This window comes from Miniopterus schreibersii (assembly GCF_964146895.1).
Source record: "Miniopterus schreibersii genome assembly, chromosome: 22".
NCBI classification, from domain to species: Eukaryota; Metazoa; Chordata; class Mammalia; order Chiroptera; family Miniopteridae; genus Miniopterus; species Miniopterus schreibersii.
Genome location: NC_138124.1, coordinates 5,345,365 through 5,471,908, shown reverse-complemented (window position 1 = coordinate 5,471,908; position 126,544 = coordinate 5,345,365). Strand labels below are relative to the sequence as shown.

General features: G+C 51.9%; 7 protein-coding genes across 10 annotated transcripts; 3 read left to right on the top strand and 4 right to left on the bottom strand.

Moving 5' to 3' along the window:
• Positions 1 to 12,969: 12,969 nt before the first annotated feature.
• CRABP1 (cellular retinoic acid binding protein 1) lies at positions 12,970 to 19,262 on the bottom strand. The gene is made up of 4 exons (XM_081124368.1): positions 19,083 to 19,262; positions 18,430 to 18,608; positions 16,285 to 16,398; positions 12,970 to 13,256 (listed from the first exon to the last, which is right to left on the bottom strand). Exons 1-4 carry the CDS (start codon positions 19,150 to 19,152, stop codon positions 13,206 to 13,208), a joined length of 414 nt encoding a protein of 137 aa, XP_080980494.1. The 5' UTR covers positions 19,153 to 19,262; the 3' UTR covers positions 12,970 to 13,205.
• A 10,575-nt stretch (positions 19,263 to 29,837) lies between these two features.
• SKIC8 (SKI8 subunit of superkiller complex) lies at positions 29,838 to 40,773 on the top strand. Of its 2 annotated transcripts, none has more exons than XM_081124770.1 (11): positions 29,838 to 29,898; positions 32,217 to 32,267; positions 32,905 to 32,932; positions 34,146 to 34,251; positions 34,614 to 34,786; positions 35,456 to 35,604; positions 35,759 to 35,852; positions 36,623 to 36,716; positions 37,389 to 37,481; positions 37,844 to 37,922; positions 39,558 to 40,773. In XM_081124770.1, the coding sequence occupies exons 2-11, from the start codon at positions 32,256 to 32,258 to the stop codon at positions 39,645 to 39,647; spliced, it is 918 nt and encodes a 305-aa protein (XP_080980896.1). In that variant the 5' UTR covers positions 29,838 to 29,898; positions 32,217 to 32,255; the 3' UTR covers positions 39,648 to 40,773. The 2 variants fall into 2 exon arrangements, with proteins under 2 accessions (XP_080980896.1, XP_080980897.1); XM_081124771.1 differs by having other exon boundaries at positions 29,887 to 30,238; positions 39,558 to 40,708.
• DNAJA4 (DnaJ heat shock protein family (Hsp40) member A4) lies at positions 40,707 to 51,401 on the bottom strand. Its single transcript, XM_081124769.1, has 7 exons — positions 50,951 to 51,401; positions 47,242 to 47,422; positions 45,376 to 45,480; positions 44,243 to 44,470; positions 43,879 to 44,109; positions 42,612 to 42,712; positions 40,707 to 42,515 (listed from the first exon to the last, which is right to left on the bottom strand). The coding sequence occupies exons 1-7, from the start codon at positions 51,080 to 51,082 to the stop codon at positions 42,300 to 42,302; spliced, it is 1,194 nt and encodes a 397-aa protein (XP_080980895.1). The 5' UTR covers positions 51,083 to 51,401; the 3' UTR covers positions 40,707 to 42,299.
• An 8,282-nt stretch (positions 51,402 to 59,683) lies between these two features.
• Positions 59,684 to 90,394, top strand: ACSBG1 (acyl-CoA synthetase bubblegum family member 1). Of its 3 annotated transcripts, none has more exons than XM_081124721.1 (16): positions 59,684 to 59,951; positions 60,294 to 60,960; positions 62,306 to 62,451; positions 72,556 to 72,656; positions 78,587 to 78,810; positions 79,225 to 79,313; positions 79,566 to 79,686; positions 82,076 to 82,156; positions 82,244 to 82,393; positions 82,683 to 82,859; positions 83,552 to 83,733; positions 84,794 to 85,024; positions 85,647 to 85,864; positions 87,148 to 87,287; positions 87,731 to 87,977; positions 89,507 to 90,394. In XM_081124721.1, exons 2-16 carry the CDS (start codon positions 60,925 to 60,927, stop codon positions 89,590 to 89,592), a joined length of 2,229 nt encoding a protein of 742 aa, XP_080980847.1. In that variant the 5' UTR covers positions 59,684 to 59,951; positions 60,294 to 60,924; the 3' UTR covers positions 89,593 to 90,394. The 3 variants fall into 3 exon arrangements, with proteins under 3 accessions (XP_080980847.1, XP_080980846.1, XP_080980848.1); XM_081124720.1 differs by having other exon boundaries at positions 62,111 to 62,451; XM_081124722.1 differs by lacking the exons at positions 59,684 to 59,951; positions 60,294 to 60,960; positions 62,306 to 62,451 and adding an exon at positions 68,492 to 68,656.
• Positions 90,395 to 90,404: 10 nt separating this feature from the next.
• Positions 90,405 to 103,580, bottom strand: IDH3A (isocitrate dehydrogenase (NAD(+)) 3 catalytic subunit alpha). Its single transcript, XM_081124723.1, has 11 exons — positions 103,480 to 103,580; positions 101,705 to 101,767; positions 99,575 to 99,658; positions 97,708 to 97,822; positions 96,614 to 96,801; positions 95,999 to 96,132; positions 95,244 to 95,346; positions 95,078 to 95,142; positions 94,188 to 94,272; positions 93,615 to 93,767; positions 90,405 to 91,814 (listed from the first exon to the last, which is right to left on the bottom strand). The coding sequence occupies exons 1-11, from the start codon at positions 103,504 to 103,506 to the stop codon at positions 91,731 to 91,733; spliced, it is 1,101 nt and encodes a 366-aa protein (XP_080980849.1). The 5' UTR covers positions 103,507 to 103,580; the 3' UTR covers positions 90,405 to 91,730.
• Positions 103,581 to 105,767: 2,187 nt separating this feature from the next.
• CIB2 (calcium and integrin binding family member 2) lies at positions 105,768 to 115,966 on the top strand. Its single transcript, XM_081124317.1, has 6 exons — positions 105,768 to 105,898; positions 108,549 to 108,583; positions 110,698 to 110,809; positions 112,471 to 112,618; positions 114,695 to 114,890; positions 115,363 to 115,966. The coding sequence occupies exons 1-6, from the start codon at positions 105,848 to 105,850 to the stop codon at positions 115,382 to 115,384; spliced, it is 564 nt and encodes a 187-aa protein (XP_080980443.1). The 5' UTR covers positions 105,768 to 105,847; the 3' UTR covers positions 115,385 to 115,966.
• Positions 115,967 to 116,285: 319 nt separating this feature from the next.
• SH2D7 (SH2 domain containing 7) lies at positions 116,286 to 122,922 on the bottom strand. Its single transcript, XM_081124318.1, has 6 exons — positions 122,679 to 122,922; positions 121,743 to 121,832; positions 120,646 to 120,811; positions 120,152 to 120,364; positions 118,207 to 118,896; positions 116,286 to 117,168 (listed from the first exon to the last, which is right to left on the bottom strand). Exons 1-6 carry the CDS (start codon positions 122,843 to 122,845, stop codon positions 117,118 to 117,120), a joined length of 1,377 nt encoding a protein of 458 aa, XP_080980444.1. The 5' UTR covers positions 122,846 to 122,922; the 3' UTR covers positions 116,286 to 117,117.
• Between the last annotated feature and the right edge of the window lie 3,622 nt (positions 122,923 to 126,544).

Sequence of the window (126,544 nt, the reverse complement as noted above, 5' to 3'; positions counted from 1 at the left end):
CTCCAAAATCGTGATGATCAAAACTCTTGTCATGAGGCCTGGGGGCTCTTCCCTGCACACCCTGTACTCCCATCTGACTCCTTCTCAAGCTAAACATGCCCAACCCGGTCCCTGAATCAGCAATAGGGGGAGAGTCCACTGATAGGGTCCAAAGTCCTGAATTTGGCATTCGAGCTGCTCTGCAATCCCATCCCTATTTGCACTGCCTTCTCTCTCTCACAAATCTCCTAAACAAGCTCTTTGCACCACCAAACTATACAGCTCCCCATTTCTCGAAAACATATCTGCTGCTTTTCTGCCTCTGAGCCTTTGCCCCTGTTGTCCCCTCTTCCTGGTACCTGTGGGATTTTTAAAAAATATTCTAATTAGCATTCAGAGGTGAGGACCTCTCTGCTGAGGGGAGCTGGCCTTTATGGTAAAGCACTTGGCCTGGCACATGGGAAGCACTCATACAGCTAGCCCATCACTCCCGTTAGCATTGCACCTTCAGACACCGAGAGTGAGGATTCGGAGTAGGGGCGTCTGGATGCTCCTGAAATCACAGTTGCTCCACCTGGGGCCTTTGAGATCATGAGGTGCCCCCCACCCCAGATCAATCACCTTATTCGTGCCTTATGGCTGCCCTTACAAATAACCACAAACCTAGTGGCTTAAAACAACACACATCTATCTATTCTCTTACACCTCTGGCATCCAGGAGTCTCAGGAGGCTACAAATCAAGGTGTTGGCAGGGTCGGTTCCTTCTGTGGGCTGGTGGCTACCAACGCTCCTTGGCTCAGGGCCTTGTGAGCCAAGATTAATTTTACACCGTAATAAAGAATAAAAAGCATCGATTTGAGCTAAAGGAGCTGCAGCCGGGAAAACAGAGATTCAGGCATCGACTTAAATTGTATTCCAGGTTCCCCGCCAAATTTATGCAAATGAGGTCAGTTCTGATTGGACCCGGCGGGTCTAAAGGCGGAAAGATGAAAGAAGGGGGAACTCCTTCATCAGGGTTGACTCGGAAGGTGTAAACCAGAGCACCCGCCACCGGAAGTGAGGGGAGGTAGTGCCGGAAGTGAGCGGACATAGCGCGGGAAGCCAAGACTTCAAGAGGCGTTCCTTCTGGTGCACAGAGTCCGCACAAGCTCCCTCAGCAGATGGCTGGTAAGCTCTTATTCTTTACGGAGTTAGGGCCCTCCGTCGAACACGGGGAGAACATCTGAGCAGGTAAATTCCTTCTGGAGGTTCGCGTCCGGTGAATCCCTTCTCAGGCCCGGCCTCGTCATCCCGTGTGATGAGGGTAACCCAGGGTGATTGCCCCATCTCAAGCACTTTAACGTAATCGAACCTTCAAAGCCCCTTTTGCAATGTAAGGGAACATCCACGGGGTCCGAGGCTTAGGATATTGGGGGGGGGCATTTTCCAGCCTACCACAGTCACCATTCCCTCAGCCTCAGGGACCCAAGGCGCCACCCTCGCTGACCGCTGGCCAGCCTCTACCCCTGACCGCCACATCCCTTGTCACCAAGGGGAGGGCTGTGTCCTCAGCGTTGGGCATCAGAGAGAGCAAGTGGACATTTTACAAACCTTCTGTACTGAAAACAGTAATATATTTGGGATTTAAAGAGCCAGGAAGGAGAATTTAGGCAGCTGTGGGTGACCTTACCGCCCAGGGGTGGTCATGCAAGCAAGTGTGACATCTCTCTGCCACACGCCGGGTCACGGCCGTCTCTCTTGAGTAGCAGACAGTCTGCTCCCTGGCCTACATCTGTATTTAAATCTGTATGCCCTTTTTAAAAATTCTATAGATAACATCAGAAACAAGATTGTTGCGGTTACCTCTTCACTAATAATTATCATCTAGAGCTCCACGGGAGCCCATTAGGGAACAGGCAGGAGGAAGTTCATATCCCCCACCCCCATATACACACCTGAGGTGGCCTGCATTTACAGGGCAGGCAAGGACACTGTGTGTCTATAAAAAGTCATACTCCTCTGCAGTCCTGTGCCAGGGCAAGTGGCTTGGCAGGCAGAGGAGGGGCTCTAGACCCCCTTGAACAGTGAAAGGCATGCACACCTGTACACAGCAGCCCTGATCTCCAGCTGCATCCACATCGTCTCCCCTCCACATGGGACCTGATTTCACAGGAGCTCAGTGTTTGCAAAGCTCTGAGCATCCCCCACAGACTCTCACTCAGCCTCATAACAACCTTCTGAGACTGCACAGGGTGGTATTACTGTCCCCCTTTTAGAGAGAAAACTGAAGCTAAAAGACATGAATGACTTTCCAATGTAACCTGCCGAGTGGGTGACAGGGCTGGGTGGAGAAGTACCCCTTTCAGTGCAAGGTGGCCCTGGGGCTGGGAATGGGGCGTGCATCTTAGTGGGTAAGGTCACCTGCTGTCATCTTGTCACTTGCTGCCGGAGGCCCAGACTTTGGGAAGCTCCTGTTTAGAAAGCTACCGGCTTTTTCCTCCCCACTCACCCTCCTCAGGAGTCTCACTTCCTTCTTTTCTTCTGAAGGCACCTCTAAGACACTCAGCCAATACCACCCTGTCCCCACAGTATAATTACATCAGCTGCCGCAGTAAAGGCTTCAGGACACATAAATCACAATTACTTATTCAGAAGAGTGAGGGAGTTAATATGCCCTCAATGGATTTTGCCTTTAATTTAATAGGCCAGTGTGTTTGCTGTGGGTCTAGACAGAGGGCTGTCCCACAGGGCAGAGGGGAACAGAGTGCTTTTCCCCTCCTGCCCTTTACCTCCCACCAGGTGCCTCGCCTTGGCTGAACCCTGAGCCAGCTGACCCAGGACCTTGGGAAACAGTAGCCTGTGAGGGTCAGCCTCCTGGGGTACAGAGAAGGGCAGGTGGGGAGTTGAGGAGTGGGTCTGTGAGCCAGCATGACAGTGACAGCACAGTGTGTGTTGCTGAAACACAGAGAACCTCTGGGGCTACATAAGGAGTAACCATGCTTGCCTCCAGGAGTTGGGGACAGGGAGGGAAACCTCATCTGTATTAGGTTCCCCTTGGTACTTTTAAATTTTGTACCATGAGCATATATTGCCTCCTTGAAACAAGATGCCTGCCTGGCATTCCTGTTTAGTACATTGGAAAGGGCAAAGCTGTTCTATCTTTTCATGGCAAAACATCCCCCTGGAAAAAAGGGCCAGCAAAATTTCCCCCCAAACTTCCCATAATTACACCCCCAGAGACAGCTCAGCATTTTTCCTGTGCATGTCTTTCACAAGTGTCCTCTTCAAATGCCTCTGTTCACTGCCCCTCCCTGAGTGGAGGCGGATGTGGGGCGAGTGGAGGGCGAGGACTTGTTCCTCTCAGCAGCAGCTGGCCTGCTGGAAGGGTTCACACCACATCTGCAACCACTTAGACAACTAGAGAATGTCGGCAATGGAAGGCCTCACCTCACAGCCTGAGCCGCCTGCCTGCCAGGCGCTGGGCTCACCACCTCCCTGCAGGGATGCTGCCCCCACTGGGGCTGTAACCTCCCCCCCCCCCCCAAGGAAGCAGCACACACCATCCAGAGCTCCTGATGCCTACAGGGAGCAACCTGGGTGTCCCTGGGCTCCTCTTGGCCCCACCCTGGACTGAATGGTCTGTGTGCAGTGCTCCATAAAGATGAGCGGAGGAACAAGTCCAGGGCCACCTCTGCAACTTGAAAATTGACCTGTGAACTCAATGAAGAGGCATCTGAGCACAGGAAGCAGAAATAACTTGCCTAAGGTCACACTGCTAGTAATAGGCAAAGGCAGATTCTGCTGTGTCTGGCGGAGTTGTGACCCCAGCCCTCACTGTGCAGAGGGGAACACTAAGGCCACAGAGGGGACACAGGCATTGGCCCCGAGCTCTGCCCCTCCACGTAGCCTCCTTGCCCCTCAGAGAATCCCACGTGAGATGGCAGCAATTCCGGAAATTCTCTGTCTTAGCTTTCTTGGCTATGCAGTGGGATCACTAGCACACATCAAAAGGTTGTGGCAAGGATTAAATTTGTCAAACCTGGCATGTAACAGGTCTAACAACGTGAGGCCCCTCCTTTCTCCTCTTTAAGGATCGTATCCTCACCTTGAAACCTCACAGCTACCTGAGTCTCCACCAAGAATGCTGACCTCTCTACAGAAGCCTCAGCCAGCCAGCCTGGGTGCTGGGCTGTCGGTGGCTGGGCCGCCCCAAACCTAGGTCCAGATTTGCTAGGTGTGCTTCCTCCCCTCCTCCCTCAGGGCAGCGAGCACAGCTTGGGTTGACTTTCTCTGTTATTAACATTTCCATGCCTGCTTTCCCAACCAAATTCTTGTCAACTTTCCTAAGAGAAGGAGAAATGGAACCCTTCTCAGCTGGAGCCTGCTGCTCCTCAAAGGTTGGGCCATCCGATTCTCTGACAGATGAACTGGAGCCCTGCTTGGCTCCCCAATACCTGCCTGCACTCCCAGATTGGGGTAATCTAAATCAGCAACCAGGTCTATTACTGAATGGAGCAGGTGTACCTTTGTTTCTGGGACGAGTCTCCCAGGCACAGGTCCCAGGCCTGGCTCCTGTCTGCATAGGTCTCCTCTCTGGGTGACAGAGGCCACTTCACCCTCGTTGTGGCCTCAGCCCCTCTCTAGTCTTCGATGATTGATACAGATGGAAGGAGCCTGAGGCTGTCATTCATCTCAGTGGCTTAATTGCAGGTCATCCTTGCTGTGGGCCTCACTGTGACCTTCATCCTGGAGTGTCACCTGCCTTGTGTCAGCTTCCGTAGGACCAGGTGGCTGTTCACCTGACTAGACTTCTCTCGTTGCCTGAAATAGCCATTCTCATTCTGTGCCTCCCATCTGCAAAGGTCCTCTAAGTGCAGCTCCTGGGCATAGAAATATGGAGATGGAGACATAGCGCTGGTCTCCTGTGTCCCCAGGACTTTATAGTCTAGCCCGGCATAGCCAGGGCTCTGTTGGATGATGCATGAGCAGCTCTGAAAAGAGCAGGTAAGGCAAGACGCATTAAGATTTGCCCAGAGGAATCAGGACAGTGTTCCAGTTGTCTCTTGCTCTAGAACAAACTGCCCCAGAACTTTGTGGCATAAGACAACCATGTGTGTTGCAGATTCTGTGGGTCAGGAATTTGGACAGGACCCCATGGGGCTGTGTCTTCCCTGCTCTGTGATGCCTGGGACCTCAGCTAGGTGACTCTCATGGCTGGAGGTGACTTACAGAGTCAGGTATCTGGGCTGGGCTGGCTGAAGAATGGACTCAGCTGGGACTGTGTACCAAAGTGCCTCCATGTGACTGTCCAGCCTGGAGGGGTCAGGGAGCATGGTGGTCTCAGGGTTGTCAAACTTTTTTCATGGTGTCTTAGAGGTTCCAGAGGGAGTATTCCCAGTGAACAAGGAGGAAGTGACATGACCTTCTATGACTCCGCCTCTGAGGACACGCCACTGACAGGACTTCCAACATACTTTGCTGGCCAAAGCAGTCAAGGCACGGGGTCACAGAATCTACCTCTTCATGGGGTGAGAGGCCAAAAAATTGGTAGCCATGCTTTAAAACTACCACAGAAGGTTTTCTGAAAGAGGTAACCTCTTGAGCTAAATTTTAAAGGTAGAGTAGAAGTTTGCCAGATGGCAAAGTCAGGAAGTCTCCCAGGCTGAGGGATCAGCATATGCAAAGGCCCAGGGGCACTCGAGCAGATTGAATCACATGAAATAAATCCCATCAGATTTCCTAGGAACTCACCAAAGACATCCTTCCTGCCAGCTTACCAGGCAGCGGTCCTCTGCTGGTGGACCAGCAGGGCCCTGCTGTGCCCCAGAGCTGACACCAGTCCCTCCATGGAGGGCTCACCCTGATCGGGGTTTGAGTGGCCAATCCACATCCCAGCAGCCTGGCCCCACAGGCTCCCAGGACTGTAGTGAGCACACAAGGAGATGCCACCTGGGAGGTGTTTGAAGGAAGTCCAGCCAGTCCCTATGCCCATACCCTCATCTCTAGCTCTTGGTGTAGAAATCCCTGTGGCCCAGCCAAAACTTTCTCAGTTTGGCTTTTCAAAGGCTCTGTGTGTCCATTGGCTTGAATCCCAGCAATTCTTTCCATAATGGTTAGTTCTTTTGATTGTAGACATAAAAACTCAGACTAGGTTAAAAAAAAAAAAAAAGGGAAATTACTGGTTCTTATAACTAGACTGTTCTACAGTATCAGGATTCTCTATCTCAGTTTCTCAGCTGTGCTTTTTTCTGTGTTGGCTTCATTTTCAAGCAGTCTCCCCAAAAGTAAAACCTGATGGCTTGAAAGCTGTAGGCCTAACTGATACCCAGAGCCAGCAAACCAGCTGAAAGAGGGCAGATCTTCTCGGAATGCTGGGCTGCAGTCCCACAAAGGGTCTTGACTGGCTCAGCTTGGATCACATGCCTTTTTCTAGGACCAATCCCCATGGCCATGACTGACTCAAACATTGACCCCAGTAGGGTCGAGGGTTAGCCCCACAGTAACCACTCAGAATCACTTCATGTCAAGAAATAGGGGTTCTGTACCCAGATGGGGAAAGGAAAATGTGAAGGCAGACAGAACTTAGCTACCACAGCCCCAGGGCCACTCGAACAGTGGCGCAGCTCCTGCACAAAGAGAGATCAGTGCCTTCTGCGTCTGCCCAGAGCCTGTTCCTTTCCCTAATCCACACAGTGGCCGTGGACATCGCTGGGCTTGGCAAAGTCCGCTGTGCTCTTCTTTCCCCGGTGCTTCAAAGCCACCTGGAAAACGGCCCCTCACCCTCATTCCCAGTTCAGATGCTCGATTCCCTGAGAAGTGGCTGGGATGACTCACGTACCCACAGAATTATGCCTTGTGCCTCAGTCGGGATTCTTTGTCTGCGCACCTGGCCTAAGACAGGCTCCATGAGGACAGGGAGGTGTCCAAGCTGCCTTCTGGCTGGGAGGGAAAGGTGCACAGGTAGGATCTGTCCCTCGGACTGGAGGAGACAAGTACTGAGGTAATGAGAGCTGTTGTCTTGATTTGGGCTCTCTCCCCTCACCTAGCCTCTGGAGACATTGCCCATGGGAAGGGGCCTTGCATGGAGCACCCACAGGGCCACCACCGAAGGCCTGTGGGAAAGAGAAGGCGCTGGGCACCCCCGGGCCTCACTGAGGGCTGCCAGACAATTGCTCCAGGGCTCAGTGCTTAGCTCCTGATTAAAACCAGATCCAGGAGCTTGGAGCCCTACGTGAAACTGGACACCTATCAACGTAGGCAAAGGAAATATACTGTGAGGGGGAGGCAGGCTGGTCTGCAGCCCACAGGGCTGGGCAGCGAGGCTGAGCTTTCCATCTGAAAGGCCCCCAAGAGCCCTTGCTATGTGGAGTGATGACAGCCCTGAGAAATAGGAGCCCTTCAGGGACCAGAGGAACCACCCACTTCTCTGTCACTTTCTTCCCACTCCCTTCTCTTTGTCTGAGTCTTTTCTTCAGATAGAAGACCCGCCTTTAATCCCATTACCAACTTTTTTTCATTTGGGGTAAGGTTATTTAACCTCTCCGAGCCTTGATTTTATCATCTGTACACTGGGGGTAAAATCAGTAGGATTCACAGCAATGCTGTGTGAAAAGCACTTAGAGCAGGACCCGGAACGCAGTAAGCCTTTATTAAATGTCACTTACTGTTAGGCTTCCTCTCTTCCTCCTTTCCATGAAAGGCTATTTGATCTCATTAAGCCCTAAACGCAATCCCTGATGATCATAGTAAGGAAAATATTTCTTGTCCCTAACGGCTGAGGCGGTGGAAAAAGCACTGGCTCTGGGGTCAGACTGCCAGGGTTGTAGTCCCAGCTGTGCCATTTACACACTGGGTGACTTAACCCAAGGACTTAACCTCTCCGAACCTCAGTGTCCCATTCATAAAATGGGGACACTGATCATACCTGCCCTGCCTGTGCCCAGGACTGCTAAACATCTCACCCAAAGCACGCGTGAACCTGCACAGAGCATGCACCGTGGCGGTTAGGATTCACATTTCCAGTCTGTGCCTGCCTTCTGGCTTTCTTCTTTCTCTTATTTGGCCCTCTTATTCCAAAGTCATGAGTCAAACTTCCTGGGGTCACCCAGTGTTGGGATGGGAAAAGAACTCTGTGACCATTGGTTCAACTGTGCTATTAGAAATCACTTGGGGAACACAGAAATTAAGATTCCTGGGCTCCAGCCCAAACCTAGAGAAGCAGAATCTCTGACTTTTTAAATGAAATTGTGTTTTAAATTACAAAAGTAATAGATGGTCATTCTAAATGAATTTCAACAGCACTGAAATAATGAGAGTAACAACAGCTGATCCTCAGAGGTAACTGCTATTACAGCTCAGTGGGTGTCCTCTAGGGTTTTGTGTTTTTCCTGGAAAAAGCTAACCATATAGTTTTTATTTTTTGCCCGTTAAACAAGATCATCACTCATTTTGAAAAAAATGTAATATAGCCTGGACATCTTTCCATGTTAGTATACATGTGCCTACCTCATTCCGTTTGACAGCTGCAGAGAATTCCATGAAGTGGCTTGTTGTGATGGAGTTAACTGTTTCCCTAGTGGACGTTTTGGGTTCTCCCCGGTGATTCATATGCAGCCAACCCAGCCTCTGTCCACGTCTGGCAATCTCTGCTCTGCACAGATGGGCACGTGAAGGTGCAGGAAGGGGACTCAAGCAGGCCAGGGCTACAGAACTGGTTAGTGGCAGAGCCAGGGCTTGCGACTGATCTCCTGGTATGCTCTTTGCATCAAACTATATGACCACGTGTTTTTTTTAAAGGTGGTCAAAGAGAACTTAATAATCCTTTTCTGAACCTATCCCTGATAGCAGGGAAGAGAAAAAAAACTAATGTTAATTTTATTCTGTGTGTTTTTGAGAATTGGATTTTCCCCCCAAAGTTTCTCATAGTTTTCACTTTTCATCATGTTCTTTGTCAGAGTTTATGACTCAATATATTTTTCCTACACATTGTTTCTGAAGCCAACGTTTTTTATGCTAGAATCCCGAAATCCCACTTGCCCTGAGTATGACTATTTGGAAAGACCTTGATCAAATTCCACCTTAGAGACCAAAAACCCCTCTCCTTCATTCACCATAATTGATGAGCTTTCCTCCCTTGTGGAAACAAATGGAATTATAACATTGTGACTGTCATCTATTTTTTTTATTAAGTGAATTTCTCTAAGTCTGTAGGAAACTTTCCCAGAAAGATAAATTATCCACTTGTAATAAGTGTAACACATAATGTTTGCAGAATCCTTGTGAGAATTTGCTCTTTGCCCAGAAATTATGTTTAATATCCCTCCCAAAGAATGGAACATTAAGCCCACCTCCCATGAGGTAAGAGGTTCGAATGGAAGTGACCACTGCCCATCAAGTTAAATCCTCTTTAATGCAGTTGCCCACAGAGCTTGGTGCTGAGCTGCAGACAAAAATTTCCAAGTTCCTGCTGCCTCCACCTCCATCCCCTGTCACAAAGAGGTTGGTCAGAAACTGCTCAGATTTCTGAGTAAAATGGAAGACATGTCATTCTCAGACAGCTGACCAGATTGTTGGTAACATTTGTTGTTCAGCGTTGTTTTGACCAAAAGATGAGGGAACAAAGGACTACAGAGTAACTCTTGGCTGTGACCTGCCTCGTGGGTCCTAACATGCTGGCTTCTATGTTAGAACCTAAAGTAGACCACTTTCCTGGCCCCCGGATTGTGGTCTCTTAATACCATTGCCTCCTAAAAGGACTGGGCTCCTTTGAAGAAATGACTGATTCCTGGTCTGGAGCAGGAATTATGCAAAATGAGCCTGGAGCATCTTGTCACACCAAATGGCAGGGAAGTTCTCAAAGATGAGGTCCTTGCCAACAGATGCAAGAGCCCATTTAAAAAGGCTCCCCCGGCCAAAGATGGGCCACTTCTAACATCCATAAGGGTAATAACTGCAATGAATTAACACATCAAATGCATTTCCATCCACAAATTCATAGGAACATTTAAAAAAATGAAAAGCAAACAAAACCCACAAAAATGTATCGGTCCTTTTTGAAGGATGCCAGGAGCACCAATTCATTACTTTACAAACTAGTAAATACAGGGAAAGAACTGAACGTGTAGTCTGCCATTTCTGTATGCACTGACCACCTAGTAGATGAGGGGAAGTACCTTTTTATGGAACTATTCTAGCTCATGAATGAAGGTGGAATGATAGAATATCCCTGTTTCAACCTCCGGTGAACCACGGATCCTGTGGCTTAGGTGACTGCTGACACCCCAGGAAGAGAAGCAATCTGACATTGAGTCCTCTCAGGGAAGGATGGCACTCCGGCTCTGCGGTGTTCTCACCAGAAACATCAAACCCGAAGCAGATGAGCTTATAGTTCTACCAGCTTACAAGAAATACAGGGGATGGAGAACATGATGGACAGCACCATGGAAATGTTGTCATCAAAACCCAGACTGGGAAACTTTACAAGGCAGACAACCAGTTTCTCCAACAAATACATTATAAAAAATAAAACGAGGCGAAGGGGAACCTATAGATTAGCAGGTTCTGCCTCTGACCCAGGACAGGTCACATGACTCTGGCCCCACCAGTCATCGTGCCCTAACCCAGCTGTGATTGGTCCATAAGTGGTCAACTGACCAAAAGTCGCAATGGAGCAAGAGATGGCCCGGGAGAGGGCTCTCAGGTTCTGCGTCAGCATCCAGGCCCAGAGGCCCAGTTCCTGCCCCAAGCAAAAAAACTTTGTTTTTCTTTTGAATTTTTATGAGTTTATTTGAGCCAAACTGACGACATGCTGGGGAGCAAGTTCTCAAATGCTTTTAGAAAACAGCTTTATTAAGATATAATTCACATAGTGTACAATTCACCCTTTTAAAACGCACAGTTCAGCGGTTTTTAGTGTATTCACAGAGTTCTTCAACTATCACCCCATCAATTTTAGAGCCTTTTCATCACCCTGAAAAGAAACCCTTGTACCAGTCCCTCCTGTGTTCCCCCAACACCTGCAGCCTTAGGCAACCACCAGTGTCCTTTCTGTCTCTGGATTTGTCTTCTCTGGACATTTCATGTAAATGGAATCGTGCAATATGTGGTCCTTTAAAACCAGCTTCTTCCACTTAGAGCAATGTTTTCAGGTTCATCCCTAAAGCTGTGGCCAGGAGCTGAAGCAAGGTCTGACAGACATGGACGCCGCTGTCCTCTGTGATGTACCCGATGAAGCCGCATCCTGGAGGGTTGAATTCCAGACCAAAGAGCTTGACCTTTCTGCTGTAAGTGGTGGGGATTGCTGAGCAGGGGGAGTAAGACGTTTACAGCGAGATTTAGAGAATGTTTTAGCGAGATTGACAGTGTAGGTTTTCATCCTACCTGTGTGTTTATATCAGATATCATATGTAATGTGTGTCCACACACCTATGTAAAGGCTGAATATTTTAGCAGCAATTCCCAGGCTGGGTTCCATGGAACACTTCTGTGCCCTGAGAGATGCTCCAAGAGGGAGTGAGAAACACTGCCTTTTATTTCTGGAAAATAAAGAAGGAACAGGAGTCCAGGGAACTGGGCTGCAGACTGTTCTGAGTGTGTGGCAACCACTGATGCTAGATACCAGCCCAGGTCCTCCCCTCCTGAGAGGTCCAGCTCCATTCCCCTTCCTCCAAGAAGCCATCCGGCAGTTCCTCCGCTCTCTGCCATATGAAATGCTGTGGACTTGCTGTTTCTGGCGACTTATAAAGCCCCAGACAGGAGAAACAATCAGAATGGAGGGAATAGCATGGTGCCCCTGCCCCTGGTCTTAGGGATAGAACCAGATGTTGAAGGAGCTGTTTTCATGAGGGGTTTTGAGAGGTTCTGGACAAGAGCAGAGGTGCCACATGCCACAAACAAGCAGACTCCAGGGTGTGAGCTGCATTCCAGATTTGGCATAAGAGCCCTCCCCGTAGAGTTTCAGTGGGAGTAGTGGAGTCTTAGAGGGGGCCGAGCCTCCTCCCCCCTCCCCAGCAAAGTGGAGCTCTGTGCTGCAGAGGTGTGAGGAGTCTGGTAAACATGTCATTTCATTCAGGTGCCGGACTGTAGGTGTCTGCCTCATTAGAGTGAGCTCTCCGAGGGCAACCTGGAAGCCAGGCAACCTAAATGAGGGTGGGGGCAACGATGGGGTCCATGTGGAGGCAGAGGGTATACAGTTCCATGTAAAAAGGGGGACACTGCCAGGCCAGTTGTTTCTGTGGGAATGTAAGTAAGAAAGAAATTCACATTTTTATGTGAAACCGCCTGTCTTTCAGAAGTAAAAGTTGGCAACTGTGCATTGTCCACTTGCATGTTCAGATATGTTCTCTGCCTGGGTATGTCCTGGGAGGGTGACTCTCGTGGGCAGCACCCCCCCACCCACACACACTCTCCTGCCCTCTAGGTTCCAGGTGGCTTTGGCCAGTGGGCACAATAGGTAGATCAGAGACTGAATGGTGGGAGGTCAGGATCCTTAACCCCCAGCTCCAAACAAAGTCAAAGAGACACCCACCCATCCACCTGCGTACAGTGGGGCCATGGTGTCAGTGGCTACCCTCTCTCGGGCTACAGCTCCTGTGGGCTGGTGACTGACGCCCCCATCCCTTCTGTCTTCAGGCCTGGGCCAGGACGGGTATGGCTGCGCTGCCTCCCATGCTTTGGTGGTTCTCCTTGTCCTATCCACGTAAATACTCCCTTCATTCTGAGCTCTCATCACTTATCCCTTTTGCATGTCCCGTCCCCCCCCCCCCCCCCCGCTTCCTGCTGGGAACCACCAACATACCAACAAATCCAATGAAAAAACAACACAGTGAGCTCCACACACTTGGATCCAGAGGAGGGAGCCTAGCTTGCAGCCCCTGCCATAGCTCCAAGCGCAGCCATGGGCAGCAGGCTGAGGCTGAGCACATGCCCAGGCCAGCGCAGGGCTGGGGCAGGATGGCGGGCACAGCAGCCTCGCGTTGAAACCAAGAGGCAGTGAAAAGAAGGGAGACGCCTTGAGATGTGTCCAACCAGTTTAATGATGAGACCGTGCAGATGCCAAACTATGGAGCACCAGGGACATGGCACAGAGGCCTCAGGAAACCACTACAACCTGGGCACGGGGAAACGGGATCACCTAAGCTGACACGGGGGAAAAGGGGGAAGGGGACGTCCACTGGCAGCTCAGACCTATGACATTCCTCAGGGGGACATGCACTGCACTGCCAAAGCAGGAGCAAGCCGGCTGCCTTCACTCCCGAACATAAATTCTTGTGCAGACCACGTCATCGGCGCCGAACTTCTGCAGAAGGGAAGGAAAACGTTTAAAGCATATCACTAATAAGGCCACTTACTGCCCCGTTAAAAACTCTTTGAAACAGACATTCAATTTCCTGTGCCATGTGCTCATGCTAAGTGCTAACGGGTTTTTTTCCTTTCTTTTCTCCTCCCTTAAGCTCTGTATTGGCAGAGAGGAAGCCGGGGTATAGAATTATGTTACATGCAGTTTTCCTTTGCTTCTAGAGCCCGCCAATGCTGACATAGCAATCCAAGTTCCCTGGCTTTGGTTTTGAAATTAAACTGAAAGGGAGAGTGTCACACTGGACATTTCTGAAGTGGTTTCTGTCTCCTTTCAAGTAACTTCAAGAGAGTCACGGCCTTGGGCAGCTGGAGCCCTGGGGTCCAGCGCTGACCACCAGATGGGAGGGCTGCAGGGCAGGTGCAGAGGTGCCTTCCAGGAAGCAGCTGTGCAGCGGGTGAGAAGGCCTGAGATGCTGTGGAAGTAACACTCAAGTCACCTGCAGCCTAGAAAAAGCACAGTGGCAGCCAAAGACCAGACCTTTCCTGACAGTTTGGATGGAGAGGAGGAACGGGACAGGATGATCCCACAGACTCTTTCCAGCTAAGAGTGATGGCTCTGTTTGACTGCAGGGAGGACTCGAACCATTCCACAGAATGAGGATGGTTTTCTTCTGGCCCCTGAAGTCATATTGCCCCTAAGTAAGCTTCATCAACTCTCTCAATCCAGCAGTGACTCACAGGGCCTGCTCCCCTGGGCCCTCACAGGCAGTGGAACAGGGAAACCAATATGCATTTTAAAAAACAAAACCAAAAATCAAGAATCCCCAGGCTGAGGGCCTGATGTGGGTGTCTGTGAGCAGATGGACATTTTTCTGCAGGAGGGTCCCTATCTTTCAGATTCTCGGGGGCCTGAGGCTCCAGCGAGGTTAACAGCCCTGGACTGACAGCTTGGATCTTCAGATCCTTCTTGTTGTCCCTCGGTTGGTGGTGGGAAGCTCTCACAGAGCACATCCCAATGCACGTGTTTCAGGGAATCACTAATCATTAATGGTTCTTAAGGAAGCGAATCCTCATTGCTGTCTTCTAAGGAGGGAACTCTTCGTCACACTGGCACAGTTGTACCTGCTCTGGACCCCTCTCTGTCCTACTCTCTTGATCATCTCTGCATTGGGGAGGAAAGCACACCATTCTGTGTGCCAGGGAAGGGGGCAGGAGTTCCCACTGACACCCCTCAGAACCAAAACTCTGAACTCTACGACCATGGAGTGTGAACTGGAATGCCGTTTGGGGACTGGACTCTACCTGCACTGTAAGGAGCTGACACCTCACCCAGGCTGACACACGGCTTCAGGACACAAGGAGAAATCGCCACGTTTCCAACCACATTTGAAATGTCCTTTTCAGCCTGGAAACTATGCTGAGAGGCTCCCAAAAGAAATGGTAGAATGTTCCAGAGTGGTTTGAGGGCAGATACTCAGTTTTCAAAAGAAGGCAACTTAGAGCTCGGGAGTGATGTACTGATGGCCCTGGGACAGCTTATTTCAACGTCACGAATTTGCCTTTTATTATATGAGCCAGCATCTCCCTACCTTTGAACATATTAATGAGTATAACCCTTGAAATAAGAGCCCTCATTTCATACCCCAAACGCCCAGAATTAATGCTCCATTTGAGGCACGCGTGCACATCTGCCCAGCCAGGGAAGGATGCGAGGGTGGGGCCGTAGCAGGAATTTTGAAGTGGAGGAGCCCGTGGAGGAGCCCTCCTGGCAGAACTGGGCCTGTGCCCTGGCTGCTCCAATACTACAGAGCTTAATAAAGTCAGTTTCTCGTGGAGCAAACCGAGCCTACTTAGCCCTCGGCCACACTCAGGAATTCTAAAGCCACCTCCCTCTTTGCTAACTCTGGTACCAGTGAACCACACACGTATGTCTTTTTAACCTAAATGTCCATGTCTCAAATTGCTCCCCCACCTCCCTGGAAACATTACCCACGTCTCAGGCAAGCCGGTCCTTTCTCTAGGAAAGGGGAAAGCGTGTGAAATCATTGCAGGACAGAAAGACCAGGCAGCCTTGGCTAAAGTAGTAGAGACAGCGCCACTGAGGTCTTCTCACAGAACAAACATGTAATCTCAGGGCCGAGAGGGACCCCAGGGATCTGACTTTAGCCAGCCCCTCCTCTCACAGCTTGGGAAGGGCAGGGCCATGCCCAAGTCAGGCAGTGAGTCCTTTCCGGACATTTCAGGGTGACGCTGCTGAGCGGGGCAGGCAGGCAGCCTTAGAGGGGAGGTGTTGAACAAACATGTCACTTCCTGGTGACCCACAACAGCTTGTTTCCCAGTCTGAGGGACAAAAGGTAGCTGCCAGAGAAGTGTGGTCTGTTCTGAACAAGAGGGAGAGGGGAATGGGGTGTCCTGTCCTCTGGTCTATACCTACAGTAAAGGGGGTGGGGGTGGATTAAACCACAGGGGCTTCTAAGCCTCACCGGGTAAATTTTGTGTGGCCAGAGCTATTTAAAATGTTTTAATCGGAATACTTTTAGGGTAGAGCCCATCCCTTCCAGTTTTAAGGCCCCACCCTCTACGTCGTGTTACACTCAGACACTTCCCAAATTAGCACCACTTGCCTGGCTCCCGGAGGCCATTGGAGCTTGTAAGGCGTGGGTGAGGGGGTTGGGGGTGGCAGATGTTCTCTAAGACTCCCAGAGCTGACATGCTAAAATTTCTGAAATCTTTCCCAGGCAGAAAAGTGGGGAGTGAGAAGGGAAAAAAGTGAACTCTGGGCCCTCACGGAGCCCAAGCCTCAGGAGCTCGGGAGGGGAGGCCGGCTCAGAGTCAGCACCGGGATGGTGACAGCTGCCTGCCTCCAGCCCCTACTCTGCCCCATGGAACAATGATGTCCTCTGACCTAAGCTGTCATCTCGGCTTTCTGCCTGAATTTTAACCCAGGGCAAACAGCGTCTCTCCCTGCACGGGCGAGGGCGGATGGCGCTTGTGTGGCATAATCTGGGGAACCGGGGCAAGGGCCTCACCAGGATGAGCTCGTCATTGGCCAGCTCGCGGGTCCAGTAGGTTTTGGGGCCGTCACCCTCAAGGAGAGTTTGTGTGCAGTGGATCTTGTTCTCATTCTCCCAAGTGGCTAAACTCTGCGGGCAGGAAAACCATTAGTGACATTAATTACGATCGCGGCAGCAGGAGCGCGGACAACAATGAGCTCCAGAGAACTGCTGTGCAGGGAAGCAACACATGGTCCCCGTCAGCAGGGCTCAGACCTCTCTGCCGCGCCTGAGTCCAGATTGAGGGCGCTGGTCACAGATTTATGGGGCATATATATACCTGGTATTACATGCATACACACACTTGCCAAAGCAGCAAAGCCTCAGGCAGGCTTCACATCTCCAGGAATAAAATTTAGAGCATGTGCCATGACTCGTTTATGGACTACTTTTCAAGCAATTTGGATTTTAAAGGCAAGAACCTTCAGGTCAGAGCTACAAAATTTTATAACAGCTAAGACACCATGTTTGTAGCTACATCCACAGGCAGATCAGGAGCTCTGCTCCCTGCACAGATTTGGGGATAACGGCTTCATTTCTGTGGGCCCTCATCAGCCCACTCTGATAAACCTGGGTGTCTCTGGCTCTGAGGATAAAACCTCAGCCACTTTCCAGGTTCTATCCTTCTAGAAAAAAATTTAAAAATCTAATGAAACAGCACTCTGAAGGGTCATGCTGCTGGAGGTGGGAAGCAAAAGTCTCCCCAGTGTCTACACAAAGCAGCGAGCTGCACAGGCGACTAGGGACCCAGGACATACAGCTTTCTAACTCACACACCGGCAGTTCATCAGGCAGGGTGGGGACAAAGCCCCACTCTCCAGGCTTTTATCAGAATTATGGTCTCTGGCAGTAGCCACTGTCCATGTCCCCAAATTGAGCCCTGCCTGTTGCCAGACCTTCCCTCTAACTACAATGTCCCGCTCTTCTGTTTTTACAATCAGTGTGGTAACAGAGGCTCCAATCCCCCCACTTCCAAACCTGGACATCATTTCAGGATGTGCCAACTCTAGGAGCCAAATATTGCTGTGTGGGTCAGTGAGCTCCTGGGTCTGCATCTCTGTCCCTGTCCCAAGCCCAGGGCCCAGAGACCCCACTCAGTACATCATCTGGAAAGATGAAAACAATTTCTCATTCTCTGGAATGTTACTAGCTTTTTTTTTTAAATACCAGGGGAAGGAAGACATTTTGACACTTTTTAAGTGAGTGGTAGCAGGGGTGGTAATTTTTTCATCTGTCCTCAAAGTACTCGAGTAACCAACCCTCCATTCCACTCTGGAGATCAACCAAATGCAAACTTGCCCTTTTTTTTTTTTAAAATCTTCACCTGAGAATAATTTTTTCCATTGCTTTATCAGAGAGAGTGAAAGGGAGAGAGAGAGAACATCAGTGTGAGAGAGACACATCAATTGGTTGCCTTCCTCTTGCACTCATGGGGGGGGGGGGGGCGGGTGGAGCCTGCAACTGAGGTACCTTTCTTGGCAGGTATTAAACCTGGGACAAACTTGCCTATTTAAAAAAGAATTGTACAGCCCCTTGCATACCCCACCCCACCCCACCCCACCCCTGTGTTCATCCGAGGCTGATATACAGAGAAATACAAAACTCTTGCCCTTAACGACAGAGAGCACTTAGTCGATTCCCAGATGGAATCTGCCTTGATTTTGGAAAGATTACCATTAAGGAACCAGTGAAGGCGGGAGAGGTGCAGGGGCCCTCGAGACTACTGAAACTGGACCCAGAGCGTCCCCAGGTGCCCAGGGACGAGGGGGCGGGTCGCCAAAGCTGCGGATCTACCTGCTACAGAAAACGTGGCAGCCCTGCCACCTCCCGCTCCACCCTCACTCGGGTGCAAAAGCGCTGCAAAAGCCCCTGCGGGAACGCGGCACAGCTCTTAGCACCTGGGGAGGCGGCTTAGGGACGGGGTGGGAAGGGGAGGGGCAGGGCTTTCTCCCGAGCCCAGGGCACCCGGTTTCACAGATCTCTGCAAACCGCCGGTGCACACGCCTGCCAGGAAAGCGCGCCACAGGCTGCAAGGCGGGAGAGGGCGCGGGCGGGTGCGCGGGGCTGCGCGGTGCGCCGGCCGGGCGCAGGGACCGAGGAGATACCCGGTTCTGGGCTCACCCTGCACTTGCGTCCGTCCACAGTCTCCTCCTCAAAGCCTTCTCCGACCTTGAAGTTGATCTCAGTGGTGCGCACCGTGGTGGATGTCTTGATGTAGAACTGGTCCCCGTCCTGGCGGATCTCCACGTGAGGCTTGGACGCAGCTGCCACGGCCACCTTCCGCAGCATGGCGTTCACACCTGCGGGGAAGCACGCGCGCCGCGGGCTTGGGTCCCAGGGCCAGGGCACCTCCCACACCCTCTGACTGCAGGTAGCGGCCTCAAAACGGAGCCGCTCCTCCCCCTGCCCTCGCCTTGATTTTCCAGATGAGAAACTCAGAGAGGGTGAGTGGCCTTCCCTGGGAAACACAGTGAATTCGTGGCAGGACCTGGTTTCAAACTGAATCCCCAAATTTAAAGTCTCTGACCCTCCTCGGACCCCAGTAATAATCTCTCCTCACGATGATCATGCACGAGATAAAGGCGGAGCCGTCGGGGAAGGCGCCCAACACCCAGCCAACATGCGCTGGGCTCGGGCTCGGGTTCCACTCCCGCTCCTAGGTGGGGTGCTTCTCGGGTCTGTCCCCGAGGACTTTCTCCTGCTGGGGGGTCGTCCGCAAAACCTACCCCCTGAGGGCCTGGGGTATCTCCAAGGGGGTGTCTGCGCCAGCTTACCCAGGGCCTTGAGGAGCTCGTCGAAGTTCTCGCTACTGCGCATCTTCCAGGTGCCGGCGAAGTTGGGCATGGTGGCGGCGGCGGCGGCGGTGGCGGCGGGCGCACTCCGAGCTGCACGGCCGAGACTGCGCTCTGCGCCCAGCGCGCGCCCCGAGTCTACCGAGAGCGCCCCCCACCCCGCCCCCTGCAGCCCCGCCCCCGGCCCCGCCCCCCACAGCCCCAGCCAGGCGAGAGCTCCCAGCCCCTAGGCCCCCACTGCGCCCCGGGCGTCTGGGTCTCCAGGGTGCACGCCTGGCACCCGCTCTCCTCCAGCTGGGCGCAGTGGCACTTCTGCTCCCCACCCCCGGGGGCCACCATTCTTAAAGTGGGTGCTGGGAGAGGGTTAGATGAAACGAGATGGGCCACGAGGGGATAATTGTGGAAGCTGTGTGGCGAGAACTTGGGGAAGCATTTTATCATTCTCTCCCCTTTTGTGTGAGCATATCCATAATGTAAAGTAGCGGGGCCACCAGGGCACGGGAGCCGCTCTCTCCCAGTCCCAGGCGTGTCTCCGGGTGTGCCCAGCCGGTCCCCTCTGCTCCCAGTCCGGGACCCCATTCCGTATCTGTACTCGCTGCGTGTGCGGGGACAATGGGGGCCAGAAGCAGGGAAGTCGGACCCCGCCCCAGCACCCCCGCAGCGCAGCTGCGCGGAACCCAGCATCCCGCGAGATTGTGGGCCCCCGCGTTCGAACCCAGCATCCCGCGAGATTGTGGGCCCCCGCGTTCGAACCCAGCATCCCGCGAGATTGTGCCCCCCCGCTTTCGAACCCAGCACCCCGCGAGATTGTGGCGCCCTCGCGTTCGAACCCAGCATCCCGCGATATTGTGCCCCCCCCGCTTTCGAACCCAGCATCCCGCGAGATTGTGGCCCCCCCCCCCCAGCGTTCGAACCCAGAATCCCGCGAGATTGTGGGCCCCCGGCGTTCGAACCCAGAATCCCGCGAGATTGTGGGCGCCCGCGTTCGAACACAGCATCCCGCGAGATTGTGGACCCCGCGTTCCAACCCAGCATCCCGCGAGATTGTGGGCCCCCGGCGTTCCAACCCAGCATCCCGCGAGATTGTGGGCCCCCAGCGTGGGAAAAAACAGCTTGTGCCAAGACAGAGCTGTGTATTTGGGGGACCTCGTGCCTCAGCGTGGCTGGAGCGCGTGGTCTGAAGGAGGTGAGGCCGGGGGTGAGCAGAAGCCTTCCACTAAGCTCACAGGGCCACCAAGATTCCTGGAAGGGTTTTGGGCAGAGGTGAGCCCTGGTCCTGTTGCATTTCTGTGAAGTTGCCACTCCTTTAGTGTGGAGAGGGGATGGGCGGGGCCGTTGCCCTGTGTCCTACGCAAGGGTGGTGGTGGTGGCAGTGGAGATGGGAAAGGGACAGGGCAGAGAAAGAAAGGTGGTTCCCTTGTGCCAGCCTGTGATTTGAGCTGGGCATTACAGCAACCTGGGCGAGCTCTCTCCACAATCAGACTCCCAGGCCCCAGCCATGGAGGTGTGGATTTAGTAAGTCAGGAGTGGGGCCCAGGAAACTGTGTTTTGCAAGCTTTCCAGGCGATTGTTCTTGTACAGCCAAGTTGGCCGTGCAATCTTCCATGACCCGCTGTACCTGCAGGGGAGGGGACACTGGAGCAAGACGCCAACGTGACTCCAGGCGTCTGGCTTAATAGGTGGGGAGAAAATGAAGGGGCTTGAGGCCTGGAGTCCTGTGAAGTTGAAGGGTGCCTATGTTGGGGGCTGGCGGGAAGGTGTTCAGTATAACGATAAAGCAGATGTGCATTTGGTGTGCAGCGGTTCCTGAGTGACTGAGTTGTACATCTGTGGAGTGCCCTGCAGAACCCACTGTGGTCAATTCCACGGGAAGGCAGTGGAGCCGTGGAAGATTTTTAAGGAAAACAGTGACTTGGTCGGATTGCATTTTAAACAGATCCCTCTGGTGGCCAGGATGGAGGGTGATTTGGAGGACATGGAGAGCTGATGCCAGGAGACCAATGAAGTGTCTACCGCAGGAGTCCAGGCAAGAGATAAAGAGGGCTCGAGCTTGAGGAGGGGTCGGCTGGAGAAATGTTTGGACAGTAAAATCAATTAGACAGGTGACTGACTGGATGTTGCAGGTGAAGGACAAGGACCTATAGGTGCTTGGTTTCTAGCTGAGAGGTGACAGGGAAGGTGGGATCACCAACTCAGGTGTGCTGGACAATTTCATGGGAAGGACACTGAGTCCACCTTGGATGTGATAGCTTTCAAGTTCATAGGGACATACAGATGGAACTGTTCAGCGCATGAAATTCAGTGAAACAAGGAGGGAGCATCCTGGAGGGCCTCTAGGAGGAGGGGGAGTCGGTTGCCCTAGTGCGGGTATCTGGGGGATATAGAGAGAGCCGGGTATGAGGTGGAGGTGTGGGTAACACGTAGCACAGAATTAGAATTTGGGGTACCTCAGGCTTCAGAGTGGAACTCTGGTGGGACAGCGGGAGGCTTGGTGACAGGGCTTGGCATTACAAATGGAATTCTGGTGACACATGGTCTGGGAGGCCAAGAATGGGAAATAAACCCTGGCTCCTTACTCCTTTGTCAAAGGAGATTGCGCTGGCGGGCAGGCAAAGATGGCTTCTTGGCTTAACGCAGCTGCCTCTGTGCGTCCTAACATATTCCCAGGGCGCCCTGTGTGGGTGCCGCACGCTCACACACACATGCTTGCGGTCAGGAGCCCCTTTTGGTTTTGGCTGGAACACTGATCTTTGAATATCTGAAGCAGAGAGACTCTTGGAACATTAGGTCCATGAGTAGATTCAGCGACTAGCTCAGTGTTTTTGGAAGAACACTCTGGGCCAGGCTTGGGGTTCAGAGGTGAAGGGACATGGCCGGGATATGGCGGGACTCACAGGCTGGGAAGGACCAAGATAAAGTTTGGGACAATGTATAAGTGTGATGTATGGGGACAGGGAGGGTATCTAACCTCTAGGGTGTCCAGCCTTCCCGGAGAAGGTGACATTAAGCTCAAGCAGGGCTCTGAAGGGTGACCAGGATCTCAACAGGCAGAGGAGGGGGAAGAGGCTGCTGGAAAGGAAATAGCAAGTCAGAGGACAGGAGCTCTGAGCCCAATAGCTCCACTGGGGACATCTGCAAGGAGCTCCCTGCAGAAGGGGCTCCCCTCTGCGTCAGGTGGCCTCACCTTAGGATCAGGGGATCCTAGAGTCCAGGCCAAAGCTGATGATGTCAGCTGGCTACAGTTGCAGCCAATTCCCGGTGTCTCCCCCCACCCCCCGTGTGGATTTCAGAGGCGGGAGCCGGGCCTGGGCCCTCTCTCCAAGACCCCTTTGTTCTCTGCTGGCAGCTCCCGCCTTGGCTTTGCAGACCCCATGTTGCCAGCTCCTCCCAGGCCACTGACCTGCTTCCCTGTTGTCCCCGTCGGGGACATTTTTGCTGAGGTTTGCTGCTTACTTCTGGAGGCATGCCAGGGCCTCAGCCTCCCAGGGCCTTCTGGCCTGGCCCCGTGCCCTCCGGCAGGCTGAATTCAGGCTGGAAGAATGGAGGTCAGAGTTCAGTCCTGAAAGCTGGGGGCTCTGAAGAGGGTCCCAGTAGGGGTCTTCAGGACATAGTCGTGGGGGCTGGGGCCACTGTGCCGGGACAATCTGGGAGTCAGCAGAACAGGACAAAGGAGCCAGATTCCTGGGGAAGACTGGGGGTGGGGCCGCACCTGCCCTGCCTAGGGCGGGAGGCTTCTTCTAGGTTAATGGAGTGGAAGGTGCACTGAGTGGGGGGTCGGGGGGCCTGGGGATCAGGGAGCCCACAGGAGAATAAATACAAGTAGTGAACATTTATTGAGCTCTGACCATGCCAGGCCCAGTAGTAGGTGCTTCATGAGCGTCCATCCATCCAACCCTTACCACTGCCCTGGGAGCCATACTTATCACAAATGAGGACAGCTCACTGAGCTGGTTAAGACAGAGCTGGGGGTGAACCCAGGTGGGCTGGCCCCAGATCTTTACTCTTACCACCCCCTCTGCTGGGTTTATTGTGCAGATGGGGACCCAGAGGCCCAGAGGGGGGATGCCTGGCCCCAGGTCATACTGTGGAGCAGTAGGGAGCACTCACCTCCTGCCCACCAGCCCCGGGGATGTCTGACTCCCTGAATGCTAACGAGGACAACTCTGCTTAAAACCAGGACCAGAGGGGTGTGACAGATCCATGTCTCTGTCAACCTGGGCTTTAGTCCTGCTCACCAACTGTCCCGGTTTGCCTGGGACCAAGGGGTTTCCAGGATGTGAGGCTTTGAAAGGTGAGATGGGAGTGTCCTGGGCGAACTGGCATGAGTTGGTCACCGTTTCCAGTGTAGTCTGATGAACTGGGTACACGTGTTTTGGTTGTGTTTTGTGCACACCTATCCTCTCTTGTGCGAGTCTGCAAACTGGCTTCGTGTCTGTGTGTCTGAGTGTGCACATGTGTCTGTGTGTGTGTTTCCATCTCTCCATGGTGCCTCCGCATGCTCAGGGATGTTCTGTGTGTGGCTATCTCCACATATGTGTCTGAGAACCTCCCTGTCCATGAGCATGTGTTCTCTGGTGACCCTGTCTGGTCATAGGCACCCCTCCTCTGGCTCAGCAGCATCCCACTGCCCACCGATGCGCTTTCTCAGTCCGGCTCCTCTACCCTCAGCCTGTCCCCATCCATCCTCACAATCAGTGCAGCCTCCACTGTGGCCCCTACACCCTGCCTCCCGGCACCCAGCTCTCCTCCCTGCTTCTCAGCTCTTCTTTCCTCTCTGCACCTTTTCTCCAGCACGAGTTCTTTCTCAGTCGGCCCCCCAACCTCTGTCCTGGATGCCTCACCTCAAGATCCCCTGCTCTGTGAATCCTCCCTGTCTCCCTGGGGTCAAGCATTCCTTCCTTGGCCTTCCCACAGCCCCTAGTGGGTTTCACCACAGGTGGTAGGAGCAGTGAGAAAGAGGGGGCTGTCACTTTTCGTTGTGCCCCCAGGTGCCAGGCACTGGGCTAGGCCCCAGGCCCACTGTCATTAAATTTTTACAACCATCCTGTGAAAGGGAACTAAAGCTCAGAGAGGCTGAGACACTGGCCCAAGGCCACTCAGCTAGGAGGTGGTGGAGCTGGTTCCTTCCACCAGGCTGCCTGGGCGCTGCCGCTTGCCCCACCTGCCTGTGGGCCTTTTCCAGGATGAGACCACCTCCGGTTTGTGTCCAAGTCGCTAGTGCTCAGTGCAGGCCCGGGCAGCTAGCGGGCGCTCCATGAAGGTTTACTGAATGAATGCCTGCTCTTGAAAATGACAGCCTGAGCTTTCATTAGTCTGATTTATACAAGTGCTGGGATCCTCTGGGTGCAAGACTGGGGAACGGGTGGCCATAATTTATCAGAAAACACGGCAACTGTTCCAGCTTCCCTTTCAGTGCAGAAGGAGAAGGTGAATTGATGGCCGACAGCCCTGCACCAGGAAGGCCCATCCTGCTAACAGAGCAGAGCACGTGACGGGCCTCCCACCGTCCCCCACGTGGGCCCATCCACCTGCCGCCTGGAGGTGGCCACAAGGGGGTCAGCTGCCTCTCATCGATCGCCCGCTCAGGATGCCAAATGGTGCCTTTGAAAGTCCATAAAGAAAGAGACACCATCGGTGCCTGATCAATCACCGCTCAGGGTCCCTTGCATGGCACTGGCGCGTGCGGGCCAGCACAATGCCTGCTGGTCACGGGGTTCAGTCACCGCTGCTGGATTAATGGTCTTTCACACAGGAGCGACGCCTACCTCCTCTCCCTCATCCCCAGCAACCCTGGCTCCCTGTGGCCTCCCTAATCGAGGTTGACGGATGTGGGGCGTGGGGTCTGTCAGAGCCCCTGGCTCCTCCTGAGGGCGATGGGCAGGACAGCTGCTCTGCCTCCCAGATGTCCAGGGGAGCTGTTCCCTTCTCCCCATTAGTGAGGCATCTGGGTGAGCCCTGGGAGCCCCACCTGAGCGGACTCGGTGGGTGAGGGCTGGGGCACTGGCTGGCTTCTCCCTCACTGGCAAGCTCAGTGCCCCTCTCCCTCCTGAGGCTGCCCTTCTGGGCTTCGAGCGATGAAGAGGGTTTCTGGCACTTGATGATGATTGCATTAGCACCGATAACTTGAAAATGAATCATCCTAATAAGACCTGCCTGCATTCCGGCAGCCCCGCAGTCACGTTCCCCCTGCACCGATCTGCAGGCCCCGCAGGATGCGAGTATTTAATTATGGTTTCTCTCCTGCTCACTGGAGTGTTTGTAAATGTGATTCATGGGCATATTGTTACCTCAGCTGAGCGCTCCGGGCCCCCTCCAGTGTGCTGTCCTCTCTCAGCACAGCCAGCTCCTGGTAGTTGACCCCCCTCCACATCCCCCAGAGCTGCCCACACCCGATGCCCCTGCAGGACTAGGCACCATCATGAGGTCTCTGGGCCTGGACACAGTCCCCTTCCCATCCACAAGAGGGTGGAAGTCAGAGGCCACATTTCAGGTGGAATTTGGACCACAGTTAGTTAATGGGCCTATTTGGAGGGGCCCCCAGGAGCAGAGGCCTGATTGGGGCCAGTGGCTCACAGGAGCAAGGGATGACCCCCAAGAAGGAAGGACCCCTCCCCAGCCTCCACTGTGCCTTTTGTCTGCCCCATGGTGGGGAGAAGCCAAAACAAGATCCCAGGGGGGTCTGTGGGGAAGCCCCTGGCCCGAGGTGAGGGAGGCGCTCAGGGGGAAGGTCCTACCTTTGGCCAAGGGAAGGTTCTTGGGGCCCAGGTGACCTCCCACCTGGGCTGAGGAGGCCTTTCCCTGCCTCCTGCCCTCCCAGTCCTTGAAATGCCACCATTGCTGACTCTGCTGTTGGCTTGTTCCTAATGAAGCTCTGAAGCCTCAGTTCCTACCTGGCCTGGGTGCCTCAGAGACAGGGAGACCGGGTATCACGAGGGGAAGGGAGGTGTTCCCTGCTACTGTCATTTTGGGGGACATAAATGAAGGATAGCAGTGGGAAGACTGGCCCAATGGTCATTAGAACCATGGGTCCCCAGCCCTCGAGGGGGGATGGGACTCACTAACTCATTAACTATGACCGATCCATTCTCGCTCAGCCCTGACACATCATTGCCCGGACAGCTGACACGGCTGTCCTAGGGGCATCACCCTCTGTGTGGGGGTGGGGGCAGGGTTGTCAGGTGGCAGAGGGAAAAGCCTGCTTGGGAAATTCTGTCATTGTCCCAACCACTTCATAACCACAGAATGCTGTGGGAGCAGTGGTGGAGCCTGCGGGGCAGACCTGGCGTGACGTGCCACGTACCTCTGTACAACTTGGACACCAGGCCCTCCCTTGATCGGGTGTGACGTTAGGTATGATTAAGGACGGGAACTGCCGAGCTGCCCACCTTGGAGACCACAGGATTGTTACCCTGAAAATGGCACCCATCCTGGTATCTACGTACTGGGCTCACTTTGTTTTTCTTTTTTTTTTTAATATATCTTTTATTGATTTCAGAGAGAGGAAAGGAGGGAGAGAGAGAGAGACAGAAACATCAATGATGAGAGAGTCATTGATCAGCTGCCTAGCCCACAACCCAGGCATGTGCCCTGACCGGGAATCAAACCCTGATTGCCTGGATCCTAGGTCAATGCTCAACCGCTGAGCCATGCCCAGCTGGGCTGGGCTTGTTTTGAAAAGTGAGGCAGACTACCCTGATGACGGGCTCACGTCCTAGGCCCCAAGTCCTCACGTGGGATTTAGGAAGGGCCTCTAGAAACAACATCCAGGCTCTGGAGGGGAACGGAATGGATAGTCCTGGTGCTGATTCAGTTGCCAGTTGTCTGTGGTCCAGATTGGGTCTCGGCCCGCTCCTGCGTGGATGTGGCTTTGGGTTGCCAGGCTGTTTTCCCAGTTCAGTTGGCCTGGACCTCTTCTCCCCACCCCTCAGCAGCCTTCAGCACTGCTCACCATAGACCCTCCAGAGGGCAAGCCCACTCCAGGTATTGGCATGCAATTGGATCTACGCTGAATGGGGTGGGGGTGTCTGTAGAAGTTGCTCACATTGGTTCTTGTCCTGGCCCATCTGCTGATTCCTGAAGAGGCCTTGGGAAATCCCTGGGTTTCTCAGGCCTTGGTTTCCCCACCTGGCCTGAGAATTCTGTTGGCCTGCACTTAACACAATGCTGATGGAAGGCCAGCTCCACAAGAGCAGGCATCACTGGCCTGGGTCAAGCAGAGTTCCCACCTGACTGGCTCTCACGGCTTCTCTGGGCTCCTCTTCCTACTCCCTCCTTCAATTCTCTCTGGGGAAGCACGTTTGATCTGGTTCTGTCCAGGTTCCACCCAACACCCAGTCCAGGTCTGTCCCAAGCCCTGGATGTCCCCAGGCAGCAGGAGCCTAGCGACAGCCTTCATTCATCTTCCCCACTGGCCCAGAAACAAAGGGCCTAATGTGTGTGCAGATGGGCCTGCCCTCTATCATCCCTCACAACCAGCACCGATAATGGGCCTCCAATGAGTCCCCTGTGGCCACCTGCTGACTAGGGATAGCCGGGCAATGACACATGCAATCATAGGGACCTCATGACAAAGCAAGCCTGTTGGGGGAGGGGGAGCGGGGAGGCATGACCTCAGCCCCACTGCGAATCCCATCACTCATTTCTGACGTGGATACATTATGCCTCTCAAATACCACTTGCCCCTGGACACTGAGGTACCAAATTAATTGACAGGGGATCTGCAGGGGCAGCTACTATAGAGCAGGACCTCTGTCCCCAGAGGCTGGGCCCAAGAAGCTGTCATCTTCTGTGAGGACACAATTACCCCCTGCCAGGGCAGAGCTCAGTGCCCTTCTGGGCTGACTGAGACCGTGGCCACTTCCAAGAACCTGCCTGTGTGTGCGTGTGTGTATGTGTGTGTAGGTAAACTAGGTCCTAGGAACAGCTCAATGGGCTCCAAGTGATGGCAGGTCATTAGTAGTGCTGAGGCTGGACCCAGGGCTTTTGACCACCCTCCCACCATTTCCCTCACTCTGTGGAACTTTCCCACATGCTGTGTAAAGCTCTGAGGTGCACCTGGGCCACCCCAGCCTCTGGAGGGCAGAGCCTGCGCCTTCAGCCTGTGTTCTCACAGGGCCAGCACAGGCCTCACCTTCCCTGGAACTGGGCCTGGCCTCCTCCCTTAGTGAAGACCCAGAAGGCAAGGCCCTTCTGAAAGCAGATACAGAGCAAATGGTATTAGGGGGGCGGCGGGGGGGGGGGGGGAGGATGCCAGCAGTCCTGAAGTCATGGTTGACCACCTTCCTCAATCCCAAGGACCTGTACCACAAGGGCAGGGGGCTGCGGAGAGTAGTGGACGTTCGGGGCCTCAACTCACACTAGCTCTGCACCAGAGAATACCCCTTCTGGTGGCCTGTAGAGTGGACGCTGCAAGGTGTGCACACCTGTGCACTCTGGGATCAAAGTGTGACACCCCCACCGATACGTCAGAATCACTGGGGGTGTCTGCAGCTGGTGCATATCCGCTTATTATAGCAGATTGTATGTACTGGTCAGCCATATCACACAAGTAACTTGAAATTGCCAAGAGCTATATGAACACTACAGTCCTCCACATGTGTGGTGAACCAGGTTTAGCTCTTTCCTTGAAGAGCCTGTTATTAAACATTTACCAGCACACCACTGGAACCCCTGTTCCTCCTCCTGCTGCTCCTTTGAGACTCTCATCATCCACGTGAGCCCCCTCCACCTTCTTCACCCCCCAGTCTCTCCTGTCTCATTCTCTGCAGACTATGGGAGCTGCCCACCCAATTCTGCCACCATTGGTGGCTGCAGCCCCCTCCCGGCAGGCCCACCTCCTTGGCCTCCTTGGCTCACCCGCCTGACTGCTGCTTCCTACATCAGCAGGTAAATGCCAAAGAGGCCTGGAAAGTCACGGCGGGTGGCTACAGCAGAGTTTTAGGCACCGCTGGGCTTGACCAGCCCCTCCCTTTCCTGATGCACAGGGCCTATTCCCTCCAGGTGCACTTTGACTCCCCTGGGTTTGTGACTCGGTCTCCCAGTGTACAGTAGTAGCTCCTGCCCATTTTCTAGGGGTTAAGGCCATGGTGTTTTGGCCTCCATTTTTTGGACGAGGAAACTGAGGCCCGGGAGGCCCTTGCTTGGGGTCCCATAGTGACTGAGCAATAGGTAGTCACCAGGTGCCAGCGGCACCATCCCCAACTGTAAGCGCCCTCCAAGTGGCCAAGAGCAGGCAGAGACTGCCACCCTCTGGCCATCAGTGGTAAAAACCCACGCCGGCGGTCCCACTGCTCAGACTGTCCAGGGTAGAAAACCAGTTCCAGGAGCTTCTCTGGCTTAGGCCCCCTGGTCCAGCTGAAGGAGGAGCAGCGGGCACCCTGAGTGTTTGGGTTGGAGCCCAGACTCCTGCCTCAGGCCCGGAACATGCCCTTACCCTGTCGGCCGCCCCTTTCCTTCCCGTGACCTGTTCCCGCCTTCCCCTCTCCTTACCCTGCGGAACTGGGAATGAAAAAACAAACAGCCGCTGTCTCCAAAGGGGGCCTGAGTTCCCACCTTAGTCTGCTCCCTGCTGGCTGAGTGACCCTGAGGGACTCACTGCTTCCCTTGGGGTCAGTTTCCTTCTCTGTCCCCCCCCTTCCTCGTTGTTGGGGTGGCGTCCGCAGGGGGCGCTGCGACGCGCTCCCGCGCTGGGGGAGCGAGGGAAATGCCCCGCCCCCTGGTGAGCTCATCGCCGTGCGTCGCGGTCGCGCCGAGCTTGCGTCAGACGTACGCCCGGGCTGTGCGACGGGGCGTTGAGGCGGTGAGTTGGTCCTTGTGAGGCTGGTGAGGGTGGCCGCCGTCGGGGTTCCCGATGGCCCGGGCGGAAGGGCGGGTGAGCCAGGGTGGGCCCGAGGCTGCCCCCAGGCAGGCCCGCTCAGGGCTGCTCCAGGCCGTCGGCCCGAGGCGGCTTCTGTGACTCCGTTTCCCCTGGTGCCTGTCCGGGTGCATCCTGGGAATGTTCTGTGCAGGCTGGAGATGAGGGCCGGTGTCTCCGCGTGAAAGGTCCCTGTCTGCCTAGGCTGAAGGGCCGTCCTCGCCGAACCTTTCCAGAGACGGGCCACGCCGCCCCCTTAGGTAGCGAGCCTCCCGTCACCGGACAGGTACAAGCTCAGCCTGGGTTCTCTTTACTGCAAGGACCATGTTGCACTGTAGGTCATTCCTGCGTGAGCGCCCCGACAGAGGCACGTGTGTTGCTTTTTGGAAACGCAGAGGAGCGAGCAGAGAATTCCGCGTGGGAAATGGTGGGGAAATTCCCTAAAGAGAACGAAAAGGGCTTTGGGGTCTGAAATCACTTGTTATCAGAGACTGGCGCAAGAGGTGATGTCGCTCGGTAGCCTATACATGGCTTGTGTCCACCTGTCAGACTGACTTTGGGGAAGCTTCCTTCACCTCTCAATAAGTCTCACTTTCCTTGTCGGGAAGGAGGCGGTGATAATAAGAATACCTACAAATGGGGGTGTGAGGGTTCAGTTGAGCTAATCCAAGTGTATAGGACTTAATACTGGGCCCGACTCGGTACATCCTCGAATGTGCACTCCTTGATGGAAGCACACCTTTGTCTTGAGGCTGGCTTCTTGGACTTTGGCTTCCTGCAAGCCCCCCCTCCTACTCTTTCTCGTTTTTCTCTGTTGCTACATGTGAGGCAGGGATTGGAACAGGAGAGGGCTGGTGCCTGAGCAGAGAGGTTGAATGCCGGTCACTTCAGCAAAACTGGCTTGAGCTCCTTCCTGTCCTTCCTACCCCGGGCAGGACCATGTCTTGGGTCACAGCTGAATTGAGCACTATCAGCTTGGCAAGGATTATTTAGAAATCTTTTTTTTTTTCTTTTTTCCTGGTATTCTTAGAAAACCTTCACAGTAGCCTTCTGAGGTTTGCAAATTTAAAGCAAATAACCTGAACCTGGATGCCTTAGCTATGTGATCTCTTTTGCTCATGAATAGAATTGAGGGGTCCATGAACATGGATGAGAAGAAGTATTGCATCCTTATGTTTTCAAACCACTAGCTGAAATTTAACATTTTCTGTAATTACAAATTTAGGCGACAGATCACAATATTAACAGTGTGACTTTGTCACCAGCAGAAATCACAGGTATTTTCATATCTTAGTATATTGTGCAAGCGCATCACAACTTTAAAATTATGGTAGTTGCTCAACTTGCTGCCAGATATCGTTATATAATATATAACTAAAACATCACGTTACACTATCACAAACTTATTTTTTGTATTTTGATAAAATTATTTCAGCATATAGTCAATCCTTATTATTTTTAGGTTCTGTATTTGCAAATCACCTATGTGCTAGAATTTATTGTTAGTCCCCAAATCAGTACTTACAGTGCTTTTGTGGTCTTTTGAGGACATGTATGAAGTGGTGAGAAATTCAGGTCACCTGATGCACACATGACATAGATGAACAAGAAGATGCTCTGCCTTCTTGTTTTAGCTCATACCGTAAACAAGTGTCCTTTTTCAGTCTATATAGTGTCATGATTTTTGCATATTTGTGCTTTTTGCTGGTGGTTTCACTGTTTAGCCCCCAACCACAGTGCTAAAGTGCTGTCTCAGTGCAGGAAGGCCATGATGTTCCCTATAGAGAAAATAAGTGTTAGATAAGCTTCATTTATAGAATGCTGCTGGGCAGGAGTTCAATATTAATGAATTACCAATGTATAGTAAGTAAGATGTCTTTAAACAGAAACATACATAAAACAAAGTTATGTATTGATTGGTTGACAAAAAAGGTTGTTACCAGAAGCATGTAGCACCCTAACCCAGTACTTCCCAATTGAAAAGGGACTGTGGTTTTATCTCTCTGAAGAGCAGCAAGGGACAGAGACTGGTCCCCCTCTGTAGTCAGACTTGGGGAGAAGAAAACATGGGATGGGGTAGGTATTAGTTGAGTCCCTGGGCTCCAAGGGACTTGTGAAGGGCACTTTGGGGACTGACCCATAGAAAGTGTCAGGACAACTCTGTGGCAAAGAGTTGCCTTATTTTCTTGGTTGAGGGGAACCTCCTGTAGTCCCCTCTGTCCTGATGACACCCCCTTACTAAAACCCTGGTGTTGTTTCCACAGAGCTGTCTGGCCTTTAGCCCTTCATCCTTGGCTAAGGAAATGACCAACCAGGTAAGGCTGTGGTGAGAAGAGGAACACCAATTGGTCTGTTTGTCAGGTTGTCTGGATGTGATCAGGAAATTAGCATCCATTTCCTGCCCTACTTCTGAAGAGCGTGGTGAGGTGGCGTCCGTGAAGTTCACAGCACTAAGAGGAGGATTATGTTACCTGGGTTTCACCAGTGTACAGAGTAATTGAAGAAGCTTAAAAGAATTTGTACACAAAAACAAAAAAGAAATGAAGATCAGAAAAGGAGGAACATAGCTGTGTGATAAGAGCAGGGACAAAGCTAACAGGTTATTCAGTAGGCTGTGCAGTTTTACATAACTGCAAAAATTAAGCTGCAGAGTGGACTCTGAGTTTTCTGGTGAGCAGAGCAGGAAAAAACACAATAGTCTTTTATGGGGGTGGAAAAATTATAGTTTCTTTAAGAACTAGTTTTTCCTGGTATCACTCTACAAATCTTGTATGAGCAGGAATCCAGGAGCTTGCAGGAGGTCAGGGTGGCACAGAGGAAGGAGCTTACACCATGGTGACTGTTTCTACTGAAATTGGGTGATGAGTTGGTTGCCAACAGGTGTCTTAGGGAGGGGATGTGATACATCTGAAATCTGACCATTGGTTTAATTTGGCTTCTGTTCTTTTTTAGTACAGTATTCTCTTCAAACAAGAGCAAGGTAAGCAGCCTGCCTGTCCAAGCAAATTCACCTGTGAAAATATTGTCGTCTCTGGTTTCTTTAAAATTTTTGTCATGCTGACCAGACATACAATTCCCAAGTATACTGACTTTGCAGAAAAGTAAGCAGAGGCCGTTGAAGATAAACACACTTAAAAACAAACAACCACCACCACCAAACAGAAGGAGTCATATAATAGGCTGCAGAACGCCAGGCTGAGGAAGATGTAACTGAGCTTCCCAGCTACCAGGTGAAAGAAGGAAATGCTTTGAGCCTCAGAACCCTATTACTTTCAACTTATCTGGGGAGCTGAACTTGAGCCTGGCCATGATGCAATGTGTAACTCACAGCTGTTTCAGTTCAGTACCCTTGCACTCACATCTTGGGAAGGTGTTCCTGGAGAACTGTAGCCAGGCTTGAAGAGAGCCTCCATGCACACGTATCACACTTAGACACCTGCACCAGGTCTGCAGGCCTGACAGTGTGGCCCACTGGAGAGGCAGCTTGCACACTTAGAATTTAAGGTGGACTTCAGTTAATGAAGAGATTGGGTTTGAATCCCAGCTCTGCTCCTTAGCTTTGAGTTTGGGTGAGCTACTAGCTTCTCTAAGCCTCTGATTCCTTGTCTATAAAATGAGGGTGACGTAAACAGTGCCTACTTCATGGGGTTGTGCTGGTGATTAATTGAGATGGTACTTACAGAGGATTAATGCAATAACTGGCCCAATAAGCATAGCGCACATTTGTGGCAAAGGCAGCTCATGTGGAGGCCGCATCAGGTATTTACTTTCAGACCTCTGCTGCTTACAGTGAACTGCCTACTGGTTTCCAGAGATCTCCAGGAGATAGCTCTTATCAAGTTTAGGTCTCCTTTTGGGCAGTGAGGGGAGGGCTCCCCACTGGTTTTACTCAAGTGGTGGTATCCATTCCAGATGAATACATGCTGGACAGCATGTCAGAGTGGAATAGACATCAGACTGCAGGACCGCCGCCTCACCTGGTCAGCCTGTCCTTTGGGCAGGCAGCTTCCTCAGAACCTCCAGTTCTCCACAGTTGTAATAAAAGCTCTCTGGGAAAGCACTTTGCAAAACAGAAGCAGATACAGGTGGATTTGCCTGAGAATTGTTGAGACAATGTTTAGTTCCATTTTATTTAGCACATTCCATTTAGAAGTTGCATGAAGACTTTTTAAATGTTGTGCTTTCCGTTCCAGCCCATGATGATGCCATTTGGTCAGTGGCCTGGGGGACAAACAAGAAAGAAAACTCTGAGACAGTGGTCACGGGGTCCCTGGATGACCTGGTGAAGGTCTGGAAATGGTGAGCACCCTCACCCCTAACATACAGCCTTGGGAATTGGGGTATAGGGGTTTGTTTCTGGGTTCCCAGGTTGCAGTCAGGAAAGTACTCACTGCTTTCTAGGCAAGAAAGCAACGGCAGTGTGGTGGTGTGAAAGGCAGCTCATTTCTCCCTTGTTTTCCTGTTAGTGGTAAGGCCCGATGGTTTTTTACAAAAAGGCCCAAGGTCACAACTTGGCTGCCTTGGGTGCTCTGTGGCTCCTCACACCTCTCTGATTCTCCATTTCACAGACCACTGGTAATGCCTGATCACAGGCCAAGACTGTCGTGCTGGGTACAGTAGGTTGTGTGTGAAGAAACCCATTTCTTTGTCCCCCATTGAAGGCGTGATGAGAGGCTAGACCTGCAGTGGAGTCTGGAGGGACATCAGCTGGGCGTGGTGTCTGTAGACATCAGCCACACCCTGCCTATCGCTGCATCCAGTTCTCTCGATGCTCACATTCGTCTCTGGGACTTGGAGAACGGCAAACAGATAAAGTCTATAGATGCAGGACCGGGTAAGAGTTCACTTTTAGGGAAGATGACAGGTTCATGGTCAGGTGGTCTGGAACCTGAGTGCATCCCTTCAGAGGCACTGCTCCGTGTCAGTGATTCTTACGGCTGGAGCTTTGTGAGAATACACACGCCCAGTGCCTATGTAACCCACTGTATCACAGCTGTCAGGATGTGTGGGCTGGAGGTGCATGTGCCCTGACCGGAAATCGAACCTTGATCTCCTGGATCATAGGTCAATGCTCAGCCGCTGAGCCACACCGGCCGGGCTCCTCTTCAATCTGTCTTAAGCGTGATGTGTTTGAGGTTCCTCCGTGTTGCAGCATGGACCAGCAGCTTGTTCCCTTTTATTGCTCAGTACTAGTCCTCTGTGAGGATGGACCACATTTTGTTCATGGCTTCACCACCGATGGACATTGGATACTTTCCAGTTTTTTACTCTTCCGAGTAAAGCTGCTGTGAACATACATGTAGAAGTCATTTCTCCTGGGTGGATACCTAGGAGTGGCCTTGCCTGGTATTATAGAAAGTGTTTGTTCTCACTTAAGAAACTGTCAGACTGTTTTTCAGAGTAGCTGTACCATTTTATGTCCCCACGGTATTTTTAAAGTTTTAAAATTAAGCTCACATCTTTTCTCGCTGTGATTTTTTCCCTTCTTTTTTCTTCTGTTCAGTGGATGCCTGGACTTTGGCCTTTTCTCCTGATTCCCAGTATCTGGCCACAGGAACTCATGTGGGGAAAGTGAACATTTTTGGTGTGGAAAGTGGGAAAAAGGAATATTCTTTGGACACGAGAGGAAAATTCATTCTTAGTATTGCATATGTAAGGAAACATTGCTCTCTCTCATCTCTCTAATTGTCTCCGTTCACTCCTCCTGCCTGTTGTAGCCCTCGCTGCAGGCTCCACGGGTGTTTGGTGGGGCTGGCTTGACATGGCATCTCACATATCCTCACGTTATTGTTTTTTGTGTGCACAGAGTCCTGATGGGAAGTATCTGGCCAGTGGAGCCATAGATGGAATTATCAATATTTTTGATATCGCAACTGGAAAACTGCTGCACACACTGGAAGGTATGGCATGTTATTTCATTTTGTGCAGAATGGGTTATCAGATCACAGAGGAGGAATTATTTTCTCACTAAATGGGGGATCAGCACCAGATTTGCGAATTACCAATCTCAGAAATCTGAAGTACCTCCAGGTTTTATCACTGGAGTCGTCACCTAGACTTATTAGGTCTCGTACCTGCGTTAAATGCTGTTCATTTATTTGTGTGTTACTGTGCCTCACCTGTATGAGTGTCTCATTTCTGTCCTGTTTCGTTCTAAAGAACTTCGTGATTAGAAAACAACTCCTTTTTAGTAATTGGACGGTAGGTGGATGTGGTGCCCACTCCACACTGGTGGCCTCTGGGCAGGAGGACTGGTCGGGTGGAGGGAGGTGGCTCTTCTGTTCTTAGATATTCCCAAGTGAATACGTCACCTCCTCAGTTTATTCTTTATCCTACAGCTAAGGGCATGGTAGGGAAATAGCATTCTGTGTGATCAGAAACGATTATATTTCCATGTTGGCCACATCTGTGGCAGAGTTGTTCTTTCTGAGTGATGTGTGCTGAGTCAGGGAAGGGACCTGAGGAGAAGTAGCTCCAGGAGGAGGGCCTGGGTTATATGGATGTTTCTAGAACACGAGGAGGAAGGGTCCAGTCCGTATCCTCCTCTCTGACTGAAGTACCTGAGAAGTGCAGCTCAGTGTCATCAGAAGGGACACAGCCAGCGGGAAGCCCTTGTGAGGGGACAGGAAACAGTGATCACCACGTTAACAAGGACCTTTGTGAATTTCAGGCCATGCTATGCCCATTCGCTCCTTGACCTTTTCCCCGGATTCTCAGCTCCTCGTCACTGCTTCCGACGACGGCTACATCAAGATCTATGATGTGTAAGTTGCCTGCTGAGAGTCAAGGCTTCTTGCTTAACACCGCTGCCTGCCTTTCTCTTACTGTTAAAGACTTGTGTCCAGGTCATACAGGACACTCTTGTCGCCCTAGTCATGCCTCCCCGACCTGCGAGTGTAGAGTGTCTTGGAGGAAGACGTGCGTCACGCCTTAGGGTTGTTATCCTGCCGTAGGTGATTTGATTTCACTTTTTAAAAAGTGAAAATGGCTGTAGCAATCAAACTTGTGTTGTGTTTGGTGAGGTTAAAAATGGTCTCTGTAGGTCTCTAGGCCATGTGCGTGGTAGAGGACGCCTGGAGGGAGGCGCTGGGCCATGTGGAACCTGCTGCTGTCCTCAGTCTCCCCGTCCTCAGAGCCGGCTGCTGAGCCTCCAGAGTGCGGCTCCTTTTTGTTTGAGCTTCTGAGCTCTGCTTGTCACGGATCTTGTTCTTGACTCTTGGTGGCATTAACACACTTTGGGTTAATGCCGCTGTGGAACTTCCTTTCTGCCGTGCGTGATGTCCCTTCCCTGACAAGGGCGTTTTTGATAGATTAATACTGTATTATAAGGATAGCAGATTTTGTCTAGTTGAACAGTCAGATTTAGTAATGTGCCTTCAGTGACTTGTTCCAAAGCTAACAGCATCTCCGTTTTGTTTGACATTTTCTCGTTTCAGACAACACGCCAACTTAGCTGGCACTCTGAGTGGCCACGCATCCTGGGTGCTGAATGTGGCATTCTGTCCTGACGACACTCACTTTGTTTCCAGGTACTTAGGATTCTTGGCACTTCATAAAACCTATGAATCGCCTTAAAATTGGGAGATGGTGTGACCCTCTTTTATTCAGATAGCCTCTGTCCTCTGCAGTGTTTTTCATTTTTAAGTTGTAAAGTTAGTTGCCCTTGGCTGGAGCAAACATGGATTCTTTTGAACAGTCCAACTCGTAGCTTTCCCATATGAATCTAGGATTCTGCCTACAGTTAGTTAAGGGATGTGAGGCTCCTGATGAGAACACTGATGAGGGCCAGGCAGGTCAGTCAAAAGAATCTGGAATTTTTAGTCAGGTTCCTTCCAACTTCAGACCAGCCTGAAAACTGTTTTCTGATACTAATGTTCCCTTTTTAAAATAGTTCATCTGACAAAAGTGTGAAAGTCTGGGATGTTGGAACGAGGACTTGTGTTCACACCTTCTTCGACCACCAGGATCAGGTATGGATCAGTAACGTTGAAAGTCTTTGTCCATGGCTCACCAGCATTGTCTGACCGCTGTGCTGAATTATCTCCTCTCCTAACCTTGCTGCTAGTTGTCAGGGCTGGTGGACCTGGCTCGGAGCTGCTGCTGCTCGGACATCTGGCCAGCCTATGTCCTGTGCACACTATCTGAGTGTGGCGGCTGGGCACGTGTAGGCCAGAAAACGTGCTACTCGCACAACCTTGAAATGCCTTAACTCTTCAGCCAGTACCTGGGGCCCTTTTCTGGATGCAGCCTGGTCATGGCCGGCTTAAAAGGACCTTCCTTCTCAGTAACTTCTGCGGCTTAAACAGTCATCATTTGTCATTTTGGGAGCTGTCCAAGGAAGTGACGTTTTGTTTTGTTTTGTTTTTTTTGTTTTGTTTTGTTTGTTCTGTTCTGTTCTGTTCTGTTCTGTTTTGTTTTTAAATATACGTGAAGCCAGAAATTCTTGCAAGTTGTTTGGCTTTTGTGATAACTTTCGTTCTAGTCTTTAAGTTAGGAAAGGAGGCTCTGTGCTCACAGGAGACTTTATCTTTGCCAGCATAACTGTGAAGTGGGAAAGATGTTCTGCGCAGGGCTTCTTAACCTCTGGTGTGCACAGGGGCCCCCTGGGGATCCAGTAAACATGCAGGTGCCACTCAGGAGGCCTGCAAGGGGCCTAAGAGTTTGCATTTCTAACCAGCTCCAGGGCGGCCAGTGCTGCTGGTCCCAACCACTTTGAGTAGCAAGGGTTTGGGGAACTAGTCAATATAAAAATAAATGCCACCGGCAGTGTAAAGTTGGCTTTTAATATATTTTAAAGATTTTTATGGTGACCCCACAGATTTCCCCTCTTTGGGAGGCAATTAAAGTTAATGAAATTGTTCCTGTTTTTTTATATTTAATCTTAAACCATTGCCAATAAAGTTGAGGGGATTTAACCTTGATATTCCACTCCTGGCTGGCTGTGTTGTCTGGCATGTGGGGGTCAGAGTGTGGTGCTGTCCCAGGCAGATGTCTGGAGTGGAGGTGAGGCCATCGCCTGGCCCAATCGCACGCTGAAATCGGGGCTGAAACACCTGACAGGTTTCGGGTGACACGCTGACCTGGTGCAACTCCAACCACATCAGTTCTGTCTGGGAAGGAGGCACAACTGCTCATTCAACACATAGCAAATAAATTCAGTGACCCATGATGCCGAACTGTCTAGCCCCTGGGGCAGGGAGGCGGGCACAGGAGTGAGGTGAGAAGCGCATGTGCAGTTATCCCTGTAGGCAGTGACCTCCGGGCGGGGGGGGGGGGGGGGGGGGGGGGGGGGGGCTTTTTCTTCTTGGAGACCCGAGAGCCCATGCTGCTCCCTTATGGGCTCCATCTTCATGGCACCAGTCACTCCCTGGATTCTGCGTCTTTGAAAGGTTTGTAGATACCTTGGTTTCTGTTTAGAAAATACTTTTTCTGGAGTTTGGAGGTGAGGGGAGTGGTCGTTAAAGATGCCTCACTGGTTCAGAAAGCAAGGGAACATCCTCATCTTGGGGGTTTTCTGGATTCAGTGTAATGAGAACAGAGTAAGGATGTTCGTTCATAAAGACTGAAGACATTAGCAGAACTTTTTCTTTTTACTTTATTTACAGGTCTGGGGAGTAAAATACAATGGAAATGGCTCAAAAATTGTGTCTGTTGGAGACGATCAGGAAATTCACATCTATGACTGTCCAATTTAAACATCAAAGTCTTCCACGCCAATGCTGCAGAGAGAATGTACAGACTGAACACATTCCTTATCTTTCTAGCTTGTTTAAAAGATATACAGCATTTATTATAGCAGAACTTAAATTTTGTAGATACAACGTAAATCTTTTCATGTTTTATTGGAAATGCTGCTTATACTTTAACATAAAGTATTCTTAATGTAAGCTCCTGAATTCTTGAACATGCTCCGTTTCCATGTGCCATTAACGGTACACAGCGAGGGGAGTCAGCACCGTTGTGTGAAAGCAAGCATCTGCCTTGGAGATGGAGATCCAGGTACCTACTGGACTTCCAGCTTAGAGACACAGGCTCACCCTGGTTTCCCAGGGTCATGCAGAAGCTGTAATGAGGAAGCTGACCTGTTCCAGAATGGGGTGCTGGAGGAAATGGGGTTTGACTAGCTGGGGATGTCCTGCAGTCCTTCCCATCTGGGCATCCTTCTATTTGATGTATTAATAATGGCCCTTACCACACTCTCTGTTTATCCTCCTAATTTCAGAGAAGGCTCTTGCTCGCTGGTGGACATTGCTGCCCCAGTAATTACAGGCACTCCTGGTGCCTGTTGCTGAGCGCAGCACCAACCGTTACCCCGAGCACCTGTGCCTGAGGCTGGTCTGCGTGTGAACAGGACGTGTAGCTGACACTCTGAGCTTGTTCTTTTTATTGATCAGAACTTCACATGCCTGTGAGTCAGGTCCTGTGCCCCTGCCTCTCCCCCGCCTCCTGGTCTTGCTCACCCTCCTGCGACCACACAGGTCTTGCCGTCTCCTCAGCCTGGAGCTTTCCTCCCTCAGACTGCACTCAGGGAGCTGCTCAGAGGCCAGGGAAGAGGCCTCCGCCGCTCCTGCCACCCTTTCCCATCACTCTGTTCTTCATAGCAGTTACCACCACCTACTGTTCGCACTGGTCCCCCAGATAGAAGCTCCATGAGTGGAAACTTCATTCCATTATATTGGCCAGTGCGAGGCAAGGTGCCACTTAACCCGGTTCCTTTGAGGCCCAGAAAATAAAAAACCACAGCCATTTGTCTGTCATACCAGCTCAACTTTAATTTTAAAGTGACAAATGTACAGGTGGAATAAATTTTAAGCAACACCCTCCAAATTCCATTTACTTGACAAGGAAGGAGCTGGATGTAATTTTGCCCCGTCATCAACTAGACAGTCTTCTAGCAATAATTCATTAGGAAGTGACAGCACAGAAACAGGACACCCTGCAGTTGTGGACCATTTGTAAATTGATGTTCACATGGGCTTGGCTGGAAGAATAGGTTTTATGTCTGTCCTGACCAGTGATCACAGTGGCTCAGGTGGGCTCTTCTATACCCATTTTGAGCAAATTGGGGAGGACCTCCCAGGGGAGGTCCTGGCCTGAGCCACACCCACAGGTGCTGCATGGCCAAGTCAGGGTGGATGTGACAGTGACCTCTGCTTTAACCCAGCAGCAGAGAAGGTAGTTTTTTCCTTCAGGACTGTTTTGGGAAGGAGAGGATCAGTAATAGCTAAAGATTGAGGTAACACGAAATTTAAAGTGTAGTCTACCTGTCAGGAGTGAAATGACTGACATCCCTCCCAACAAGCTGTCATTCACAGTGAGCATCCACACAGACGGCAGCAGTCAGTGCAGGTCTCACAGACATTGTCACGAGCAGGAAGCCCTTATTTATGGCTGTGCAGTGAGAGGTGCAATCCTTTGGAAGGGGGCTGAGTCTGGGAGATTGAGGTGGAAAACACATCCTGTACCTCTCCAGATCCTCAAGTCATCCAGGAAGCGGGCTGTGCCCTGGGGCCTACTACCCACATTCTCCCACAGCTTCAGTGGCTGCACTGAAGCTGCTGGGGACACAGGTGATTTCATTTTCTTTACAGGTAAGCACTTTGGTGGGAAAGCATTGCGAAAGTTGTCAACAGAAAATCATTAAAACACAAAGAACAAGGTGCGGGGGGCACAGGCAAACAGTTACATCAGCATTTCATTTAAAACAGGTTTGTCTTCATGAAGCTTGGAAGGTTCAGGAGGCTTCCAAGAGAGGTGGTCAGACACACTCACTCTCCATTCCATTCACTCGGGTACAGAATACTAGAACGAAGTTGGCCCTGCAGCCCAGTCAGCGTGACCCAGGTGCTGCAGCCAACTCTAGTCCCCAGATGTGCTTTTATTCTCTAGGCAGACCAGCTAGAATCTAGACTCACGTTACCAGCCCTGAGATCATGCCCTCAGCACCTGGACCATGAAGGGAGGGGAGAGAAACCCAGACCAGAGATGGGCCAGGTGCCTGGAGGTCAGCTGGGGGCAGAGGGCTGCATTCTGGGCTGTGCTTTATTGGTGGGACTGAATTACAGCAAAGCCACTGCAAGCACAACATGTCTGTGCGGTCACTGGCACCTCCAATGGATCCTGAACATGTAAATAAACAGATTCCATATGCAGACTAGAAGTGGTTTACATTTAAAACATTTAAATATAAATTAAGCTATAACTTAGGTTACAACCAAAAGAAAACCCAAAGGACACTCAGCAATTGAGAATGCTGAACACGTACACAGGACACCTGACAGGCTGTTACAGCGAGGCCACTTTCACTGTGCCACCTTACGTTCACATGCGCGGGCACCAGGGCCACGTCACGCCGTCTGGCACTGCACCCCAGCCCGGGGCCCATCCTCGTCTTCCTCGTAGGCCTCCCGGTGCTGGCGCCAGCTCTGATCGCTGGGGTTGAACTCCTGGAGCTCCACTTGATCCATGTCGTCTGTGATCCTCACGCTCTGCCGAGGAGGGAGTAAAGCTTCTAGCTGAGGCAGCTTGTCTAGGGGAAGCCAGTGGTTTTCAGGAAAGATGACCTGTAAAGGGTGAGGTGGGAAAGAGCAGTAGCTATTTCTTCCCATCCCAATTAAGCCATTTAATGTGCCCCCTGAGAACAAGACACATGGACTTACTAGGAACTGAATGACCAGACTGCCTTTCTCCAGGGGTGATTTGTAGATGGGCATTCCTTCGTTACGCACACATTTCAGGTCCCCGTGCTTGATCACCTCACCTGCAGCAGGAAAGGTTCGGTTATGAAACAGAGGTGCAAGGAGGCCTGAAGGGGTCCGTCTCCCACCCATCTAGCCGTAAATCTCAGATGGCTGCAGGAAATGTTCCCTGAGCCTGTGGCCAGCCAGGGGCCCAGTGCATCACTGCTCACACCCAGTGAGGGGTTTGAGGGTGCCTGGGTGGCTCGGCTACCACCACACCTGTCCAGACATTGACATGGACAACTGACGCAAGTCCTACTCTGAGGCAGCTCCGAGGCAAGGTCCTCACCTGGCTGTTCTCACTTTTTCAATTTGCCTGCGGTCCCCTTAGCCCCTTGTAAACAGCTGCTCCGGTGCCCACATGGACTCTCACCCTCCTAGGAGCCTGGTGTCTACATGAGCTAGCAGGCTGAGAGCTCAGGCCCCTGAGAACCCTTTTGGTTCCTCAAGGAGCTCCCTCCAGCTCCTGGGGGCGGGGGGTGTGCAGACAGTTCTGTGGATGCCTGCAAGGATAAGCTGACAGGTCTCTTCTCAGGAAAATTCTATTTTAGAATGTCTCTCACATGTATTCAACAACAGAGGCTAGAGGAACATGTGGACAAATCAGCACAGATAACTACTTGATAGAAAAATATCTGCTGTGTTTTCTTATTATACAAAAATAAACTAAAATTTAAGTTAAATTGGCAGTTTCCAGTTAGAATTTTAGACCCCCAAGATTCCTATTTGAGGCTCTTTCCCCCACTCCCAGTCTGAATTGTTTTTCTAGGGGAATATTTTAAAAATTCATAAATTTTTCAAGTCATTAATGACTAAACAAGAGAAAATCAAGTCACTAACTTGTGTAACAGAAGTCAACCTTAAAGGTGAAACCAGGCTAAGTGGCCAGTGGTTTTTGTTTTTTTAAAATGTGTTCATTGATTTTTTTAGAGAGAGAGGAAGGGTGAGGGGGAGAGAGAGAAACATCCTTGAGAGAGAAACATCAATCGGCTGCCTCCTGCACGCCCCCTACTGGGGATCAAGCTCACAACCTGGGCATGTGCCCTGACCAGGAATCAAACTGGCAACTTCTTGGTACATGGGACCACGCTCAATCCACTGAGCCACACGGGCCGAGCAAGTGGCCAGTGGTTTTAAGCCAAACATACAGAACAACAGCAGCAGGAACTCACATTTGCAGCATTACCTGATTTGGATGTAATAACAAGGACTCGGTCATCCAGGGTATTTATCGTCTTCTTGAAGCCACAAAGGGCCTCAGAAAGCTGAATTTTCATTTTCATGACCAAGTCATTGCCTCGTCTCTGAAAGACACTATGATCCTTCTGATCAAGCACAATTATGACATCACCAGGCTCCAGCTCAGGCTCCTGATCGCCTTCTCCATGAAACAGTATCTTTTGCCCATCCTTCATACCTATGGAACATCATCCCTTTCTGATTAGCTGTTTCTCTTCAGAGCCACACTTGCTACAAAGCTCTTGAAGAAGGTACAGAGCACCAAAGAGCACGCCCAGCCCACGCAGAGCGCTACGTGTGAGCAGCCTCACCTTTCTCAACGTGCACCTCGATAATCTTCTTCTCCCGGGTCACCTTGGCACCACTGCAGTTTTCGCAGCGGTCCTTGGGGTTGATGCGCTCGCCCTGGCCCTTGCACTCGATGCATACAGTCTGAATCTGCTGAACCATGCCCGGCCCGATCTGCTGGATGTGGATCTGCATCCCCCGGCCCTTGCACAGCGGGCACTTCTCCACAGAGCCCTTCTTTCCTCCAACACCTGGGTGGGGGGGGGGGGGGACAGGTGCCAGCTGAGCTCTTCCAAGAAGCATAGCTGCTGGCGCCACAGCAGGAGAGTAAGGAACCACTGCTTGGACACTGGGGTTTGGATTCTGACTGTTTACAAACATGACAAGCAATGTGGAAGTGACTGGGTGGGTCTAGCCAAGCAGATAACCGCCAGATGTTAACATGGGATCCCAAACATTTGTGTTTTTGGCTGTGCCAAGCCAAATTCATTACTAAAGCACCATCAACTGTGTTCTTCCACTTCAGGGTGGAAAAACACCCGTGCCTACAGGTGACCGAGTAGGGGGGCTGCGGGGAACTAGAGAACACAGCCCTGTCCATAGGGGTGGCTGCCCAGCTCAGCCTGTTCTCCGTGGGACAATATGGATCTGACTGCTCTTGAAAAATCAGACTTAAAAAAATTACATGAATTACATTCACATTTAAGTCAAGGATTAGTAAACCATGGCCAGCTGCTGGTTTTGTAAATAAAGCTTTATTGGAACACAAGCATGTCCACTCTCTTATGTATTGTTTGTAGCTGTTTTTGCACTAGGAGTTGAATAGTTATGACAGGGCACACATGACCCACAAAGCCTGAAATCTGTACTCTCTGGCCCTTTACCGAAAAAGTGTGCTGACCCCTAGGGTGGGTGGACTGTCTTGATTTAAAAAAATTTTAAATAATTGACAACATATTAAATAAATATGTATTCAAAATAAAAAATGTACAGGGCCAAATGAAACAAATTTGTCTCTCAGGCCACCTTTTTGCAATCTGTCTGACCCTCACATTTGAAAAGATAAATTGTTTTCCTCTGAATTATAACATAATCAGAATTGTTTTTGGATCTAAGGGATCAGAACTTGGAGAGTTATTTGAAAATTTATTTTTACCTTCACATTTCTCACAAATTATATTTTTCTGGAGGGCCAATTTCTTTGTGACTCCATTATATAAATCTTCAAGAGTTACAGACAACTGATGTACAACATTCTTGCCTTACCAAAGGGAGAAAAAAAAACCAATTAGTAATACTGTAGTAAATATGCCACTGTATTAAACACCACCCAGATGACGCTCGTGTGAAGTCTCTCCAGAGACTCGAGGCTGTGTCATCAGTTCCCTTCCCTGTGGGGAGCAATGCTGCTATTACACCTGCCTTGTTTCTCTGGCTCTCTGCCAGTGATGAGAACAATACCCCTTCTAGCTCTGAGCTAAGTAATCATTTATAGATGTCACCACAAAGACTTTCCATCTTTATTTCCAAAACAAATCTGAACACAGAGATCACTGAGAACCTAAAGCAATGTTACAATGATTGATTAACAATTTCCATGAAAGGAGCCCTTTCCTCACAGATGAACACATGACAACCATTCTCGGGACCTCTCATTGAGACTCTTCCTTGAGCCTAATGCACTTCACTCTGAGCCTTTCTGTCATTTGTGGCCAAGTGGGAGCTCTTTCATCTGCCGAAACCTTGTCTGTGCATTCAGGACAGTGGGCCTTCTGTCTTCAGGGCGGGAGTCTGTCTGCTCTGGCACTATGCCAGCCTCTCAGAGCCCAGAGCACCAGGAGCCTCCGCTGCTGCTCGCAGACACTGAGACAAGCTGTCCTTGTTTATTGGCTGTCACCTTTGAGAGATGACTTAATTAAGGGCAAGAAGTTGTTCATCTCAAGACAGTGAGAGAACTGGGCAAGAGATACCCAAGGTTTTAATCACATCCACACTGTCAATTATACAAGCAGGCAATGTACCCAGACAACAGGGCAAGGATTTTTTCCCTCATAAACACTTCGATTTTCAGTATACTGTTCACATAATAGACAGACAAGCATTTTGAAGCTCAAAGTCAATTATAACATGAGACCAAGTACAGCCTTATTTAGAGGCCTCTTGTTGACCCACACCACCCTTTGGAAAACCGAATGCACAGCTTTTTGGTTCTGCTTTTATCCTTGGTGGTAACATTGGCTATCTATCTGGTTTCAAGATACAGAGCAGTTTATCAACAGTAAACTGAACAGGAGAATGGGGGCTGTTAGAGATCACCAGTAACGGTCAGAGGTGACAGCTCATGGCCTGGAGGTAAGAGGTAGAACAATTAGGAAGAGCAAAGCCCATAACTCTAAAAACAACTGCCTAGGGCCATTCAGCTCAGGACTAAATCCCTCATTCACTTACTGGGGATTAAGTTGCTAATCTTAATGCTTTCTGAAGAGGGAGGCAGTTTTCTTTTACAAAGATGTTCAAACATAAAGGAGTAAATTTTGTTACCTAGAAAATCTCCTGAGCAGGCTAAGGAAATGAAGCCGCGCTTCAGAGGAGAGCACCAGGCAGAAGTGGAGCCCGAAGGCCCAGGTCAGGAGGCGCGGGAAGGTGGGAGTGTGGGAGGGAAGAAAGCACTCTTAGCAGAGGCATCACTAATAACCACAGGAGGTGCCACTATGTCCCTCAGGACACTCAGGAGCTTGACCCCAACAACGGAAAAAATGAGGGCAAGATGAAGTTGGCATTCCTCCTTTCTACTCACAACTCCATCTGCTCCGTTATACGTGGTGTTTGGAGGGTGGCAGGTTATTGCTAAATATGCTAAGAGATTCCAGATAGCCTGGATACTAGACAAGTGATGAAGTAGTTAAAGCTGATGGTCCCAAACCATGACAATTGTACCCTTTTAAGGCACGATCTGTCCTGATTCCAGTAACGGACAATTTGGAAAGGATACAACTTGCTTAAGGTCTTTAAAAGCATTTACCTCTTCTCTCTCTAGCCATCCGCCCTCCACCACCGAAGAACATGTCGAAGATGTCCATGGGGGAAGAGAAGCTGGGGCCGCCCAAGCCTCCCTCCTTGATCGCCTGCTCGCCGCCCTGGTCATAAATATCCCTTTTCTTTGGATCTGAAAGCACTTCATATGCCTGGGATATGAGCTTAAACTTTAAAAGAAAAAGAGAGCAATTAAAGAGAGAGAAGGTTTGAGTTGTGTTATTAAGCAAACCCACCATATGAATGCAATGTCAGAGGTATTTTGCACCAACCCCCAAAGTAGCTGGTCTGTCCATTATCTGGAACCCAAATTTTCCATTTACTCCCCTTGTAAGGTGGGAAACACAGGGCACACATTAGGGGACTAGTGGCAGGGCCACTGCAGAGAATAAGGGAGAGCAGGTGGGGAAGGGAAATTTCTCCCTACTCTGGCTGCACCAGAGAGGAAAGTTGCGTGGAACTAGGAGGCAGTAAGCCTAGGCCAGGACTCAACCTACAGCAGAGAAAGCCCAGGACTCCTGGGTGCTGCTGCTGGCTTCCCAGCTCATGAGGATTGCTTTACAGTTTACTAGCATGAAATTCAACTACAGACATCTTGTGAGCACCTATCCACTGCAGGTTGCAGACACTGTGTGCAAACCTATACTTTCCCCCAAAGTCATGCCCCTCCCAGTTTTCCCCGTATCTGTTACTGGCAAGGCCAAAACCTCATGTACCCTCTCCCTGCCATCTCATCTGTCAACAAATCCTTTTGGCGCTACATTCAAAGACGTATCTCCAGTACTCTAAGACAGACAAAATACCCCATGTGTCACATTCCCACCAAAAATGTTATCATTGGAATCCAATTGTGAAGAAACAATCAGAAAACCCAAACTGAAGGATATTCTGCAAACGACAGGACAACTAATCTGTGATCCTGGATTGGATCTTGCACTGGGAGAAAAAATAGCTCTGGAGTCTAATTCAGCTTCCTGCCTCTACCCCGTGTCACAGTTGGAGATCAGTGCTCTCACCAGCTCACCTTTCAGAATGGGATAATTTTCCATAGAACCTTAATGAAATTACTATGCTCCTGGGGGGAAAATGGCTTGGAGACTGTGTAGCAACTTGGAAAAGTATTTGTGATAAAATAGTAAGTGGCGAGAAGAAAAAAAAGTACGATCATCCTGGAAAAAGCCTGGAAGGAAGCATAGTGATAGCAGTCAGGGCGACGTGTAATTTCCTCTATATTCTGAAATTTTCTGCACTATTATGTTCTTTTATGATTTTTTTAAACTCTCATGAAAAATCTATTATTCAAAATAAAAGTTACAGTGAAATTGGCTGAAAGACCAAACTCATCTCAAAAGTCAGGGTAATAGCCAAGAATACACCCCTATCATTGCCATTGAAAGGGATGCACTTACTGACCTGCAGCCCAAGTAACTCACTGAAACCGGCCACAGATGAGATAAGTACAGACTCCATACAGAGCGCTTGACAACAAACACTTGCCCAGTGCTTAGCAACACAGGACAACGGGGCCCAAAACAAAGACCAACACACCAACAGCCGTCTCAGTTATCCCGGAGCAAGCGGGGAAAGGACTGCCCTAATCTATTTTTGAAGGGCCATTAATAATACAGTGACAGACTGAGGAGGAAAAATATAAAAAGGTTCCACCATTGACAGATAAAGTGGACAAGAACTACACAGAGTCTTGCACAAAATAGAAAAGGTCTACACAGTGTGCCTGGCACACAGTAGGACCAGTTAGAAGGTATTTGGTGAGTGAATGAATGAATGAGTTCTTTTGGGAACTTCACAACAGAATTTCTACCATCCCTTTGATTTCCAATCCAATTTCCACTGATCTCCCAATTCCCCCTTCACTGCAGTAATTTCCCTTCTAAGTTACCTTTATAGGTCTCTCTTCTCCTCCCACACAGAGTTCTTTAAATTGTATTTCTCCATTCATTCAGCCAGCCAACAAACACCTTAGCACCTACACTTTACCACTAGACACAGGCCCATAAGTGGGCATGGGGGCCATCGTCCCTGCCCTGCTTCCACAGCAGCGGGGAATGCAGGTATCAAACATGGAATCGAAATTAAAGTAAGAGGAGGAATGGGTCAGTGGTTCAATCTATGGGTCAGAGTCAGCCTCCTGGAGGAAGCTCTAGCTGTCAACAAAATTAAAGGGTTTTATTACTTTTGTGGAAGGTGGGCAGGGGAAAGTATTCCTGGCAGTGGGCACATTCCAAGTGGAGAAGGACCTGCCAGATCCCACCACCAACAGCCTCACTTATGTGACACTAATTCAGTGCCTGGCTATAAGTAAATATTAGCTTAACAAACCAAACCACCTGCTCAGACAGGTATGTACAGGGTGACGCCTCTAGAAATGTAGTACAGGTCACATCCAACTTTAAAAAGCCGCTTTCCCACATGCCGCCTGTAGCCACCCTTCTGAAACGTCAAACTGGAAGCCTGGATGCGCCCTCCTTCCAGGAGGTTCTCAGAAACAGCTTCCCACGGATGTGGGGAGCACGTCTGTGAATCACCGACACCGCCCAGGCCAAAGCCAGTCCCTTCAAAAGCTACAGTAAGCCACCTAAATATAGACGAGAAAGAGCGCCAGCCACCGACAAATGGTCTCACAGCAAAGCATTTGAACTTGTGACCGCCACATTTGGCACATGTGGCTAAATATAAATATTCTGTCACTCTTGCCACCCAGCCTGTCCCCCAGCTTGGAACAGCTAAGGCAGACAGGTATTTTGATATTAGCATCGGTCCCCCAGTCTCACCGCTAAGGGGATCACCTGTGACTTCAAAAGCGGCCCGGGTGTCACTGCTACCAGCTTCTACAAAAGCCCCACCTCTCTCAAACAGCCCGGGCGGGACATCCACATTTTATAAGAAGACGGCAAGGCGTGCAAGGAGTGGGGAGGGCAACCAGCTTTCACGGGGGACAGCGCCCGATGCTTCCCGACACGCGATGACCTCGGTGGGTGAGCAGCCGCCGTGGGGATAAGAAGCCGGCTGTGAACAGGGCGAACGCGGCAAGTGCAGGTCCCTGTCCCGCAGGGCGCCCTGCAGCGTTACCGGCGCTGAGGGTCATTTGTCACAGCGCGCCTGGAACATTCGCGTGAGACGATGTGCGAGGCTAAACGTCTCGGGGAGGATTATCCTCCGCACGCCACGCCCGGTCAGTGTTCTCAAGAGGGGCCCTCGTCCTTGGCTCGGGCATCAGCGGGGGAGGGACGGGGAGCCCAAAGGAATTCCACCCGGTCATCCCGCAAGCGCACCTACGGCCACTGTGCCTCAGTTTCCCACTGGAGCGCCCGCGACTCTTCGAGGAGCGCTCTTCCGCCACCGCCCCTCACGTCCCTCCTCGCGCCCCTCGCGTCCCTCGCGCCCCCGCCCCGCCCCGCCCCTCACGTCCCCACACGCCCCTCACGTCCCCTCGCGCCCCTCACGCCCCCTCACGTCCCCTCGCACCCCTCACGCCCCCTCGCGCCCCGCCCCTCACGTTCCCTCGCGCCCCCTCACGTCCCCTCGCACCCCTCACGCCCCCTCGCGCCCCGCCCCCTCACGTCCCCTCACGCCCCCTCGCGCCCCGCCCCTCACGCCCCCTCGCGCCCCTCACGCCCCTCATGTCCCCTCACGTCCCCTCACGTCCCCTCGCGCCCTCTCGCCCGCCGGGGCCGCACCGTCTCGCCCTCGTTGGGGTTCTTGTCCGGATGGTACTTGAGCGCCAGCTTCCGGTAGGCCTTCTTGATCTCCTCGGGCGCCGCGCTGGGCTTCACCCCCAGGATGTCGTAGTACTGCGTCTCCTTCACCATCTTGTCCCCGCGGCGCGGCGGGCGACGCCGCTCAGGAGGCCGCTCCGCGCCCCGCCGCCCGCCCGGGCCGGTCACCTCGCGTCCCGTCCCCGTCCCGTCAGTCCCGGTCCGGGCGCGTCACGGCCGCGTCATGGCGCGGTCGCGTCACGTCACAATCCCGTCACCGTCACGGTCCGGTCAGTCACGGTCCAGCCGGTCCTCGGGCGGCGGCGCCTCCGCGGCGGCTTTTATTGGGCGCGGGTGGCAGTTTCCAAGGGGACGGTGACGCTACAAACGCCCAGAACCTTCCGGAAGCTCGGCGCCCGCCTCCCCGGACCTCCCGCTGCGGCGCGGGGGGGGGGGGGGGGCGGGGGCTCGGCCCGGGGCCTCTGTGCGGTCACCGGCGCTGCGCCGGGCTGCGTGTGATGCCCGCGCCTTTCGGTGCCTCCTCAGGAGCTCGAGCCGGCTGCAGCCCCGCGAAAGCTCCCAGCAGCCCTACGCCCAGTTCCGGGCACCGGGCACCTCCGGGAGTGGGGCCCAGCCTCAGGGAGGGAGCCACTTCTGTGCCTCCCAGTGGCCTCCAGCGAGCCCTCTGACACCCCAGCGCACTGACACCCTCCCCCCTGCTCCCCGAGGCCCTGCCTCAGTATGACAGGGGCCTGGAGCCTGGCCCAGCCCCGCTGGTTCAAAGGGGCCGGGGCTCCCAGGGGAGAGGCACTGCCACCCTTGGGACACCTGGGTACTAGGCTCAACACCTGCTGCTTCCAGAGGATGACGTGATGGGCTATGTTTATTTTCTTTGTTTGCTTTTTCTATGTACTTCCGTTTCCGTTTGCAGGAACATACGCATATAGGGGTATGTGTGTATATATACGTACTAGGAAAAATGTCTAAAAATAAGCAGATTTGGGTTGTCTGAGAGAGTTGGAGAAACACTAGTCCCCACAGAGAAGGCCAAGAAATTCAGAGCGCCTGTGGTTTAGCAAAACCGATGACCCGAGGCCGCTAGTCTTCTCCAAGCTGCAGTGCCCAACCTCAGTAATTTCTCCAGCTGTCACTCCCCTGTCAGAATCCTTCCCATGCCCCAGGACTCCTCCCCAGAGTCCGGTTTGTCCACAGCCCCTCTCAGAGTGGGGCCCAAATGTGACACAGTACAGAGCTTGGACCTCCTGGCACCTGCTGTTAGCAAGTCCACAAGGCCCTGGGAGGGTCACTCGGGGAGTGAGGGCAGGTCCCCCAGGACACTGATCCCTTCCCAAACCCCAGCCTCCCAAGGCCTCTTGGGCAGGGGCAGACGTGAGTGCCCCCTGGGTCAGGGGAGGCCCTTACGGCGTAGTCTCTGCACCACCTCTAGCAGAGGGCTCTGCTCTTTCTTTTGTTTAGTTTGGATCAACAAATTGTCAGAATGACCCAGGGTTGTCTTTGGCCTGGTCCCAGCAGGAAACGTCCCCAACTTAGGGACCTCACTGGGCATAGGGAAAGCAACCTTGCCTACCAGTGGCTGGGCACTTTTCACACCTTCCCAGCAGAGTGGGCATAATCATCTTCATCTTACCAGCAAGGAAACGGGGCCTCAGAGAGGTGAAGTAGTTTGTCATTAAGATGGGGACCGTGCCAGAACTCTTAACCCAGACTGAATACTCCCAGAGCCCACACGTTCTTTCCAGTCCATCACATACCTGCCTCTGCGCCAAGGTCAGATAGTTGGGCCACTAGCCATGGAGACAAATCCTTGCAGAGGAAGCCTCTCCAGTTCCAACAAAGTCTTGGTTCTTTTTTTATACATGAGGAGTCAGGTTAGCAACAGTTTAAGCGTTTTTGTAGAGTTTTTGCAAAAATCAAATAATCCACATATACACCTTCCCAATTTGGGGATGAGGAAACACACCCAGAAAGGCTCACACAGCTTGTCCAGGGTCACACAGCATCTTAGTCCAGGCAGGTTGAGGCTAGAACCTGGGCCTCCTGACTCCCAGCCACATCCCCTCCATCACATCGCCACCAAAATACCCATCACTGTAACATGCCCATTAATACTTTTAAAATTAACTTCCCACTGTAATATAATGTACTCAGAAAAAATATGCAAGTCATAAGTGTACAGCTCAAGTATTTCATAGCAAACACTCCTATTTACCCCCTGTCCAGGATTAGAACATCACCAGTCCTCCAGAAGCCCCATGTGCCACCTCCCAAACACTGTGCACCCCCAGCAGGATACTCCCAGAGCCCACGTGTTCTGATTCTTAAACAGATTCATGTATTCTTTGTGAACATTATATTAATGGAGTCATGTAATTGGTGTTCTTTGGTGGTTGGCTGCTTTGGCTCAATGTTAAGTTCGTGAGATTCATCCTTATTTCTGGCTTTAGAAAGTTCTTTCTCATTGTTGGTTAGTGCTCTGTTGTGTGACTATGTCACACATTAGCTTCCATTCTACTGTTGATGGGCATTGGAGTTGTTTCCAGGGGCGATTGTGGTGAGCATTCTATTGTGTCTTGGTGCATGGACATTCACACTTCTGTTGGATATACTCCCAGGAGTGGAATTGCTGGCTTGGTTGGGGGTGACTTGCCCCTTTTGCCTTCCTCCAGCCCACTCCCCCCATCATAGAGAAGTCTCCTGCGGAACCCCCTTGTGCCCATGAGACCCTCAGGCTGCACTTCAGAGAAAGGGCAGTGGGCACAAACCTGCTGGAGCCAAGTGGCTGCCCATTGGCTCTGGCACATCTGCTGAGAAATGCTATCCTCAGAGCCGTTCAGATAACTCCCTTTTCCGTTAAGCAAAGGGCCTGCAACTGCCAGGTGGGAACTGGTTCTGTTCAGGCTGCTGGTTAGAGATAATCACCTCATCTTGGCACTGGCCTCTGATGCAGTGTAGGGTGGAGTGATCTCCGATGACACGGTAGCTCCACCCAGAGCAGGGGCTGCATCTCTCCTTTGCCACAATCTCCCCATGGTCCAGAGCAGTGCCTAGGACAGGGAAGGTTCTTGGTAAATCAGTATGAGATTGAATCTAGCTTTCTAAAAGGTCAGTGAGGGCCGGCCAGTGTGGCTCAGTGGTTGAGCATCTACCTATGATCTAGGAGATCGGTCACATGCCCGGGTTTCGGGCTCGACGCCCAGTAGGGGATGTGCAGGAGGCAGCCGATCAATGACTCTCTCTCATCATTGATGTTTCCATCTATCTCACTCTCCCATCTTCTCTCTGAAATCAATAAAGACATATTTTTAAAAAAATAAATAAAATGTCAGTGAGATGAGGCTGCTGAAAACCCCAGCACCCCACACTGTGCTCGCCCAGAGCCCTGTATTCATTTCCTGTCGCTGGAGGGGAAGAACCCCTTTCTTTTCTTTTTCCAGCTTCTAGAAGCCGCCTTCATTCCTTGGCTCATGGCCTCATCCTCCATCTTCAAAGCCAGCAGCGAAGCATCTTCAGATCTCTCTCTCTCGGACTTTGTGTCCATCATCACATCTCCCTCACTCACTGTGACCCTTCTGCCCTACCCCTTATAAGGATCCCTGTGATTACATTGGCCAACCGAATGATCCCAGATCATCTTCAAATCTCAAGACCCTCAACTTGGTCACACCTGCAAAGTCCCTTTTGACAGGTAAATTAACATTCACAGGTTTGTGGTAGCAGGATGCGGACATCTTCAGGGGCCATAATTCTGCCAACCACAAACCCCAAACCCTTAGCCAGCAGTCAGGGTCTGAAACCTATGAACTTATATTTCTTTTCAGTCAGTCCTCCCCTGTCCCCAGGTGCTCTCCTAGGTTACTCTACATTCCTGGCACTTTTCTACCTCCTACATTTGTTTCTAGAAGTGTTTTTCCCACAAAACTCAGTGCCTGCAATCCACTCCCTCCTTCACTGAAAAGTTACCTTCACCAGGAAGCCACTTCTGACCTCCCAAGGAGAGAGGCCTCCTTCCCCAAGTCACACACACGATGATGGCTCTGGCAGGTGGCCCTGCTCGGCTCTTTTATTTGCTACCTGTGTGTCTCTTAGTATCCTCATCTATGAAATAATGATAACTAGTAGTAGTAGTGGTAGTTGTGTAAGATTGTATGAGAGAATGTGCATAAATGTTTTATTTAGCATAGAGCCTGTTTATACAGCAAAAGCTTGATTTAAAAACAGTCCTGTTTTCATTGTTAGGGTGTCTAAGGCTCCCTTCCCAGCTAAGGTCTGACCACAGACTCAGGCAGATGAGTGCAAGTCAGTGTGGCCACTCATCCATCTCTGAACACTGGGCAGCACAGGAGGTCCACTTCTAAGGAGTTACAGCCTAGCTGGGAAGGGAGCCTCAGAGGAAGTGAGTGAGGGAAGCCTGGAGTGAGGGGAGGCAGTGGATGTCCAGCCCCTTTTCCTGGGCCTTTCCCACCCCTCTGACCCTTTTTATCACCCCGCAGGCTGCAGTGTGAAAGTCCTGTACAAACTGGCAAAGCCCTAAGAGAAGCAGTCACAGAGGCTCAGAAAGTCCCCGGGTGACTCAGGGGTCCTCAGGAAGGGTTGATCAAGGCTGACCCCACCTGTTCCCAATCAGCCAGGGTAGGGGCTCTTCCCCATGGGGCTCACTCTGCCTTCTTGTGGGGTGGGGAGTCAAGGTCTGTCTGCGTTCTGCCTCAGAGAGGCCCCCATAAAGAATGAAGTTCCTGAAGTTCTACCAGTAGTCTATTGAGGTGGTCAAATTCCTGTTTGGAAAAACAAAAAAATAGTTTTTTAGGCTGTTGGGCAACATTACAGAAAACGCCAATTCGTTCAGCTGTGACTGCCCAGCACTGTGAGTTCCACTGGGTCCCTGAGAACAGTCAGGGAAGACTCCATTGCCTGGTCAGTGCAACCTCCACCATCACCCTACCCCCCTCCATCCACCCCACCCTTGCCCAGTCCTCTGATGAGTGTCCACCCACAGCTTGGCAGCCCTGGGCTCTAGTCCTGTCTGTAAGGGCTAGCTGTGGGGCTTGGCATGTCCCAGCCCCCTCCAGTGTCCCCCAACGACAGAATCACCATGATGACGCACGTGGATGTGGATGCCTGACATTAAGTAGGATGCGGGGTTTGAGCAGGACAGATTAGCCATGCTTGCATCTGCAGCTCCCATGCTGAGCAGCGCTGACCTGCCCCAGCCTGCCTCAGCCCTGACTCTTCTGCCTGGGCCACTTGCCAGGACTCTGAAGCTTTGGGTGGTTGTCCAACTTCCCCATTCCTGGCCATCCCTGGGGAGAGGTCATAGATGTAACCAGCTCAGGCAGAAGCTGGAGAGGTCCCCAGACTCAGAGCAGAAGCCCCTGGTGTTTGGGATCCCCAGCTGTAGCCCACTGCCCAGCTTGATGAGGCAATAGCCCCCTCAGCCGCCAGGAGACAGTCACCCAAACCTCCATTTTCCTCATGGTGACCTGCCTCTGTCTCAGTTTAGAGCTTTGTAGGGTCCCAGTAATAATAAATAAATAAATAAATAAATAGGAGAAGCTCTTATTGAAAATGTCCACACTGCTGTAAGTGCTCTTTGTGTATTTAATTTACTAGAACCCAGTGAGGTACAAATTATTATAATTCCATTTTACAGATGAAAAAATTGAAGCACAGAGAGGTTAAGTAATGTATCCAAGGTCACACAGCTTGTGAGCAGCTGTCTTGTCCCAGGTTTCCCTAAACAGCCCACAGCAAAGCTTATACCCTAAGGCTTTGTTGGGAGTGGATCCCAGAGCACCAAAGTGAAGGGAAAAAGGAAAGGCGGGGGAAAGGGAGGAACGCAGATACAAGGTGGCGAGAGCATTTCTGAGCAGCCCACTGTTTGACAAGAGATCATAGGTCTCTGCTATGTCACATAGGACATGTAGACAGGCTGGGGCTCTGTACTTCAGACCATTCCGCTGAGGGAGAAAGGAGGGAACTGACTGCTATCTCCTTCCAGTCTCCATGTCTCCACAGGAGGGAGCCAGCGTAGAGTGAGGACAAGGAGGCGGAGAGCTGTGAGTCTGTCCAGGTGGCTGAGCCAGCTGTTCCCCAGTCTGCATCCCTCATCCTCTCATAGTTAGTTGTTAACCTCATCTTGGGTTGCATGAGTTATTTTGTTTTCCTTTTGGCTAAGCTGGTTTCAGTTAGGGTTTCTGCCATTGCAACCTAGACTCCCCATTTTACACTTGGCTTGGGTCACATAGGTAATCCAGTGTCTTTAGCCTCTGCCCTGTACCATTCAGATCCACAAAGGTCATGTGGCCCTCGATCCAGATCTCCTCAGGTGAGGGAAGATGTTGCCTCAGGGCGCCACCTTCTTTCTCTTCTTCTACCCAAATTTCCTGCCCCAAAGGGCCTGGTCCTAGGTAGGCATGTCACCCACTCCCAGCCCTGTCCCCACTCACTAGAATCCTCTATGTGCCTACTTCTCCTGCTTGCAGGAGAGCTATCCTGGTGACCTAAATCTCTGAGAATCTGAGTTCTAGGGAGAGGGATTTGAGCCTCAAAAGTCCTTGGGTTCTCTGTAGAGCTGGAGGAAGCTCAGCTAAGATCCTGGGACCCAAACCCCACCCATTTGGTTCAAAAAGGGAACCAAGAGGACAGGGCTGCAGTGCCCTCAGGTGCACAGGATTCTCACAGTTGGGCCTTGGGATCAGATGCCTGGGGCACACGCGGGGGAAGGGGAGCACAACACGGACTGGGAGAGACAGATGGAGGAAGATGGTGACTGCAAGTTCCATGGGAATTTTCCTTGGAAACTTGGGCAAGTGGGATGTTCTGTGGCCACCAGGGGCCAGCAGAGGCCTGTAGTCCTGGTGTAGCCTAGGCTTAGACCATGAGGCCTCCAGCCAGAGCCTCAGGTTGCAGCTTTTCGAAATTAAAAAAATAATAAAAATTACATTACATACACCTGGTAACAAAAAGTAGACTAGAATCACTGATGTTGAAAATACACAGCAGTACTCCCCCGCCCCAGCCCCCAAGGCACCTCTTTTTTTTTTTTTTTCTTTCAACTATTTCTATTCTAAATACATCTTTCTTGAGAGAGTTTCACAGTTGTTTTTTATTGATTTCAGAGAGAGGAATTAAGAGGGAGAGAGAGAGAGAAACATCAATGATGAGAGAGAGCCATTGATCGGCTGCCTCCTGCACCCCCCCTATTGGGGATCGAGCCCAAAACCCAGGCATGTGCCCTGACCGGAAATTGAACCTCAATCTCCTGGGTCATAGGTCAGTGCTCAACCACTGAGCCACATTGGCCAGGAGAGTTTCACAGTTTTAAAGCATAAGCTTCCCCTGTCCCATGTGACTTAGTTGGTTGGGTGTTGTCCTCTGCAAGGAAAGATTGCCAGTTCAGTTGCTCCATCCCCTGTAGGGGTCGTGCAGGAAGCAGCTGATTGATGTTTCTCACTCACACATCAATGCTTCTCTCTCTCCCTCCCTCTCTTTCTAAAAATCAATGAAAAGTATATATTTTTAAAAAGCATAAGTTTATATCTAGGTCTTGATTGACCAGCCATAAATGATACCTTTGTGCAGTGATGAGCTCGTCACCTTTGCTCTCCTGCCCTATCACTGCACCTTAACTCTTGGTTCTGTTCTTGTGCCTGCATTTGAGCAGTATGGTCACGCACCTCTTGCTCCATCTAGTGTCACAGTATCTCACAGCCCTCAGCATCTGGTGAGGGTGCAAGAGACCTATTTACCTCCCACTCTCTGTCAGCCGTTCCTGAACTTCCATGACGTTACCGTGAATAACATTTACCTTCTTTAATGAAAACAAAATTAAAGTTTCCCAGCTTTTTCTATAGCAGATGCCAAAAGTGTCCTATGATCAAATATTAGAGGTGGTACATGGACATTTAAAAGAGTAGCTTCCTACCTAACGCTAAGTAGCTCAAGAAGTTCAAAGCAAAATAATAACAAATAATTTGAATTAAGACATAAATAAATTGTTTCGTATTAATTTTAATATGCATTGGGAAATATCTGTGTATGTATGTGTATATATTATGAGCCCTTCAATTTGTGGTTTCACAAATCTCATTGCTTAGGATGAAACTAGAATCAATTAAAAAAATTTTTAATTGATTTTTAGAGAGAGAGAAGGGAGAGAGGGAAACATCAATTTGTTGTTCCACTCATTCATGTATCCATTGATTGATCCTTGTATGTGTCCTGACCAGGGATTTAACCCACAACTTTGGTATATTGAGATGATGCTCTAACCAACTGAGCTACCCGGCCAAGGCCCCAATTTTTAAATTTTAAAAGTGAGTCAAGGTGATGAAAATGATTAAATGATGTGCAGTCCCAGAGGCAGATATGGTGAACGTCATGAAGGGCGTTCAGAGATTAATGGGAAAACTGGTCCTGATTGTCAGAGTTGAAAGCCAGTGAGTGAGCTAGGACTTTGCTGTGACAGCTAAGCTGAGTGGCTGTGGTGGTCTCCTTCCCTATAGGATGGGGGCACAGAGACAGTGTGCCTAGCACTGAGGACACAGAGACTCTCTTTTTTCCAATTCACTGCTGACAGTTTCCACATTCCTACTTGTGCCATGATTTACTTTTGCATGTTGTCTTTCTTGGTGTTCCTGATCACCCTGTTTTCATTATTAACCGAAGAGCATATCTTCACGTTGAATCGTCGTCTGTTACATGGAGCCTGCAGACACCCAGGAACCTTTTCCAAAAGGAGCTGTTTGTTGTGCCACAGTGGTAGGGGTCCACAGCTGAACCACAGTTGCAGTCATTGGTCACAGGTCATTCCGCCGACAGATGTTTACCGAGTACCTATTCTGTGCCAGGCACCGTGGTCAGAGAAGGAACTAAAGAGACCCACAGAAACGCCTGCCTTCCGAGAGCCTGCATTCTAGGGGACAGAAAGGTGATAAAATACACAGTACACTGGAGTGAAATAATGGTGAGAACATGCTGGGTGGGGTGTGGGTTCAGATGGGTGGTCAGGGGAGGCCTCACTGTGAGGGTGATGTTGAGGTGAAGACAGGGAGGTGAAGGAGAGTCAGCTGATTCATGGAGATAGTGCCTCCCAGGCCAAGGGACAATTACACAAAGGCCCCGAGGCAGAGGAGCAGAATGCAGGCCAGCGTGGCTGGGTGTGGGGGAGGAGATGTGGGAGGTGTGGTCAGAGGGCCTGCAGGCCCCAGTAAGCGGAAAGCCTCCTCCCATATCAGGGGGGGCCCCCTCACTTCCCCACCCCACATGCCCTCATTCTACCTTTCACTTCTCACCCGCCTTCGTGCAGGCCGCGCTATCTAATCAGAAGGAAAGGAAAAACCAGCTCTGCGTGCACCCAGCATCCTCCAGGTCCAGATCAGCAGCTTCTGGAAGTCTTTGTTTCTGCCTTCGTGTGGAACAGTGTCCCTACCAGACACCAGTGGAGGGAAAGAGGCAGACAAGCACCAAAAACCAGGGTCCCACTTCAACATAAAGCAGTGCCACCTGGCCATCTGGCTCCATTCCAGGCACCTTCCATTCTTCCTAGTTCCCTCCTCACCCACACCTCGAAAAAGCAGTGATTACTAACCCACCCCAGTGTGACAGAGCTCAGGTGCAGAGGTGGATGCCCTTGCCCAGGTCACTCAGCAAATACACAGAAGAGTCAGAAGTTGAACCATGTCTGTGTAACTCCAGAGCCTGGGGGTTTCCACTTCCTGTGGTTCCTCATTGTCACATACAGACCTCCTCAAGGATCTGCAAAGGGCTAGGAGCCCTCCCCTATAAAATACACACACAAATTACATGCACCCACAAAGACACACATCACACACATAGATATACATAGACACACATAGAAACAATATGGACATGCACGTACATGCGCACACCACACAGCGACACATATACACACAGACGAGTACATACACAGTACACATATGTTACCTGCGACTTCAGGAGTACCCAGTCTCCAGGTAAGAATACCTGTATCATCCATGGACTGTTTCTGGAGAGTGTACCATGGGCTGGGCCCCACCTTGCCACACTCTACTGGTCCCCAGAATACACCCTGTTCCAGCCTGAAACCCATGTCCTCCAAGCAGCTCGGCTTGACTCACTGACCCCTCTTGGAGACATAGTACTCCCCACCAATGCCTCCTGTATAGAGTTATACTGGATTATACTGTTATACTGTTAGGTGACAGAGCATGGCACTAAAGCAGACCTCATACAGAGAACCTAGGGAGGTGGCCATCCAGGGGCACCTAGATACATGCACCGTCTGTCTCCCAGCTAAAGGGAAGAGCAAAATTCATGTCCACCCAGATCCTGGAATGTAACCTTATTTGGAAATTGGGTCTTTACAGATATCATTAGTTAAGACTTGACGGAGGGAAGGTGGTCTTGTGAAGATGGCAGCAGAGATTGGAGTGAGCGTTTGCAAAGGAACTTTGGGACTGCTGACAACCAGCAGAAGAGAGTCTTCCCTTTAGCCTTGGGAGGGAGTGGGCCCTGATGGCTCCTTGATGTTGGACTTCTGGCCTACAGCAGGGTGAGAGACTAAGTTTCTGTTGTTTTAAGCCCCCCAGTCTCCAGTACTTTGTTCCCGCTGTCCCAGGGACTGAAGCAGTTAGTCTTAGAGTGGAGATTTCTGCTGTTCTCCCCGCCCCTCCTCTGTGTCTGGACCCTAGCACACCCACCATTAACACTGCTCTTCCCTTTAGCTGGGAGACAGATGGTGCATGTATCTAGGTGCCCGTGGATGGCCACCTCCCTAGGTCCTCTGTATGAGGGAGGTCTGCTTTAGTGCCATGCTCTGTCACCTGTCTAACAGTCCTAACTGTTGGGAATGTCTCCTGGAGGGCAACACCCAGGGGTCTTCCTTGGGCCACCAGCTTTTAGCGTGGGCTTAGGGGAGATGGGCCGAGTGGGTGAAATCCCACCCAGGCCCCTTTCAGTGATGGTGAGGCAGGGCTGCAGATTGAGGCAGTCAGGGTGAGCAGCCACCAGGGTTGGGGTGCAGCTCAGTGCTGAGGAGGATTGGCCAGGCTTCCTGGGAGAGCGGGAGTGGATTTGCATCAGAAAGAACACTGGCTTCATTGAAATTCTCCTCTGCTTGAGTAGAACAAAACCGCCAAGAAAAGGAAAGTTTCAATCCTGAGCAACTTCACCACTGAGGAGTGTTGTGAGCTTCTAAAAATAGAGAGAAAATGGCCTCTTTGGGCCACTCCAGTGGCCTCCCCCCCCCCCCGCCCCATGCCCGCCTCCACTGCCCACTCAAGGCCAGCCTTGAGCAGTGCAAGATTGAGCTCTCTTCAGCTGATGCCTGAGGCAGACGCCACACAGCTCTGGAGCTGGACGCAGCTTCCCCCCAAGGACCCCAGCATGCCAGACAGCAGAGATGCCCCACAGGACTGCCGGCCGGATGGGAGCTTGGGGACCACCCAAGAAAACCTGGCGACCAGGTAAGTCAGTGGTCGGTCGGGTCTCTGCCGGGACTGGAGTCAGGGTCTGTACTCTGCTGTGTGAACCTGGGCAAGCTGCTTTGCTCTCTTGGCCTCAGTTTCTCCATCTGGGCGTGAAGGCAAGGTCTGGATGGATTAAGTACTGGACTGGGATGTGTGTTGTGTGGAGCTGCTACTCAGTGTCCACTCCTCTGCGTGGCCAAGGGGGACTCCACTGAATGATGACTCACATGATTTGGAGGCTGTGGCTGGATAGAGGAAGAATTTTCTAGTTACTAAGAATGTTCCCCATTTCATCGGGCATGTGGAGTCAATGACAGAGGACAGGGGGAGTCAAAAGGTCTGGCTTCAGCTTGCTGTGTGACCTTGGCAGGCCACTGCCCCTCTGTGGGCTTCAGCCTCCCTGCCTGCCTGACTGTGGATGAAGGTTCCCCACAGTCCTTCTGCTGTATGTCCTAATCTGCTATCCAGAAGAAATAGGCCTAGGCCCTGACCGTCCAAGGTGTGGGGAACCCTGAGAAGGTCCTGGCCCTGGAGTTCCCCAGCCAAGAGCAGGGAGGAGGCAGACCCATGGAACCCCTGAGCCCACGAGGGGCACTTGACACAGGCCTTGGATGGTCAAAGGTATTGGCAGTGGGAGAGGAGATGCAAAGGAGGACAGGAAATTCAGGGACTGGAGATGTCTGGGTGGCAGAGTGCAGAGTGGGGGGAGAACAGGGATGGATGCAGGTTCTGAGCCCTCTGCAGGGACTTGGAGAAGTTGCCAGTGCATGAACCACAGCATGCGTGGCCATTGTTTTGGAGGGGGGGAGCGGGTTAGAGGAAGGAATGAAGGACAGAGCAAAAGGGAGTAAGTATGAATATGCCTCAGACACAGAGGATCCTGCATGGCTGGGCAGAGAACCCAGAGTGGACTCTTATCCGTCCAGAATTAGAGGCTCCTCACTGGCAAGGCCTCCATGAGCATGAAGTCCAGCCCCTCCCTGGATAATGGGCACCTTGAGTTAAGCTGACTGATACTCCCTCACCCACGGGTTCTGGATCTGTTCTGAGAACTGATTGTCCTGCCACCTCCCCTCCTCCCTGGAGACCAAGGCCCTACCCCCACGAGGTGCTCATAGGCACGCCTCTAAAGCTTCGTCCTGGACAATAAGAAACAAGGTCTGCTAGTTCTCAAGGTTCCCTGCCCCAATCAAGGAGGGGCCAAAGTGGGGTCAGGAGCCCAGTGTTTCTGAGGTCTGTGCCTCAGGCCCATGGTGACAAGCAGTGGGTGAGGGCCTGGACACCCTGGAGGAGGCTAGGCACCTGGGCTCACTGAGGCCTGGGCCTGCTTTGCAGACCCCACAAAAGGTAGAGCTCTGCCTGTGCCGGGAAAGGGAAGCAAGTGAGGGCCTGTGGGGGAAAGAAGACTGGAAACCCAGGGCTGCAGGGCCAGTCCTCTGCTTTCTTGCTTAGTGACTTTCTCTGAGCCTCAGTATCACCTCTGTGCAGAAGAAGACAAAAGGCCTGGCCCCTGTTGGCCTAGCAGAAAGGTTGGGCAGCCGGTGTGCAACAGTTGCTTCCAAAAGCTCAAGGGCTGCCCTCCCTGCTGCATCAAGAACTCTCTTCCCAGAAGGCTGGGAGCCCCTCTCCGTGACTCTGGGTAAGACACTCTCTTAAGCCTCAGTCTCCCCATCTGTCCAATGGGGAGGATACTGCTTGCTCTGTCAGCTCTGCAGAGTAGCTGTGAGGAAAGAACTCGGAGCCCTTGTTTCTATTGTGCTAAAGTCAGAGACAGTGACAACTGCTGCTCTGCCCCTCCCAGCTGACCCCCCACCTCAGGCTGCCCCTCTCTCTTGGCCCCAGGGCTGGAGCCGAAGGGCATGGGCTGTGTCTGGAAGGAAGAGGCCAGGCTAGGAGAGGCAGAACCAGCTGGGCCAGAACTGCAACAGTCTGTGCCCTTTGAGGCTGTGGCTGTAGACCACACCATCCATCAGGGGTGCCCACTGAGTGTATCCAGTAGAGACACCTGCCTCTCTGAGCCTGAACAAGCTCAGGCTGGAGGAAGGGTTTCAAAGGACCTGGAGAAGGGGGGATGGCTCCTCCTGGGTTTGGAAGGTGTGGGTGCCTGGGTGGCAGGGGTGGCAGGCAGGAGCACTGTGTGGCCTGAGGGTGTGGTTGTAGAGTAGTAATGTGCCTATAAGACAGGGCAAGTTAGGGCCAGGCTAACTTCTAGTCTGGATAGGCTGGTGTGGCCAAATGAGGGGCAGCTAAGCATGAGGACAGCCGGGCCAGAGAACAAGCAGAAAGGAGCCCCGGACACGGGGAGGCAGCAGAAGCCTAGGGAGAGCCTGGTTTGGGAAGGTGAATCTGGCAGTGGTGTTGGAGTAGGAGCGAGCTGGAGGCAGGAGTCCAGGACGTGGGAGCCCGCAGGGTTGAGTCTGGCCCAGGGGAAGGTTGGTGAGCTCGGCACCGACCATAATCCCCTAGCTTCCAGCTGCCTCCCCTGCACTGCCTGCCCAGAGAATGAGAGCTAAGAGGAGCCCTCTCAGAGCCAGGACGCATTTCTCAGAACTTGTGCCTGCCATTAAGCGATGCATGACTGTAGTGATGACAGACACAGGTAACTGCCAACTGGTGTGTTGGTCATAAAGAAGAGGGCAGCGTGAAGCTTGGAGTTGATATAGTTCCAACCTAGATAGCCCTACACACACCTAGGCTGTGTGGTACAGCCGACTGCTCCTGGGCCTAAAACAACACAACATTACATCAAGCACAGGAGAAAATGGTGCAACCAAGAGACAGTAACCACGAGGTGTAATGAGGCTGCTATAGGGGTTACTGTTTCACAGCAAACTTTTTTTGTTTTATAAATAGAAAGCGTATGCTCTTAAATAATGATAAAAACAGTGGTATAGTAAACACAAACCTATAGCATAGTCGTTTATCATCATTATCAAGTACTACATGTTGTACATGGTTGTATCTGCTGCACTTTCATGTGTCTGGCAGCGCAGTGGGTTCGTTTGCACCCAAACCGTCACACACAGTGAGCCATGTGTTGTGCTACGTGTTGAGATGGCTGCAGTGTCGCTTGGCGGCAGGAGTTTTTCAGCTCCATTATCATCTTATGGGACCACCATTGAAGGTGAGGTCTGCCCACCTAAACATCATGGCGTCATCAGGACTTATTACATGTATCTTACTTTCGCACAAAATTTTTCAAAGTATAGTTGGGGGAGGGGTGTACTAACAGGCTCTGCTGACAAATGATGGGCAGTGGGTGCAGAGGCCCATGGGATGCCCCTCGTATATCTCCTTTTTGCTTCCCCATTACTCCCTAGTCCTGAGACCATTGGGTGTAGCCTGGTAGTTAAGAGCATGAACTCTGATTCACCCTTACCTGAATTTGTATCTCGACTCTGCTAATCAGAAGGCCTTGCACAAATTACATAAATATCTCTGTACCTCAGTTTCCTCATCTGTAAAGTGGGGACAGTGACAGGAGCTATGTTGTTGGGGCTATTGTGAGGATTGAACATGTCAGTTGGGGACAACATTACTGGGCACACAGTGAGTGCTGGGTACATGGCAGCTGCTAGCTGTTACTATTATTGTTCCTGCTTTGTTATTGTTTCCCCTACCCAACAGGCCTAGGAACCTGGCAACACCTTGCCTTGGAGCCTTGTCTCTGACCGAGTGGGGTGCCAGCCCAGGCACCATCATAGTCACACAGAAACCAGAAAGCCCTCTGTCTGTGACATAGCTGAGGAAACTGAGTCCCAGACGAGACCAGGGGCTTTTCCAAGGTCAACCCATGGAGGCAGAGCCTGGGTTAGAATCCAGGTGTCCCAGCCCCCAGAGCACGTTATCTCGTGCACAACCACACTGTTGCTAACTCCTTCCGGGCTTTCAGGGCAACTTGCTGATTGTTGCTCCGGCTTAATGACTCGGCTTAATAGAGTTGGACACTCTGGACACTGCCAGCTGGGTTAGAAGTGAGCTGGCTGGCTGCACCGCCCCCACCCACTATGGCAGGCGCCAAGGTGAAGCCTCTGGGGCTGAGGCCTCCACTCCCACTGGGGCCTTGGACTGGGCCTCAGTGACAGCCAAGAGCCCTTCTGGTAGATCTGGGAGGATATGTCTTAGACCAGCCCTGCCCTCCTTTCCAAGAGACCATGGGTCCCCAGAAGATCTCTGCCATGGCCAAGCCCCCTGTGAGTTAGAGACCAAGGCTGGGGGAGGTCCACAGCCTGGATCTGTCACCCGACCTTGGATTTGTGTCCCTCTGCACAGCTGTTCCCACTGCCCATTGCGCAGGATGCTTGCCCTCTGCCTCTCATGAAATAATCACACCTTTACCCCTTGCCAACTTTCTCCCTTCAATTTAATTTTCGCCCCCTGCCCCAGCCTGGGTCTGGTGGCTCCATAGTGACCTTGAATGCATCTTTATTTATTGACCATCAATCTCTGAGCCTTTGCAGCAGGGCCCAGGCTCCCTTTGCTCACCTCTGTCCCCATCCCTGCCACTATGCCCTGTGCCTTGACCTTCAAATGGGGGCTTAAAATTTCCCCCTAAGGCCCTGTGGGCTGCCTCTACTTTTTCACCTCATCCAACCCCATTCACCCCAGAGGCGATGTGGGATTTTGGAGTCAGGGTGGGGATCTCTTGGGTGGCTGTGAGGGAGGTATCCAGGAAGCAGAGGCCCAGTTTTAGAAGACACAAGTCTGATGCCACAAGCCTGTGAGTCTCTGCAACAAGGGAGGAAGTAGAGGGGGCATTAGGGGCAAAGGGCACGGTGCAGGGATGTTTGTTACCATGGAGTAGGGCTCTCCAGGGGCGTGGGTGAGACGATTGGCTGAGTTCTATGATGCAAATACTGGATAAATCCAGTGTACATGGAGTCCTGGTTTCAGAGCCGGTCCTGGAGACCTGGGTCTCACCTGCTGGGTTCTGTCTCTGGCTGGGCATGTGACACTGCAAAGTCTAAAGGTCTCTGTCATATCATCTGGAAAATGGGACTATTACTAAACCAACATTATAAGTTCCTGTTGAGAGGATGCAAGGAACCAACACAGTAAGTGCACTTAGTAAGAAAAAGGTAAAACAAGGAGAGCTTCCTGCCAAGCTCCCGGGGCTCAGGGGCGGCTCCAGGTGGAAGGCCCAGTGGCAGCAACAGTGCCTTCCTACAGCTCTGCCAAGGATCACAACAACGTGCCTCTCCCAGCCACACCAACAGGTCCCTCTTAGGTAAGGCTCACAGGTAGGCTGTGGGGCCATGCCAGGTGGGTCAGAGGTATCTGGAGCCACACCTCACAGGCAGCCACAGGCAGACTAGGGTGGGTCCCCATTCAGCCCCACTGTCTCATTATCTCGAACCTGGGCACTGGCAGTGCAGCTCCCACACTGAGAATGCCTTAGCTGAGTGAGCACAGGGGATGCTGAACCCTGAGCCTGCTGGCCACAAAGAGGAAGGTGAGCACCCGGTGGCAGCCAGACCTCCTGGCACACCCCTGTGAGTCCTCTGTGGAGTCTTCAGGCCGGTGGGGCTGATCTTGGAGGTGACACTGGCATGTAGACTGAGAGAAGAGAGGGGCATGGGTTGAGTGCAGGGGACTGGAGAGGCCAGCATGCAAGCAGCTTGCAGACTCAGTGGCTGCTGCTTAGAGCTACAGCCTGTGTGGAGGGGCTGTTTTTCTCCCTGCTTGGGGTTCTCAGGACTCGGGGAGTATTTGGGCAACACTCTGCATTGGAAACAGTCTCCATGGTTGGGAGATGGGTCTCCCCCTGATTGCTCCCCCCCAAGCAGAGAGAGGCATGACCTGGAACCAGTAACAGGGAGGGCAGCCAGGGGTGGTCTGAAATCCTGGTAGTCGATGGGCCCTGGGGAACAGAGAGATGGGAGCCTAAAGGCAGCCACCTCCTGTGAGGCTGTGTGGGCTTAGGAGGAAGTAAATTACAGTCAGGTGCCCAGCCTAGTGAGTCACAGCCAGGAAGGAGGGCGATTGCCTCCTCGCCCAGCTGGGCCTGACTCATGCTGTGTCTCTGTTGCAGGGCGGTTTGGTGGCACTGGTTCTCCCTGGGGCTGATGCAGCTCCCCCAGGGGACACCGGCACACGTTCTCTGAGACTTTCTCCTGGGTGAGCTCGCAGGGTGCTGCCACCCCTCCGGGACCATGCCGGAGGTGCTCCTGCTCAGGTCCACCAGCTCCATCCTGAGGACCATGTAAGGAACAAGGGTCCCCTGCTTCCCAGCCCCCTCGCTGCCACTCGGAGTATACCCAGGCCTGGTGCGGAACCTGAACCCTCAGACTTGGGTTTGGGATTTTTCAGCCCGCTCAGTTACCCTTCTAATCTCACTAAAGAATTTTCTTCTACTTACTCACCAAAAGATCCGTGGGAGTCCACCAGTCACAATGATGAGAGCTGACTATCTCTTAAGCATTTTTCATGTATTGCGTTATGCTCACAATAGCTGTAGGATTTAGGTAGAGAACTGAGGCCCAGAGAGGTACAGTGACTTGCCCACAGTCACACAGCTAATCAAGCCAATTGAATCGAGACAGGCCGACTCTGGTGAACCTCAATGCCCTATTGTCTCAAGAAAGCACTTACTGAGCGCCTACAGCACATGGAGTTGTGGCCTGGCTGCTCAGGGCCAATTGGAAAAGAAAGAGCAACAGAAATAAATAGGAGATGGTTCCTCATTCATGAGGGGTTCACATAGAGAAAGAGAGCTCCCCTCGACTTACGTGTCACACACACAGAACTTGAGAAGGTTTAAATCCAACATGTTGACTGAGCTCCATCATGTACCTCAGTGAGTACTCTGGGCCTGAGTACAGTTGAGTCAGGCATGACCCTGCTCTCAAGAAGCTTCCTGAGCCACATGTGGCCTTCAAAGACCAAACCTGACTGTCCGAGGGCCACAAGGGTAAGAGGGTCTTGGGGATAATCTAGGAGGGCTTCCTGTAGGAGGGGCTGAAGGACGCTTGGCAGATTCTGTCTTCAAATGGTTCCCATCAGCTCCTCTGACTAGATAGATGCAGAAAGGAGAGGCCCATCCAACATGGACAGTAAAGAGAAAGGAAGAGTGTAGGCTGTCTCAGACTCCTCCTCCTCCCACACCCCTCACAACGTATTCACTCAAACATGCCCTTGAGTGTTTTCTTGCTCCCTGTGCTACTGGGCAGCTGCTAGAGAAGTGTTTGTTTCTGTGAACAGAGGGTGAGGCAAGGTCCTTCGAGTGTGTGTGTGTGAGCTGCGGGGGGGGGGGGGGGGTGCAGACCTATCTTCAGCAAGGTGGTCCTTTTTGGCCCTCCTTCCTACAAATGAGAAAGCAGACAGAGGCAAGGCTGCCTCCTCGAGCTGTTTCCCCACCATTACTGTCATTTGTGACATTGGGTGCTTTTGCTCCAGGACTGCAGCCAGCCTCCAGAGTCCTGCATTCCGGGAGGGGTCTAATTGTCCAGAACGACAAGACCCCTGTGGTCATCCCTGTGTTTAGGCTCATGGTCATGGAGCCACACCTCACCTGTTGGGATAATATACCGGCCACTTGTGCCTTCCAGATAGCAGCAAGAATTGGAAAGACCCCATGTACTCTTGGAGAGTAAGAATAGTAGGGACTGCTCCCCAAACCTCAGGTGCTTCTCTTTTAAGAAAATGTTATAAATTTCACTGTGGAGGCTGTGTCCTCTGCGTTAATCTGCAGTCCTAAGAAGCTCAGTTGTCCAGCGTGCTTATCTCATTTCTTAGTAGGCTGCAAACAGAACCGATAAAGCAGGAGGCTGGTGAGTTGCTAACACATTGACAGTGGAGGAGCTGACCACTAGTGATGCAAGAGAGGATTTAAAAACTGGAAAACCACCAGCAGTACCAGTGATGACGTGTGGCTGCTTCCCACACTGGGAAGGGGCATTCAGGGTCACGAGCCAGGACCGTGAGCTCTGCAATGGGTTATGACCCTGAGGGAGCAGGAAGTCACAGGGAAGTTTGGTGAATTCTGTTTCAGATGATGAGCAAGGGTGACATCCCATTACTGGGACTCGATCTGAAAGGTTGTGACAAGGGGAAGGCCAGGCTTCACCCACTTGGAAAATTAGGTTTGACCTTTTCTTAATCAGGCAGCCAGTATTCCTCAGGCACCCGGCAGAGAGGGTTGGATAAGACCCTCTATGGGCCATCTGCAGGGGTGAGTTGTTTCTGTCACACCAACTACAGGCAGGGTGGCAGAGTCCACCCTGTCATTGAGGCAGGTGAGGGACAGGCAGAGGAGTGGACAACAGCCATGTCTGAGCCACAGGAGGGGTGCCCGATGCCCCAGGAAAGGCCCTCAGGGAGAAGGTGCCTCTGGCAGCCCCTCCTCCTCATAAACAGGAGGCTCTCATTGTCATGAGGACGCTTGGCCTTGGCTTCCTTAGGTGGCTATCTTTTCATTTAGTCCTTGTTTAGCCATTTTAAAACTAGAACCAGTTACACAGATTTTATTAGGGGGGAAAATGCTGCCTGTCCCTTTTGATGGTGAGGATTTAAAAACACACTTGTTTGTGAAGAAGCAGGTAAGACAGTGATTACAGCCCAGGATGGCCTCTGCTAATTTGGGGGTGACTGCCCAGCTGCTGATTTCAAAGCCCAGTCAGCTTTAAGCCCTGGGGTTACCCTGCGCCTAGCCGTATCTCCTAAGGACGGACCAAGACAGAGCATGATGTTACACCTGGGCTCTCACCGTGGGGACCCGCAGCCAGCTGTGCATGTGTCCCCTCACTCAATGTGGTTGTCTGAGCCCAGAGCTCGGGCTGTTTTGTAACGTTACAGCCTTCCTCTCAAAGTGGAGGAGGCTTCTACTTGGCAACCCAAGAGATGAATGGCAGTGCCGACGGTCTGAAGTCAGCAAGACAAGTTCCACGGCATTCAGACCCTCAGTTTCCCCTGCCTGGAACAGTAGGCCTCACCCCAGAAGCACGCTTTGTCATCTGTCTGGTCCTTCCGGCAGCATCCCCTCAGCCGATCACCATAGCAACAGCAGGGCAGCTCTAGTCCCAAGAAGGGACAGCTTATCCCCTACCCATCCCCCTTCTCTCCATCCCTCTCCCTTCATAACCTCCTGATGTCTTTTGCTTTAAAACCAATCTCAGGTTCTTAAGCAGACTGCCACCAGGTGGGCCCAGGTGTGTTTGCAAACTTAGTTTGAACGTGTGGTACCTGCAAGGCGCGAGGCCGAATGTGAGAAGCAGGTAACTGGCCCAGCTGCCTGGGAAGTGGGCCCCATCATGACAGACAGACATCTCCCTGGAGCCTGGGTCTGCCCTCAGGACTGCCAGGACCAGCTGCACGTGTTGCACACCACAAACTCTAGTGACTGTTTACACAGCTGATGAAAGTGTCCCTGGAGTTGTGTGATGCTCAGTCCTGAGGTGTGTGCTCATCCACCTGGGAGGTGTGGTCCACCCAGTTGTAGTGCCAAGGAGTAGGGAGGCTGAGTTCATAATGGAGGCCTGGTAACCACCTAGACTGTGCTAACCAGAAGAGGAGTCCAGGGCCACCAGGCCTGGGAGGCAAGGGGGTCTGGGCCAGGCGTTAGGGCCCAAGGCATGAGCCCGAGGCCTCCCGGGTCCCATGCTAATCACTGCATGAGTGAATAGACAGGCCCACCCACAGGCGCCACTGAGGAGGAGAGGTCCTCACTGGGACTTGCTCAGGACCCGTGAGAGCCTAGGGATGTCCTTGCTCCACTCTGAGTTTCTGAACCTGACTCTTCTCAACACCTGTGGGGAGTGAGGGGTGGGGAGTCCACCCAGCCCTGAAAGCCAGCACTCCACTGGGGTGATGCCCAGAATCCTCCAGTGCTAGACTATTACTTTCCTTTCCAGATGGGGACACGAGCCCAGTGAAAACCATGCACTTGCCCAGAGTCACACAGCAAAGTAGAGCAGAGCCGGGCTTGGTTCCCTTTCTGCTGAGCCCTTAGAACCTGCAGAGAGAGGCTGGGTGGGGTGGGGTCAGCCTCTGCAACTACCGAGCTCTGGTCCTCTGACTCCAATGGGGAGGCACAGCCACCAGGGCCAGCTTGGGGCCAAGACGTGTGTCTGCTATGTTCTAACAGTTGTTTCCCCTCTCCACCAGCTCCCTGACTGACAGGCACACACTCTCCAAAGAGTCCATAAGCCATGCACTTGACCTCTTGTCCCCAGAGAAGGCAAAGGATGCTCAGCCCAGCTCTCCAGGTAAGCCAGCTGGGAGCCTGGGTGGGGCCCGCCAGAGTGGAGAACCAGGCTGTGCTGGGCAAGCTGGGGGCGCTGAGGGTAGGCCAAGAGTCCAGGCAGAAGCACGCGGGAGCAACAGGACAGAACTTGGGGGACAGGGCAGGTGGAATTCCCATCACACCCCTTCCATCATGACCTCTATCAGCGTCCAGTGTGATGGAAGGTGGTGGGGGAAGATACTTTCTTCTAGAAGTTCAGGAAGGGGAGAGGCAGAGATAGCGGGCAGCTGAGGCCTCCTCAGAGCCGGTATCTCTGCTGGGGTGGGTCTGCTGAGGACAGGAGGAGGCACAGAAGAGCACAGCCTTGGCATTGCCATCCGAGCACGGTGGGGCTGGTAGAGTTTGCTTTGGAGGCTTACACAGTCACATGCTCTTTTCACTACCTTTGCTGTCAGATAATTGCACCTTACTCATTTTTATTGGCTGTACAATGATATTGTAGCAACAGCACAAGTTTAGATAAATGGGAATGGTGCCGGCATAGAGGGTCACTGCCTCTGCTCTCCGTGCTGTCCTTGGCACAGAACGTTGTTGCCGTCTGGTCACAGGCCTGTACCTGTCAGGGATGAAGAGCTTCCCCCAGGTGCCAGTTTTCCAGGCTGTGAATTCTCCCAGCTTCAGGCTGCTCAGAGAAGCAGTTCAGTCACCTGAAGCCACCCCACTCCCTCGGGTGTTTGGTGGGAGCTGGTTGGGGATGGGAGCTGACTGTCTGGGGCAGTGTTTGTTTGAACTGATCATGTACTTTGTAAAATGTCTTGCAATTTGGGTGCCCCTGGCATCTCCTCATGGTTAGACAGGGGTTTGGGTCTGGAACGTGGGTGGTGGCATTTGAAGTGGTACTAACTGGGAGGCCAGTGCCAAGGGTCTCTGAATGAGGCAGTGATGAGGCCAGAACCAGAGATGGAGGAAGGGGCGGAGGTCTGGGGCCGTGTTCTGAGGCCTCTTCCTTCAGAGCCAAGAGGGCAGGCCTGGCCTAGGGGGCAGGGACAGAGTCAGGACGTTGTGCTCTGTCACAGGCATTGTCCGGCTAGAGGGTGGTAACAGGGCACCGGCCACCCTGCCCATTGTCAGTGAGGAACCTAGGCGTGAAGAGGTGGAAGGGAGTGACACCAGGCCATCTGGCTCTGGGGTGCAACTGCAGTGAGACCCAGAGTCAGCACAGACTGAGTGCCTGCCTTGCACCAGCCTGGTGCTGGGACCCAGAATCCTTTATCTGCATGACTCCCCAGCAGCTTCAAGGCTGCTCCAGGCCCTGGGTCTGGGAGGAGACTGGAGCAGGCACAGCTGGGGAGGGATCTTGAAGCTGCCCTTTCACAGAGCATTTTCTGTAAGAGTGAGGAAAGGCAACTGTCTATAGCAGAGGCTGCTGGGAGGGGAATTGGGGATTATGAAAAGGGTAAGTCCTCCTTCCCCTCAAACTGTCCTTTCATAATAAGAGCACTTGCTGTGTGCCACAATCTTAAGGGGCTGACTTGCATTCTTTTTTTTTTCTTCTTTTTTTTAAAATATATCTCTGTTGATTTCAGAGAGAGAAAGGAAGAGGGGGAGAGAGAGAGAAACATCATTGATGAGGAGTCATTGATCGGCTGCCTCCTGCATGCCCCCTGCTGGGGATCGAGGATCCTGTATCCTGTACCCCAGGCATGTGCCCTGACCGGGAATCGAACCACGATCTCCTGGATCCTAGGTCAATGCTCAACCGCTGAGCCGTGCCGGCCGGGCCTGCCTTGCACTCTTTCATTTTATCTTCATAGCAGCAGTGGGTTAGGCTCTTTGTTGTTTTCCTTTGATTGAGGAACCAGCTCAGAGAAGTTCAGTGCTTTTCTCAGAGGCACATATCTCGTGCAAGGTGATCTCCTAACTGTCCATACTGCCTCTGTGGAACCTAGATAGCATAGAGCACAGAGGGGTCCCGTCCAGGCTCTGCCTCCTACTCGCTGAGCTCTTGGAGCCTTGCCTTCATGAATCCGAATTCACCTAGGTCTCTGTGAGTTCCTAAGAAGCTTGAGGGTCCTCGATCTCTGGCCCCCAGGTGGCTTCACTCCCAGGGGGCAGCCCCACTGAGTCAGGCCACAGAGCTGCTGGAATCTGACCTCCACACAAAGGCATCCTTGTGCTGGCCCTAGAGACACATTTCTCTCTAGACCTCTCCAGGCTTCACATGAACCCCAGCTGGAACAGGGAATTCAGACTGAGCAGCTGCTGGGGCTGGGCTGGTGAGGGCTGGCAAGGGCCTTTCCCTATCCCCACTTTTCTCAATAATTCCCACACCCACTGGGAGCTCAGCCCAGCTTGGTCTCCAGCCCAGTGAGTATAAGGGGTGTGCTGGGCCAGTCCCTGCCCCTCGCTTCTACCCTTCCCGAATGCTTCAAGGGCATGGTGGTGTTTGGCTGGAAGGAGAAAAATACTCCACTTGTCCTCAGGGAGCTCACAGCCTGAGACTGGGGAGCAGGGAGAGGCCCCACTGTCACTTTAGCCTTTGGTCATCCTGGCCCCACCAGCCCCAGAAAGTGGAGTCTCTGGGGATCCTGGTAGAAACCTTTTCCTAATCAAAATGTCCAGTTCTGTCAAGTGACAAGTTCTGGGCTTGGTCCAGGCCCAGAGCTGCCCATGTCTGTCCCCAGGGTGCTGAGCAGGTCTGTGTACAGGGGAGGGGTCAGGAGGCAGGGCTCATGGCCATAATAACATGGGTACAGACTCTGGCAGCTGGGGTGCAGCTCCAGGGGGCCCTGAGGAGGTACAGGCCATGGGAGCAGAACTCAGTGAGTTCCCCTGGGGCCTAGAGGAGGGGCACCTCTATTGAGGTGCCCCACAGGGACCAAGACTTTCAGACACTGCTTGGGTGTCCCTACCTGGCTCTCCCCCCAAGGGGCCCTGCCTGTATGAGGCAGGTGTGAGGCACACGTGCCCTCAGGCTCCAGGCTGGGACACTCAAATTCCTCTCCCAGACCTCTGTCCACTCCAGTGGGTAGACCCCTAGCTCAGGGTACCACAGGGGCAGGTAAAGCCCAGCTCAGTCCTCACCGCCACCACCACCACCACCACCACCACCACCTTGGTCCAAGCCTGGACAAGAGCAATCCTGGGGGTTAGGACAAAAAAGCTAAAACAGTGACCCTGCAGGAGCACATGGAAACTGTCTTGTCCATCTCTCCATCCCAGTCTAAGTCAAATGGGGAAACTGATGCCGGAGAGGGCAGGTGTACTCCCAGGGTTACCCTGCTTAATGGCCAGAACTCAGAGTTCCTGACCCTCGGGTGAGAAGGCTGGGGAGGGCCAGCAGCTGGAGGGGTCTCTCCCCTGGACTGCCAGGAGGCTGCAGGCACAAAAACCGGAATCACAGCCTTTTAGCTGGTACATTTGGTGCCACTTTGCCAAGGTCTAGACAAAGTGTTCTGGCCTAGGCTGGCCTTGTCCTTGTCTCTCCTGTGCTGAGGGCACTGTGGCTTCTTCCTCTTACATTCCCAGAAGAGACTGGCCTGGGACCAGGCTGGTTCCAGGGGCTCTCTCCACATAGGGACCCTCCTGGTACTTGTCCCAGACTAGCCTTTGCAATAGCGGTCCAGGGTCCTGAAGGAGTGTTCTCAGAGAGACATCTGTCCCAGTCCTGAGAGTCACCTTTGCCCAGGACCAGAGAGTCTTCTGTTCTGTACATTGAGCGGAGCTTACGCCTTTCCCACAGGATATAGCAAGCACCCGAGCTTCCCTCTGCTCCCTCCCAACTAATCATGAGTGACTTCTTCTGTTGCTTAGCTGCTTTTATTCTAGAGCCCCAGAGAACACAGCTGCCTGCCTGCCCTGGCACCTCAGCATAATGGGCAATTGATAAAATACAGGCCTGGGTCAGGCCAAGACTGATAGCAACATGAGAGAGAGAAAGAGGGGAGAGGGAGGGGGAGAAAGTACACACTGCACCTTGGGAAAGCCCTCCCACCCCACTTCCCTTCTTGCAGCTCCCACACCCAGGGGTGGGCTCAGCCACTGGCACCAGAGGCTGAGGCCCCTGAGCACTGGGCTGTAGTGGACTCATGCTAGAAGGACACTGAGCAGGGCACGGCCTCACCACACCCTGCCTGGGGCTCTTGGGCATGCAGGACGTGGTTCAGCCTGGCCTGGCCCACTTGGGTAGCAACATGGGTGTGTTGGAAGGAGATGAAGGCCTGGGTCCCTGGACACACATAGTTATTCGGTCTAGCTCTCCTGGGATTGGCATGGGACAGAGGCTAACTTGTCCTCCCCAAAGGCCCCCGACCTCTGATCTGGGCCGAGCTCTGCATTCAGGACCCAGGGAGCCATTGACCCTGCATTCAAGGGCCTGCAGCCTGATAGGAGTTGGATAACAGGACAGAGGAAATTAGATGAAGGAACTCTGTCCAAATTGTCTATCAGAATTGTAAATGGTGTTTTTTCTGATTCAGTAAACCCACTTGGAGAAATTTATTCTTTTGGGAAGCCTGGGACATGGGTTGAGAGCTGGAATCATGGGAGTGTCATTGGGGAAGTATTGAGTACACTGTGATGTAGGCAAACAATGGAGTCTTATGTCTCCCATCCCCACCACACATACACAGTGAGATTCCTGCCACAGAAGCTGAAGATGAGTGATTTCACTCATGGCTGTGTTTGACTTGGTCCACATAATGTTTTTTTTAAGTCTGAGCCAGCATTTAAAAATCAGATGAGCCCGGCCGGCGTGGCTCAGCAGTTGAGCATCAACCTAGGATCTAGGAGATAGCAGTTGGATTCCCAGTCACGGCACATGCCCAGGTTTCAGGCTCAATCCCCAGTCAGGGGCATGCAGGAAGCAGCCGATCACTGACTCTCTCATCATTGATGTTTCTATCTCTCTCTCCCTCTCCCTTCCTCTCTTTGAAATCAATAAAGATATATATATTTTTTAAATCAGGTGATTACACATAAACACCCAGATTGCAAGTAACTCTTGTTTCCTTTCTGACTGGGCACCAGGTCCTAGTGCAGCAGCTGCCCCCGTGGACAAGGCAAGTGCTGTCCTTGCCTACTGTCTCCACCACTCCCTGCTGTCTCCCTGGCACTTGCTGGGGCCGGCACGATTACCACTGCCCTGCATGGTGGCTTCCCTTAGTGAGAGCCCACACCATTCCTTGTCTTTATCAGAAGCAGAGAAACAAAAGATGTGTCTCAAGGAACCCCAGAGCGAGCCTGAGGCCTGTGCAGCTGAGTTTCACACACAGGTCCTGGGCCACTTACTCTTCCATTATTGATTGTTATACATTATTTATTACAATGTGGATACATTACCCACCTGGCCCCTGAGGGCATTTTGGTTTTGCTACCCTCAGTTAATACATTAGTAATGGGATCCTCTTTTCCCCCTTTGGATAAAAAAATTCCAGCAACAAAATAAAACCTAACTCCTTGTATGTGTATTTCTGTCAGCATGACATACACCCACCAGTGTCAGTTTGGTGACCTGGAGAGGTAGGGTTCAGGAGGGCCTATCCCTTTTTATGTCATATTTTTTCAGTTGCTTTGGATTTCTTAGAACAAGTATATACTGTTTGTGATTTAAAAAAAAAAAAAAAAGTCATTGTGAAAACCTTGTGGCTGAGAAGAGGTTTAGTAATATATCTTAGAACTTACCCCTGATCTTAGGAACTGCTGAATGGTAAAGGTTCACCTCCCTCCAATTGCTTCCTCTCCTCTTCCTTGCCCACCCTTCAAGGCTGTCAGACCTCCTCCAGGCAGCCTCCCGCCCATCCCAGCCCCTGGCTTGTCTGCCAGCCCCTATGGGTAGTGCCTAAGGCATTGTTGGGACCAAAGGGCAGGCAGCTCTGCCCAGGGGAGGACCAGGGGTGGCTGGGGACAGCCCTGGGCCAGGGCGATGCCAGCTGTGCTCTCCCCACCCTGCAGAGCAGGCACTGTGGACGACTCAGGCCGATGGGCGGGTCGGCCTGCGCATCGACCCCAGCTGCCTGCAGCACCCGCCTCACACCGTGCATCGGATGTTCTACGAGGGCCTAGACAAGTACCGGCACCTCCACGCTCTGGGCTTCAAGCGCCAGGGCTCCTGGGAGCGCATCACCTACTCCCAATACTACCTGCTCGCCCGCAAGGCTGCCAAGGGCTTCCTGAAGGTGAGGGGCCCTCGAGGCCAGCTCTCCCCTCCCCAGGCCCTCCTGTGAGCAAGTGCTGGGCCCTCACAGGCCTCCTCCTCACTCACTGTAGCACCACCAGACCCGCAAGGAAGGTTCACATGTACTGAACCCTCACAGGTGCCAGGCACCTGATAGGAGCTTTGCATTTGTGGTCACATTCATATCAGGGTGGGCTGGGAGCCGGGTGCTGGGCTGAGGGGCCAACTCCTGGGAAGGCCCAACTCCTGGGAAGGCCCTGGGAGGGGTAGCAAGGGCTGCTAGATGATAGACCCCCACGGCTTTCTTGGATTGAGTGGACCCTGGGATGGGGTTCCGAGGTCTAGAAGGGAGGCTTGATGGGAATGGGAGGCCCCTTCCCTGTTGGCTGACCTGGCCTATCTGTCCTGGCTGGAGCTCGGTCTGGAGCGAGCACACAGCGTGGCCATCCTCGGCTTCAACTCCCCAGAGTGGTTCTTCTCGGCAGTGGGCACAGTGTTTGCAGGGTGAGTGGTGGGATGGGGACAGAACCCCAGGGGATGGAGGTGGGCAGAGGGTGAAGGTCGTTATTTCTTTTTAGAGGCCCCCATCCCTTCCCAACATCCCATCTCTCCCTGGGCCCCCTCTGCCTGGGGTGGCTGTGCTGAGCTGCTGTGGGAGCCCTACCTGTCCGGGCATGGGAGCTCTCTGGCACCAGGGTCTCGGCCGTGGGGTGGCCATCTGCGCCTGCCCAGACACAGGCCTCCTGTCCCCTGCAGAGGCATCATCACTGGCATCTATACAACCAGTTCTCCTGAGGCCTGCCAGTACATTGCCCATGACTGCCGTGCCAACATCATCGTGGTTGACACACAGAAGCAGCTGGAGAAGATCCTAAAGGTTTGGGAGAAGGGTCTGGCATGGGGGTTAAGACTGGGGGGGGGTACTCAGGGACCTCTAGCTTGCAAAGGAATTTCCACCCCCTTTGCAGAGTCCCCTTCATCCTCAATAACCCCCATGCACTTACAGACCCATTTGCCAAGTCAGAACACTGAGGCCCAGAAAGTTCAAGGGACATGCCCCACTTCACCCAAGAAGTGGGTGACAGGGCCTGGGCTAGAACTCTCAGCCAGCCAGCTTCCTCCTGTGACTTTTTCAGGGCAGGGTCCCCATTGTGGGGCTGGGGTCCTGTGCCAGGGGAAGGGTCTTTTGATAGGCACGGTGGACCTGCTTTTTTTACTGTTAAGGGTTTATCAAATGGGCTTACTGAACCAGCGAGGGGGCTGTCTTCCTGCTTGGGAGTCCTTCCTGCTTGGCCCATCTCCGCCCATTCTGAACCCTGTGTTTTCAGGACCTCCCATTCTGAGTGTCAGTCTGTCTGACTTGAATCAGTGCTTGAGATCGGGAGAGGAGATAGGAATGTGGATGATTTTGCCCAGAATGAACTGCTCTGGGAGCCCCCATTCTTACCCTCCCCATCTGAAACCCCAGGCCCTTCACGAAACAGATAAGAGACAAATATTCAGAGGGTAGTGGCAGGTAACTGACCTGCCAGGCACCCTAGATCTCAGTGGGGCCCTGATTTCCTCAGGAGTCGCGGCTTCCTAGCCCCAGAGGCCCCAGCCAAGAGGCGACCCCCCCCCTCACATGGTGCTCCCATCAGATCCGGGTCGGGGGCTGCTTATCATCCAGATTTAATAATCATCTGTGATATTTCATCACACTCATCACCTGTTCACCTTCTCTGCTGAAATATTTGCATGCAAATCTCTGGCATCGTCCTTTCTACCCCTGAAAATTTCAATGTGCATCTCTGAAAAAAGGACACTTCTCTTAAATAATCACAGTTATTTTGTCATATCTAAACAAGTAACACAGTTCTTTCACATGTGGGTAGTGTCTCTTCATGGTCAGTTTGCTTAAATCAGGATCTAAACCCCACTCCAGATACTGCATGTGACAGTGTCTCCTAAGTGTCTGCATTCAGATAAAAGTTCCACTTTTTGTTCCTCAAGCCACAGACCCATGTGGTCCCAACCATCAGCGTTAGTATTACCAGGGAGCTGGTTAGAAATGCAGATCCTCAGGCCCCACCCCAGACCCCACTGCCTCAGAAACTCAGGGTGTGGGCCCAGCATGCTGCATTCAACACACTCCTGGTGGCTCTGACATGGCTCAAGTGTGAGTCTCCGGAATCTGGGTCATCCTCCAGAACGGCCTCCCACACCTGGATTTGTCTACGGGCTTGTTCATGTTAGGTCATGTGCTTCATACATTTCAGAATAAACATTTTGGGTCAAGAACAACCGGTAGGTAACCCTTTATATTGCACTACCTCACTGGGCAAGACCACCTGTGGAGATGCTGAAGTTTATCTGTGGGTTTAGGTGGCCATGTGCTCATCCATCAACCTTTCTCCATTCATTATCTTTGCCTGAATTATTTCATGAGCGATGGCAAAATGTTGGCTTTCACATCATCAGCTAGGATTCTTCTCTAAAGGAAGAACTTCCTTTTCTCTCATCACCTGGGGCTCTGCTACCTGAAACACCCGTTGGTACAGAGCAGGTGGGTGTGGCCGTCAGAATAATGGTGCACAGGAAGAGCTTGTTTTATCCGTGCCTCACCATGGTTGCATTTTTTACAAACTGAAAGCAAGACCTTCCACCAGCAAAAAGATTATGACTCACTTGATTGCGGTAGTCTGGAACCAGACCTACAGTGTCTCAGAGGCCGGCCTGCATCTCAGTGAACGCCCGTGCACACTAAAGAATATGCTTTCTGCTGATGTGGGCTAGAATGTTCTATAAATGTTGATGTCAAGAAGGTTGATAGTGTTATAATGTCATCTATATACCTATTGAATTTCTGTCTACCTTGTCTTTCCTGAACTCAGATCTCTGTCACCTGAAGTCAGTGAGAAACCTGAGTTCTGTTTTCTTTCCTCCATCCCTCTCTGCCTCTGTTCTGCAGGCACAGCTCTCCATTGTGGGAGAGTCCTTCACAGTTTGTGAACTGCTCCAGGCTGCTTGGCTGTCCTCTAACAGGGAGTCATCCCCAGCCCCAACCCCAATCCCTACCTGTCCCACTCTACTAAAGTCCTTATGATGGGGAAACTGCCTGAAGGCCAGTGTCTTGCTGGGTCAAAGGTCAGAGCTGGGGATCCCAGTGACCTTTCCCAAAGTGTCTTCCAGGCAGACTGACACCTAGAGATGGTGCTCTTCTCAGGAGGTAACTTTGTTTTCTTTTTTTCTTAATGAGACTTCATTTACTTTTCCTGTCAACACAGATCTGGAAAAACCTGCCCCATCTGAAGGCAGTAGTGATGTATCGAGAACCTCCTGCGGAGAAGATAGCCAACGTGCACACGGTACAGGCAGAGGGCCTGGGTATCTGGTGGGACCTGTCTGGGCCGCCCAACTGACCTGGATGGTCTGCTCTTTCCCTCCGGCCACAGATGGAGGAACTCATGGAGTTGGGGGACCAGGTGCCCGAGGAGGACCTGGACACCATCATTGATGTCCAGCAACCCAACCAGTGCTGTGTGCTGGTCTATACATCTGGCACCACTGGCAACCCCAAGGGCGTGATGCTGAGTCACGACAATGTAGGACCAGTGCCCCGTTATGGGTGGGCTGGGTGGCAGGTGGATCTGGGCAGTGGCCCCAGCAGCCCCTGGGGAGTCTTCTCTGGCCCTTCGCTCAGGGATACATGGGATAGACTGAACCTAGCAAGGGGGGGGGGGCTGTCTCTGGGGGTTTCCTGCAGAGATGCCCAGGAGGGTAAACACCCCAGGGGTCCCCCAAAGAAATAGCTCAAACCCCTGGGTACCTGCAGATGTGAGCACTTCCAGGGCTGACATGTGGACACTCCGTGCCCACCCATTCACCCTCCAGATCACGTGGACAGCACGGTACGGCAGCCAGGCTGGCAGCATCCAGCCAGCAGAGGTCCAGCAGGAGGTGGTGGTCAGCTATCTGCCCCTCAGCCACATTGCTGCCCAGATATACGACCTGTGGACAAGCATTCAGTGGGGGGCCCAGGTCTGCTTTGCTGAACCTGATGCACTAAAGGTCAGTCTGCCCTTTGCCCGTGTGGAGGTCTGAGTATGTGTGCCAGGGCGAACCCATGTGTGAGCTCGTGGGCCCTGGGCATGCTTTTGGGACTGTGCCAGCTCCCTGGGTGTTTATCAGTCAGAATTATTTCAGCTGCAATCAACACAGCTTTCAATGACTGAACAAGAAGGGAAAATGACAACATTACTTAAAGGAAAGTTGAGTCAGAGTAGTTCTGTGGAGCCACAGTACCTTTGAAGACTAGCCATCCTCAGTGGAAGGTCTCAGATGGTCACAGATGGGCACTTATTTTAACCATCAGGACTTTCCCAGAAGCCCCCCAGTTGACTTCCCCCCATGTGGCATCTCATTGGCCCAAGTGGGGTCACATGTTTATTCCTGAACCAGTCACTGCTTGGGGGGATGGGCTATCTGTCACCTTTGAGTTAGAATAAGGAGAAGTCACCACCTAGGACTTCGGAAGCATTTGAACAACATTGGGGTTCTATTAGCAGAAAAGAGCAAGGAGCAGTTGGCTGCTGAGTTGAAGCCCACAGCCTATGCCCTGAGGTATGTGTGAGTGTGTGCACACCTATCTGTGTGCTTGTGTGCAGAATGCCTGTAGTGTATGCATGCTGACCATGGGGACAGGACATCCTTTCCCCACTCGCCCTGTACTAGCAGGCCTATCTCTCTCTGGCGGCGAGCAGGGGAGCCTGATAGAGACGCTGCGGGAAGTGGAGCCCACGTCCCACATGGGGGTGCCTCGGGTGTGGGAGAAGATCATGGAGCGCATCCAGGAGGTGGCGGCTCAGTCTGGCTTCATCCGGCGCAAGATGCTACTGTGGGCCATGTCAGTGATGTTGGAGCACAACCTCACCTGCCCGGGCAGGTAGGAAGGCTGGGTCACAACCTCAGTATGCAACCGAGGATCGGCTAAGGCAGGCCTATCCCGGCCCCACTGGCCTGTCAGGTCTGGGAACCCTATGCAGAGGCTCCAACAGTGGTTGGGCTTGAGCCCCGGTCCTCTCCCCCGGCCCCACAGGAGTCACCCCATCTTTGGGCTCTGACTGTGAGGACTGACTTGTTCCCTCCAGGTACATTCAGTGATGGGGCTTTTCCAGCCTTTCCAGCCTCCCAAATGACCACTCAGATCTCTCCTGTGGCCTCTCGATTGCTGCCTGAGGGTTAGTGACATAAATTTGGCCTGTACCAATTTAGAAATATTTTCCATGACTAGTGTCTGTGACACTGCATCACATCTCATGAGATGTGTACACATGTCTGCACCTGCATTTCACATGCACAGACATGAAGTGAAAGTCCATGATGACTCAGTCATGGGCTTCAGATGGGCTCACACATGTCCGTCCAGGCTTGTCTAGGTGTGAATGCTTCCAGTCTCTGCACATGTGTACTCCTGTGTGTGCAACTGTGCTGTTTCCTTTGTGCCTGTACACAGCTGAATCTGTTTGTTTGACTTCCTGGCTCGAGACAGATGTGCACCTATGTGTGCATGCATGTTTATAGGCAGGGCCAGTATTTAAAATATTTAGTGTCCTAGGCAGTGTTACTCAGTGGTTAGAGCACCAGTCCACGCACTGAAGAGTCGCAGGTTCGATTCCTGGTCAAGGGTGGCACGTACCTGGGTTGCAGGTTCGATCCCTGGCCTCCTGGGCATGTGCGGGAGGCATCCAATCGATGTCTCTCTCTCACATTTGTTTCTCTCCCTCCCTCCCTACCATGCTCTCTAAAAATCAATGGAAAAAATACCCTCAGGAGAGGATAAACGACACAAATAAAATGTTTAGTAACGGGTTCCGCATGGCACCACCCAGTCAGGACAGAGAACAGCCAGCCAGTGTGTATCCACAAAATACCCAACTTTTAACAAGAGTGCTTGTGTGCGTGTGTGTGTTTTCCTCTGTGGCCCATTCTCCCTTTCCCACCAGCGACCTGAAGCCCTTCACAACCAGACTGGCAGATTACCTGGTGCTGGCCAAGATCCGCCAGGCACTGGGCTTTGCCAAGTGTCAGAAGAGCTTCTACGGAGCAGCCCCCATGACGGCGGAGACACAGCACTTCTTCCTGGGCCTCAACATCCGCTTGTACTCGGGCTATGGCCTCAGTGAGACCTCGGGCCCCCACTTCATGTCCAGCCCCTGCAACTACCGGCTGCACAGGTGCGCTCAGGGCAGTGCCTGCATGCCCACGTGCCCTTGCTAACACCCCTCAGAGCCCACCTGCTGGCTGGGCCCCAGAGCCTGGGCCCCTGGACTATGGGGTCCCAGTGCTAACCCTGGCCAGGCCTCAGTCCCACTGTGGTAGTCTCTGCCAATGTCCCACAGGTCTGTAGTGGAAAGCTAACAGCCTCGGGACCCCTGAGCAGGGTTCTGATGGAGGAGTTCCCCTCAGCATTATTGGTGGTCCAGGTGCCATGTGGGGTAGGAGTTGGGGGACAGGGCCAGCCCTCTGGTGGGCAGAGAGGACAGTCAGTTCTGGGGAGTGAGTCGAAGAATCATCTCTTGGGCTTAAATATCTCCTGTACCTGCTCACCTTTCACAGAGCCTAAAGTTGTCCCATTAGGGACATTCATTCATTCATTCATTCACCTAAAAACCTTTGATTGGCCCTACTTCTCAGCTGTAGGTCCCCTGTTAATACAAAAAGCCTGGGAGGGGACACCTTCTGGCCATCAGTGAAGACTGAGAGGTTGGGGATCCCAGGGCTCTCGGGGGCTGATCCTCTGGGGCTTGGAGGAACCTGCTCCCTCTGACCAGGCCTCTGTACACTTCCCCTCCCCAGCTCTGGCAAGGTGGTGCCCGGCTGCCGGGTGAAGCTGGTGAACCAGGATGCAGAGGGCACTGGCGAGATCTGCATGTGGGGCCGCACCATCTTCATGGGCTACCTGAACATGGAGGACAAGACACGAGAGGCTTTGGACGCTGATGGGTGGCTGCACAGCGGTGACCTTGGCCGCCTGGACAGCGACGGCTTCCTCTACATTACAGGGCGTCTCAAAGGTGTGAGGATGCAGGGACAGGGAAAGGTTACACGGCTACCACCGTTTATACCTGATACAAATAGTCCTTAAGTGCCACCACCTTGACAGACATCATTTTACTTACTAATGAGGACACCCAGAGGGGTTAAGTAACTTGTCCAAGGACACCTAGCTAGAAAATGGTGGAGCTGGGATTCAGACTCCCTAGAGACACAAGGCAAGTCTTTCCAGAAAATTTGAAGGCATAAATATTATGTATTTTTATATTTGCCTGAGTGATATGACAAACACCTGGGCCAGGTGTCTTGTTCTGTTCTGTGCCTGATGTCAACACAGGACTTGTGCACAGAATGGGACCAACTCATCTTTGTTGAATTAGAGAGAATCAGAGGACAGGAGTACAGTTTAGCTAATTCAGTCAAGGTGTGTTTATTAAGTGCCTGTGCATCACCATCCAGCCTGGAAGGAAGCCATCACACAGAGGACAGACCAGAGCGTGGCGGGCCCAGCTCTGGCCTTGCACACATAGGCACTCAGTGCACATTTATTTGGATGAAAGAAGGACCCATGATGAATGGATGGACACTGAGAGAAGCTCAGAGAAGGCAAGAGTTGGTGAGGACAGGAAGAGTCGGACAAGGCTTCTTGGAGGAGGCAGCTGAGCTGGTCCTTGCAGAATAGGCAGCCTGTTGGACAAGTGGGGAGAAGGGGAGAGGACGTCCCATAGGGCAGGTGTAAGCAAGGTGAGAGGCCCCATGGCAGGGTGGGGAAGAGCACGGGCTCTGGAACTGCACTGCACTTAAATCAGCTCTGCTATGTGGCCTTGGACAAGTTACTGTGCCTTGGTTTCCTTGTCTGTGAAATGGGAAGGATGCCTACTTTATAGGTCTATTGTGAACGTCAAATGAGTTACTTACATGCAGCACTTACCACAGTGCCTGCACAGTTGAGTGCTGAGTGGTGCGTGGTGGTCACTCAGCAAAGACAGGAAGCGGTGACATGGGGACTCGGGGTGAGGTAGGAGGGTCAGTGAGGAACTGGGTCTGGTAGATGTCTGAGCAGGCAGAGTCTTGGGTGCTGAGGAGAGGAGTGGGAACCCTGGGTGAGCATTTGTCCTCTGGGAAGTGCCACCATTCCCCAGCAGATATGAGGGGCTTCTGGGGGGTGCTGCTTTTCCACTGCCACAGAGGGGTACCTCTGGCCTCCGCCTGGGTCCAACAGTGCTGCCCCCTGCTCTGGCCAGGGGGCTGTGGCTGAGGCTTGAGTTCCTGGTTCAACCATAGCCTGGCCTTACCTCCCCAGAACTAATCATCACCGCCGGTGGGGAGAATGTGCCCCCAATGCCCATCGAGGAGGCTGTGAAGACGGAGCTGCCTATCATCAGCAGTGCCATGCTGATCGGGGACCAGAGGAAGTTCCTGTCCATGCTGCTCACATTGAAGGTATGTCTGTGAGTCTGGCCCAAGCAGAAGCCGCTTTCAGACAGTACATACATGTGTGGGTGTCAGGACTTTATTCTGGAATAAGCAGTCAGTGCTCCTGCTCTGGGGGCAGGCGTCCCATAGGGAAATTCCTGCTGCCCCGGAGCTACACTTAGCAGCATGCTGCTGTGACAGTCCTTCCCATCTTCAGCAAAGTCTGCTCAGCTGGTGCGCAGCCTGCAGCTGCTGGATGTGGCAGGAGTTATGGTCCCTGCTCTCGATTATGGTTTCATTGCCTGAGGTCTGTAAGCTCTATTCCACCACAGTCCCCCCGGGGTGGCAGCCACACCCCAGAACCACAGCTCACAGGATCCACCTCCTGGACACCAGCAGTAACACTCCTCTGGGACCAAGTCGGGCGTGTGCTGTGGAGGTGTGGTGCTGATCCCATCTCTGGTTTGCAGTGCACTCTGGACCCAGACACCTCTGACCCTACCGATAATCTGACCAAGCAAGCTGTGGAGTTCTGCCAGCAGGTGGGCAGCAGCGCCACCACGGTGTCCGAGATTGTGGGCAGGAAGGATGAGGCCGTGTACCGAGCCATTGAAGAGGGCATCCAGCGAGTGAACAGGAACGCAGCCGCCCGACCCTACCACATCCAAAAATGGGCCATTCTCGAGAGGGACTTCTCCATTTCGGGTGGAGAGTTGGGTAGGTTTGTTTTGGTTTTATTTCCCATGGTTCCAATCACTGTGTGGTGGGAGGCCATAATGGAGCCTGGGAGGTGCCTGTCAGGAAGCAGTCATGGCAAGCAGAAGTCCCTGACGGCACTTTGGGTGACCAGCACCCACCCTCTTCACTTGGGAAGACACTGCTCAGTGCATGGGCTGTGGCTGTGAGAGCCTGTTGTGTGTACAAGGTACGTGCTGGAACTTGTTAATTTGAACATAGGACATTTGACTTTGCTTTGGCTATGAGACCACTGTGTCCTGAGACCAACATGAGGCCACCTGGCAGACCCCAAGGCCCTGTTAGTGTTTGATCTGGAGTCACCTGGCTGTAGGGGGGTGAGACCACCATAATCTTCCGCAGAGTGAGCTTGTGTGGCAGGTACAGTGGTAAAGCCCCTCTGGACCATGGTCCACAGAACTGGAAAGGCCTCTGGTGTGGCCTCAGCTAGGTGGATGACGTCACTTCTTGGGGTGTTTTCATAGCACAGGGAGCTGGCAATGGCTTCTTCAGTGAGGTGCCCTCAGACCCTTCAAGGCTGGATGCAGGTGCACTGCCACAGTAATGCTAGCTGCTGTCGCCTGGAGTGTGTCTGGCTGTCTGGCTAACACTGAGAGCACGGCCAGCCAGACAGATGTCCTCACTAAGCAGTTTATATAAATGACTTTGATTTTGAAGTCTCCAGTTACACAGCCAAGAGTGAGTTAGCACAAAATGGACTTTCGGCTGTCTAGCACCTTGAATCTCAGCCTTTTCCACCCTTGCTTTTGAAGGAGAGCTAAAGACAAGACAGGTGATTGGGGGAAGGCCTCTCGGCAGGGTGCCCTCTCCCCCATCACAGGCAGTCAAAGCATAATGCCCAACAGTGTGTGAACTTTCACTGAAATGCAGACAGGACTTGCACATTAGTTGTGTAACGAATTACCCCAAAAGTTAGTAGCTTAAAACAGTAAGCACTTGTCTTAATTTCTGTGAGTCAGAAATCCAGGCAGCTGGCTGGGTGGTTCTAGCTTAGGGTCTCTCATGAGGTTCCAGCAAGTGTCAGTTGGGCAGCAGCCATCTGAAGCTGTAGGGGCCACTTCCACGCTCACTCAGGGGTGTTGGCCAGACCAGTGGCCTCGCCATATGGCTTGCCCCAGAAACAGTGATCCTGAGAGCCCAGGGCAGAACCTATTGTCTTACCATTCTGGTCACTTGAATCCATAGAGGTCAGAAGTGGGTGCAAGTAAAGACTAAGGTGGATGTGGCTCTCACTGCTATGTACATGAGAGAAACTGGTCTCTCATAACCATTCTCTGAAGTAACAGTCCATCAGTCTGTGTTCTCTTGGCCACTTCAACCAATGCTAGTGCAATGTGAGTAGCAAGGGTCACTTAGGTCCATCTCAGAGGCTACTTGTTTGTCTGGCATAATTCCAGACACGGGACTCACGGAGTCTGGATCTTGACCACACACCTCCTCAGATTTCTGAGAGGCCTCACACACTCATTTTTCCCCGATTTCTCTTTTAGGTCCCACAATGAAACTGAAACGGTTTGCAGTTATGGAGAAGTACAAAGACATCATCGACTCCTTTTACCTAGAGCACAAAAAGTAGCCAGGGGCCTCCCAGAGCCCTGTCCTGCTCCACATGCTCTGCAGTCTGGGGTGGGCTCTGCCGGCAGGTCTGTTAGGTCAGGTGTGGCCCCAGCATCAACGTTCACCAGGTTTCATGCCAACAGTAGCTAACAATTCTGAGAAGCTTCAGGTGTGCATAGTTTTAGTTTTAAGCATTGCTTTTTGTGTAGGTGACAGACCAGCTCTCCTTCCAGAAGTAAAGGGCTGACACTTTTTGGCATTAGTTCCAGGTAGATTTTATGGGCTACTAGCTCCCTGAGTGGGCTGCCAGCGGCAGACTGTGTGGGGGAGGGAGGGGAAGTCGGCTCTTGTTACTGTGTGTGTTGCAGGGAAAGCAGTGGCTGTAACTCACTCACTTATTCTGGAATCTGCTGGATGCTGCTGACCTGTCACTCCAGAGATTCCCAGGCTCTCCTCCACGCACTCGCCCACTCACTTGATGCTTCATACAACTGCTGTCCATTTGTATTTAATGTGTGATTTGGATATTAAACTTTTTAACAGAACTGTCAACAAATACCTGATTTTTTTGTCAGTTGAGAAGAAGGAACCTGTCCACAGTGGTGGGTATTTAACCCACAGGACTGTGCACAATCACATGAGTGGCCATTAGTGCCTGGAAAAGCAGAGGTGCCAGAGGGTCCAGTCAAAGCAGGCAACTCTACAGGTGTCACCAGCACACCACCCTTGCCACTCGGAACCCCGGAAGCAATGCAGCCATTCCTAGTGCAAGCTGAGCCACAGTGCCCTAAGGCATCTAACGGGGAAAGGTAGAGAAAGCACACACCTCAGTCAGTTTTGGAATTCTTTATTAGTTTGAACCCAAGAATAATTCGCACAATCCAATAAAACAGGAAGCAGCAGCTTAAACAGAGTAAAGTACAGGTAAGATTGTAAGTCTGGTGACAAGCCTAAAAAAGCACCCAGATAGGGATGTCTGTTGTTAAGAAATCCCTGTGACCTGGGTACGTTATGCAAAGCACGGGTTTGTGTCGTTACATGAGGGGCAACATAAGTTGCCTTTGGTTTGGAGCCAAAGGGTAACTGTTCATGGGGATAGTGACTCAGTATCTGAAAATTAAGAAAAATCATGCTGGGCAGCAGGGGGCTGGAGGGGCCTGAAGGTCAAAGGCTGAGCCCAAACCCAGCTGCATATTTGTGTGAACAGCCCAGGCTGAGTCTGCTGTCTCTGCAACCTCATCTCTTACTGGTGGTGCTTTGGGGAAGGGAGAGGGGTGACCACAGATATGTAAAATTAATAGCATGGTCAGGCCTTTTAGCAGGATCGGCTGGAGTGTGATATGCGTGCTGCAGGAGTGTGACGGCACACAGTGGTCAGCTGCCACGTCCGACTCATTCATTTCAGGGGCTCAAAGGCTTAACATATGTCCAGTGAAAAGGAAGTGTGGCCCTTCACTTCATGGAAAGCTCACAAACAATAATCTCAAGGTAACAAAATAGTTGAACCAACAATACATTTGTGTCTTTATAGCCAATATATTACCTATATCTATTTAACAAAAGTTACATCTCATATATTTCTTGGTTCTAAAGTCTTTATTCATATTCAGTAATTCATATGAAGGACAAATCTGTCTTAATTTTCCATATCATAAAGAAATATACCATAGTCACTGTTTTTGACGTGATCTTTCCTAGGAAATTTCTCGTGCCCGTTCATTTGATAAGAATGTCATCTTGTGCTATTATGTCAGTATTCTGCTTAATTTCTATTACATTTTTCATAAGCTAAGGAAAACTTTTTCTTTAAAAAGTTAGATGTTTCTTCTTATTAATTCTGTACCATATTTACAGTTGAGGGAAACTGTTTTAACTGAAGTGTAAAATGGTTAACATTGGCAAATGATACAGTCCGCTTAGAGTTTACAAAAAATGTATACCAAATAGACAGTAAACAAAACAAGCACTTGGAAAAGTTCTTTGAAAGCAGACCTAGGGACATCACCTGCATCCTCTGCACAGATTTGTTAAAAGGCCGGATCTAGAAATGGACTATCAGGAAACAAGGAAACCAAGTGCACACAGTAGGATGTGTTCTCATACAGCTGTACGTGGCATCGTTAGGAGTGACTGATGCGAATACCTTCTCTAGAAGCCTTACTCTAAATCTTTCACTCGGTGACAGATTTCTTCTGTGAAGTCTGAACATTTTGCGTTGCCTCCCAAATCTTTTGTTAAGCTCTGAGAAAAGAAAAAAGCAAAAGTAAAAATGTATTTGTACTAAGTCAAAGCAAGGATCATTTCGTTTAAAGCACCTGGTAAGATTCCAGCTGAGCAAGTTGCCTGGATGCCCTTTCATTTAGTTCATGTCAAAAGCTGGGCCCTTCCCACCACATCCACCTATCCCAGGAGGATGGCAAAGGCCCTTTGTCCATATGACAGGCCCCAAGAAAACACCTAATTATGGACATTTAATATCTAAGCAAGGGAACCATAAATCCCTTAGGGAATTTCTAAAGTTTAAAAAAACTTGACATATTTTGATGTTTTTGGAGGCTTGCAAGGAAATACTAAGGTTACATTTAAATTACTAACTCTTCAACTTCCTTCTTTAGGGAAGAAATTCTCCCATACGGCCACTCTGTTTCCTACCAGCTTATCCTCTCTTCACTCCCAGAAAGGCCTCCATATATTTCTCTTGTACCAGCACATCCTGCAAAATCAAAAGGGCCTACTGTGTAATTTGGTACCCCTCTGCTGGGCTCTATAGGTTAAATTCACAAATGTGCTATCAGAATAATAAATAAACAAAATCATACTCCCTTCAGTAGGACTATCAGGCTGTTAAAAACAAGCTTCGGTTGCTTTATTTTGGCTGTAAGAAGTAATTTCAGATTACACAATTTTTTTAAAAGGAGCCAACCTTGAAAACATTATGCTAAGTGAAACAAGCCAGTCACAAAATGACAAATATATGATTCCACTTATGTGAGGTCCCTAGAGAGGTTAAAATTGTAGAGACAGAAAGCAGAAGTGTGGGTGCCTGGGGCCAGGGGGCGTCTGTGTTCAGTGGGGCAGAGTTTCAGTTTAGGAAAATGAAGAAGTTCTGGAGATGCATGGTGGTGATGCTTGCACAGCAATGTCAGTGTACTTAATGCCACTGAACTGCACACTTCAAAATTACCAAAATGGTAAATTTTATATTCTGTGTATTTTACTGCACTATAAAAGAAAAAAAGAAGAGTCCTCAGATCATGAATCAGCTTTTAAGGGCCAGCCTGTGAAGCCATCACCTCCTCCGTTCTCCCCGCTTCTGGGGCCACAAGGGCTTATGGAAACAGTGAGGCTTTTGGGCAAGAGCCAGACTGGGTGTGAACCCAGCGCTGCCATTTGGAGCTGTGAGACCTTAGACAAATTAATCTCTCTGTGCCTTAGTTTCTTCATCTATAAAATCAAATTCTTTACAGGATCTACCTCGCAGAGTAGTAAAGATTTGCTGAGATGACATATACTAAGAACATAAAATGTAGGTATTTGATTACTATTAGACATTATTAATACTTTTACATTTATACGTCTTGTACACGGCATATAATACCAGTGTATCACAGACACATCTGAATCTGTATCTACCGCTAGCTTTGGAGCTCCTTGAGGCCCAAGACCTCTTATTTCTCAGTTTGTTGTATTCGTCATACCTCATAATGTATACAAGAGATTTTTGTTGGGAGGAGAAAAAAGCTGCATGGAAAAAGTAAAGGCCTTCGCCAAGATCACATTGCCACCAACGGGAGACTTGGTGTGCACTGGCTCTGATTCCCAAACCTCTGCGCTTCTCAGCCCTTTCTGGTGAAACATATGGATCCTCCCTTCAGGAAATGCATACGTGTGCACACGCACCCTGCATTCACTTGGGGGCCCTTGAGGAGAGAGCCTGTTCAGCATCAGTCCTTCAGGGCTGTTGAGCGCCACCATCTGCCCCCTCTCAGGTAAAGCGCACAAAAGACAAGCATTTCACAGCACAGGGACGTGTTACGGTACCTTCCCACCCTTAATCGTTGCAAAGCAGGCAGTCTCGATCCGCGCAGCATGGTCAAACAGCCCCATGTGGCGCAGCATCATCACCGCGCTGAGCAGCAGGGCTGTGGGGTTGGCCATGTCCTTGCCAGCAATGTCTGGGGCCGTCCCGTGAACCTGCCTCAGGGAAACAGCACAGTCAGGGGGACAGGGCAAGCAGCCCTCTTCTGGGAACCTCACCAGTGGAAGACATTCCTGGACAGCGGCTGCGCCCAACTCATCAGACACATATTTAAAAATAAAGCCGCAGAGAAATAAAGGGTGAAAGTAATTTTTTTTTAAATTGCAAAACTATGGACTAACCATCTTTTCCTGTTAACTTTTGGTAAAATTTTTTAACTGAGGAAATATAAATACAAGTATACAAAACAACGGAAATGAATGAATAAACCAGGCTTATGTAAAAACTTCAACAAAGCATCACCTTTCAACAACTGGAAAACCTAAAGAGTTCAAACATATGTATCAGCTCCCCCTTCCTGGGTTCTCATGCCATCCTGACCCACATTCTGCTTTGAGTATCAGCAGGGTCCTTACCGACTCGAAGATCGCGACCCCATTGGCACCAATGTTGCCGCTTGGTGTCACACCAAGACCTCCAATCAATCCTGCACACAGGTCACTGGGGGCAGAAAGAACATCAGGGTGTTGTTTGAAAAGCAAAACATCTCCCCCAGCATCCAGACTTCAATTTTTAAATAGCATCCTCCACTGAAAGGAACTAGGGCTCCATAGAGAAATGGCTGACTCTAGGACTACGGTTAGGAAGAGTTAGGACAAGCCTGGAGCATGTGGCTGTGCCAGAAAGCAAATGACAGCTCAAAGGGATGCCTCCGGCCAAGTCAGGACAACAATATGAATGATAGGATGGACACGACCACTGAATAAAAGAAATGAGTCCTGACTGATTGATATAGATACATACGAGACAAGAAAAAGCTTATTCCAGTAGTAGAATGCAAACCAATGAATGTAAGAAGAAATGATGGACTCAGAAAATCACCATTTGGCCAATATCATGAGTGTGAGTATGTAGAGAGGGAGAAATACAGTAAATGTGGTAAAATGTTAACACCTCTGGGCTGAGTACACTGGAATTCTGTGTAACATTCTTGCTACTTTTCTGTAAGTTTGAAATTATGTTAAAAGTTACAAAAAATGTCTACCCACCTACCCGGTGATACAGAAAACATTGAAGTCAACCCACCAGCCAACCTATAAAACTCTGAAGAATGTGAAGCAGGAGCTCATGATCAGGGAGCAAAAGCCCAGAGCCGATGTGGCACATAAATGAAGGAAAACCCACCAACATGTAACCACTGAAACCACCACCTGAGTTGTTACAGCTCAACTCATATCTTACAGCAAACACAATTTTTGGGCATCTATGAAGAAACCATAGGCTAAAAGAGTGCGGCCAGACTTACCTCAGAATGTCTCCGTACAAATTAGGCATAACAAGAACATCAAATTGGGATGGATCCTGGACCATCTACAAGAAACAAATTTGTGCACTTGGCCATCAAAACTGCATAGCACATGGACACACTATACACCACAGAAAGGAGCAGATAAGTATGAGTATATACTTACATTCAAACATACTGTGTCAAGGTACATCTCATTAAATTTAATGTCTTTACAGTTTTCTGCAACTTCCCTGCATTTTTGCAGAAAAAGCCCATCTGACATTCGCCTGTATTTAATAAAAACAGTTGAAAGCAAAAACTTGCAGAAAGAAAAGCATCAAATCAGAGAAGTAAAGCAAGTTCAAGAAATTAAGTTCCAGAAGACAAGATGTGTGATTTCAATTACAGTAAAATTTTTTAGGCAGTAGTGTTATCCAGCAAGATTAACAACTCTCTATTAATAAGAAAATGCTAAAATTCCTTTAAAAGGTTAACTTGTCCTGTGTCTTTGTACACTCACAGGTGGTCTTTAACAGACTGGGGCTGAGAACATAAACTGCTAGAATGATACAACCAACAGTATTAGCACTATGAGCGCTGACTATTTTAAGCCCCTAAGCATGTGGCCATTTCAGAAACACTCCCACTGTGCCACTTCTACTGCGGTTTCAGACGCTATAGCTCCTCTGATACTCCTAAGCCCCTCCTTAAACTTTCAGGAACTGAATTCCTGCACTCCCCCAAACTGCTCCAGTCATTCAGCCACCGAGGCACATAACATAGGTGACTGAGACACAAGGGAAGTGCCCCACCCTTCAGTGGTTACAGGTAATCTTCAGAGACATCACGAATCAGTGAGCAAGCTGGACTGAAGCAGGAAAGCCCCACCTTCGCTCCCCACACAAAGCAAGACAGGGTGCTGGCCCTGCAGGGACTCACATGATGTTGGCTTTGTGCACGGCAGTGACATTGCTCCGGTGATTGTTCCGGGCGTACTCAAAGGCGAACTCCGCAATGCGCCTGCTTGCTTCCTCGGTGATGAGCTTGATGCTCTGCACAACTCCATCCACGATCTGAAAGACAGGAAATCCTGCCTTGCTGGAACAGATGTGGCAACATCTCTGCCCTAGATGGCTGCCAGTGTGTCAACAGTAGCATTAGTGGTGTGCTCACATGGTGCCAGCAACCGTGGCTAGCATCACACATACAGTGTGTCAGTGGGGTTAATGTTGACCCTGCCCTACAAGGTAGGTATTAGAAGCCCCATTGCACAGGTGAAGAAAACTGAGGTGCTAAGATGGTCATGTGACCAAGAGCACCCCTGTGAAGTCAGGATTCAAAATTCAAGCATGGCATGTTCCCAGGCCTGTGCTGTTCCCTGCGTATCTGTGTGAGCACCATGGGCCAGAGACCAGGACCAAGACAAATGCCCACACCTCACAGAAATCAAAGTGAACTACTTCTGGGAGATGTTTTCACTGGGAATCTGAATAACTACCCAAGTGCATAGCAAGCAACTCAACTAAGAATAACAAGTATCTGAAAGGAACGTACCACATGCTCGATTCCACTGTACTCTCCTTCTGTGTTCTCTCGAATGGTGACGATATTTACATCATTGTAAGGGGTTTTATAGCCTTCAATTGAGACACATGGTCGGACATTTGCATAAAGGTCAAAGGTTTTACGCAGCAATAAATTCATGGATGGGTGACCAGCTGCTATTGGGGTCTTTAGCGGGCCTGTAATAAAGAAGAATGCCCTAATGACAATAGGATCATCTTTTCTTTATAAACACAAGTACATAAGTTTACCTGAAATTATAATTTTTTTGGTTTCAATTTTCCATCAGAGTTGTACTCAGGGCCCTTTCTCCAAATGTCCAGTGGCTATATGACATGTCTAACATGCTGCTTCATGAACTAAGGGACAAAAGGACAGACAGGTGCCCTGTTTCTGAGTCGGGTGTTCTCTTCATCGTGGATGAGTCCATCCCGCTGGTCACCCACAGGCAATCCTTCAGCACCTACTCCCATGGTCGTCTACCCACCCACCTGGGCTGCCTTGTACGTGCATTCTGCCTGACTTTAGCTGCCCCTCAGTTTCAGGTAAAGGAAGGACATCTCAGGGAAAATTTCTGGAATGTTAACTGAGCACCTACTGATTGAGGACCAAGCATGACATGATCTAATCCTTGCCACCACCCTATGAAGTCTCAGCTCTATTACTGTCACTTAAAAGTGGAAGAATAAACCAAAATTCTTTTTGAAAAGCAAGAGAAAGAAATTTGTACAGGCCTCCCAGGCAGTTAAGTGACAGAGATTTCACACTTGATCTGTCTGGATTTAAAGCCTGTCATGTGCTAGGATTTTGAATCATGACCTTAAGCGTGTGTTAACTAAAATAATAAAAATATAAAAATTATGCAAAGATAAAACTAGGTAAAGATAAATGTATACTTTCATTTGACATTAGCAGTAATACTTAATGTTTTTACTGGGGAAAAATATTTCCCAAAATGAAAAAAATAGCATCTGACTATGAGTAAGCTGTTTCATTAAAGGCTAGCTTTATTTGGCTTAAACGTATACACTTTCAAAACATAACACTGGGAGCAGAAATCAGTATCACGTCCACCTCCGAGCTACCTTTCAGGCCCATCTTGTTCTTGTCCATAGACTCTTTGGCTTCTGGAGGGATCATCCACTTTCCTCCCGGTCCTTGAATGGCAGTGACATTCCGTTCCTCCCACTGAATGGGCGCCTAGATGCCACACCACAGAGCACAGTGAACGGGAAAGACTGAGCGTGAGTGACATTCACACAATTACCAACAAACTTCTTCATCTTGGGATGCAACTGGTAAAAACACACACGATAAAGGTCCAGAAAGTTCCTGGCATGCAAGAAGAGCTGTCATTCTCTGGCTTGCCCTGAGGGACTCTCCACATCACCCCTGTCAAGTCACTCCTAGCTGCCACCTGCCCACTTAAGTTTCTCACAACTCTCAAAGTGGCTATAATTAGAATAGCATCAGGAGCAGAGAAATACAGTTCACAGAAATACTACAGACAACAGATACATGTGTGAACCTGGAAAACACTATGCTAAGTGAAATAAACCAGGCATAAAGGACTCTATATTGTAAGATTCAATTCATAAGAAACGTACAGAGGCCAATCTATGGAGACAGAGTAGATCAGTGGCTGCTCGGGCTGGTGATGGGAGAAAGGAGGCTAAGAGAGATGGGGGATGGGGAGTGACTGCTAATGGGTATGGGGTTTCTTTTCTGGGTGATGAAAATGTTCTAAAATTAGATCGTGGTGAAGGTTGCACAACTCTGTGAATGTACTAAAAACCACTGAATTCTACACTTTTCAGTGGGTGAATTGTACAGTATGGGAGTTACCTCTCAGTAAGCTATTAAAAAAAGCAAAATATAGTACATAACCTATGAAGGTAACAGCTCTAAGGCATAAACCACAGCTTCATCCTTTCTTTCCACCCACATCCTCAGACGTGTACACACACATTTGGCAGCTGGCACACCAAGTGTGCACTGGGAATAAGCAGAGTAAGACATGCTCCTGTTCACAAAGACCTTACAGCTCAGGGAGTGATGACATATCAGTTCACCTGGGGAACGTGGTACTGTGTAAAAATCATTTCCTCTGCAGGACTTTTAATTAGAAGCTTACATAGAAAAACAGTGTATGTGTAGTTTAAATTGGATGGGGAACATCCCGCCCCTGCCAAGGCAACCCTGGTCTGACCCTGCCAAGGCAACTGCAAGCGGAACTAGAAATTCAATAAATCCAGGAGCCTTTTTCATAGCTAATTTTTAAGTTGATAATTTTGTGTGGCCCGAGAATGATGTTATAAATATCTAAATGGCCCTTGGCAGAAAAAAGGTCCCCCACCCTGGTTTAAATAAATTGCATTACTCAACTTACAGCTGTTGGTGGTATAAAAAACAATGACTTAGCCTTATACATTATATCACCTAGCAGCTATAGATAGTAATAATAAGCATCATGTCAAAGTCCAAGTTTCCTAAATTCCCAAAACAAAAAGGGTTTTAAAATATCTGCCTGCATTGAACACTGGGCTGTTAGAATAATACCTCACAGCAGATAATACCACATCAGAATTTTTTTTAATCTTTCAATCTCCTATATAGGGTTTTGAAGTATCAGTTCTTTTCTCTTAGGCAAGAAGGCAGAAGGCAGTAGACAGGTGACTTAACAGGGCTGCAGGACCTTAAGCCCAGGCAGGATTCAGAGATCCACGAATACCTTGGAACTGCTTTGATTACTTTCCACAGAACTGATGCTAATGCAGCAGCTTAAAACACAGCAGCAAACACCAATGTTCAAGTTAAAATCGTCAAGATTCACAACAGACCTTACCAACTTCATACAAATGTGAACAATTCATCCTAAGAGTTCACAGACTCCAACTGGCTAAAGAACTTTTCTTCAAATTACTATTAAAGGGATTTTTAAAGTCCACTTACTTTGGCAGCATCAAAAATCTTCATAACTGCGGCTGAAATTTCTGGGCCAATACCATCTCCTGGAATTAATGTTACTGTTTGAACCTGAATGTGAGAAATCATCAAAGAACACCATAAGAATTGATTTTTGAAGGTTTAAAAAAGGATATCGTTGACAAAGAAATCCATGGGTCTCAAGAAGACCCAAATGCCATTAAGAAAACAGACCTACTTCCCCAGGGCTCATCGAAGGAGGCAAAATTTAAGAGACTCCACAGTTCCACTCTTTACCTGAGTTAAGAGGTTGTGAAAAGAATTCAAGTGATGCTCTTTAGATGAAGCAAAAATAACTTAAAACTACTCAGTAGATTTCCCAATTGATATTTCATTTCGGACAAGCTACAAAGGGACCCATTAATTCAAGTCTGTAAAAGCAAAAGAATTGAAAAATGTCAACAATGTTCTCTCTACAGTTGAGAGGGCTTCTCAGGAAGCAGAGTGTTTCCTCTCCACGGGGTCCCAGAAAGCTGTTTCTCATGCAAACCTGTTCAGTTTCATGAAACACTTTCTGACACACTTCCAGAATATCACTGAGATCTGTCTTATCACTCAGAGAAAATAAGACATCACATTAAGAGAGGGTCTCCATTTTCCTGAGTTTTTCCTCTATAAAACTATCTCTTTAATGACACAGGTAATTGAAATAAACTCAGTAAAGTTTACTGGTAACCAGTAAGAATAGTTCATGCGATCATACCTGCAAAGTCTGAGTTACACTTAAGAGTGACAAGTGTATTTATAAAGTAACATCAACGATTTATTGCAAAGGCTTCAAACAAAATGAAGCCAGCATTTCAAACATACGAAAAAAATGTGTAAAGGGAAATGAGAGGATTTAAATTAGTTAAGGTAATATTCAGACCCTCTCTCTCCACTCAGAAACTATCCGTCATTACTCAGAGACTTTCCCCTACCTGGAGGTTTGTCCCAGACAAGGTCCCATGCCTTTTGCAGTTCCAGCCGCCTGTGCTACTTTTTAAAAAAATCACTGATTCAAATTTCCCTGGTCTTTTGCCTTCCAGTGATACTCCCTGAGTAGGCGGACTAACTACATTTTTTGTACAACTGAAGAAATCTTTAAAAAAATTAGTTTCCCTTCATATTTCTTTGAAATATACCCCCCTCCCCACTAGGCCAATATATTTTTTTAATTGAACAGCCTGAAAATTAAGTAACAGCAGAGAGCAATTGGTCATCTCATTAGCTTTCAGAAATGCGGTTGAAATGCTCGCTTCACTGTCCTTAAGCTTGAAGCGCAGCCACACTTAGAATCTTCACATGAGCAGAGCCCAGAATGGCTGGCTTCTTCCTGTTCTCCCAAATGGCATGATGTCATCAAGCCACCAAAACAATCTACTTTATTCCACAGTACAGAAAGTAAATGGAAAAAGAAATGTACTATGGTCTTACAAATGCCTCATATAGTAAGATGCAATATGGGAGTATAGGAATTAGGAAATCCAACCCAGATTCTGGAAGAAGGCTAAAATAAAAGCATATAGGAAGTCACTGACCCACATTCTTAGAATGCTCTAAAAATGTGGAATCAGCTTTTAAAGCACAGGGCTCTAATGCTGGGAATTCCAAAAGCAGCAGGTTTCAGGAGACATAGATGAGTCTATAAAGACTGCATAAGGAAAGCATAAGCCTAAGGACTTACAGATGTTTGAGGCAACCCCGTCTGGCAACCCATCTACTGCTTTTAGGGAAGCTCACAAAATAAAAATGCAAAGCAGGTTTTGAAGCTTCTCAACAATTTTTTCTCGACCTGTAACTAGTTTTGAAAAAAAATGTCTTACCAAAATGAGATTGTGAAATAAAGTAACAGGCTCAAGGGAAATTTCTATCTATTTTTAACAAGGCTTCTTCCAGATATTAATGTGACAGGCTTACATAGCCAGCTGTAATATAATTCTTTTAAATGTGACCTAATAGATTTATGCATGTTAGCCAATAATTTTAAATATAGTATAAGTATGGCCAATTTCCCCTAATTTTAAATAAATGGATATAAAGGGCTACATAATGTGTTAGAGCATCTTTCTTGAGAAACTTCTAAAAGGAAAAAATAAAAGATATAATTATACTCACACCACCAGCAAAACCTCTGGTCACCTGTTTTGGGTTGTGGAATGCCCCCAGCAGCCGAGAGACCTATATTAATATCAACAAAGAAATGTCACGCACAGAATTAAACCACATGCATTACAAGGCAAAGATAAAGCCATTTCTGACAGCCACTAACGCTGCAAGTTTGCAGAGATATTTGGGAACTTCCGAGGAGTATTTTCTCATATATTAGCTCAATGTGGCAAGCTGTCTCAGATCTGGAAACCTAAATATTCAGATTACCTTCTGCTTTGAGAACTTAAGTTCTATATACTGTAAAGTCAGTTTTATGAATGTAAGTTGTCAAAAGATGTTGAAGGTAGAATGAAACTATACTCTTTCAGGTCAATCATTGGATTTCCCTCAGATGACCTGTCTTTGAAGCACCTCCTGCTCCAATCCCTAAAGGGAGAAACTGGTCCCACAGAGGTCAAAGGCTGTCAAAGGTCACATGGGGAGTCCATGTCACAGGAGAACCTCATCATCTGATTCCACAACCCAACACTCTCAGCATCTATGTGTTTTAGCATCACACACAAATCCAGGTCTAAAGAGGTAATATGCGGAACCCAGTTACTGAATAAAACCATTACTGATGTTGATGAACCATGGTGTGCTTGATGACTGCAAAATAAATCTGTTGATAGCCAGGAAAGCTTCAGCATGTGTTCCTTCTGCAGGAACCAGGTGCTTTCACATTATTTTATTTAAGCCTGAAACAACTCTGTGAAGCAAATATAGATATTTTACAGATGGACATATTAAAGCTCAGAGATGTTAAGTAATTTGTTCAGGGTCACACAGCCAATCAGTGGCACTGTCAGGATTTAAACCAAAAGACTGCTATATTCCAATGTAGAGCTTTTTTCACACACAAAAAAATGCATGTGAACGTCATTTTAAACTCAAAAAAGGAGTTGGAGTATCAAATTCTACAGGAAAAACGATTGTTTTTTATGGTAGGTTTCTAGGGGACTGTTCTTGACGGCACCAGCAGACCTGAGGGCCTCTCTTCCCTGTGCCTATAGCTGGTGGTGTGACCTTGGTCCCAGAGCAGGCAGAATGGGACTAATAACTGGGAACACCCAGCCGCCTGGGGAGCCTGGGTTCCTCTCGCGGTCTGACACCGACTTCCTCCGTGACCTTGAGAATGACCTCTAAAGGCACTGGTGAGCGCCACCCAGGAACCAAGAAGCCCCAGAGATGGTCTGAGCCGTGCCCAGCCCCGATATCCCCGCTGTCAGGAGCGCGGAAGCTCCCCAGATCGCAGAACGTCACCAAAAAGGCGGAGGAGCTGCCGGATTCCCTCTCCGAGGGTTCAGGGGACAATTCTAAGGTGTTAGGTGCCCCTGTCCTTCGGAGGGGACAGAGCCGCAGGGGCAGACCCGGGGGAAAGCTGGCGAAGGCGGAGGGGGGAGCGAAGACCTGGCAGGAGGCGGCCTGGGTTCCCCCACCGGACCTCGCCTGCCCGGTGACCGCAGCCCGCGAGCTGACCCGGCCCGGCCGAGCGGACCTGAGGAGGCCGGGCCGTCAGCGCAGCGCGGGCCCGACCTCAGGCCGTCCCGCCGGACGCGGGCCTGGGCTCCGGCCTGGGGCACAGACTGGGGCAGGGCCGCGCCCCCCTTCGTCCCTGTCATCTCCCTCCAGCGCGGCCCTCCCAGGGCTGGCTGCCCACGCACAGCGCGCGGGCCACGGAGCCGCCTCCGCATCGGCCCCGCCCGATCCACGCGGCCGCCGCTCGCCCGCCCCGCGCTCACCTTGGACATCCACGCGGGCCCCGCCATCGCGTCTCTCTTCTCACCGCGGCGACAGCGCGGCTCTAGTGCGCAGTCGCTCCTCCGGGGCCTGGCCACGCCCCTTGGAAGCCCGGGCCCTGGAAGCCCCGCCTCAGAGCCCGCCCAGGGGATTCTCCTCGCAGCTTCCGTGCCAGCCGGGACTCGGGCAGCCTCCGCTGGCCAATCGCCAGGCTCGCTCCACGTTGACGTACGCAACCACGACCCGGAAGTTGGGCGGTTCGGGTCTCCCTGCCGGCTCCGCCAGCTGGCTGTTCATTCATTGACTCACCAATTAGGTACGATCGTGGCGCTGCGCCTTCTTCGCGCTAGTCACGTCTTACCATCTGCCTTTTTTATCACAGCCATCCTGGAGTGGGTGAACTGGTATCTCATTGCAGTTTTGATTTGCATTTTCCTGAAGGCTAATGTAAATACAGCCTTTCTTGACCACTCTATTTTAAATGGCAACACCTCCCTACTGTTTATCCCCCTTCCCTGCTCTATTTTTCTATAGCACTTTTCTCACCACCTGGCATACCATGCGTATTTCACTTATTTATTTACTGTTTGTCTCCTCCCTCCCCCAGGGGTAAGTTCCAAGGGGGGCAGGATTTCTGTTCTGTGCTGTGCTGTATTCCCAAGGTCTATAGAAATAAACACAGGTCCCCCTGCCCTAGACAGGGCCCAGATTTAAATCCATCTATTACCATCCATGGGTAAGTCACTTTCTTTAAGACTATTTATTCACCTGTGAAATGGGATAATGACACCAAACTCTATGGACTTAAGACGTGTTTGTGGAATAACGTTCAGTAAATGGGCACAGAGCAGGTAATCAATGCTTCTTCCCCTCTATCCACCCTTCCTGGAAACAAATGCACACACTGTCATTATCAGGGCCACACCCAACAGCTGGGACCCACGGGTGCAGGGGATTTGGAATGAGAGAATGAGATGGAGTCTTGTTCTGCCACTTCCTAGCTGGGTGGCCCTGGGCAAGTCTTTTTGCCTCTCTGAGCCCAGGGTTTCTAATCTGTAAAATGGGAACTGTACCCCTTGATCCTCACAGCATTGTATTAGTTCAAGAGAGAGGACCTCATTCAGGGCACCGGCAATAGCAATAAAGAAGGATTTATTTTGGGAGTTTTCTAGTCAGGTTGGTGCTTCTAATTTTCGCCTGTGGGAGGAGGGACTCCCAGAACTGAAAACTCAATCTTCTGCAGAAATTCTGGCTTTTCTACCTGGAAGGCTGGAATGCAAGTGCACGGAGATCAGCTATTGTAAAAGAATGGGCCAGAGCAGGATCTGAACGCAGACTACTGGCCCATTCACGGGCATGTGGAATCTAAGATGGGAAGAATTTTTGTAAAAGCGATTGTGTGGTTTGGAGAGGTTTTGATTTCTCCAACTGTAACATGAGAGAAAGGGGGAGTGCAGATGGGGACAGTCTTCCAGAGGCCTGTCTCTGCTCTAAAATTCCACAATCTCTGAATTCCTGGTCACATATCACGATTTCTTTCCTATGGACGAGGCTCCTACCCTACGTGTCCAATAAAAACGAAGGGATGGGGAGGTGGACTCTGCCTCTGAGTCCAGCCACGTTCGGCCACTTCCCAGCCGTGATAGTATTTGTTTAAAAGCCTCAGAAAACGCCCTGGCCTTTGTCACAGTAAGTCTCTGGACACAGTAAGTCCTTTAAATCGTGTCAAGTTTCACGCGTGTGTCCAAGGATTCAAAGAAAGGCAAGCCAATCCTATTCTCCTCCCTAAGAGGCCCAGGGCCGGAGATGCCCGGCCCTGGCCCTGGCCCTGATGGGGCCTCAGGAGTCGGCCGGAGCGACCCTCGGTTCTCCGAGAGGGAGGGGCGGAGGAGAAGGGCCTGCCCTGGGTCGCGCCCACAGGTCAAGGCTCCCCCTCCCCGCGGCCAGGGGCTCCGGGTCCCTCGGCTTCTCCCCCTGCACCTCCGGAAGGTGTGTACACTAGCGCCCCAGCCGCCGGGAAGCGCCGGGTCCGCCGCGCCCAAACCCCGGGGCGCGGGCGCGGGACCCGCCAGCAGCGCCCTCTTCCGCCCTCGGGCGACCGGATGGCGCAGAGGCGGTGCGCCCGCAGGCCCCGCCCCGCCGCTCGACCCCGCCCCACTCTCAGGCCAACCCCCGCCACGTGGCCCCGAGCCAGACCCCGCCCCGCCTGGCCACGCCTCCCCTCAGACCACGCCCTGCCTCTGGCCCCGCCCCGCCGTTTGACTCCGCCCGCCACGCTCAGGCCACGCCCCTCCCGGGGACGGCGCGGCGGGATGCGCGCGGAGCCGGGAGTCCGCGGTGGGAGGCGGCGCCCGGGTGGCCCCGCGCACCATGGGGAACAAGCAGACCATCTTCACCGAGGAGCAGCTGGACAACTACCAGGTGAGCCCGCGCCCCTCCCCTCGGCTCCCCGTCGCGGCCGGCTCCCCGGGTCAAGCCCGGCCTCTGAGCGTGACCTTGGAAGGGCCTCCGAGCCTTACCCGGACCGCGAGCCTCCGTAAAGCAGAGCCGAGCCGGGGCCCGCTGGGTTGGGAGTCAGGTACATCAGCCCCCAAAGGCGGTTGTAGCTTGGGGTGTCTTGTTTATCCTGGGGTCTGTTTCTCTAGCCCAGCATGGAAATAATGGAGCAAGAAGGCCAGCCAGGTACCAGCCTTACATGGTCACCTCCCTGAGCCCCCTGCAGCCCCTTAGACCCTGCCAGGTCCCCTACCTCGGGAGCCAGGGAGCCCCACATAGGAGACCATAGGGCCCTCCCACCCATGTAAAACCTTTCAGTGCTTTAGATGACGCCTCCCCCTCCAGGTGATCTCTCACCCTCAAGGCCCCACTAGGGTGCCTCCTCCCCACTCCCTCAGGCAGAGGACCTGACTGGGTTGTCACCTTTGTGTAGTGCACTGTGGGGACATGACACCAGCAGGGTTTCCACAGCCGCCTTCGGATGCCGTCAGGAATATGCATTTTGGTGTCAGACTTGAAATGTGGGTCCTCTGCTGTGGGCAGCCCTGGGCTCCCCTCCCCAGAGTCCTAGTGTGCGTAACAGATTTTCCAGCTCTGCATGAGGCCCTGACAGAGAATGGGGACCCACGTTCATGCAGCACCTGCTGCGTACGAGGCGCTGTACTTCCTGTGCTTCCTGTCAACTCCTTTGATCACAGTCTGGTGGATTATTGGCCCCATTTTTTAGACGGATAAACAAAGGCTGAGAAGCTGCTCAGGACCCTGCCCAGTGGGAATCTGAATCACTAATCCGAGGCTCACTCCTTTTGCTGGGGATGGGGGGGCTGTGCATGCTCTTCGTCCTCTGGAGAGACAGACCTCGCCAGTGTGGCCTCATGCTAGGAGGTGTGCACCAGGGGAGGGCACTAGTGGGAGTGGGAGACCAGTAGGGAAGGGGGTTTTTGCTTTGCTGGAAGGTTCAGAAATAATGCATCACTGGAGCAGGCCCAGCAGGGCCCACAGGAGGCGAGCCAGGTGGAGGGCACAGCTTGGGTAAATGCTTAGAGGTGGGCTCAGGGGAGCAGGTAGACCAGGCTGAGGAGTGAAGAGTAGCTCCGTGGGGACAGGGAGCCTGGGTTCCCACTCAGACCAGCCTGGCATTGGGTTACCCTTTGGAGCCAGTCCTTGTGTTGAGTTCTGATCCTTTGCCAGAGCCTGGCTAGACCCCGCAGACCAGTGGGGTGGGAGAAATGAGAGCTGTGAAACCTGAGAGCCTCACAGCCCTCTGACTCCAGCCGGCCACAGGCCAGCCATGGGGTCTGTGGGTGACCCCAAGTTGTAGCCACCCCCTCCCCAAGTGAATCGCAGGGTTTCATGTCCCCTTCCCCAGGTGCCAGTGATCCAAGGTTCAGGTTACTTTGCAGACCACTTCTGTGGCTTCCAGATCTATCGCCCAGGCCCCTCAAACTCTAAAACATTGCTCGCTGCCTTCCCAGACCCCAGGCTGCTCCTTCAGCTGTTCAACTCTGCTGTCGGGCAGCCATGTGTTCAGTAAAGAACAAGTCCTGTAACTCAGCCTCCCCTGGGGATCCTTCCTCTGTCTTCACAGCCGGGGCCCTGGCCAGGCCTCTTCAGTCTCATCAGACTGAAGGACTAACCCCTCCTGCCTGCCCCCTCCAGCCACACACACCTTCTGCCACAATCCCTTAGTTTTCTTACCCCACCCCTTCCTTCCCCCCCTTCCCCCCCTCCTTTCTCGTTCTTTCAATAGACACAATAAGCATCACCACTCTCACAGCTTTTTCCATGGACAAAGAGTGGCAGTTTACTGAACCTTAGTTTTCCCATCTATAACTGGGGAGACAATGCCTTCCCTCGTAGGTTAGCGAGGAAGATTAAATCACATTGGATATTCAGAGCCCCCTCGGACCAGGCCCCTGGCAGTCACGGGCAGTGTGGTGTGGTTTTCAGCTTGGGCTGCATCTAGCAAGCACCCAAGTGGCTTTGAAAATGGCTGATGCCCTTCTCCTGTCCAGATGCTGCCAGTTCCTCCCTGCCACCTTCTCCTACCACCACCACCACCCCTCAGCCTCTCCATTGCCTTCCCGATGTGATCTTGTCGATTCCTGTGGCTTCAGGTGCCAGGAAGGTGCTGAGCTTCACCAGTCTGTGTGCCTGGTACTCTCAGTCTCTGAGCACAAGGCTACTTCCCCGCCACTCGGACACACACTGCACAGCTCCACAGGGTTCCCTTCTCAGGGACTGCCCTGTGGTGGTGGCCCTATCAGTCCTCATTCCTGGGCTGTCTCCCAGCCACTGACCCTCTGATCCCACAGGGTACCCGTCTGGCTCCTCAGATCAGTGGCATCCATCTCTACTCCCTAAATGCTCATCCTCACAGTCCTTGCACCTGCACACAGTCCCCTGGGTCAGATCCAGAGCTTCAGGAGGTTTCTCTACCCACTGGACCGTTGTCCCCAGTGGGCTGGATGGTCCTGACTGTTCTGCCCCCAGCACTGTCCAGGGCTGTCCCTGTGGGGGTCTGAGGAAGGAAGAGCCAGGGCTGCACAACCAACTGTGTGTGTTTTCTCTACAGGACTGTACATTCTTCAATAAGAAAGACATCCTCAAGTAAGTGTGGCTTCTGGGACTTGGCGGGGCAGAGCCTGGCACCCCTCATGGGCTGGCCGCACTAGCTGAGCCCGGGAAGAGCATCGTCTCTGTCAAGAGCCAAGTGTAGGCTGTGGTGTGACCTCAAAAACCTCCCACATCCCTCTGCCAGGCTTTGAGCATCTGTTGACCATGTACTCTGCCCTGGGGTGGGTGGTCTCAGGCACACTTTCATTTAATCCTCACTGTTACCTTGTAGTGGGAGAATCCAGTTTTATCCCTAGTGTGGCCAGTGTCATACAGCCAAGCACTGAAAACCTGGCCTCTGACTCCAGGCCCCTTGCTAATTCCCTACATCCTGGAGCCTGTCCAAGTAGGTGTCCTGGTTGGTCAGACCATGGGTCCCTGAGGGCCCTCTGGCTCCGGTGCTGATGACCTCTGACTCCTGGGAGGTCTGAAAGCCAGTGGCACTGCCTGCAGTGCCCCACTGCCCTGAGCTGTTCACCAAGTGTCTCTTCCCTTCCTAGGACAACTCCTTTCTTTGGGCGTTGAGAGACAGGGCCTAGAACAGGAGAGATGAAGGGGGTGGCAGCCTCAGAGCCCCAGGACCAGACAGTAAGCAGGACACAGAGAATGCCAGGAAACCTGGCCCCTGCCTGAGCTATCAGGTGGCACTAAACGCAGCAAGGGCTCAGGATCACTTTCTCTGGAGGTTGACAGGCAGGCTGGGGCGAGAGCCTGTTACAGCTTCCCAAGAGGGCTGTGGTGGTCATTGCCCTGACCACTCCGCTCGGACAGGCAATGTCCCTCGTTCTTCCTTCTCTGCACACGCTGCTCTTCCTCCCTGTCCCCTTGGTGGGTAGAGACACCCCACTTCCACCACCTGAGAAGGCAGGGTGAGGGGCAAAGCCCCCCAGGCCTTGGCATCAGCAGACCTGGGCTCTGCTCCCACTTCCCAGGTCTGGGGCCTTGGCTGAGATCTGACCCTCAGGTTCTTCTATAAAACAGGGATCGTGACCCCACCCTCAGGGCATTGCCGAGAGGCAGAAACTCGAGGGTATGGGGTTTGATAAATGGGCCCCAGACCCAGGGCCCTGCTCCCAAGGTCCTCTCAGTGCTGCCACTCCCTCCCACCTCCCTCTACCCCCACCCAGATGGGTTTCTGAGCTGCACGCTGAGCACTGACCAGATGGCAAGGAGGAAAGGTGAGCTGTAGGTTCTTCTTTGCAGCCTGGGGCCCAGCTCAGTGATACTGAGTCAGACTCACTGATAACCATCGGAACGTCTTCCCTCCACCCCCACCCTGGGATCTCGTTGCTCCCTGGGGCACAGCCCTTCCACCCCCACGCTGACCCCGAGTGGGCAGCCCCCAATGAAGCCACCTTTGTTCCTATCGGTAAGAGCTCAGCTCCCCAACTCTCCAGCTCCCAGTTAGTGGGCACACACAAGCCCACTCAGCAAGCAGCCCTGGGTTTTTGCCTATATGCTACCTTATTGTCTCTTATTTTTTTCAACCTTTTAAAAACTTTGTATCGTCTATTTTAATTACTCCTAATTTTTTTGTTCCACACGGGACACATGACCATAGAAAAATTAGAAAATAAAGCCAGTCAAGAGACAAAAAAATGACCTCTAACTCCCCCACCCCCGAAAGAATGACTATTAACTTTCCTGTATATTGAACCCTTTGGTACATAGCCTGTTAGTATATTCCCTTCATGCGTATTTATCAAAAATTTGGATCGTGTTGTTTTGTCATTTCTTTAAAATTGCTTTTCCTTAGGCAAATGGTAAAAATAGATATGGGAAAATGGTCTCACCACCTCCTTAATTCACTTAGCAGGACATTTCAGTTTTCAGTGTTCCACCGTGATATTAGCACTGGGGTGAGTATCCTCGTGACACCGTGACATACAACCCACACCTCTGGGGTTAGATCTTGGCGTAAATTTCTAACAGAGACTTCTGGATCCGAAGGGATAGACTTTTAAAGCTTTTGATTTTTTTTGTGTGTGCTAAATCACCGCCCAGAGGTGTTGGAACAGCCTGCGGCCCGGCAGCCGTGTGCAGGCAAGTGCACAGGCCTGGGGGCCGGGGTCGTGCCCCCTGCAGCGCTTCCTCTGCTCCCCTCGCAGGCTCCACGCGCGGTTCTATGAGCTGGCCCCAAACCTTGTCCCCATGGACTACAGGAAGAGCCCCATCGTCCACGTGCCCATGAGCCTCATCATCCAGATGCCGGAGCTCCGGGTAGGTGAGAGGCCCCTGCTTCTGGGGACAGGTGGGGCAGGTGGGCTGGAGGGACAGGGAGCCCGCCCCTCTGGATGGGGCAGGGCAGCAGAGGCTCAACTCTTCACCTCTCTGTGCCTCAGTTTCCTCACTTAACTATGAATAAACAAGCTACATGCGGGGCTCTGGAAGGCTGCTGTGACCTGTGCTGCCCACAGTCTGCACGCCTCTTGGCCTGTGCTCACCACACTAGCCCCTCTTTTTTTTAAAAATCCTCACCTGAGGATATTTTTTTCAGTGCTTTTCAGAGAGAGTCAAAAGAGGAGAGAGAGAGAGAGAAAGGCATCGATGTGAGAGAGACACATCGAGTGGCTGCCTCCTGCACGTGCCCCAGCTGGAGCTGGGGATCAAGCCTGCAACCAAGGTACATGCCCTTGGCCAGAATTGAACTTGGGGCCGCGGGCGATGCTCTAACCACTGAGCCAAACCAGCTAGGGCCCCGCTTTCCCTTTGTTAAATGGCCAGTCTGCTGTCCTTCGCAGCCCTTCTGTCTGTTTTTAGATCATTTCTCTCCCCCTCCTTACCTGGCTGTGGCCTCTCACAGCATGGTTGCCTGTAGCATCACTTCTGGACTTTTAACTTGCACAGAATCACCTGGGGATCGTGTGAAAAGGCTGGCTCAGGGCTCAGGAGGTGTGGGGGAACCAAGGTTGTGTTTTTCTAACAAGCTCCCCGGTAGCGCTGATGCCGCTGGTCCTCAGACCACGTCTATATTTGACATAAAGGTTTCAGCCATGAGTTCCTCACCCGTAGTACACACAAAGTGCCCTCCGCCAGTGAGAAAGCTTCTGGGGCACAACTGTTGCTGTGGGACTTTGCAGACAGCTCCTCTCCAGGCCTCGGACATGTGAGTTTGGGGTTGCTGCTTGGTATCCACTTGGGGCCTGTGTCCCTGTCGTGACCTCAGTCCTCAGGGACAGTGAGGCCAGTCTCGGCCCTGGGCAGTCAACCAGCCTGGCCTGGACAGGGATTGAGCCCAGGGTCAGGGTCACTGGAGTGTGTAGGGCACTGGGGCAGGAACCATGGGGTTGTCCCTGAGCCTCCAGGAGGGGTGGCCCTGAGTGACCCAGGATTAGAGGAAGGAGATGGCGGTGGCCTCTGGACTGGTCTAGGAGTTTCAGGAGCTGGATGATTGCTGCTCTGGGGGCTGACAGGCTGACTCCTGCTGCTTGTCCTGTCCAGTTATCTGGTTCTCTGTGGCCCCACTTCTGCCTCCCACTGTGCTGGCCTGACACAGCCTGAGCGGACGGCTGCCCACGCTTGGCGATGTTGCCCCCTCTCCCCCATCAAGGCAGGAGGCAGCCTCTGTGCGCTCCCCTGGGCACCGGGACTGATCCCTGCTCCTGCCTCACAGGAGCTCATACTCCAGGGAGCGCACCTTGGCTCTGCTAAGCTCCCTGTGCTCATCTGAAAGCAACGTAATGAGCTCATACAGGTGCTAGCCTGGTGCACCTTCCACACTCTAACTCCTTCCGTTCTCTCACAGCCAAGTGGGTGATGGAGAAACTGAGGCCCTGGGGCATTAGGTCGCTTGTCCAGGGTCCCATAGGCTGTAAGCTGTCAGGCCCTAGAGTCCTCCTGGTTAACCTGCCCCTAGGTGACTGCTGTGGTCCTCTCTCCAGGAGAATCCCTTCAAGGAAAGGATTGTGGAGTCTTTCTCTGAGGACGGCGAGGGGAACCTCACCTTCGATGACTTTGTGGACATGTTCTCTGTGCTCTGCGAGTCGGCTCCCCGGGACCTCAAGGCCAACTATGCCTTCAAGATCTACGGTAACGAGGACCTGGGGAGGAGGCGTGATGCGGGGGTGCGTGCATTGGGCCACCCAGTTTCTGCTGCTCTCGCCCTGGGGGATGCTGGGGGACACCGAGAACACTTAGAAGAATGCCTGTCCAGCAGGGTGGCCAGTGCATGAGAGATGTCATAGGGTCCTAAGAGCAGAGGAGAGACCCACCCCACCTAGGTGGGTGAGGAGAGTTCCCATGTAGTGACATTTCAGTGGGGCCCAGGAGGACAAAAGGAGACCATGGACAGGAGAAATGGTGAGCACTGGGCAGAGGGAGCAGCCTGTGAGGACTCAGGATGCAGAACGTGCAGGGCCCTGCAAGGAGGTGGGACAGGGTGGGAGAGGCTGTTAGCAGGCTGTGGGGAGCCAGCTGAGGAGTTTGGACCTTGTGCCCAGGCCACCAGGACCACTGCAGGCCTTCAGGGGGGGCAGGACAGCTCTGTGTTCTAGAAGGGTCTTGCAGCATCCTGGAGGTATTAGCTGAGGCCAGGGCTGGAGAGGAGGCCTGGGCTAGGTGGTGAGGCTCCCAGAGGTGAGGCCAGCCCAGCCCCCTAGTTGCTGCCCCACCAGCCACCAGAGGGCGCCGGACACCACAGAACCTAGGTTCTTCTACAACCCTGGGACACAGGGAGGCCCAGGGAGGGGCTGAGAGCCACCGACAGACCTCCTGTCCCCAGCAACTTAGATCAGCCAGGCACCAGGGCCCCTCAAACATGCGGTTGTCATATTTACTTCAGAGGACTAGGGTCTAGAAGCATCTGTACACCCACCGCGTTTGCACATCAGAAACAGAACCTGCACTGCCTACCAACTATGGTCGCTGGTTCATAAAAAGCTTCTTGAATTCCACCCGTCACCCCTCTAGTCCTGAACTCCACGGCATTGCTTCTGGGAAGGGCTGTTGTCTGCAGAGAGGGGGTCACATGCATGATGGGAGGACCCAGGCCCCCTTGCTCGCCTGGACTGGGGTGGACTTGGGGAGGTGGGGATCTGACCTCTAGCAAGGATCACCCCTTCCTGGACCCCAGTCTCCCCATATAAAACGGACACAGGAGTCCCCATCTCCCCAGGCCATCATCTCTTCCAAGCGTACTGGGCGCCCCTCCCACAGGCGAGTGCAGAGATGGGCAGGGTGGGCACCTGTCTGAGATACAGCACTGACCAGGGACATGACCTCAGGCAGGTCACTTGTCCTTTCCAAGCCTCTATTTCTTCATCTGTGCAGCGGGGTTCTTGTTGTACCTACTGAACAGATTTTTTTTGAAAATTAGGTGAGCTAGAGCCTGCAATGCTCACGTGAGCAGTTATACCCTTTGTCACCACCACGGTGTCAGGGTCTGACCAGCGGGAGGGGGAGCTCCGAGGGCAGAGCCCTTATGTCTAGGAAGCACCCCCCCACCAGGAGGTGATCTTTGAGCCAGACCTTGAAGGCTAAATAGGAGTCTGCTGGACTGATGCACAGGAAGGGCCCTCTAGGCAGAAGCGTCCTGTGCGAAGATCTGCTCCTTGGGTGGGAAAACTGCCAGAAGGGTGTTAAGGTCGCTGTGCCATGCCTGTGCTTGGGGCCTGTTGCCAAGTAGGATCAAGCCACATCCCCCAGTCTGTGTGCACACAGACCAGCCATGGGCTCCCTCTAATGGGCGCCTGCGTCTCCTGACCAGTGAGTTGTGGCTGGAGGCCAGAGGCAACGGGTGCAGTTGAGAAAATGAGGTCTTAGCGTCACAGAGGCCGGGTCAGAATCCTCCCAGCAGCCCTCTGACCTTGATTCAGTCACTCGGCCTCTCTGGGCCTTGAATTCCTTAGCTTTAGAAGGACCGTGGGGTCACTGAGGACCAAGGTTCCCAGGAAGCCTCAGGGGCGGGTGTTTGAAGTGTCTCGGTCATTGTGGGCCTCTGTGGGGCTGCGAGTGTTGCATGGGGTGTACAGAGCTGCGTGTGGGCGAGCCCCTTGGTCCCTCCCTGTTGGGGACAAGAATCCAGTGTCCCCAGAGTGTGTGTGGAGAGGCCGGTAGAGGTACACGGTGCGACCAGCCCTGGTCTGAGCGTCCCCGGGCCCCCCCCAGACTTCAACACCGACAACTTCATCTGCAAGGAGGACCTGGAGATGACGCTGGCCCGGCTCACCAAGTCGGAGCTCGAGGAGGACGAGGTGGTGCTGGTGTGTGACAAGGTCATCGAGGAGGCCGACCTGGATGGCGACGGCAAGCTGGGCTTCTCCGACTTCGAGGACATGATCGCCAAGGCCCCCGACTTCCTCAGGTGCTGCCCGGGCCTGACTGGGGTGGGCAGGCTCGGGGTGGGGCCCACAGCCAGCGGCCTGGCCTCCTGGGACCCCACGGGGGCCCAGGCCCTGTCACTGCTCGTAACATAACGACAGTGGTGTCTTGAAGGCCCATTCAGCCGGGAGGCACGAGGTCACATCCCAGCCCAGCTCCCTCAGTGTGTGACTGGGAAGTCCCCTGTCCCCTGCAGGGCCAGCTCTCAGATGAGGGATAAAGTCCTGGGGGCCTTTGGTGACATTGGGGGTGGACCCCAGGGCACAGCCAACCTTCCAAGCCACCCCTCCCTCAGCGGTGATTAACAGCCTGCTCCCTAAGGAGCTGGGGGGGGGCTGGGCTGGGCCGGGCGGGGCCTGGTCAAACTTCTGGCTGCGGAGCCCTTACACACCCCCCCCCCCCCCCCCCCCCCCCCCCCGTCGTCTCACCCTCTCCTGGCCGTCCTCTCTTTCCAGCACCTTCCACGTCCGGATCTGAGGACACGGCCAGGATCTCGGGCCCTGAAGCCCACCATCCACCTCTGCTGTCTACACAGTTTTGCCCTCCAAGCTTCCAGGACAGGAGCTGTGGCCGCCCGGGTTTACACCCACGAACATTTCCTTGGCCCTTTCAGCAAAAAATCCTTAACCAGGGAAGGAGGGGACTTGAGGAGCAGGGCCCTTCCCAGGCCCCCTGTGGCTCAGCCCCAGGACCCACAGCCCCTCACAGACCTTCCCTCTGTCCCCTGACCTCCCCTGTACCCGGTCCTCTCCCAATCAGAAATGCCCCCTGGGAGGGGAAGGGTACTGACTTGTCCAAGTGCCGGAGACACACCCTGGTCGCCCAGGGGCAAAGGGAGCAAAAGAGGACAAGATTTAATGAACTATGCACCCTCCCTCCAGCCCCCAGCTGTGCTGCAGCCCCCCCCACCTGTCCCCGCCTGTCCCCGCCTCCCCACCCTTCCCCCTGTGAGCCTCTGTCCCCGTGTGCGCCTTTCCCAACCAGGTGGAACCCTCACTGGTGTGTGCTGTCCACAAATCTGTGAACTCCTGGTAGAAAAACGCTTTCCTGTTCCCGCGCCGCCTGTGTCTGCCTTTGTCAGGAACCATTCCCAGTCCCCATTCCTGTAAACCACCGTTAGCACGTCGCCTCTGGGCTCAGCGCTGAGTTCAGGCCCTGCCTTTTTTTTAATCTTCCCCCAAGGGTATTTCTCCATTGCTTTTTCAGAGAGAGTGGATGGGGGGGTGGGGGGAGAGTGAGAGAAACATCGATTGGTTGCCTCCCGCACATGCCCCAACCGGGGCCAGGGGTCGAGCCTGCAACCGAGGTGCGTGCCCTTGACTGGAATCGAACCCGAGACCCTTCAGTCGGAGGGCCGATGCTCTAACCACGGAGCCAAACCAGCCAGGGCCTGACTTTTATTTCAGTGCCTGTGCCTGTGGGAGGAAGACACATCTGCGCCCCAGATCTTCAAGTGAGCCCCACGCAGGATGGACCCTGGGTGAGAATTTTGCCCATTTCCTTCACGACAGCAGCGGGCTCAGTGAACGTTTATGGGGCTCACTGTGTGTCAGGCACAGGCTGCTGGCCATACTCAGTCCTGACAGCCCCCCTGGGAAGCAGGGACTCACCCATTTCTCAGAGGGAGGAGCTGCATGGCTGGGAGGCCACTAAGGGGAGAGTGAACGGGCCCATTCTGCCCAGGGTAGGCAGGGAGGGGCTACGGCGTTTGTCAGGGACGGTCAGTCTGTCTTGCACCTCCTACGCCTGCGGCAGTGGGTGGGAAGCAGCAAGCTGACGGTCACCCTTAGGGAGGTGGGGACATGGCGGGACACAACAAAGAATCCAAGGGAAGGGCGTCCAGGCAGAGCAGCCTGACCTGAGGGAAGGCTGTCCTGAGAGATCTAGTGCGCTGCGTCCAAGCTGGTGCTGGGCGAGGCCTGGAAGGGTAGGGCCCCCTGGCTGGGGCTGGGTCTCATGTGGGGAGTGTGACTCCCCCTCTTCTCAGGCCTTGGTCTCTTTCTCTGGGCTGGTTGGAGGCCCCAGCGAACAGGACGTAGCCAGGAGCTGCAGGCAGCTGGAAGGCCCCTCCCGCTGGGTGTCAGCCTGGTGCCATCGCAGGCTGGGTGGGTCTTAGGGGCATCTTCGGGGGAGCTGAGGGCCTCCCAGGGACCCCCAGCCTGGCCCGGGTACCAGGAAACCCATAGTGCAGGCTGCTGGAGGCCAGGCTGTCAGGGTCTGTGCTTCTTGTCTGCAAAGAAGAGCCTCCGGAGCTTGTCAGGCTGCAAGGAGGGAGAAGATGCTGGAGCCTGGGGTCCCTGGACGGGGAAGGGGACACCCAGGCCCGCAGGGTCCTTCAGCATTGGCTGGGGGCTGGGGGCCAAGCCCTATATCCCGGTGGAAATTCCACCATCAGCTCTCCAGTTTTGGGTGAAGGGTTTGCCCCTTCTGGCTCAGGAGGCTGTGTCCTGAGCCTATGAAGGTGTCTAGCATTATCTCCTAGGCCAGCGATTTTCAATCTTTTTTATCTCACTGCACATAAACTAATTACCAAAATTCGGTGGCACAGCAAAACATATATTTTTTGCCGATCTTACAAAAAAAAAAAAAAAAAAAAGGTGTAACTTTGATTCATTCACACCGGACAGCTATTGTGTTGGCTGTTGTCATTTTTTTTACTTGACAGTTTCAGGAAAAAGAGGTCAGTACCCCTACGTAGTCAGATATTGCGAGTTTTAAAAATTCTTGCGGCACAGTGGTTGAAAATCACTGCTCTAGGCAGCTGCCCCTGGCCCGAAGCCTGAAGACCAGCCCCTTCTATAGATGAGGGGATGCAGGTCCCAGGCAGGTTGCTGAATAATACAGTTACACTTGCACTTTAGATAAGTAATGAATTATGGAACATATTTATGCTTAAATTACTTATCTGGAATCAGAGCAACTGAGTGTCCTGTAGTTTATCTTACTAAATCTGGTGACCCTTAGTTGCCAGGAAAACTGCCTTGCCCAGAGCCACATGGCCAGGGAGTGGCTGAGCCGAGATAAGTCAGACCTGGAGCTCCTCCTCCCCCTCTCAGGGGCTCTGAGACACCCGAAGTGACCAAGAGGGAGGGACAGGGAGCCCCCATCTTACACCCAAATCTAACGGCCTCCTCTCCTACCACCTGCAAGCAGATGTTAGGGTTGGGAAACCCTGGGTACCTCTGGGCAGGGGCGGTGACCTGCCCTGCCCCTGCCTGAAGGTCACAGGTCCCTCCTAGCACCAGCTGCTCCCTGAGGGCTGGCAGCCACCCCCCCCCCCACACACACACAGAACCCACCTTGTGTGTCCGTCCAGCGTCCTTGTTCTTGGCTGCTGGGATTTGTTCATAGGTGTTCCTAGGCTCCAGGAGCTCCGGGGCTCCCGTGAAACTCTCATAGCCATAGTCTGTGGGCCCGGAGAGTTTGCCATGTGTGAAACTGGCCTCAGGAACTAGGGGCCTGGCTGGGCCACCCCAGCAGACTGGGATCTGCTCATAGGTACTGTCTTCTTTCCGGCCCGGCACATCGCCAGCGTCCTGCAGGGAGCCTTCTGTCTGGATGAGCGCGTAGGTGTCTGCAGAACTGCGCCCGGAGCAGAGCTGAGTGCCCTGGCCGGGCTTCGGAGACCCCTGGCTCCGGGTCGCAGCTGAGGATCCTGGATCCTCACCACTGGGAGGCAGGAGGAGGCCCCGGGAAGTGGAAGACACTGTAGGGCCCTGGTCTGGGCTCCCCACAGAGAGGGCAGGCCCTGGGCCATCGGGCCTGTTCTGGCTTCCGTTTGAGGGTCTCCTCCGGGCCTCCTTGCCTAGGGAGCTGGCCCGGCTGCCAGCTGGAACTGGCCCATGCCTGCCAGACACCTCTGTGCCCAGACCGAGCCGCGCCTGCTTCATCTTCTTAAGGTCTGTGTAGATGATGTCGTTGGAGCTTCCAAAAGACTGGTCCAGAAGGGAGGCACTCCTCTCAGGGAGGGGGGGCACCCTGCTAGGGGGCTGGGGAGAGAGGAACAGAAAACCTCATAAAGGTCGCACATCACCAAAAGGTTGTCCGGTAAACTGAAGTGCTCTTAGATAGCTGAGACCCCCAACTTAGCCTCAGTTTACCTGACTTCAGCACAGGGTTGGTTGCATGTGTTCAGGACCCAGCCACCCACCGTGCAGGACTCTGAGGAGAGTCTTTATCTTGACTCAAAGTCTGGGGTCAACAGACTTTGGGTGGGTCTCCCTCCCACCCAAGCTTATCCTGCCTCCAGGGTGGTTGCCCTACTCCCCCGAACCCCCTTAACTCACCCACTCACTGGTCGTCCCCCCCCCGCCAGGTTAATCATTCATGTGTTCATTCAATAGATGATTTAGTCAGCTCCAGCTGTGCTGCGGGCTCTGTCCTAGGTGCCAAGGACTCTGGTTGGGGGTGTATACACTAACCTGGGCAATGGCAATGGCAATGGCAATGTCCCGCGCCATTAAATAGTGTAATAGGCCAATGTCATATACCTATCATAACATATCACCAAGTAGGGTGCTGTCAGGCCCTGATGGGCAGTGAGGTCAAGCAAAGGGTGACTGGAGAGAGAACCACAGGTGGGAAAGGGGATTTATTTTATTTTTTTTATAGTTTAGGTGCCTTTCCAAGGAGATGACATTTAAGCAGAGAACGGATGCAGGGAGTGAGCCATTTGGATGTCTGGTGGGAAGACTGTTGTAGGCAGAAGGTACAGTATGTGCAAAGGCCCTGAGGTGGGAACTAAGCTGGTGTTAGAAGATCCCAGAGGCCTCTGAGGGAGGTGGCAAGGTATCTGGTGAGGCTCTTGTGGACCCTGGGGAAGATCTCAGACTGTACTGTAAACACAGGGAAGCCCTTGGCACGCTGTGATCTGATATGTAGAAAAATCTCTTGAGCTCCTTCCATGGGCTGCTGTGGAAGAGCATAAAGTACTAACCCACAGGCACCCCACTTTGCAGCTTACAGAGGGATTTCAGGCATCTTGTATCCATTCTCTCAAGCATAACAGGAACCACAGGAATGGTAAACTGAGGCTCTGAGAGATTACGGACTCCAGAGGCAGGCCATGGCACAGGCAAGCTGCCCAGGGGTCCCAAGATGGACCAGGACTTCTCTGAGTCTGGCTCACGCAGCATAGCCTGAGGGACTGGCCAGTGTGGCCTCTCAGGACCTGAGTGTGGGCGTGGCACCCACCTTCCCGGTCTGACTGCCCTGACCCTGATGGCCCAGACCCATCCTCCTTACCTCCACGCTCTCCTCCTCGGACAGGTTCCAGGGACCCACATCTAGGCTCCTCTCCATGTGGAGGAAGGAGACCTGGGGCTTTGGAGGGGGTCGGGGGCTGCCGTCCTTGTCTGGGACCCCCGTGGGGGACACAGTGGCAGATAGGTCTCCTAGGCCCGGGTTGTTCTGGTGGAGGCCCAGGCTGATGGCATCGTACAGATCATCGTTCTTCGGCTGGGGGCAGTGGGGACACAGCAGGACTATGGTCACACACCCACCCAGGCTCCAGCCGCTCGCCAGAGACTGCTGGCGAGGGCCTGAGACATGCCCACCGGCCTGAGCTTGGGGAAGTCACTGCCTCAGTCTCCCCTTTTCAAACAGGAACCGTGACCCAGTGCTGAGTGCCCCTGCATGGCAGGAAACAGGGAAGGAAAGGCATGTGGCCCCGAGTGGTGGACACCCCAGGCCTGGGCAACCCGCCCACCACCCTTGCCCCGGAGAAGAGGGGTGCCTACCCGGGGACAGGCAGTGGCCAGGGTCTCCCCAAAGGGCTCAAACTGCACCTCGTGGTAATGGTGCACGAGCTCGCCCAGGCTGCCGTGGCTGCGGGTGTCCCCAGCGACCACGTAGCGCCGGTTTTGGAGCTGGGTGATGACAAAATGCCGACATCGGTTGCTGCCCCTGCAACACAACACACTGGGCTGACCACTCGGGCCTTTGTGTGTCCCTCCGCAGAGGGGGCGGACATCTGACAACCGCTCTCGGTGGGTGGGTGGTTGTGCAGGGTCGAGAGGTTCCCGGGAAGCACAAAGCCCACCCTGGGGGGCAGGGGAGGGACGCACTCAGCTTGGTGCAAAATATAAAGGGCCCCACAAAACTCGGTCATTGAGACTAACGATCCCCTGTTTTAGAAAATCAAAATTAATACCAAAAAAATCCATGAGAAACAAAATACCAAAGTCTTAAATAAAGATGAGGTCAGACCTGCACTTGCAGGAGGCAAGCCTCACCCGCCCCAACGGTAACCCCAGCCGTGCTGAAGGGACGGTGCCCAGCTCCCGCGCCCGCTGCACAGCCGTCCTGCCTGGGCAAATCTATCTACTAGAAATGCTCCCTGCCCGGCCGGGCGGGGCTCAGCGGTTAAGCGTCGACCTAGGATCCAGGCGATCAGGGTTCGATTCCTGGTCAGGGCACAGGCCCGGGTTGCGGGCTGCAGCCGATCAATGACTCTCTCATCATTGATGTTTCTATCTCTCTCTCCTTTCCTCTCTCTGAAATCAATAAAGATATATTTAAAAAAAAAAAATAAAAAATTAAAAAAATTTAAAAATAAATAAAAAAATAGAAATGCTCCCTAAACCCCAACCACACCTTCTCTGCCTAGCAACTTGCTATTCTTCCTTCTGTCCCCGGCTCAGGGTTCGCCTCTGATTCCTGCCCCTCACTCACCCCCTTTGCTGGCGGGGGCTGCACCCTAATATGCGGCCAGGGAGTGAGGGAGCCAGGGCCCAGGGACAGCCCGGCGTGCGGGCTGGTGGGCCTCTGTGCTTATGTGCAAGGCTGGGTTATGGGAGCCTTCGAGCCCCCCCACACCCAGGGCTTCCTTTCTTACCTGTAGGACAGGATGTAGCCAGTGGCCCGGTCACTGAAGCGAATGAGGAAGGAGCCCAGAGGCTGGTCCCTGAGCAGCTGCTCCGCCTGCCTGGGCAGAGGACATGCCGTGAGCTGGGGCCTGTGTCCTTTGAGCAGTAGGAGCAGCCTGAGTTAGACCTACCTGGCAGTCCCCGCGGGCCATGCCCTTGGGTGCCAGACCCAGTGCACAGACCTCCAAACCTCTGCAGATGGGTCTGTGGTCTGTCCGGGCCCAGTTGAGCAGCTCTGGGTTGGAGTCCTGAGGCCACATGTACCACCCCCCGCGGGAGCCTCACCAGCAGGCACAGTAGCCACTGACCCTCACCACCCACCTGAATGGCTCTGCAGCAAGAATGAACCCATATAGCTGGAGAGTTTCAGGTTTGCGGGGTCCTTGCTCAGGACCACTGTGTGCCGTTCTGTAGGGCGTGCACTGCCCAAGAGTTTCTGTTATGTCCGGAGCCTGGTCACAGTGGCATGTCCCCTTCAGCCCCAGGCAGCTATGGATGTTTCTAAGTGGTGCCAAGTATTTTGCAGGCATGGTGGGAAATTCCAGCTGTCGCCTGGTTTGGCAGCACGGAGACCAGATAGTGCCCCAGCCACAGACTCACCAAATACTGAGTGTGTGCTCTATGCAGGACCAACTGCACTGTGTGCAGGGCCCAGTTCTGAGTGAAAATGCGGAGCCCCTCACTCAAGTAACTTCAAGACAGTGACAGCAATGCATGAAACCAGGCATAGCCCCCCTGAGCAGAGGGCCCCGGGCTCCTCAGTCTGTTCCCCTGCCCCCCGCCCCCCGGGATCCCTGCCCAGCCCAGGAAGAGAGCAGGGACCAGGCTTGTCCCAAAGTCCCCAGGCCATCTTATCCCGGGAGGGCTGTGGGCCATGCTGGGCGTGGGGACGGGGGCAGCCTTACTTGCGGGTGATGAATCCATGGAACCAGGGGGGCAGGGCTCCGTCCTGCAGAATGAGGGGGGCCTGCGTCTCCATGAACCACCTCAGGGCCAGCTCCTGCAGCTCTGCCACAGCCTGGCTGTCCCCCACCCCCTCGGACCCCCTGCCCTGCTTCAGGCTGTCCTCCATTCTGGTGAGCTCTGGACTGGAAGCCGAGTATGGCACCTCTATATCTGGGAGTGCTCCAGCTCATTTGCCTGAGGCCATGCCCGCCCCAACCGCCAGCGGCACACAGGAGCCCTATTGTCATCTCTGGGCTGGTGGCTGGAGACACTGAGGGGAGGGTCACCTCTGTAGCCAGAGAGGGAGGGAAGGCGATCCCGGACTTGCACCCAGCATGTGAGCTGCCCCCGGGCTTGACCTCTTCCCCCCAACCTCCAGTCTTTCTCATAGCTAAGACCAGCCCTGAGTGAGGTCCACAGCACGGCCGTCGTTAGCCAAGCAGTGGATTTAAATTCTATGTATGGTTCCCCCACGGAGGCCACTTGTATTTTGATACAGTTCTGTGCGGATTAATTCCCCCTTCCACCCAAGACTTATTTTCTAGACTCTAGGGTCCTTACCAGGACTGCAGGTGACAGCATATTGGTTAAAAATGGAGGGACATCTATAAAAATTCAAAAATAGAACCGATGGCTGGTGATACAAGTGAGGATGTGGTCACCTTGGGGGGGTGATGACCGGCAGGAGTGAGCAGCTGCTGGGTGCTGGTTCTTGGGCTGAGTGGTGGGTTAAGTGAGTGTGTTCCCTGTGGGAAAATGCATGGAGCTCGGCGCTCACGACTCATGCACTTTTCCAGGTATATGTTCTGGCTCAACAAAACAGTTCACTTAAAAAAAGTGAGGATGCTGCAGGCACATTTTGTTGGTTCCAATCTGTAGACTTGCTAGTTGGTTTTCCCACCAGAGATAAGCCAGGTATATGCAGGGGTTCGAATGGAAATCCCAGTCCCAAACTGGCAAGGCCTGGAATTTTCTAAATTGGAGCAGGCGGGGTGGGTGGTTTATGTCTTTATCTTTTCTAACCTGTAGCTGAAATCAGCATTTCCTTCCATGGCGAGTGCAGGGAACAAACCACCTTAGTGTTCACAGCGCCTGTTTCTTTGTCACCAGTAAAAATCCCAGAGATTTCTGTGTCACCTCATGGCTGTTGCAAACGCCTTGAGATATCTTTTTTTTTTTTTTTATCATCACCTCAAAACAGTAGGAATTAGACTCAATGCTGGATCTTGTTATTTAACATGCTGATAAAGAAGTACATCATATTAGGACATCACAAATATTTCGATAACCCTCTTTCAATATAATTCATTTCCACTGCGATTCTATGCATTTTATTCTGTGCATTTTAAAGCTCAATTCTGAGAAGTTCACGGTTGGGTAGGGTTGCTGCCAAACATAAAGTCCTGGGAGTATTCAAATACAAAGAAATGCGTTTCTCCAATTTTCCATGAAGTGTTCTCTTTCCACCTGCCTCTTAGGCCGGATACTTTTATGAGCGGAACCGGGGCATTTGCATGAGAAGACAAAGGCTTTGTTTCCGAGAGGGGGCAGAGCCCAGGACAACTTGGGGCAGGGGTGACGACTCCAAAGGCAGGCAAACAAAGGGGGTCTCTATTTACACGCAGAAGAAATTGGGGTGAGGCCGAAATAAACATGATATTGGCAAACAAGCCGGCCGATGAGTCATGAGATAGGTGACAGGGAAAGGCCCAGAGTCCTTCCTGCTAATGTGGGGATGTGGTTCGGTCGTGTTCATGGTAAAAACATTGAACTCAGGATTAAAAGGCTCGGATCAGGTGCCCAGATTCAGCCTCTATTTGTTATGCAACTCTGAACAAAACCAAGTCTCTGTAAACTTCACTTTCCTCATCTGTTAAGTGGGTTTAATAATACCTACCATGTAGTGATGTTGGGATACCAGTAAGGCAGCGATTTTCAACCCTTTTCACCCCATGGCACACATAAACTAATTACTAAAAATCTGCGGCACTCCACAAAATATGTATTTTTTGCGTATCTGACCAAAAAAATAGGTATAATTTTGATTTTTTTTTTTTTTTATTTGACAGTCCAAGGGAAAAGAGGTCAGTGCCTCTGACTAAGTAGTCAGGTATTGCATGTTTTAAAAATTCTTGCGGCACAGCGGTTGAAAATCTCTGCAGTAAGATAATACGAGGCACATAAAAGGGTTTCTTCATCCCTGGCCAAGCACTTTAAAAAAATGTCAAAACGGTCGATGGTGTTTGTCTGTGCTAGGAAATGCCCAGTTATATTCTGGATGGCAGTTCTCCTCACTCGCTGGGTGGCTTCTCCTAGAAGAGGCCTATCGGTTTTATAAACGCAAGCAAACAAAATACTTCACCTGGGAACGGACGATCCTCATGGATTTTCTTGAGATTTTTTTTTTTCCAGTAACTCAGCTCGGTTTCAGAGAAAGCAGCCCCGGGGAACCTGTTTGGGAAGCGCAGAGGAGAGGCCTTGCTTTCCCCATGACTTGCCTTCTGTGACACATCCCTCACCATCCCAGGGCGGCCCTGGCTGGGAGTCAGAGCAGAGGGAAGCCTCTCTTTCATGGTGTGGATTTGAAAACCAGCTCAGAGCACAAGAGAACAGCTCGGCCGGACAGTGAAAAACGTTTCACTCAAACCTTAGGGCTGGGGTGTTGGAGGCAGCAGAGGGCACCGCCTCTGAGTCATTCAAGACCAGACTCCGCATCCCGGATTTAGTGACAAATTTTCTCATTTGCATTATTAATCTGGCTGAACTCTTCCCTGGCCCTTTCAGAAAGCCAGAGACATTTCATAACAGAATGAAGCAATCTCATTTTGGCATTTCTCTAGTCCATTAAGACCACGTCCTTCAGCCAGGAACCAAGTTACACATTCGCGAAATTAGAAAAGACTAGAACTTGGGAGGGATTTGGGGAACATCAGTTAGAACCCATGGAAGCTGAGATCCAGAAACGAAGTGACACGTCCATGGGAAGCAGTGAGTGGGACCAGAACTTGGGTGTCTTCGCTCCCAGCCCAGATCTACGGAACTCCACCCTCGCAGCCTCCCAGACCACAGCCTTGAGAATCCAGATGCTTCCATTTGTCGGCCACAGTGCACGGAGAGGGTGGATCTAGGTCATAAATGCAATCTGCTAGCCAAACAACCTCGCTCCGCTGCCAAGGCCATTGACTCCGCAACCTCCTACCAAGACAAGCTGCATGACGTCGTCATCTGTCTGAAGAAGCTTCCCGTTGTCATTACATTCATTAGGATTGCATCAAGGACCCACTATGTCACCCGTCTGGTTCTCTTCCTCACCAAGTCTTCCCCAAGCAGGCTCCCTCCCTCTCACCTATAATTCCTTCCAAACTGTCCTGGAGCGTAAAGGAGCTGGGTAAGATGCCAAGACTTTGTTGACGATGCTCTATATCCCAGTTTAACTTTTAGTTGACATCCGAAGAAAATTTTAAAAAGAAAAGAAATACTGCTATGTGCCAGGTGCCTGCCTTTTGGTGTCCCACTGAATCCTCACAACAGCCCTGTGAGTTAGTTCATCCACAATTTGCAGCCGAGGAAGCGGAGATAACTTTCTCCAGATCACACACTTAGCAAGCGGTAAAGCCACTGCTCAGTCTCCCTGTCTCCTGTGGCACCGGGTCCATCCCGCTGAAGATTAACAAACACGGGGTCGTTTATGTACATTATAAACTGTGTATATATTACTTTATGCCTAACAGACGTATATATAAAAGGTCCGTTTCTAAGCAATGCCTTGAAAAAGAAACTGCACTTTGGATACTCAGAAAATAACGTGAACATGCACACAGGCCTC

Excerpts from the sequence above, each read along its gene's own strand:
- CRABP1 (XM_081124368.1), bottom strand. The coding sequence starts at position 19,152 with ATGCCCAACTTCGCCGGCACCTGGAAGATGCGCAGTAGCGAGAACTTC. Across the intron at positions 16,399-18,429 it reads TGGACGGACGCAAGTGCAGG|AGTTTAGCCACTTGGGAGAA; the intron begins GTGAGCCCAGAA and ends TCCTGCCCGCAG. Across the intron at positions 13,257-16,284 it reads CCAATGACGAGCTCATCCTG|AAGTTCGGCGCCGATGACGT; the intron begins GTGAGGCCCTTG and ends TCCCTTCTGCAG.
- SKIC8 (XM_081124770.1), top strand. Across the intron at positions 32,933-34,145 it reads TCTCTTCAAACAAGAGCAAG|CCCATGATGATGCCATTTGG; the intron begins GTAAGCAGCCTG and ends TTTCCGTTCCAG. Across the intron at positions 35,605-35,758 it reads TCATTCTTAGTATTGCATAT|AGTCCTGATGGGAAGTATCT; the intron begins GTAAGGAAACAT and ends TTGTGTGCACAG.
- DNAJA4 (XM_081124769.1), bottom strand. The coding sequence starts at position 51,082 with ATGGTGAAGGAGACGCAGTACTACGACATCCTGGGGGTGAAGCCCAGC. Across the intron at positions 47,423-50,950 it reads ACCCCAACGAGGGCGAGACG|TTTAAGCTCATATCCCAGGC; the intron begins GTGCGGCCCCGG and ends TTTCTTTTAAAG. Across the intron at positions 42,516-42,611 it reads GTCTGGTCATTCAGTTCCTA|GTCATCTTTCCTGAAAACCA; the intron begins GTAAGTCCATGT and ends CACCCTTTACAG.
- ACSBG1 (XM_081124720.1), top strand. The coding sequence starts at position 60,925 with ATGTTACCTGCGACTTCAGGAGTACCCAGTCTCCAG. Across the intron at positions 83,734-84,793 it reads AACCTCACCTGCCCGGGCAG|CGACCTGAAGCCCTTCACAA; the intron begins GTAGGAAGGCTG and ends CTTTCCCACCAG. Across the intron at positions 87,978-89,506 it reads CATTTCGGGTGGAGAGTTGG|GTCCCACAATGAAACTGAAA; the intron begins GTAGGTTTGTTT and ends TTTCTCTTTTAG.
- IDH3A (XM_081124723.1), bottom strand. The coding sequence starts at position 103,506 with ATGGCGGGGCCCGCGTGGATGTCCAAG. Across the intron at positions 96,133-96,613 it reads ACAGTGGAATCGAGCATGTG|ATCGTGGATGGAGTTGTGCA; the intron begins GTACGTTCCTTT and ends CCTGTCTTTCAG. Across the intron at positions 95,143-95,243 it reads TTGACACAGTATGTTTGAAT|ATGGTCCAGGATCCATCCCA; the intron begins GTAAGTATATAC and ends TGTTTCTTGTAG.
- CIB2 (XM_081124317.1), top strand. The coding sequence starts at position 105,848 with ATGGGGAACAAGCAGACCATCTTCACCGAGGAGCAGCTGGACAACTAC. Across the intron at positions 105,899-108,548 it reads AGCAGCTGGACAACTACCAG|GACTGTACATTCTTCAATAA; the intron begins GTGAGCCCGCGC and ends TTTTCTCTACAG. Across the intron at positions 114,891-115,362 it reads AAGGCCCCCGACTTCCTCAG|CACCTTCCACGTCCGGATCT; the intron begins GTGCTGCCCGGG and ends CTCTCTTTCCAG.
- SH2D7 (XM_081124318.1), bottom strand. The coding sequence starts at position 122,845 with ATGGAGGACAGCCTGAAGCAGGGCAGGGGGTCCGAGGGGGTGGGGGAC. Across the intron at positions 118,897-120,151 it reads CCGAGGAGGAGAGCGTGGAG|CCCCCTAGCAGGGTGCCCCC; the intron begins GTAAGGAGGATG and ends CTCTCTCCCCAG. Across the intron at positions 117,169-118,206 it reads ACGCTGGACGGACACACAAG|CCTGACAAGCTCCGGAGGCT; the intron begins GTGGGTTCTGTG and ends CCCTCCTTGCAG.